The 121896-nt window shown below is 36.6% G+C and overlaps 1 protein-coding gene across 3 annotated transcripts; it reads right to left on the reverse strand.

The window, feature by feature from the left end:
* Positions 1-27996: 27996 nt before the first annotated feature.
* wgn (Tumor necrosis factor receptor superfamily member wengen) lies at positions 27997-120653 on the reverse strand. 3 transcript variants are annotated; one of them, XM_073977957.1, is made up of 6 exons: positions 120198-120653; positions 97048-97155; positions 62384-63050; positions 59780-59996; positions 39770-39940; positions 27997-28944 (listed from the first exon to the last, which is right to left on the reverse strand). In XM_073977957.1, exons 3-6 carry the CDS (start codon positions 62984-62986, stop codon positions 28769-28771), a joined length of 1167 nt encoding a protein of 388 aa, XP_073834058.1. In that variant the 5' UTR covers positions 62987-63050; positions 97048-97155; positions 120198-120653; the 3' UTR covers positions 27997-28768. The 3 variants fall into 3 exon arrangements, with proteins under 3 accessions (XP_073834058.1, XP_073834060.1, XP_073834059.1); XM_073977959.1 differs by having other exon boundaries at positions 119897-120622; XM_073977958.1 differs by lacking the exon at positions 97048-97155.
* Between the last annotated feature and the right edge of the window lie 1243 nt (positions 120654-121896).

The raw sequence follows: 121896 nt of genomic DNA on the forward strand, positions 1-121896 counted from the left end.
GTCCACGGAAAACATAATATGGCTGTAAACAGGGCCACAACGAGCAGCATCGGACAACCTTAAACTGCACTTAGACAAGGAGAAGATCAATATCGGCCATTTTAGAAATTAAACTAAATTTGGACAATATATTAGGAGATCCAAAGTTTGGACCAAATTGGTTGTCCCGTTCAAGAAGTATTGTGCATACCATTTTAGTGACATTTTAAATACTGGGGGAAAGTACCGAAAGTTGTTGCGCATTTTCGAACTAAAACTAAGTTTGAACAAAATATGACGAAGGCCAAATTTTGAACCAAATCGGTTAATCAGTTCGAGAGTTTTCGTGTCCTCCAGCGACTACATATGGTGGTTTTTACACCTTCCGGGCTGTTTGTTTTTCTTTTTTTTTTTTTTGGTGATGTGTATAGTTTTTACATACAAAATTTTAAAACCTTTATTTTGGTACTTACCTAATGAAAAACAAGTAAAAACGTCCACCATGAAGTATTCTGAACTAATATGGGATAGATAGATTTTCTTTCCATTACGAAAGTACGTACCATTGCCCACAATTTTAGGCGAATTTGTTTGACCACTTCGTAAACCAATTACCTACCACCTAATCTTATCTGATCAGCTAAAATTTCGTACAATACTTAAAATTGGGCGGTATTGTTGTTTAGGGGATATACCAAAACGTGGACCTATGTCCACAACTATTGGCGGAGAAGTATTTTGACCACCATGAACCCTTAATGCTAAATTGCACCCAATTTATAGAGAAAATGTAAATAACAAGTAAAAAAGTATCAGTCGTCTTTGCCGACAGAGATATACCCTCAGCCTGTGTATATTGAAACAATTTTTTACCAAAAAACGTATGTATTTAGGCGGTTTTTAAAATTTTGGGCGTTAGAACCGACCAAAATGTTGAATAGGATTAAAGATCAAAAGTTTTGGGGAGGAGATACTAAAAAGAATGGATCTCCAGCCACTACAAATGGTGCCATAGGGGCTTATTACAACCTTCGGGCTGTTTGCTCAAGAAGTATGGACTTGCCCCTGAAAAAACATTTACCATCGTAATTGAGGCAGCGAATGCAAGTGGCTTCAACAAAAATCAAAGTGATTCCATATCAGGTCTTAAAGTGAACTTATCCCAAATTTTGTGTGGGAGGTACCGGATGGAGTGGACAAATATAGTCCATATTTGAACCTGATCTATATCTGGTAGATATATTAGGATGTGTAAAGTATGGACCAATTCGGCCACTCTCTTCAAGAGTTATCGTACGCACAATTTTTCCGAACATTTTTGAACATTTGTGGGGGAGGTTCCTGAAGGAGTGGACCGATATGGCTTATCTTCGAACTTAAACTATGTTTGGACAAAATACTACTAGGGCCAAACTTTGGATCGAATCGGCAGACCTGTTCGAGAGTTATTTTGCCCTCCAACCTCCTCACACGGTGTCATAGGGGTTTTTTGCAACTTTCAGGCTATTTTCTCAGGAAGTATGGACTTGCCCCTGATGAAACTTATACCGTCGTATGGAGGGCAGTGAATACAAGTTGCTAAAGCAAAAATCAAAGCGATTCGAGAGATGTTCCTAAACTGAACTATTCCAAAATTTTGTGTGGGAGGTACCCGACGGAGTGGACCGATTGAGTCCATATTAAAACCTGATCTAAGTCTGGTACACGCTCCACGATGGGCAAAGTATGGACCAAATCGGTTACACCATTCAAGAGTTATCGTGCGTACAAATTTTCCGAACATTTTCGAACTTTTGTGGGGGAGGTACCGGAAGGAGTGGACCGATATAGCTCATCTTCGAACTTAAACTAAGTTTGGGCAAAATATTACGAAAGCCAAAATTTGAACCAAATTGGTTCATTCCTTCGAGAGTTATCGTGCGCTCCAGCCAGCCAGACAGACAGACGGACGGACATTGCTCAATCGACTCCAAATTGTCTGAAACACATTTCGTCCAAACATACTTGGGGTCTAAAACCATTATTTCGATGAGCACATTTTGCCCGTATGAAAGTGTATATACCCTTCATAGCCTAAAGGCTGAGGGTATAACAAGTGATGCTAAGAATGTTATATGCTATGGTTACAGATTTCTTTTATTCAGAGACCCATAATGAAATTTCATTTGGAACATTTCTTTCTTTAACAATATTCCCAAGAAGTAGAGGATTTTGCTAGATTTTGATCCAGTATGGAATTATGTAAAATTAACAGTCCAAAATTAAAACATATAATTTCATCCTAATATATATAAATTTGTAATCAAATTTTTTAAGAAAATAGTGTACATAGATTTATGGTTATTTTGAAACTCATAGTGAGATTTTGTGTAGAATTTTTCATCCTTTGACACTTTTCACCTATAACCAAGTTTCATATTACTTCCATGTACCAACTCGAAAAAAGAAGGAACAATTTTTCATCAAAAAAATTGGGAAATATTTTCATGTTTTTTCAGCAAAATTGATACTGATATTTTCATGATATAAAATATAAATAGACATTTCACTTCTTTGGTGACCAATAGTGAAATTTGACGAAGAATATTTTTGTCTCTGACATCATCTCTCTAAAATTATGTTTTGTGGGACAATTTTGAATAAACTCAGATGAAGTCCGACTTTAACCCTAAAACGTGTTTTTCATTTTTAGAGATTTCTGGCGATTAGACAGGAGTTACAGATTTAGTGTATTCTGAGACCTACAGTAAAATTTTATGGCGAACAATTTTGTAGAATATTTGGATTTGATACAATCACATTTTTAAGGAGTTTTTGAAAGATTTATGAAAAAAGGACAAAAAAAGACCCCTTTGATGAACCGCATGATGGTTAAAATTTTTAACAAAAATATTGCCCACATACTCCTCTGTAAAGTTGCCAAATACACTATATACCTAAAATGCAAGGATTCAAAGATATCTTAACTCGAATATTTCGAAAAAATTAAAAATGGGCGGAACTTGCCCCGCCAATTTTGGTTACTTTCCGACGTAAACTTTTAAAACGCCGATACACGTATCTCATATTTTTAGCTCTACTTTCATAATCTACTCGATTTTCCTCGTCATTTTTTTGTTGTCGCACAGTGTAATATACGTCTGAAATAAGGTTTAGATCATTGCTAAATAAGAAATTTTCGCTAACATGAACTTTCAAAATTTTGGTAAGAATTCGATGAATTCTTAGTTGATATGTGCTGGCATGTTGCAAAACATTTTGTTTTGGTGTTTTTTGGGAAATCCGAAAAGTGAATATCATTATCATTAACATGAGAATACTCGATACTTAAAGAGTTCGGTTTTTCACTAAAAAATCATCATTTCCAAATCTGAAAAGCCAACTGATAATTCCATTCGCCGTGATGAAATCATGATATTGGTAGCGATCAGTAAACTTTTAAAACACTTCAGTTCGTTTTGAAATACATTACTCTCTGTAACAGAGGGTAATAATGAAGTTAAGCCATTGGGGGAATAGTCCAGGTTAAGCAATCAAATGAGATTGAATCTTCAACAATAACAGAACAAACGGTAACCAATACTGATTCTTTTGATCGACCTATGAACTTTGAACAATCCTTACCAGCTGAATATTTAAAAGATCACACGAAATGCATTTCTCTTGCCAGATGCTGCTAACAACCTGATGTATACCCATTATCGTTATCGCCTCTGGTCTCCAACATCTCAGCTTGCAACCCTTCGGCTCATGTTGCCTTATTATTCTTTAGCCGATTTGCAGCTGTCTTGACATCACCATCAATGACGGAATTGGCGCTGTTGCATCGTTTTCATCGCTACTGCTCAATACTAGCAGCTTGGAGAAGAGATCTTCATTTTGTTCTCTACAGGTTCTTAGGTATGTGACATTGCCTTTAGTTTGTGTTTCACTTTTTGGTGTTTGGTGTTGCTACTGATTGTGGGGAAGATCTCTATGCTGCATTCTTCTCTTTGGTTGCAGCACGACACTTCTGGTCGTTCTTTGCTGGAGCGGATATATGAATGGGGTGGACAATACTTGGTCAGTGCGCTGCAGTGATTGCAGCTTTCCGATCACCAGTTTTCGTGGTGTATCGTGCGACTTTATTCGTTACGTTCTGAGGTCCGAGTCCGATAACTAAATTGGTTTATTGTTTTATAATCTGGTGATCGCCACATTACCTTGTGTGTGCCGAGATGTCCAACTAAACCTGGTGCGAATTTCACCTGACAAAGATATTCTTCATTTCAATTTGTGCATTAAATTACCTAGGATTATTGTCATATATAGGGAGGGCAAGTTGCTCGTAAAAATATCTTTGGTTTGCTAGTCTTTGTCTCCTTGTCTTCAGTCGGGTCAACGACGCAGATAAAACTGTTTTAACTTTTATACGAGTTGTCGCTAGTATTTTATCCACTGCAGTGCATTTGGAAATTCACGTCTGCTTTCATGGCAGTTATAATACAATTCGCCTTCTGTATTTACTGATGTTGGTGGTATGGGCTTGTTCTATCGTATTTCCTCATTTAGGTCCTCAAAATGTGTGCAGGGATTTTAAACATTTAAGGGTTTGAGTTTCTTGTCTTTCGTTTTTGTGGATTTTTATTAGGGTGGGTTACTAACTCCTCCTTCTTTCATAACCGGGCTAGGAACCGGCAATGGCGGAGTTAGCTTATATTTTGTAATTATTTATAAATCTGCTTAAAAATTACAACGAAGTATGAATTTTTAGAAGCAGCAGTATGTAAAATTTCTGCTGCACACTACTTAAATAATTTAAAAATTTTGGTTTAATTTTATTAAGATAAACAATTTTTTACTATATTTATTTATTATCTTTTTTTTAATTTTTATTATGTTTCGTTGTTTGCCATCCCTAATTACTAACATTAATTTAAGTAAACACATTTTTGCACATACTCTGTAAGTCCAAAGCGTTAATACTCATAGCAATGTGTGTGTCAAATATACAGAAATTGGAATTACTTGCCGTTGCCAATGTTTAGCCAATTAGAAAAATTTAGTTGCTGCTATGTAAACAACCTTAATTTGGCATAAACTATACAAACCATGTGATCGCGTCTTGCAAATGTAATTGAATGTAATTTCATTTACAGTGAGAGAGGAAGTTGTTAGACCCTCTAAGGGTATAAAACCATAAAAGAAATTCTAACATTGGGAAGCTATTGTTGTTGAGGGTCCATTAAAAAGATTTATTGATTTTGCTCGTTGACAATGTGGTTTTTTTTCGAAGAGCTTGTTATGGTAACTGCCAAGTGCCATGTGATATTTGATGACAAATAGTATTAATTAGCACGTGGAATGACAGTAAAGTGACAGATAAGTAGATGGGTTGTCAATCAGAGGATGAAAAGGCGTGGATTTTCTAAAACAGAAGGATACTTAACAAGTGAGCAAAGGCTATAGTCGGGACGGGGCCGACCATGTGATACCCTACACCACTACCCCTGTGCATAAGCTTTTCACTGGTAAACATTTCTTTTAGGGAATATAAACCGACTACCACCAAAAATAATATGCCTCTTTGTCTCTGGGACCCCCATAAGCAACCAAAATTTCGTGACCATCCTATCAAAATTACGACCTGTAGCTTGATTGCAAAAAAATGGAAGAATTGGATGCATTACCGACTATTGTGGTATCTCCCTTGTTTGACCACCTTCGCCAACCTGTTTTTCATCAATGTAAAGGTAATATTTTCTTCTTCCATTGACAGGCTTTGTCGTTGGAATATCCCTACAAGAAGCCAATATATTCACAAAGAATAAAACTTTAAATTAGTCTCCAAATGAGTTTTTCCCCATTCCGACCCCTAAATATTATCCGGCTATCACCAAAATCAATAGGCTTCTTCCTATGAGGGACCCGCATCAACTCCCAAAAAATTCGTGACGATCCGATTAAAATTGCGACCTGTGGCGTGATTACAAAAAAATCGGAAATCGGATGCATTATCGACTATTGCCATATCTCTGCTATTTGACCACCTATGACAACCTAATTTACATCGCCGTAAAGGTGATATTTTCTACTTTCCTTGCCAGATTTTGCTTTTGATATACCTCTTAAAGAAACAGAGATATTGGCTTTGAAATAAAACGTTGACCTTTCTCAAAATAAGTGTTTGCCCATTCCGACCCCTGAATATTATCCGACCATCATTAAAATCAGTAGGCTTCTTCCTCTGTGGGACCCCCATTAACCCCTAAACCTTCGTGACGATCCGATCAAAATTGCGACCTGTGGCGTGATTACAAAAAAATCGGAAATCGGATGCATTATCGACTATTGCCATATCTCTGCTATTTGACCACCTATGACAACCTAATTTACATCGCCGTAAAGGTGATATTTTCTACTTTCCTTCCCAGATTTTGCTTTTGATATACCTCTTAAATGAACAGAGATATTGGCTTTGAAATAAAACGTTGACCTTTCTCCAAATAAGTGTTTGCCCATTCCGACCCCTGAATATTATCCGACCATCATAAAAATCAATAGGCTTCTTTCTTTTTGGGACCCCCATTAACCCCCAAAATTTCGTGACAATCCGATCAAAATTGCGACCTGTAGCGTGATTACAAAAAATCGGAAAATGGGATGCATTATCGGCTATTGCCATATCTTTGCTATTTGACCACCTACGACAACCTGCTTTACACCGTTGTAAAGGTGATATTTTCTACTTTCCTTTCCAGGTTTTGCTTTTGATATACCTCTTAAAGAAACAGAGATATTGGCTTTGAAATAAAATGTTGACTTTTCTCCAAATAAGTGTTTGCCCATTCCGACCCCTAAATATTATCCGACCATCACCAAATTCAATATGCTTCTTCATCTGTGAGACCCCCATTAACCTTGAAATTTTCGTGACGATCCGATCAATATTGCGACCTGTAGCGTGATTTCCAAAAAAAAATAGAAAAATGGGATGTATTACCGACTATTGCTATATCTCCGTTATTTGGTTACCTACGCCGACCTAGTTTGCATCATTGTAAAGACGGGATCTTCAACTTTCATAGTCAGGCTTTGCTTTTGGAAAATGTTCAACCAAAGCTGTGATATTTGTCAATATAATTAAAATCGCAAAAATGAAAATTGGGGTTTTATTTGCTACTATTGCGATATCTTCGTTGTTTGATCACCTACGAGCACCTACTTTACATCATTAGAAAGGTGATATTTTCTGCTTTCATTGCCAGGTTTTGCTTTTGGTATACCCCATATAGAAGCTGAGATATTGGCTTTGGAAAAAAGTGTTGTCTTTTTATCCACCTAAGTTTTTTGCCCTTTCCGACCCCTAAATATTATCCGACCATCACCAAAATCAATAGGCTTCTTCCCCTCCGGGACCCCCATCAACATCCAAAATTTCGTGACGATCCGATCATAATTGCGGCCTGTAGCGTGATTACAAGGTTTAGATGGACAGACGGACAGACGGACAGACGGACGGACGGACGGACGGACACACATAGCCAGATCGACTCAGCTCGCCGAGACATTCATTTTGATATATATAAGTATGGGTCTACGACCATTATTTCGATGCGTTACAAACTTTTTGGCCAAAACCAACTTATAATACCCTCTCCACATAGTGGTGTAGGGTATAAAAATCTGGCATTTTTGGAGCTACCAAAGTCCCTAAAGTGGATTCTTAAATATTTTATGAAGCACCTATAATCAACTAAGGCGTGGATTTTTTAAAGATTTTTTGGAGCAACCAAAATCATCTAAACGCGTGGATATTTTAAAGATTTATTGGAGCAACCAAGGTCACCTAAAGACGTAAATTTTTTATAGATTTTTTGGGCGTGGATTTTTTAAAGATTTTTTGCAGCAGCCATAGTCTGCTAAAGAAGTAGATTTTGTTAAAGATTTTTTGTAGCAACCCTAGCCACTTAAAGGCGTGGATTTTTTAAAGATTTTTTGGAGCAACCAAAGTCACCTAAAGGCGTGGATTTTTTAAAGATTTTTTGCAGCAGCCAAAGTCACCTAAAGGCGTGGATTTTTTAAAGATTTTTTGGAGCAACCAAAGTCACCTAAAGGCGTGGATTTTTTAAAGATTTTTTGGAGCAACCATAGTCACCTAAAGGCGTGGATTTTTTAAAGATTTTTTGGAGCAACCAAAGTCACCTAAAGGCGTGGATTTTTTAAAGATTTTTTGGAGCAACCAAAGTCACCTAAAGGCGTGGATTTTTTAAAGATTTTTTGGAGCAACCAAAGTCACCTAAAGGCGTGGATTGTTTAAAGATTTTTTGGAGCAACCATAGTCACCTAAGGGCGTGGATTTTTTTAAGATTTTTTTGGAGCAACCATAGTCACCTAAAGGCGTGGATTGTTTAAAGATTTTTTGGAGCAACCATAGTCACCTAAAAGCGTGAATTTTTTTAAAGATTTTTTGGAGCAACCATAGTCACCTAAGGGCGTGGATTTTTTTAAGATTTTTTGGAGCAACCATAGTCACCTAAAGGCGTGGATATTTTAAAGGTTTTTTGGGGCAACCATAGTCACCTAAGGGCGTGGATTTTTTTTAAGATTTTTTTGGAGCAACCATAGTCACCTAATGGCGTGGATTTTTTTTAGATTTTTTGGAGCAACCATAGTCACCAATGGCGTGGATATTTTAAAGGTTTTTTGGGGCAACCATAGTCACCTAAGGGCGTGGATTTTTTTTTAGATTTTTTGGAGCAACCATAGTCACCTAATGGCGTGGATTTTTTTTTAAGATTTTTTGGAGCAACCATAGTCACCTAATAGCGTGGATTTTTTAAAGATTTTTTGGAGCAACCATAGTCACCTAAAGGCGTGGGCATTTTAAAGATTTTTTAGAGCAATCAAAGTCACTTAAAGACGTGGATTTTTTAACGATTTTTCGACCAACCAAAGGCGTACATTTTTTAAAGATTTTTGACGCACCCAAAGTCATCTTAAGACGTCGATTTTTAAGGATTTTATGACATTTAAGTGCCCAAAGAATGCTCAGAAATTTGCTATTTTGCATCCACAACTGTACTTCGTTTTCCGGAAGCACATTAAAACGTGTCATTATAAGTTGTTATCTTACCAAAATTACTACTCACACAAATGACGTCACAGTGATGATGGCGTCAGACATTTAAAATTCATTCACACTCATGACCTATCCGATTCGGTTAACCTACAAAAACTCATTTGATTTCCTTTAAACCGGAAATAAAACATTACCATGCGACGAAGCCTTTTAGATATCCCGCTGATGAGCTAAATGTGAGAAAAGATTTTATCTTTCCACGCCATAAAGGCGGGCGATTTTGTAACCAAAATGAAAATTAAATAGGAAATGTAGAATTTCAAAGGCAATGACACGTCCTAACAATCATTAAACTCTTTCCTTTACAACAACACAAATGTATGAAATTTCCATTTAATTTTAGAACACAACGCAATTTTAATGGTAGTGACGTCGACGCCACCATCCGCATTGATGAGCGTGAGGGAGTGATCGATCGATCTTTCAACGATAACAGATCATTTCGAGGTAAAATTACTTTTCTTATTGAGAAAATAAACCACCAAAAGAAGCAATGGTTTCTTTGGCCCGTGTCTCTTCCGTGAAGTGTTGAGCGATATATGACTATTTTAGGGGTTATACTTTTAATAAGTGTGGAACACTTGTTTCTCCTCATAACGTAAAGATACTCTAAATTAATTACACCGAGGTTCCCCCTCCCCTTGCTGTTAACTTATGAGTGCGAGTGTTCAGCGACAGACGCTGTTGTTGTAAATCCACTTAAATAGCCGTGACTGATTAAATTCTCAAATGTTGGCTTGATTTTAATCTCTTCTCTGATGCCAGCTCTTTCCAAGTATCTCTTTTTGTGGATGTCTGTGTGTGCGTCTCTGCTTAGGGATGAGTAATCCAGAAAAAGGGAAACACTTATTGAGCATTTCCTTCCGGTTTTCTCGCCACAACTTCCATGCCATTTGTGATTTCCATCAATGAAATCAATTTCCATTTTTTTTCCAAATAATGCCGATCTACATATTACCGAACATCTCTCTATGAATGAGCCCATGGGCACATGTGCACCCGCCTGTTTTTTCTTCTTCCTCAAGTATTTTGTTGCATGTTGCAACACATTGTTGTAGGATGGTGGAGGCCAAAACATGTGCCACAGCTCCGTTTACTTTGTCCGGAAAGTGTTAAAAATAGACTTTTAATACTTTTCACGTTTGGCTGTCTGTCTATCGGGGCTGTCTGTCCATTCAATTGCTTGTCTTATTTTGAGATGCATGTCTGTTTGGTAGTGTTGTAGTTGTGTAAGGGGTTTAACATGTGTTTAGGTATTCCACCCAACCACTGCACGCACCTCTATAATTCCAGCATCTGTCAGAAGTTATTTTTTGTGCGGCAGCTACCAGCTGCTGTTTGAATTGCACTGGCAGTGACGCCAATTGACATGCAATGGAGATGCACAAATAGCTAAAATTTGCTGATTCAAGAATCCAAAAAAGCATCTTTAAAAATCCACGCCATTTGGCGACTTTTATTGTTGCGAAAAATATTTTAAAAATCCACGTTTTTAGATGACTTTGGTTGCTTCAAAAAGATTTCTAAAAATCCACGTTTCTTGCTCCCAAAATTTTTTAAAAATCCCCATCTTTTGATGACTTTGGTTGCTCCAAAAAATCTTTAAAATTCACGTCTTTAGGTGACTATAGTTGACTTTGATTGCTCCAAAATCCTTAAAAAATCCATGTCTTTAGGTGACTATGGTTGCTCTAAAAAATCCACGTCTTTAGGTGACTACGGTTGCTCCAAAAAATCTTTAAAAAATCCACGTTGCTCTAAAAAATATTTAAAAAATACACGTCTTTAGGTGACTATGGTTGCTGCAAAAAATCTTTAAATAGTCCACGTCTTTAGGTGACTATGGTTGACTTTGAGTGCTCCAAAAAATCCTTAAAAATCCACGTCTTTTGGTGACTAAGGTTGCTCTAAAAACTTTAAAAAATCCACGTCTTTAGGTGACTATGGTTGCTCCAAAAAATCTTTAAAAAGTCCACGTCCTATAGTTGACTTTGATTGCTCCAAAAAATCTTTAAGGAATACTCTTCTTTAGATGACTTTGGTGGCACTAAAAACTCTTTAAAAATCCACGTCGTTAGGTGACTATGGTTGCTCCAAAAAATCCTAAAAAATCCAGAAATCTTTAAGGAATCCACGTCTTTAGGTGACTATGTTTTCTCCAAAAAAATCTTTGAAAGGTCCACATCCTATAGTTGCTGCAAAATATCTTTAAACAATCCACGCCTTTAAGTGACTATGGTTGCTCCAAAAAATCTTTAAAAAGTCCACGTCTTCAGGTGACTTTGGTTGACTTTGATTGCTCCAAAAAATCCTTAAAAATCCACGTCATTAGATGACTATGGTTGCTCTAAAAAATCTTTAAAGAATCCACGTCTTTAGATGACTCCAAAAAATCTTTACAAATCCACGTCGGTAGGTGACTATGGTTGCTCCAAAAACTCTTTAAAAAATCCACGACCTTAGGTGACTATGGTTGCTCCAAAAAAGTATTTAAAAAGTCCACGTCTTTAGGTGACTTTGGTTGCTGCAAAAAATCTTTAATCTTAATGACTATGGTTGCTCCAAAAAAATGTTTAAAAAGTCCACGTCTTTAGGTGACTATGGTTGACTTTGATTGCTCCAAAAAATCCTTAAAATATCCACGTCTATAGGTGACTATGGTTGCTCCCAAAAATCTTTAAAAAATACACGACATTTGGCGACTTTGATTGCGCAAAAAATCTTTTAAAAAATCGACGTTTTTAGGTGACGTTGATTGCTCCAAAAAATCTTTAAAAAATCCACGTCTTCAAGTGACTTGAAGTATCAGTCGGCTTTGCCGACAGAGATATACCCTCAGCCTGTGCAAATTGAAACACTTTTTTCACAAAAAACTTATGTATTTAGGGGGTTTCAAAATTTTGGTCGTATGAACCGACAAAAATGTTGGTTAGGATTAAAGTTCAAACATTTTGCGGAAAGGGTGCCATAGGGGGTTTTTACACCCTTCGGGCTGTTTTCTCAAAAAATATGGACTTGCCCCTGAAACAACTTTTACAATCGTAATAGAGGCAGCGAATGTAAGTTGCTTCAACAAAAATCAAAGTGAAAGTGAACTTATCCAAAATTTTGTGTGGAAGGTACGGGATGGAGTGGACAAATATAGTCCATATTCGAAACTAATATATGTATATCTGGTAGATATTATGAGAATGTGTAAAGTATGGACCAAATCGGTCACTCCCATCAAGAGTTATCGTGCGCACAATTTTTCCGAATATTTTTGAACTTTTGTGGGGTAGGTACCTGAGTGTACCGATATGGCTTATCTACGAACTTAAACTAAGTTTGGATACAATATTACGAAGGCCAAAATTTGGCCGGAATCGGAATTTCCGTTCGAGAATTATCTTGCGTTTCCACCTATAAACATGGTGTCATAGGGTTTGTTTTTCAACTTTCAGGCAATTTTTTCAGGAAGTATGGACTTGCCCCTGAGGAAACTTGTACCTTCGTATAGGGGACAGTGAATACAAGATGTTACAACAACAACCAAGGAGATTCGAGAGCAGGTCCTAAACTGAACTTTTCCGAAATTTTGTGTGGGAGGTACTCGAAGGAGTTTACTGATTGAGTCCATATTGGATCCTTATCTAAGTCTGGTAGAAATTTCATAATGTGCAAAGTATGGACCAAATCGGTTACTTCTTTCAAGAATTTTCGTTCGCACAAATTTTCCAAACATTTTCGAACTTTTGTGGGGGAGGTACCGGAAGGAGTGGACCGATATAATCCATCTTCGAACTGGAACTAAGTTTGGACAAAATATTACGAAAGCCAAATTTTAGACCGAATCGGCAGATCCGTTCGAGAGTTATCTTGCGCTCCAACCACTGCACACGGTGTCATAGGGTTTTTTGTAACTTTCAGGCTATTTTCTCAGGAAGTATGGACTTGCCCCTAATGAAACTTACAGCGTCGTATAGAGGGCAGCGAATACAACTTGCGTAAACAAAAATCAAAGAGATTCGAGACCAGGTCCTAACCCGAACTTTTCCGAAATTTTGTGTGGGAGGTACCCGAAGGAGTGAACCGATTGGGTCCATATTGGAACCTCATCTAAGTTTGCTAGAAATTACACGATGTGCAAAGTATGGACCAAATCGGTTATTCCCTACAAGAGTTATCGTGCGCACAAGTTTTGCGACAATTTTTGAACATTTGTGGGGGAGGTACCTGAAGGAGTGGACCTATATGGCCCATCTTCGACGGACGGACATTGCTAGATCTACTCAAAATTGTCTGAAACGGATATCGTACAAACATACTTGGAGTCTAAAACCATTATTTCGATGAGGCACATTTTTGGTCGTATCAAAGTGTAAATACCCTCTTTAGCCTAAAGGCTGAGGTTATAAAAATTCAAGTATTTTGGTGACTTTTTGGGAGCAAAAATCTTTAAAAAATACACGCCATTTGGCGACCTTGATTGCTGCAAAAAATATGTACAAAATCCACGCCAAAAAATCTTTAAATAATCTACGCCTTCTGACTGGAGCACACAAGGAACATAAACAACAACAACATCTTCACTTAATTACAACATAATATATAGTGTTTGCATTACAACAGGATTTGTTGTCATTTACAACATAATAATCAGATCTATATATAGATGGGGGAAAAAATATGGGGTCCTTTGGCAAACACATTTTGCCAACAAACACATCAAATCACCAACAGTCTTGTATGTTTGTTCACCTTGCATACATACATATTCTTCTGAAACCTAATGTATATGCATGTTGTTGTTGGTGCTGTTATTTTTCCATTTCCCCATTGTAACGTTTTCCATATTTAAATGCGTGAAATTGCGAATGTTTGTTGCCTCGTTTGCATTTCAAATTGGTTTCGGCCTCCTCATCCTCCTCCAGTCATGTTACTACATTTAGCAAAACAAACTCAAGTGCAGAAACTATCGGTGTGACCATACATCCATCCATACAACTATCCATCCATCGAACGAGCACAACAAACAACTATGTATACCCGTACCAATACCGTGTGCACAGTTCAGTTCTGAAAGTTTATGGTATAAATGATCAGCATACACTAGCATACAGAAAAAGTTATAGATTACTTCAATCAATAACAAGGGCTTGTTGGGTTGCGTAGCGGATGAAATATAACAGGTTTTTGGCATTGTGAGATGCAACTTACGGCACACAATGGCCGCTGAGTGAAATATCGAAATATGCATAGATTGATTCGCTGTTGTAGCAGTATACATTATTTATTGTATGCGATTTTAGCGAAATAGTTGGAGAACTTCCAAAGATTTTTTTCTAATTTTTCTAAAATATCCCGAACGTAGTTGAGTCAAAACTACTCTAGTTTATCGTGGCAGCTGACGCTCCTCAGCTGCGATAGATACTACGAGGACTTTATTCACTCTTTATTTGCTTATGGCCTTGGCAACTGCATCCGTGTGAATACTAATTAAACCTGCTTGATATGCCTGCTGATGTAGAGGTTCTCTCCTATATTGTTGGACCTCCCCCTCTAGAGCATTAATATCCTTCCTGATATGCCTGAATGTGTTGGGCCTAGCCAGCAGATGGTGATTGGGATGGCTCTCACTGTAACACCCAACGAAAGCATCTCATTGTGTTGCTCTACTTTGCCTCCTCATGTAGATGGTCCACTGAAGACTTGTGGAGGTACCCCGTTGCTGTTCTCAAGGCATCACTCTGGCAGGTTTGAATATTTTTCCAATTCGTATCTAATAATTGCGGGGACCAAATTGTCGCCGCGTAGCTTACCACAGACCGACTTATCGCGTTATATGTGCTCAACAAGGTTTTTTATCTGCACCCAAGTGCTGCAGGCTATGGACTTGAGGACCTTGTTCCTACTTGTCAGTTTGTCGCAGATAGCCGTGGCGTGCGCGCACGACTTGAAAGTAGTGTCGAATGTGACCCCTAAAAATTTGGGGCAGTTTGCGACTATTCAGATGATTTAACCACTTGTTCCGCTTATGTTCGCCGACCAGCCTGTTAACTTCCAGTGCCAACTTCCTGACTCTGGGGTCATTGGGGTTGGCACGACGAAGCTCATTACGCTCATTTGCTAATCCCGTCGCCTCTGTTGGGAACTTTGGTCTTACTTCGGGTATTCGACCAGCAGGGATATGGCGAACGGCTGTAGCAATCCTTTCCGCTACCCGAACATCAGAAGGATTGGGCAGTTCTCTGAAGCGGTGATTGGTGAACTCTCTTAAACTTGGCCTATGATTGACGTGCTAATGGAGACAATTATGAGGAGATGGTCTGATCCAAGGGAAATGACGGGTTGCACGGTGACGCCATTTGTCAGATGGTTATGTCTGGCGAACTGTGACACTCTCCTCTAATTCTAGGGGCGTCCTCATTAACCGTGCAAAACGTAAAGCTATCAATCTGCTCAGCCAGCGCTGTACCCCTCTGGTCGTTTCCGAAGGCCGAATGTCACATCTCATGATGCGCATTGAAGTCGCCCAGGACCAGGCGATTATGATCTTCCAAAAGCGAGCAGCAACTCTATCTCGGCAGTTCCACAGCGGACTGCTACCCCCATACATTCGATCCTTCTTTAACACGTTGTAACCATCGCAGCGTTGTAAGCTACAGTTGCTTTTGTAAGCTACAGTTGCTGTTCTTGCACCGCCGAGACCTTGATGTTTTTAGAGTTTTATACAGACTCCGAGGTAGTAAAATTTAGCAAAAAGCTGTTTAGATCTTAACTATGTTTGGACAAAATCCTTACTTACTTACTTAGTTAGCCCATTACAGAACATTTGTTCCATAGAACGAACTAAAGCAAAGATCTCCATTCCTCTCTGTTTTTCGCTTGACTTTTTGGAATACCGCGCCTTTTCATTTCTTCATCCACTTGTATGATCCATCGAAGCTTAGGCCTGCCGATTCTGCGTGCACTGCCATGTGGCATGTATTCATACGCCTTTTTAGCGGGTTCATCATCTCTCATTCTCATGATATGGCCTAGCCAACGCAATCGTTGCATCTCGATACGTTTAACTATATTCATGTCTTTGTATAGATTATATAGCTCGTGGTTCATACGACGTCGATATTCACCGTCAACGCAAATCGGCCCGTAGATCTTTCGAAGAATTTTCCTCTCAAACACACCAAGCACTGCCTTATCTGCTTGCGCAAGTACCCATGCTTCAGAGCCATACATTAGCACGGGTAGTATCAGCGTTTTGTATAGTGTTATTTTTGTTTGACGAGATGTGGCTTTGTTTTTAAATTACTTACTTAGACCATAGTAGCATCTGTTGGCCAATATAATTCTTCTTCTTATTTTACAACTGATGTTGTTTGTTGTGTTTATGGCAGTGCCAAGGTAGACGAACTTCCACAGTTGGTCCGAGCTCTATGGACGCTTTGCGCGTCGACACCATCAATTTCGTCTTTTCGCCGTTTATCGCCAGACCCACTTTCGCAGATTTTGCTTCGACCTTCCTAAAGGTATCAGTTACTTCCTTTACTGATCGTCCCATGATGTCTATGTCATCAGCATAGGCAAGTAACATGTGGCTATTGGTGTAAATTGTGCCATTTCTTTTGACATTTGCATCTCGTATTACCTTTCCAGCAAAATGTTGAAAAGATCACACGAAAGGCTGTATCCTTGTCTGAAACCTCTTTTGGTACATAATTCTTCGGAGAGGTTCTTTCCAATTTTAACTGAGGACCTAACTAACGGACAAAATCCGTTTCAAAAAAATTTTGAGTCGCTTGGTGATTAGTCTCGAACGGATCAATCGATTCGAAGGTTGTGTTCAGACTAAGATCAAATTAGAATATGTGTCATATCGGTTCATGTTGATCCACTCCTTCAGTTACATCCTCCTCATAAATTCAATTTTAATAAATTTTATTTCGTTCGTTCTGTCTATAGTTGAAAGTCTCAAAGTCGCAGCAAAACCGACTGACTATTTTTAATTGTTTCTCATTTTTCACACAGTAGCTTAGAGTGCAAATTTAATCCATAGTGATTAGCCAGGTCCTGATAATATTGCTAACAATAGCCTTATTACCCGCTGTAGTCTCCTAGTATAGGGGACATAATATTGCGAGGTTTTAATCCTACTCGTATAAGAAGGTTATACCAATCATATAGTGGACTTCTTGGCCGCTTCTGATATCTTCTAAGTTATCTGAGACAACACCTGAATTGTGCTAGATACAAGAAAATGGTTCTAATCGATATTTAAATCTGCATAGTAACCATTACATGTTGGTACCTATTATGTGGAATTTTGTTAGTCCTCAGTCAACTTTCCTGAAGACCAGTGTTATACTAAATTTATTTCGTTTTATTTTACGCATATGAATGGTGGTACTCTGTGTATTGTATCTGTAATAATATTAACAACAACAAGCAGCAATAGTTGCTACAAAAAAATCAACAATAGTTACAAAAACAAAATAGTCTCTCTGCTGTTCAAGTAGAGACGCGTGCCCAGAATACAAAGAAGAAGGAAAAAGTTTGAATTTGAAATAGACAAACAACAGCCTAGTGGCAGCAGCAAATAACAAATCGTATACAAATCCCAATGTACGTCCGTCGATCGTACAAACATCTAGAAAAGCAAAAAATGAGAAATAATTTGTCGATCGATGGGTTGTTTGTTTGCCTCCTTGCTTGCTAACTTACCGATTACTTGGGTTCTAGCTGTTTCGTTACTTTGTCTGTTTTTACAGCAAAGTACTGACTGCCTTGTCTTCCTCCATTGTGAAGAATAGTATGGAAATCCGAAAATCAAAAAACAAGACATGATATACAGGGTGTTGCACCTCGTAGTGTAGGTGGATGTAAGAAAATTGCAAAAATGAATATTTTTGCCACACAAATATGGAAACTCATTAGGAAGCGGGAAAATCCACCATTGAACTGTAGTTGAAAACTATTTTGTCATTTCCCTTATGCAGACTGCTTGACCCCTTACTCGGGTGTTAGTGGTGTTTAGGAGTCCCATTGCAAATGGCCAAATGAATTGCATTTGCATTTCCATTTTGAGACATGCGGAATTTGTTTTCTAACTGTCATAAATGTGAGGAAATATCCGATTGTGCTTTGCCACTATGCGCAACGTAATGCAATAATTATTGGCCAGTAATTTAGTTGTGTTGGTGGGTGGTGGTGATCTATGGAAATTGCAAATTGAATTTAAATGGTTTTAGTTTGATTAATATTCACTGAATTAAAATTGATTAAATATATGTTTAGAAGGAATATATGGCTTATATCTACAGATAACAGGTCACAGAGAGGTCTTACGGTATATTCTTTCCAGAATTCTATTGGTAAACGGTTGGGGACATAAACCACAAACCATACACTGATTGTAAATGAATGCAGTTCTTGTCATCCTAACCTACGGCGGTTTTGTGAAGTGTCCATCAAAAATAATCCAAAGTCTAATCTGAACTTAATTTTAAAATTCCAACCTCTGGATTTCCTGGTTCAGTTTGATGCTTCTTGAATAGCATTTATCCTTCTGGAGTCAGTAGAACTGCGAGTTTCACACATTAAGCATTGTGGATGATGAAAATGAGCGCATTAAATATTCTTACTTACTTAGTTGGCCCTCTACCAAACATTTGTTCTATAAGCCAAATTATGAAAAGATCTCCATTCCTTTCTATTTTTGCTTTATTTCTCCAATTTGGAACACCGCGCTTTTCGATCTCGTCTTCCATATTTTTACTCCATCGAAGCATTGGCCTTTCAGTTCTACCTGTAATGTTAATCGGACCGTATTTATAAGCCTTTTCAGCGGGCTCATCATCGGGTTCATCATTCTTATGACATGGCCTAGCCAACGCAATCGCTGTATCTCGATATGTTTAACTAGGCTCTGATGTCGTTGTATAGCCGATACAGCGCGTGGTTCATACGACACACAGTGGTTCAGAATCGTTTTTTTTTTCTGGTTTAAACTAAAATAAAAAGGTCAGATTTGCCCAGTAGTTGCAGAGGAATTCAAGGTTAAGCGCAGTTTACCTTTGTGGTACTTTTTAAGCGATTTTATATTTTTCGACGGCAAGTCCATGTTTCTTGATATCGTGGCCCAAAACCTCTGAGTTATACGGTGACCAACTGCAATGACTGGTGGGCACAACATCTGCAAAAAGGAATGAATCCCAAAATATGATCCGCTTCCAAAAATGAACTAAGTCGTTCCATTTCTTTAAGTGCATCCTCCGCAACACCTTTGAGCTTCAAAGCAAATATATTTTTTATCGGCAAATTTCAAAAAGGGCTACAAAATACATAATCCGTAGATTCGATATTGTCAATAGATGGACATTTCAATTCACACAGGCTGAGGGTATATCTCTGTCTGCAAAGTCGGCTGATACTTTTTTACTTGTTCACCCATACATTCACACATCTTTTCCTGTTGATGGTATTTGTATGGTCGGTTCTGCTATTATTTTATTTACTGATCGGTCCATAATTTCAATGTTAGCATAAGCAAATAACATGTAGCTATTTGTGTAAATTGTGTCATTTCTTTTGACGTTTATATGTATCTCGAATAACCTTTTCCATGTAATTATTTCGTTGACCATAAGTTTTATTCGTTCACATAATATCCATACGTCTGTCACTATAGCTAGAGCTCACATTTTTATATATCCTTTATTGTGGACGGAACCCAAGATGCACAGGTTCAAATCGTCGGGTAAACTAGCTGATAATGATGATGGTAATCGTGTCGCCTTCGGTTTTGAACAGCTCGGCTGGTTAAGTTACCAGCACCTGCTGCCTTATTATTCCTCAGCCGGTTTATTGCTGTCTTAACCTCATCTTTACCGGGCGGTATACATTCAATACCATCTTCTAGAATTGCATCTGGGGTGGAGTTTGGAAAAATGGTCTTTCCATATCCTGAGCACACTATCTGTATCAGTTACCAAATTACCTTGCTGGTTGCATGAAAATAGAGTACATGTACGAGGGTTACTACATAAATTTCTGACCTAGGCTACACTACGTGTTGCCAGGTGCCATTTGACATTTCTATTAAGAATTTGAAATTTTTTAGAGTTTTTTTTTCTTATTTCGTATCAAAATATTAGTGTTTTTTTATATGTTCTAATCTTTAAAAAATTCAAAAAACAATGAATGAATAAAATAAAATAATAAAAAAATTATTTTTAAAGTTTAACATTTGATTACAATTAAAAAAACTATTCCGCTCGTGAGGGGGGTTCCAAATGGTCCGATAAAGAGCTTCTACTTGCAACTTGATGTACGTTGGGATTAGGGTTGGCGATCCCGAAATCCCGTTTCTCAAATTTCGAATCCAGGGATTTATTTCTTTCGGAACCCGGGATTTCTGAAGCTACTTTTTAATGGGATTTTATCCGCATATGGAAAAATAATCATCCTTCAAACCATTTATAACATGTTCCGTAAAAGAATTTCTGACAGAGAGTCTCTTAAAACGAGCAGTTTAAGTTTGAAAGGAACTTTTTAGTTTTTGAAACAAAATTTTAAGGAAAATGCAACTTTGATAAATACTTCAAGAGTAAAGCTTTTCGCATCTAAGACGTCCAATAATGCAGAACATTGGAAATATCATTCAGAAGCTATCCGATTTATACTTCCAGACCTCGCGATTCAAAGTGAATAAAAATTTCAATGGAATAAAAATGTAAACTTCGGTGATCTGTTCAGGGTTAAGAAATATAAAAAGGGCAAGAACGCAGCTTCTGTTCCAGAACCTGCAAGAGTAGACTCTACACTCTAGTTTTGAAATGTTGACAATTTTATCCTTTATAAATTTGTAAAAAACAACAAGTAAAAAAGTGTCAGTCGGCTTTGGCGACAGACATATCCCTCAGCCAATTGAAGCGAAACTTTCTCCTCCGGACAGATCGATTGTATTTAAGGTTTCTTCAGAAATTTGTAGCCCTTTTTGGACATTTGACCTTGCCGACAAAAATGTGGATTATGAATTAACTTCACTAAGACACAAATGTTGAACTTTTGTAGGGCAGGTACCCATAGGGAAAACCGATATGGGCCATTTTAGAAGTTAAACTAAATTTTGATAAAATATTAGTAGATCCAAAGTTTGGACCAAATTGGTTGCCCCATTCAAGTGATATCGTCTTAGCGTTTTAGTGACATATTTTAAACATTGGGGAGAAGTACCGAAAGTTGTGGACCGGTATTGCCCATGAAACAAAGTTTGGATATAATATGACGAAGACCAAATGTTGGACCAAATCGGTTGAACATTTCGAGAGTTATCGTGCTCTCCGACCGCCCATACGGTGACATAGGGGGTTTTTTACACGTTTCTGGCTGCTTTCCCAAGAAATATGGACTTGTCCCTGAAAAAACTTTTACCGTCGTAAGGAGGTAGCGAATGCAAATCGCTTCAACAAATCGCAGGTCTTAAAGTGAACTTATCCGAAATTTTGTGTGAGAGGTACCAGAAGGAGTAGACAAAAATAGTCCATATTCGTACCTGATCTATATCTGATAGATAAATTAGGATGTGCAAAGTATGGATTACATCGGTCACTCCCTTCAAGAGTTATCGCGCGCAAAATTTTTTCGAACATTTTTGAAGTTTTGTGGGGGAGGTACCTGAAGGAGTGGACCGATATAGCCCATCTTTGAACTTAAACTTTGTTTTGATAAAATATTACGAAGGCCAAATTTTGGACCGAATCGACTGATCCGTTCGAGAGTTATCTTGCGCTCTAACCACTACACGAGGTGTGCCCCTAATGAAACTTGTACCGTCGTATGGGGGGAAGTGAATACAAGTTGCTGTATCAAAAATCAAAGCGATTCGAGAGCAGGTCCTAATCTGAACTTATCCGAAATTTTGTGTGGGAGGTACCCGAAGGAGTGGACCGATTGAGTCCATTTTGGAACCTCATCTAAGTTTAGTAGAAATTTCACGATGTGAAAAGCATGGGTCAAATCGGTTACTTCCTTCAAGAATTATCGTGCATACAAATTTTCCGAACATTTTCGAACTTTTGTGGGGGAGGTACCTCACCCACAAAGTTCGGAAAATTTGTGCGCACGATAACTCTTGAAGGGGGTAACCGATTTGGTCCATACTTTGCCCATCGTAAAATGTGTACCAGACTTAGATAATGTTTCAATATAGACTCAATCGGCCCACTCCTTCGGGTACCTCCCACACAGGTTTTCGGAAAAGTTAAGTTTAGGGCCATCTCTCAAATCGCTCGGATTTTTGCTTTAGCAACTTGTATTCACTGCTCTCCATACGACGGTACAAATTTCATTAGGGGCAAGTCCATACTTCCGGAGAAAATAGACTGAAAGTTGCAAAAACCCCTATGACAACATGTGTTGTGGTTGGAGCGCAAGATAACTCTAGAACGGATCTGCCGCCTAAGTAATATTTTGTCCAAACATAGTTTAATTTTGAAGATAAGCCATATCGGTCCACTCCTTCAGGTACCTCTGGAAAATTTGTTCATTGAAGGTAGTGGCCGAATTGGTCCATACTTTACACGTCCTAATATATCTACTAGATATAGATCAAGTTCAAATATGGTTTATATTTGTCCACTCCATACGGTACCTCCCAAACAAAATTTTGGATAAGTTCACTTTAAGACCTGCTATCGAATCACTTTGATTTTTTTGAAGAAACTTGCATTCGCTGTCTCAATTACGACGGTAAAAGTTTTTTTCAGGCGCAAACCATATGTTGTGGCTGGAGATCATAATGGTCAATGTAGATCCATTCCTTTTAGTATCTTCTCTGCAAAACTTTTGATCTCTAATCCTAATGAACATTTTTGTTGCTTCAAATTCCCAAAATTTTTAAAAACCCCTAAATACATACGTTTTTTGGGAAAAAAAATGTTTCAATATATACAGGCTGAGGGTGTATCTCTGTCGGCAAAGCCGACTGATACTTTTTTACTTGTTTAAATTAACATTTGATTAAAATTAAAAAAATATTCAGGTCGTGAGGGATGTTCCAAATAGTCCGATATAGAGCTTCTACTTGGAACTTGATGTACGTTGGGATCGTGATCGCCACGATCTCAAATCTCGAATCCCGGGATTTATTTTTTTCGGATCCCGGGATTTCTGAAGATACTTTTTAATGGAATTTTATCCACATATGGAAAAATAGTCATCATTCAATATATTTAGAACATGTTCCGCAAATGAATTTGTGAAACAGAGTCTCTTAAAACAAACAGTTTAAGTTTGAAATGAACTTTTTAGTTTTTGAAACAAAATTTTAAAACGCAGAAAAAGAAAGCGCATCTTTGATAAATAATTAAACTAATGCAGAACATTGGAAATATAATTGTAGGGACTGGATTTCCCGCCTGGTGGGTCAAAGATATGTTGGCATTAAAAGCGTCTAGAATAATTTTAATGTCATGGGCATGGCAACGGTCATATGTTTCTTCTAAGCACTCGTAAAATATATCTTTGGTCTGCTCTTCCTTGTCATCAGTGGGGGAAATTGTTGCAAGATTTTCCCTCGCCGCGGTGCACCGGTGTGAAGCTGGAGACCAGATGTTTCAACCTCCGACTATGTATAAATCCGCAACCAAACTCATGCTTTGTGTCGTGGCCGATATAAAACAATGTATTACTTTCAGGTGTTGTTTTGACGTTTCTCCCAATCCATCGTATTTCCTGTATGCCAGTAATATCGTCCTTGTACATTGTAAATACATCGGCCGGTGTGTATACTGCCCTTTCACTATAAAGAGTCCAAACACTCCAGGAGCGGATTGGCAGATCATGGTCCTTAAAACGTTTGCAAGAGTCGTCAACATTAGACAGGTATGTTTTTCTTTGTTGTTTATAATAGGTTGCTTTTTGGAGGAATAGTTTACTAGCCCAACGCCCAACCCAAGTTTTTATCGTCCTTAAGGGTGAACGCGCCACACATGTTACCTCATTACATTTAAAGGGTGTTAAAGGCAGCTGACCAGCTGATACCACAAGGAGGTCGGTGTCCACTTGAGGTGAAAAGGTGACCAAGATAGGTCTTGGGCTTTGCCTGGTAAAGCCGAGCTGGGCCGTTGTTTAGTATCTTTCATCTCCTACGGCACCGACTTCATTCATTTACATGCACGTACAGTATTGCATACTTGCATGTGCGGATTTGAAATTTAAACTTTTTCTTTCCAAAGTCCAGTCATTTGTCTCACCTTTTCGGTCCATTTTTAAACGAAAAGTTTGGCTTATGAACTCATGTTCTCCATTCGGAATTCCACAGAAAGTGTATTTTGCGGAATCGTTTCTCTTATCTGACCTGATAGAATTCTGGGTTAAGATCCACATCCTTATTGTAGTCGATACCCACTCAAAATTAGCAATGTTTCTTCTCTTTCAGATATTTTATTAATTTATTTTTTACCTTACCGCATTCTTAATAATTCAGATATATCAACTAATAACATACAAATTTTACCTTGTAATTTCAGTATACGACCTAATATACAATTATCTGTACGTGCAATGACGGCAGGCAATTGAAATTTTGCAATATTGATAATGATGTTGTTGTATTTTATTCAATTACCGATCAATTTCACCAGAGCCTCAAAGACGCCATTTGAAAGGTGTTGTCGATTGGTCGGTTTCCATTGAAATTTTGCAAAAGAATGTGGCACCTAATAAACACAACAGCCACACACAAACACCAACAACACCAAATAATGTACGCGGCAATTAACAGCGCAATTAATTTGCAATTGCAAGCAGGCGGCTTAGTACCTTCGGACTGGCCACAGGTAAACAATAAATAAATATTTTATTAATTTTATTTTGTTTACAATTGGCGTTTTCCATTTAATTTATTGAATTACGTTTTTCCATTCATTCTTTTATTAATGAATCTTCAATGTTGTTGTTGTGTTATTGATGTTCTTTTCATTGCTTCTGTTGTTATTCGCTAAATAACAACAAAATTCAAGGTAAATGAAAATGTTTTTAGAATTTTCACAGAATTGTATTGTTTTCTGAAGGCCTGTGGGGAATTTTTGGGAATACAAGAAATAAAAAAATTGATTTGTTATTATTAAAATCGGATGTGGAGATAATTAACAATTTTTATAAGGAACTGAGTGTGATTTTCAAGGATATTTTAAGTCTAACCTGCGCTTGCAGGGATGTTCGTGAAAATACTTTTTTTCTAGTACTACTTATGTAGGTCATTAATTAGTAAGCGTTTTGGAGATGATCGGTAACTCGATGGTTTAATGTTCTGGTTTGTTTGTACCAGCGTGAATACCTCCCAGTGTATCCAACCCACGCTTTTCATCAATAACTGCACTACTTAAGTATACCGTAGCACAGCACGATTGAGAATTATTCGGAAGTGGTCATCATGGTGGTCCAATTGTAATATGCCCATGGTTACTCAAAAATGTAACAAAGGAGCCCTGAAATCACTGAATTCTTTGGCCGCAAGAAGTGGACTGAGGGTGAATCGAGGGAAAACTGGTGTCATTCACTACAAAAACCAAATATGCATGGAATGTATGTTGGGAGTCATATCTTTTCGATAAATATCGCTCCCACTAGCCATAGCTTTTGGACCTGTATGCAAGGAAGTATGGACTTGTCTAGGGAAAACATAATATCACTGTAAACAGGACCACAAAGAACAAACCTTTCAAAGGATCTTCGAACAGACCCTAAACTACACTTGGAGACAGATGTTGAACTTTTGTAGGGGAGGTACTAAATTTGGACAAAATATTAGGAGATCTAAAGTTTGCACCGTTGAAGAGATATCGTGCATACCATTTAGGGTAGTAGCGGACGTTGTGGACCGGTATTGCCCATCTTTGAAAAGATGAACTTGAGTACCTATAGATAGATATCTAGAGGATATCTTCCTTCAGCTTTGGAGTCATTATCTAGCAAATTATAAAGTCGTAGTAAGGGCCGCGAGGATTACCTGATGATCCAAGAGATTTCCTTAAACTGTACTTTTGGAGGTACTAGGAGTAAATCGAGCTAGAAGATATTACGATGTACGATGTGTTGATTAAGACATAATCGTCGTCTGTCTGACGGACATTCTCGGATTAATCGATTTGGTTCAACTGTCCCCGTCGTAATATTTTGTTGTATACTTCTTATACCTCCCACACAACATTTAAAAAATGTTCGCAAAATAGCAGACAGGTCCATAGTCTCGAATCATTTTGACATTCAGGGCAGCATGTTTTCTTCGCAGTCACTATTACGAAGGTACTTTACTTTGTACTTGGAAAGATTCCTATCGAAAGAAACGACTTCTAAAATTAGACATAGTTCTAAGATGGATGCCGATAATTTTTTCAGTTATCTCCTGCGCAATAGTTCACACTTTTAAGACTTTAGGTTGTCTGAAACGTATTTCGTCCAAATGTTCGTCGTATCAATGTTTCAGACAATCTGGAGTTCATTTAGCCCAGTCCGACTGGCTGTCTGAGCGCACGATAACTCTCTTACACAATATTTCGGGAAAATTGCAGGACCTACTCTCGAAACGTTTTGATTTTTCTTACAACAGGTTCCTATTACGATGGTACAAGTTTAGGGGCAAGTCCATACTGCCTGAGAAAAAAGCCTGGAAGTTGCTAAAAAAGCCCCTATGACACGTTGTGTAGTGGTTGGAGCGCAATATAACTCTCGAACGGATCTGCCAATTCGGTCCGAAATTTGGCCTTCGTAATATTTTGTCTAAAGTTTATTTAAGTTCGAAGATAAGCCATATCGGTCCACTCCTTCAGGTACCTCCCCATCCAAACAAAAATAATGCTTTACAAAACACTGATACTACCCGTGCTGATGTATGGTTCCGAAGCCTGGGAACTTGCGCAAGCAGATAAGGCAGTGCTTGGTGTGTTTGAGAGAAAAATTCTTCAGAAGATCTACGGACCAATCTGCGTTGACGGTGAATATCGACGTCGCATGAACCACGAGCAGGCCAAAGAATAGATGGCGCAAACAAGTGGATGAAGAGATGACAAGTCGCGGTATTCCAGAAAGCGAAGCACTAAACAGAGAGAATTGGAGATATTTTCTTAGTTCGGTCTATGGAACAAATGTTCTGTAATGTTAAGTAAGTAATATCTAATCTTAGGTAAAAACTATCCTTGCTGTAAACCTACCCGATACTGTTCAGTTTTTTTCTATAATTGTAAGATTTGGAATATTGGGCGGGGTATGTTCTCTCGCCCACTAAGAAATAATATTGGCTTGGAGGCGTAACTAACATTTTTTTTCAAACCCAAAGCTTTATATATTTTGAAATGCACATAACCTTTTCAACTATTCGGGCATAGTTTTCTTTTCTTTGAGTCCCCCCTTTCCAAAGTATTAAACCAATATTTACTGAGGTGGACTGAATCCTACATTTTATTATTGTTTTTGTTTAACCAATAAACCGTACAAAATAATTTAATATTTTTATTTTAATTTAAATACAGATTTACAATTTTTATTAAATTTATTTACGTAGTTTTTACAATATAATCGATTTCAGAGATTAATACTGCAATTTTAAGTATTAATTAGAAACTTTTGAAAAATATTGAATATTTTATTTAAAAAATATTAATATTTCAATGTACGGTCGTGTGTAAGAATAGATTACAAAAATAATATAATACATAAATTGCCTGTATACAATATAAAATCAAATAAGTTGTAATAATAAGAATATGTCGTTTCTCGATTCCTAATATATGTAACTGCAGTTCTGTAACGATAACGTTCTCTGTGAACCCCATCAGTGCATGTGATCCCCCTACTTACACTTGGTTCTTAGCAATCAGCTGTTTGTACAAGAAAACAATATTTGTTGTTAATTATTTTTCAATAAAATCAATCTTCCTCCTCTGTGCTTTATTTCTCCACAAATACGAATTCATAATTCCAAGATATTTTAAAAATAACCTAATTTGTTTTTTGTTTTGTTTATTATTTAAAATAGTTTTAATTAATTAAATATGTGATTAACAATAATCACACCAGACCTAATTTTAATGTGAACTGTGGTTAATTTATACGATGTTTAATTCAAATATTTATTTACACAACGGAATATTTTTTCTTTATAAAATTAAATTTGTTTCTCTAAACCTAAATAAGAAAACTAAAACAAGTAAATTAGAAAATAAAACAACAAGACAACAAATTTGTGGTTTTTTTGTAATAAATTAGAAATCTAGTTTTAAAAAGTGGGAGAGAAAGAGAGAGAGAGGGTGTTGGGAAATAATTATAGAAAATATTAATGAAATAATTTACTGCTTAATTGTTGTTGTGGGTTTTTAAATTAATTAATTTTTATTTAAATATTATTTTTGTTTATTTTTAATTTTAATTTATTCTTAAGTATGTTGCAGTTTCTTTAGAGTTTTCTTTTTGTTGTTCTTGTTCGTTTTTTTTAGTAGAATTTTTTTGCTTAAAAATAAATTTCATTTTATTTTCAAAAGAATTTACAATTCTGTTTGATTGGCTGCCGTTTGTAAAACTGTGGTGTGGTCGGTCAGAAAATAAAAACAAAAGGGGGTTTCAGTTGTTTGGGTATGTTTGAAGATTTATGGTATGGTGTGGGTTGTTGTTTGGTGTTTGTTATTGTTTCTAACATTTTGAACCAGTTCCATTTCCATCCTCTATATAAACATTGCCCGATTTTAAGGTGTTTGTTGTTGTTGTATTGAAAATATTTCGATCATGCGGCGATTGCAAATGATGGTGGTGATGTTGTCCACCTATCTGGGCCGTCGCAAGGTGATTGTGATGTTTATCCGATTTTTCTGGAAAAGAAGAGAGAAAAACAAACATGACACAATTAATAAAAGGTAATAAACCAAATGTGTTGCTGGAACACGTTCACAAAGTAAAATTTTTAAAAACAATAAACAAAAAAGTTGCTGAGCCTCACATATTTGACACAGCAGCTAAATGATGTATGGTGGAACATGATGTCGAATCATAATCACGTTTGCTGCTATGATGATTATCATCATCATCATCACGACAATGTGAAGAAAAAAACGTAGACCATAAATCGCACCTTAATCAACACAATTCATGGCACTACTCTACATGTCCGTTCATTCATTGCACTGTTTCTGGTGTCTGACTGACTGTTGCACTACCGTCTCCCACAAATATTTCCAAGACGTCAACACAATGTCGACATATCCTTATATTTTATTACTGTCTGATATCTATTGCTTTTTTATTTATTTCGTCTGTTTTGTTTTTGAAACAAGAAAAACGCCTTAACATTTTTGTTAATATTCAAAAAATGTCTTCATGTTTTTCTGTCTCATATTGACAATTGATAGGCGACGTGTGGCCATAACAATCAACCATAAAATACAAAAAAAGCAAAACAAAACAAAATTAAAAAGCCACTATAACGCGACCACTCACTTCAGAAATAAATAAAAAATTAAAATAAAACACAGCAAATTAATAATTTAGAAAAGAAATAAATACAATTTATGGGAAATATATTTTTCAAGAAAATGTCATTGGCTGAGAAGCGTCTTTGGCTGGCTGTCAGCTAAAGTAGGGGGGATTTGCACAATTAAATTTACATTAACTCAGATCTAAAATCTAAAAGTGGCTAGTCAAAACATCTTCTAACTGTCCGCATAAATGACAGTTAAATGATTTTGATGCAATTTTGACGTTTTGTCTGCCGTTCAAACACTTCCCGATGTTAAAAGTTTTGCAATTAAATGACAAACAATTTAAAAAAGTCAACAAAATAAGAACAAAGATAAGGATAAGGAAAACGGAACTTAAGCTTTAATCACAAAGGATTTAATCTTTGTGAACCGTTATCGCGAAAGTGTCAAGCCAACAATGGCTATACAATTTAAAAATATCCGAAAGTTGGTCTTCGAATCTGCTAAAACGGAAAAATATTAAATTTTGAAATTGCACAGAGAGGAGGAAGCAAACATGTTCTGAGAATAAAATAGGCTATTGTAAATATGTAAAAATATATATTATTGAAGAAACTATGTATATATATACTTGTTCAAGCACTATGTATCTATAGAAGCACCCTTTCTTTCAGAAAGTGTCTATAGAAGCACCCTTTCTTTCAGAAAGTGTCTATAGAAGCACCCTTTCTTTCAGAAAGTGTCTATAGAAGCACCCTTTCTTTCAGAAAGTGTCTATAGAAGCACCCTTTCTTTCAGAAAGTGTCTATAGAAGCACCCTTTCTTTCAGAAAGTGTCTATAGAAGCACCCTTTCTTTCAGAAAGTGTCTATAGAAGCACCCTTTCTTTCAGAAAGTGTCTATAGAAGCACCCTTTCTTTCAGAAAGTGTCTATAGAAGCACCCTTTCTTTCAGAAAGTGTCTATAGAAGCACCCTTTCTTTCAGAAAGTGTCTATAGAAGCACCCTTTCTTTCAGAAAGTGTCTATAGAAGCACCCTTTCTTTCAGAAAGTGTCTATAGAAGCACCCTTTCTTTCAGAAAGTGTCTATAGAAGCACCCTTTCTTTCAGAAAGTGTCTATAGAAGCACCCTTTCTTTCAGAAAGTGTCTATAGAAGCACCCTTTCTTTCAGAAAGTGTCTATAGAAGCACCCTTTCTTTCAGAAAGTGTCTATAGAAGCACCCTTTCTTTCAGAAAGTGTCTATAGAAGCACCCTTTCTTTCAGAAAGTGTCTATAGAAGCACCCTTTCTTTCAGAAAGTGTCTATAGAAGCACCCTTTCTTTCAGAAAGTGTCTATAGAAGCACCCTTTCTTTCAGAAAGTGTCTATAGAAGCACCCTTTCTTTCAGAAAGTGTCTATAGAAGCACCCTTTCTTTCAGAAAGTGTCTATAGAAGCACCCTTTCTTTCAGAAAGTGTCTATAGAAGCACCCTTTCTTTCAGAAAGTGTCTATAGAAGCACCCTTTCTTTCAGAAAGTGTCTATAGAAGCACCCTTTTTTTCAGAAAGTGTCTATAGAAGCACCCTTTCTTTCAGAAAGTGTCTATAGAAGCACCCTTTCTTTCAGAAAGTGTCTATAGAAGCACCCTTTCTTTCAGAAAGTGTCTATAGAAGCACCCTTTCTTTCAGAAAGTGTCTATAGAAGCACCCTTTCTTTCAGAAAGTGTCTATAGAAGCACCCTTTCTTTCAGAAAGTGTCTATAGAAGCACCCTTTCTTTCAGAAAGTGTCTATAGAAGCACCCTTTCTTTCAGAAAGTGTCTATAGAAGCACCCTTTCTTTCAGAAAGTGTCTATAGAAGCACCCTTTCTTTCAGAAAGTGTCTATAGAAGCACCCTTTCTTTCAGAAAGTGTCTATAGAAGCACCCTTTCTTTCAGAAAGTGTCTATAGAAGCACCCTTTCTTTCAGAAAGTGTCTATAGAAGCACCCTTTCTTTCAGAAAGTGTCTATAGAAGCACCCTTTCTTTCAGAAAGGGTTTATAAGACCACAAGGACTACCTTCAGTAAAAATTTCAAAACTGTCTCGAGGGAGTAAGGACCAGTTCCGAAATATGAGTATGGAAGTTCATTATAAATGCCGCTGCGAATAAAACAACACCTGAGGGGGGGGGTTTCCGTAAGTATAATACTTTGTAAAGTTTTCTTTTGTGAACAGAACACCTCCTGAAGGGGTCTTAGCTAAAAAAACACCTCCTAAAGGGTTCTTCTATAATTAGATGACCATCTAAAGAGGTCTTATATAAATAGACGACTTCTTAAAGGGTTGTTCTTAGGGTTCTTATAGAAGACCTCCTAAAGTGCTCTTCTATAAATTCAAGGCCTCCTAGAGGTATCTTTTATAAAAGAAGGCATCCTAGAGGTATCTTCTACAAATAGAAGTGGTCTTCTATAAATGAAGACCTCTTTAAATGGCCTTCTTTTATAAATAGGAAGCCTCCTAAAGGGGGTTTCTATAAATAAAAGACTTCCTAAAGGTGTTTTCTATAAAAAGGAGACCTTCTAAGGGGAACTTCTATAAATGGAAGGGTCTTCTATATGTTTAAGACCTACTAAAAGGATATTTTGAACATAGAAGACCTCCTAAAGTGGTCTTATACAAATAGACCACTCATTAAAGGGTCTTCTGTAAATAGAAGACCTCCTTAAGGTGTCTGCTATAAAAGAAGACCTCACAAAGGGGTCTTCTACGAAAAGAAGGCTTCACAAAGGGGCCTTCTATAAGTAGAAAACCTGCTAAAAGGTTCATAAGTCCTCGCAAGGGGACATATCTAAATATAAATTCCCTAAATGGGGTCTTCCAAAAATATAAAACCTTTTAAAGAGGTCGGCTATAAATAGAAGACGTCCTAAAGAAACATTCTATAACTAGAATACCTCATAAAGGGGTCTTCAATAAAAACACCTTCTAAAAGGAAAGAGTTGAAGGTTTCCAAAAGGTGTCTTCTATAAATAGAAGACTTCCTACAGGGATCTTCTACAAAAACAACAACTTGTAAAATGGTCTATAAATAAAGGACCTTCTAAAGTGGCTTTCTATAAATAAAACCTTTCCTCCTTAAGAGATTTTCTATAACAAGATGACCTTCTAAATGAGTCTTCTATTAAAATAAAACACCTTCTAAAGAACACACCCTAAAGGGATCTTGTATAAATTGAAAATCTCCCAAAATGGTCTTCTATCAGTAGAATAACTTACAAAGGGGTCTTCTATAAATAGAACACCTCCTTAAGGGGTTTGCTATAAACATAAGATTTCTTCCTAAAGTGACCTTCTACAAATACAATACTTCCTAAAAGGGTCTTTCTCCTAAAGGGGTCTGCTAAAAATATAATATATCTTAATGGGTTCTTCTATAAATGAAAGACATTATATATGGAGGTATCTGGAAGAGTGGACCTATGTATATACTATATCTCTGAAATTGAACTTTATCTATGTTTTGAAACAACATTACAATGTACATAGTTCAGACCGAATCGGATACAACCCTAAGGAGATGCCGTGTTAACCAGACAGTCGGACTGACATGGTTAGAATAACTTCAAATTGTCTGAAACGGATTTGGTCTTCACTACCCGTGCTAAAACCTGCGATCTGATACCTAGGCAGTTCTCTATTGGTTTTTGTTTAACCAGCAATATGAGAGCATGGAACTTGGAACTTGAGATCCGCCATCAAACTAATTTTTAACTTTAAATAAATAGTTAATACATTTAATCTGATATGCTGATAAAAATTTCCATTATTACTTCTGTTCTGGAATAGTGTTTATTTTGAAATACAAACATTTAACAGTCCATGAAAATTAATTAATTCTTTAGATTTTTGTTTTTCATTATCAGAATCTAGAATCGAATTTTAATTTATTAGTCCCTCACAACAAATTTCCATTGTTTTTTCCATTGTAAAATACTTATTTTAAATAAATACTAAATTATCAAAAAACCATAAATTCAATAAGAAAATGTTTGGTATTCCAACTTCAAAAATTCCCACTCCAATCATAAAACACAATATTGAATGTGTCAAACAAATTGACAGCCAACAAGAAGAATGTTTACAGTGTCAAACAAAACATTCGGATGGACAACGAACTTCTTCAAACTCAAATATCGAAGCTGACAATAAACAATGTTTGAAAACAGGATTTCAAAATAAATACTAATGTTGCAGCAATAATAAACGAAAGTATAAAATTGGAAATAAAATAACAAAACTCTTTACAAACCCTCATATAATTTCCATTAGCACTTTTTTGGATTTCAAGACATTTCAAACTTCTTGTCTTCTTCGTCTAATGACTTGGAAAACAAATGTCTCGACTCTAAACAATGCATTTACACTTCCCTGGAGAACAAACAAACGCTCGTTCCTCTTTGCAAACACTAACAACTTCTCTAATGGTGTCTAGCGCCCTCTCCTCATAAAAATCACCCACCATCACCACCAATGGAATGGCATCATGCTGTGGAAGGTACTTGAAAAAAATTACATGTCTTACACGATGTATGCATACATTTGTCTGTCCGCCGAACAGACAGACAGACCTTGCACACGCTGTGTTTGGTGACACTTTTACAATTACCACAAACAACAATCGATCGATCAATTGTAACTGAAACAACAACAACAATTACTTTAACAAATGAGAAGAAAGATTTAAATTATTCTCCTCCAGCCACCTAAATACCAACATCTTGAAGAGGGATTAACCAAAAACAAAAAATTCCCTCAAGGCAAGGGAGTGAGAAAATATCCCGCAAGGCTTCCATATCCAGTTTGTTTTTTGTTTTGAAAAACTAATGAACCATCCATCCATCGGCAATGGCAATAAGAAACACTTGAATCGAGCGATAAACAGGCGACAATGACATGAAGGTTTTGTTTTTCGTGAATCCGACAGTGGTTAAAAAAATAAAAACACAGCTGTTGGAGAGTTTTTAAATGGCCAATTGGAAAATATACATACATGTTGTAAGAAATTATGAAGTTCATGGTCAGTTGGGTATTTTTTGCAGAATAAAGAAATATTTTGTTTTGAAAAATCAATCATGAGGGAGTAATAGTGCGTTTATATACATATAACCGGATTTAACAAACCCAATGGGTTTCAAATGTCAATTCCTTTGCGTATAAGTCAAATAAATCCTCATTAAGAAGACTAACCCTGCAAAAGACTATAATATAAACATGGCCTAATGATCAGTTAGTTTGTAAGACCTTGTTTTGGGGACTATGAAACATGTTCTTTGACGCCTTCCAAATGGGGACCTCCATAAATGGAAGGCCCGTTTAGGAGTCTTCTATAAATAGGTCGTCTATAAAGATTAGACCTCTTAAATGTGTGATTTATATAAAAAAGGACCTTATAAAAGGGTCTTCTATACAGGGTCTTCGATTAATGGGTCTTCTATAAATAAATTACTTTATAAAGGAGTCCTCTATAAATAGAAGACTTCATAAAGTGTTCTTCTATAAATGGAAGACCTCATAAATCAGTCTTCTATCAATAGAAGACCTCTTAAAACGGGCTTCGATAAACAGAAGACCTCCTATGTGGGCCTTTTAGAAATAGAAGACTTCCTAAAGAGCTATTCTATAAATAGAATAAAAAAAGAAGACATCTTAAATGGTTTTCCATAAATAAAATAATTTCTAAAAGGGGTTGATAAATAGAAGGCCTCCTATGTGAGTCTCTTATAAATAAAAGACTTCCCAAAGGGGTATTCGATAAATAAAAGACCTCCTAAATGGGTTACTATAAAAAACCTTCCTAAAAAAGATTTTTAAATTTTTTTCTGGGGCGCGGATTTTTAAAAATATCTTTTTCAAAGATTTTTAAAAAAAATATATTTTTTTCAAGGACGTGGATTTTTAAAAAACCTTTTTTCCAAGTCGTGTATATTTAAAAATATTTTATGAAGGACGTGGATTTTTTAAATATTTTTAAATATATATTTACAATGACTTGGACTTCTTAAAAATACATTTCTCAAGGGCGTGGACTTTTTAAAAATATGTTTTATGGACGTGTATGTTTTAAAAAATTGTTTCAAGGACATGGATTTTTTAAAAATATTTTTTAAAAGGACGTGGACTTTTTAAACATATGTTTACAAGGTCGTTGACTTTTTAAACATATTTTTACAAGGACGTGGACTTTTTAAACATATTTTTACAACGAAGTGGACTTTTAAAAATATTTTATATAAATATTTTTTCATGGTCGTACATTTTCAAAAAAAAAAATGATTTTTACAACGAAGTGGACTTTTTAAAAATATTTTATATAAATATTTTTTCATGGACGTACATTTTCAAAAAAAATATTTTTTTCATCTACGTGAATGCTTTAAAACTATTTTTTTCAGGACCTGTATTTTTTTAAAAATAATTTTTTACAAAATACGTGAATTTTTTAAAAATAATTTTCACAAGGACGTGCATTTTTTAAAAATAATTTTCACTAAGACGGGTATTTTTTAAAAATATATTTCCATTTTTAAAAATAATCTTTTCAAGGACCCTGATTTTTTAAAAATATTTCTCACAAAGACGGGGATCTTTTAAAAATATGTTTCGATTTTTAAAAATATTCTTTTCAAGGACGTTGATTTTTTAAAAATATTGTTTTCAAGGATTTGGACTTTTTAAAAATATTTTTTTATGGACCTAAATGTTTTAAAAAATTGTTTCAAGGACTTGAATTTTTTAAAAATATTTTTTACAAGGACGTGGACTTTTTAAAAATAGTTTTTACAAAGACGTGGATTTTTAAAAATATTTTTATAAAGACGTGGAATTTTTAAAAATATTTTTTTTTTTCAAAAACGTGTATTTTTTAAGAATATATTTTTACAAGGACGTGAATTTTTAAAAATATTTTTCACAAGGACGTGATTTTTAAAAATATGGTTTTCAAGGACGTGGATTTTTAAAAATATTGTTTTCACGGACTTGGAGTTTGCAAAAAGGTTTTTTTCAAGGACGTGGAATTTGTAAAAATGTTTCTTTCATGGACGTGGATTTTTTAAAACTATTTTTTAAGGACGTGAATTTTTTTTTAAATATTTGTCAAGAACATGAATTTTTTTAAAACTATTTTTTTAAGGACGTGAATTTTTTAAAAATATTTTTCAGAAGGACGTGGATTTTTTAAAAATATATTTTACATGGACGTGGATTTTTTAAAAATATTGTTGTCAAGGACGAGGATTTTTTAAAAGTAACGTTTTCAAGGACGTGGCATTTTTAAAATATTGTTTACAAGGACGTGGATTTTTTAAAAATATTTTTTAAGGACGTGAATTTTTCAAAACCATTTTTTCAAGGACCTGAATTTTTTAAAAACCATTTTTTTAAGGACCTTCATTTTTTAAAACTATTTTTTCAAGGATTTGATTTTTTAGAAATATTTTTCAAGGAAGTGATTTTTTTAAAAAATGTTTTCAATGACGAGGATTCTTTAAAAATATTTTTTCAGAGACATGAATATTATAAAAATACTTTCAAGGACGTGCATTTTTTAAAAATAATTTTACAAGGACGTGAATATTTTTAGAAAGACAAACAGACCCTTAAACACTAAATTTTTTAGGGATTTTTTTGAGGGATTTCTTTAAAGAATATTTTGTTAAGAAAAAAAAGATCATTAAAACAAGTAAGACCGGCGTCAAGTTCTGCCTGGTCGAACTTGTTATACCCTCCACCACGAGTTGAATTCAAGTAAAATGGAACAATTAGTTTCCCTTCGTTTATGAAGAAGACAAAATACTAATTTCAGTCATTTCTGTGGGATATTGACGTCACAACATTCAGAATTACGAAAATCAGGAAGTATTGTTCTAGGAGGCTATATTGAAACGTGCACCTATACCGACGAATTTCAGTCGGAAATGGGGATATATGTATAAAGGCGTGGACCTATACCAACAAATTTCAGGTGGAACGTTTTATATCCTCAACGAAGACTAATTAATAAATTTCAACCATTTTGGTGGGATACTGAAGCTAAAACCTTCAAAATACCGAATATCGGGAGGTACCGTTCTATGGGGGATATATGAAGGCGTGAACCTATACCAACACATTTCAGGTGGAAAGTTTTATACACCCAACGATAACTAAATACCAAATTTCAGCCATTATGGTAGGATAATAAAGCTAAAACCTCAAAAATACCGAAAATCGGGAGGTACCGTTCTATGGGGGATATATGAAGGCGTGGACCTATACCAACAAATTTCAGGTGGAAAGTTTTATACACCCAACGATAACTAAATACCAAATTTCAGCCATTATGGTAGGATAATGAAGCTAAAACCTCAAAAATACCGAAAATCGGGAGGTACCGTTCTATGGAGGCTATATCAAAACGTGGACCGATATATCCCATTTTCAATACCAACCATCCTGCAAGTGATAAAAACTTCTGTACCAAATATTGACTCTATATCTTTAAAATTGCGAGCTGTATCTTGATTTCAACAGACAGGCGGACGGACGGACAGACGGACATGGTTAAATCGACATAGAATTTTATGCTGATCAATAATATACGAGCTGTATCTTGATTTCAACAGACAGGCGGACGGACGGACAGACGGACATGGTTAAATCGACATAGAATTTTATGCTGATCAATAATATACGAGTATACTTTACTTTATAAGGTCTCCGACGAATATTTCGATGTGTTACAAACGGAATGACAAATTTAATTATACCCTCCATATGGTGGAGGGCATAACTAGGATTTTTAAGAACCCATAGCCCCCCGACCTTCGATTTTTTAAGAAATCATGAGAATCATGCAAATAAATACTCATGAAAAAGACTTGAGAATACCACTTTGGAGCCCGATAAGGAGGAGTTGTATTCGTAGAAGATCCCGTTGAATGGTCTTCTTATAGAATGCCCCTTTAGGAGGACTTCTATTTTAAGAAGATCCTTTAAGAGGGGTTCCCTTTAGGAGGATTTCTATTTTTAATAGACTCCTTTAATAGCTGTTCTATTCATCGAAGACTCCTTTAGGAGTTCTTCTATTTATAGAAGACCCCTTAGGAGGTCTTGTATTCGTAGAAGATCCTGATGAAAGATGTTTTTTATAGAATACCCCTTTAGGAGGACTTCTTTTTTTAGAAGATCCTTTTAAGAGGGGTTCCCTTTAGGAGGATTTCTATTTGTAATAGACCCCTTAAATAGCTGTTATATTCATCGAAGACTCCTTTGGGAGTTCTTCTACTTATAGAAGACCTTTTAAGAGGTCTTGTATTCGTAGAAGATCCCGATGAAAGATGTTTTTATAGAAGATCCTTTTAAGAGGGGTTCCCTTTAGAAGAATTTCTTTTTTTAATAGACCCCTTTAATAGCTGTTCTATTTATCGAAGACTCCTTTAGGAGTTCTTCTACTTATAGAAGACCCCTTAGGAGGTTATTTACTTATAAAACAGCCCTTTATAAGGTTTTTACATATGGAAGACCCATTTAGGAGGTCTTCCATTTATAGAAAACCCCTTTTGTAGGTCTTCCACTTATTGAAGAGTCCTTTAGGAGGTCTTTTTATTTATAGACGACCGCTTTAGTGGCTCTTCTATTTATAGAAGATCTCTTTAGGAAATATTCTATTTATAGAAAACCACTAAAGAAGGTCTTTTATTTATAGAAGATAAATAAAGGCTCTTAGAAGGTCTTCTTTTTATAGAAGATCCCTTTAAGATGTCTTCTATTTATATAAGACATATTTAGAAGGGTTTCCATTAATATAATACCCCTTTTGAAAAGTCTTCTATTTATAATTTTTTATTTATTTATTAATTTAATTAATTTATTAATTTTTCATTCAAGCAATTTTTTTACTAATTCAAAACACTGTACTACAGATCAAATTATCCTCAAGTATCTCTTTCCGAAGTACCCTTTTAAGTGTTAAAAATTACTTTTAAAATATATAATTTACCATCAATTTATTTATAACTTCAATTGAAGGAGAGCACAGAAAAAAAAGGAGGCCAACAAGTGCTACATTTGTTATTCGAGACTTCTGATACCATTTCTCCTCAGAACTACATTTCTCAAGTACCACTACCACTTTAGGGTTCTTGTGAAATCAAAACAAAAAGATGCTGCAATTCTTAAAAATAACAACAACGCTTTTTGTTGTTGTTGTTTTTGTAACTCACCTGGTAACATTACATGCTGGGGCTGATGAAATGCTGCCACTGTTGTTTGCAGTGTTGGGGCAGATGGTGGTATTCTTAGGGCATCAGCATTGCCTATAAAAAATGTGCCACCCTCCAAACTTTGTACCTCGGCCAATTTGGCCATGAGTTTGGTTGAAAGTTCTTCGACATCTAAAAATAGAAAAAAGAAAAGAAAAAATTTAATAAAAACATGAGAAAATAAAACTGGCAGTAAAATCAACAGCATCAACAGCAGCACTTGTTGTTTGTTGGCTATTTTCCATGGCTGGCTGCCTGCCCAGCATCTTTTTTCTTCTTCTTTTTCTCCTGCCTCATCGATCTTAAACATCCATGCAGTTCATTAAATTTGTTATTGAGTCGTAAATAAATTTTATAACCCACAAAAATTTTCATTTTGACTTTTCTTTTGTTTATTTTATTATTTTGATAGCTTTTCCTGTTTTTCCCCAAATTTGTTTTCAAAATATCCTTTCTTTGCATGCAGTTGAGTTCCACAGTTTCCAGAATTCCTATTTTTTGTTTTCTGTCTTAGATATCTGTTTGAAATCACTTGCTTGCAAATTGTTGTATATATGTATTGGCCTTTTCTTCGCAATTGCAATTTATTTCATTCATTGACGCAGTTTTTAGTTTTCTTTATTCACCTCTGGCAAATTTCAAAACAAATTGCTGCGGTTTACACATAATAAATATCGGGTATATTGCAAATGTTGGAGAAGGTGTAATGGACAAACAGTGAATGATATTTTTTAATTCAAAAACGCAATTCAGCGAAGCTGAATAGGATTTTAGCGTTGATTTTTAGTAGAATATATTGAAGTTTTCATCGAAATCAAGACAGATTGCAATTCAGCTATGCTGAATTAATAAATATTGCTAGTTGAAGTCATTTCCTTGGTCGATTAATCAACCTCTAATTATAAGTGTTCAAAACTATTATTCAGCTAAGCTGAATTCAAGTTACAAGCAATTCAGTTTAGCTGAATTCAAGCTACAATCAAATCAGCCTAGCTGAATTCATGCTAAAATCAATTCAGCTTAGCTGAGTTCAATTAACAATAATTTCAGCTTAAATTTATTAATGCAAGAGTATATTCAGCTATATTCTTTAACTACAATCAATTCAGCTAAGCTGAAATCAATTCAGCCTGGCTGAATTCAAGTTACAACCATTTGGCTTAGCTGAGTTCAAACTACAACCAATTCAGTTTAGCTGAACTCAAGCTACAATCAAATCAGCCTAGCTGAATTCATGCTAAAATCAATTCAGCTTAGCTGGACTCAATTAACAATAATTTCAGCTTAGATTTATTAATGCAAGAGTACATTTAGCTCTATTCTTTGGCTACAATCAATTCAGCTTAGCTGAAATCAATTCAGCCTAGCTGAATTCAAGCTACAATCAATTCAGTTTAGCTGAATTCAAGCTACAATCAAATCAGCCTAGCTGAATTCAAGCTACAATCAAATCAGCCTAGCTGAATTCATGCTAAAATCAATTCAGCTTAGCTGGATTCAATTAACAATAATTTCAGCTTAGATTTATTAATGCAAGAGTACATTTAGCTCTATTCTTTGGCTACAATCAATTCAGCTTAGCTGAAATCAATTCAGCCTAGCTGAATTCAATTCAGTTTAGCTGAATTCAAGTTACAATCAATTCAGCCTAGCTGAATTCAACCTACAACCAATTTAGCTTAGCTGAATTCAAGCTACAATCAATTCAGTTTAGCTGAATTCGAGCTACAACCAATTTAGCTTAGCTGAATTCATGCTAAAATCAATTCAACTTAGCTGAAATCAATTCAGCCTAGCTGAATTCAAGTTACAATCAATTTAGCTTAGCTGAATTCAAGCTACAATCAAATCAGCCTAACTGAATTCATGCTAAAATTAATTCAGCTTAGCTGAATTCAATTAACAATAATTTCAGCTTAGATTTATTAATGCAAGAGTACATTTAGCTCTATTCTTTAGCTACAATCAATTCAGCTTAGCTGAAATCAATTCAGCCTAGCTGAATTCAATTCAGTTTAGCTGAATTCAAGTTACAATCAATTCAGCCTAGCTGAATTCAACCTACAACCAATTTAGCTTAGCTGAATTCAAGCTACAATCAATTCAGTTTAGCTGAATTCGAGCTACAACCAATTTAGCTTAGCTGAATTCATGCTAAAATCAATTCAACTTAGCTGAAATCAATTCAGCCTAGCTGAATTCAAGTTACAATCAATTTAGCTTAGCTGAATTCAAGCTACAATCAAATCAGCCTAACTGAATTCATGCTAAAATTAATTCAGCTTAGCTGAATTCAATTAACAATAATTTCAGCTTAGATTTATTAATGCAAGAGTTAACTACAATCAATTCAACTTAGCTGAAATCAATTCAGCCTAGCTGGATTCAAGCTACAATCAAATCAGCCTAACTGAATTCATGCTAAAATTAATTCAGCTTAGCTGAATTCAATTAACAATAATTTCAGCTTAGATTTATTAATGCAAGAGTTAACTACAATCAATTCAGCTAAGCTGAAATCTAATCAGCCTAGCTGAATTCATCCTAAAATCAATTCAGCTTAGCTGAATTCAATTAACAATAATTTCAGTTCAGTTTTATTAATGCCAGAGTACATTCAGCTATATTCTTTAACTACAATCAATTCAGCCTAGCCGAATTCAAGCTACAACCAATTTGGCTTAGCTGAATTCAAGCTACAATCAATTCATTTTAGCTGAATTCAAGCTACAATCAAATAGCCTAGCTGAATTCATGCTAAAATCAATTTAGCTTAGCTGAGTTCAATTAACAATAATTTCAGCTTAAATTTATTAATGCAAGAGTACATTTAGATCTATTCTTTAGCTAAATCAATTCAACTTAGTTTAAATAAATTCAGCCTAGCTGAATTCAAGCTACAATCAATTTAGCTTAGCTGAATTTAAGCTAAAATCAATTTAGCTTAGCTGAATTCAAGCCAAAATTCAGTTCAGCTCAATTTGCAATCAATTCTGCTTTGCTGAATAGGTTTTGTTAGTTTCAAATATCGAAATATGTGCCACATTTCTATACATTTCTCATTGAAATTACAATTCAGCAAGGCTTAAGTAAAGGTTTTCTGTAAGACACTTAACATAAACATGATTTAAAAATGTTTTCTTCATGACTGAATTACCTGTTATTTGTTTATTTCAATTTTCATATCAAAATTATGTTAGAGCTCAATTCATCAAAGGTGAATTACAATATATCGATCTTGAAAACTCTTCAAACGAATTAGATTCAACAAAAAACGCAATTCGGCTCAGCTGAATTATGGTAAAAAACAAATTCAGCAAAAAAGACAACATTACAAATTTTTTTCAATTATGGCGTAATCCCATCTCAAGAGGAAGGAGAAAAAAATCCGGAAGTAGTCATTCGATTTGTGGCTACCGAAAGGAAGTTGGCCGACAATAAAAGGAAGAGCCGAAAAAAATATTCCCACAGGCATTCCCTTAAGAATAAGCTACCCAAACCAGGTAACTGGCTACATGGTCACGTACAAATGGTGCCAAATGCCAACATAATCGCTACCATTATGGAATTGTATTAATTTCCAAATGCTTCTGAATTTTCTTAAATGAATTTCAAAAACATTTTGGGCCATAAACAACAACATAAAAATTCTAACACGCACAACAACATCCGGTTGTTTTTGGAAACAACAGACATTTTTGGGATTCAATAAATGAAATGATTTGAATTGAATGAGATTTACAACAAATATTATTTGGGGAATCAAATCAAATGTTAAGAAGATGGAGAGGCCACATTTGTCATTTGGTAAGCAAACGTGGGTAAAACATAAACATTCTGCTGCCGTTCGGTGTTGGGCCCCTTGTAATGATGACATCCCGAACATGATGAATGATAAATTGTCAGATTTGTGGTTTTGAGTTTTTTTTTCTTGTTCTTGTTCATTCATTTTTGGATTTTGATTTGGTTACACCTTTAATGGGTTGCTGTTGTCGTATAATTACAATGACAAATATAGTTTCCTTACAACACCATCAGAGCTAACAACACCATACCCCAGCAGCAGCACCATATTTGTTAGCTGCCAACCAGCTAGCCGCTTATTTCCAACACCGTGTGTTCAACTATTTTCGGAAATGGGCTGTAAACAAATCATGATGGAATGGTTTGGCCTGCCATGACTCTGTGATCCGGCATATGGCAAGGGGATGTTGTTACAATATGAATAATGTTCCACGCTAATGTTGTTGACGAAAGGCAGGCAAAATGATCGCAATTTTTACTCGCTTCATAGAAATAGTTCTTGGCAGCTATGAATTTCAACGCTTCTAGATAATGACCCGGGGTGGGGTGGTGGTTGGTTGTTATTTTTTTGGCTTATTGCTAATTTCAGATAATTTCAAATTAATTGTGTAAACATTTTTTCTCAACCATTCAACTTTGTTCTACCTTCAACTATTGGTTCTTGAGTTTTGGCCATAAACAACAGCAGCAGGTCTTTCTTTTTCCAATAAACTTGTGGAAATATACTTCCTTTTACATTTGTGTATATTTGACTTGGCAGTTTATTTTTCACAAAACCACTTCATTGAGGCAGTTGTTGTTGTTCTCCTCACCTCCCCCTATTTCTCCACTTTCGTATAAACAAAATATTATTCTTACATGCCAGGCAATTTTGTTGTTTGCTATTTTTCCTAGTTTCTTCTTCTAGGGTGTGAAATGAAAATGAACAGAATTTTCTGCGGGTAGTTGGTTCCTGTTTTGCAAAATGATCGCAATTTTTACTCGCTTCATAGAAATGAAAAATGAATGAACTGAAAGAAAATAGCAAAACAAACGTCTCCACAAATCAATGAAGAGTTTGAAGGCTGCGCGTTCTACACGCACGCCAAAATAGTTGAAGAAGTATCGATAGCAGAATCGAAAATGGATGGCAAGAGTACATTAAAAATTATTATATTTATGGACATTAATTGTTGAAGTTGTGGAAAAATTTCCATCGAGGTTACACAGTATTCGGAAAGGGAATTTAATAAATATGGACATTAGGAACTTAAAGCTACATATGTATGTCAAAAATGTGTAATAATTAAAAATACTTTTAGACTTAGGAAGACTTCTCAAATAGAAAATGGAATACCTCAATCATATAGAAGACTTAGCACAGGGTGTTTGGAGACATGATACATTTTAAATATATATATCATATTGGTAGAAGCTTGTGTGAGAACGTGGTGCAATGGTATGCACACCCGCCTTGCACATTGAAGGTCGTGGATTTGATTCTCCTGGCGAGGCATCAAAAATTTAAACGGTGGAAAAATACTCCTTAGTAATGTTGGCGACATTTCCTGAGTATTTCAGCCATGTAAAACTTCTCTATAAGTGGTGTTTTAAGAAACGCAGTTTGGACACGGCAATAAACAATAGATCCCGTATCATTGAGCTAATATGAATCGGGGTGCACTCATTAATATGAAAGAAGTCTCCCTTGTCCCGCATGGGATGTTTGTGGAACAATAAAAAAAATTGGTAGAAGATCACTCAAAGATTAAATATCTTAAGAAGGTATGCTATAGATCGAAGATCTTCAACAGACCTATAGATAGATGAAATCTTATTGAATGATAGACGATCTTAAAAATGTCTCATATAGATAGAAACCCTTCAACAGACCTATGGACTACATCAGACAGAAGCCCTGTAATAGGACTCCCATAAATAGAAGATCGCTGACAGGTTCTTTGTAGATAAAAGACACCGACATGTTGGAGATACATATGTGTATAGTAGACATCCCATCTATACCTTTAATTTCCAGTCGCACTTCCTGGATTAAGGCACGCACTGGGTCTAACAGATTTTGCAATTACTTACTTACTTAGATGGCTTTTATATTAAACAGAACGTCTTGTTCCACAAGCCGAACTAAGAATAGATTTTCAAACGTGGCGATCTTTTGCTTTACTTCTCCAGTTTTGGATGCCATGGTTTGTGATATCTTCTTCAACTTGGTCTTTCCATCGGAGTTTTGGCCATCGTATTCAAATGCCATCCTGCTGACATGGCCAAGCCAACGCAATCGTTGTAGTTCGATACGTTTTACTATATCGATGTCGGTCGGCTTGTATAGCTAGCTCGTGGTTCATACGACGTGGGTATTCACCGTCAACCCATATTGGTCCATAAATCTTTCGAAGAATTTTTCTCTCAAACACACCAAGTTCTGCCTCATCTGCTGTCGCAAGTACCCATGCTTCAGATCCATACATAAGTACGGGTAGTATCAGTGTCTGGTAGAGTGCAAGTTTTGTTTGACGAGAGGTCGGTTTACTTTTAAACTGCTTACTTAGACCAAAGTAGCATATGTTGGCCATTATTATTCTTCTTTTGATTTCAAAACTGATGTTGTACGTTTTATTTATGGCGGTGCCGAGGTAAATAAAGTCATTTTAGTTCTGAACATCAACAGTTGGTCCGAGTCTACTGGACGTGTTGCGTGTTGATACCATAAACTTTGTCTTATCGCCGTTGACTGCCAGACACACTTTGGCAGAATCTTTTTCAATTTTCGCAAAGGTGGCTGTTACGGATCTAGTTGATCGACCTATTATATCACAAGTAAAAAAGTATCAGTCGGCTTCGCCGACAGAGATATACCCTCAGCCTGTGCAAATTGAAACACTTTTTCACAAAAAACTTATGTATTTCAAAATTTTAGTCGTATGAACCGACAAAAATGTTGACTATAGTCCTATAGGATAGACATAGACCATGGGGGTGCCATAGGGGGTTTTTACACCTTTCGGGCTGTTTTCTCAAGAAGTATGGACTTGCCCCTGAAACAACTTTCACCATCGTAATTGAGGCAGCGAATGTAAGTTGCTTCAACAAAAATCAAAGTGATTCAATAGCAGGTCTTAAAGTGAACTTATCCAACATTTTGTGTGGGAGGTACGGGATGGAGTGGACAAATATAGTCCATATTCGAACCTGATCTATATCTGGTAGATGTTATGAGAATGTGTAAAGTATGGACCAAATCGGTCACTCCCATCAAGAGTTATCGTGCGCACAATTCTTCCGAATATTTTTGAACTTTTATGGGGTAGGTAGCTGAAGGAGTGGACCGATATGGCTTATCTTTGAACTTAAAGTAAGTTAGGAAACAATATTACGAAGACCAAATTTTGGCCGGAATCGGCATTTCCGTTCGAGAATTATATTGCGCTTCCACCCATAAACATGGTGTCATAGGGTTTGTTTTTCAACTTTCAGACTATTTTTTCAGGAAGTATGGACTTGCCCTTGAGGAAACTTATACTTTTGTATAGGGGACAGTGAATGCAATATGTTACAACAAAAACCAAGGCGATTCGAGAGCAGGTCCTAAACTGAACATTTCCGATATTTTGTGTGGGAGGTAAACGAAGGAGTGGACCGATTAAGCCCATATTGGAACCTCATCTAAGTTTGGTAGAAATTACACGATGTGCAAAGTATGGACCAAATCGGTTATTCCCTACAAGAGTTATCGTGCGCACAAGTTTTGCGACAATTTTTGAACATTTGTGGGGGAGGTACCGGAAGGAGTGGAGCTATATGGCCCATCTTCGAACTTAAATCGAATCTGGACACAATATTTCGATACCCAAAATTTGAACCGGATCGATTGATCCGTTCGAGAGTTATCGTGCGCACCAGCCAGACAGACAGACAGACAGACAGACGGACGGACATTGCTAGATCTACTCAAAATTGTCTGAAACGGATATCGTACAAACATACTTGCGGTCTAAAACCATTATTTCCATGAGGCACATTTTTGGTCGTATCAAAGTGTAAATACCCTCTTTAGCCTAAAGGCTGAGGGTATAAATATCGTCTGCGTAGGCCAGTAACATTATATCCTTATTGAATATAGTGCTATTTTTATCTCTATCGGCGTATACATTCGCTTCTCGTATGACCTTTTCCAATAGAATTTTAAATAGGTCACACGATAGACAATCACCTTGCCTGAAACCTCGTTTTGTTTCAAAAGGCTCCAAGAAGTTCTTTCCTACTTTAACAGTTGATATTGTATTAGCAAATGTCATCCTGCATAATCTTATAAGTTTTGCAGGGATACCAAACTCAGACATGGCTTGAAACACCTTTGATCGAATTGGGCTGTCGAAGGCGGCCTTATAATCGACGAACAGGTGGTATGAGTCGATCTGTCTTTCGTGGGTCTTCTCCAGTATTTGGCGCAGTGTAAAGATTTGGTCAATTGGCGATTTACCAGGTCTAAAACCGCATTGGTATGACCCGATTATGTTATTGACCATGGGTTTTAAACGTTCACACAATACACTCGACATCACTTTGTATGCGATTGGGAGCAGACTTATGCCTCTGTGGTTTGTACACACCGCCTTGTCTCCTTTCTTGTGTACGGCACATAGGAGGCTGAGGTTCCAATCGTTGGGTATGCTCTCTTCCTGCCAAATTTCGGTAATTAACTGATGCATACTCCTTATCAGCATTTCGCCACAGGTCTTGAACAGTTGGGCGGGCAGCCCATCAGCTCCTGCTGCTTTATTGTTTTTCAGCCGATTAATTGCTGTCATAACCTTGCTTTGGCTAGATGGAAGACATTCAACGTCGTCGTTTGCGATTGGTTCTGGTGTATATTCATCGCCGCCCATATTCGATACTAAGAGCTTCAGGAAATGCTCCTTCCAGATCCTTAGTACGGTATCTGTATCAGTTACCAGATTCCTTTCATGATCTTTGCAGGAGAATGTGCCTGCACCATACCCTTCAGTCTGGAGTTTCACACTCTGGTAAAATTTGCGGACTTCATTCTGACTCCTAAACATCTCGAGTTTCTCACGCTCGCGTTTTTCTTGCTCTCTCTTTTTTCTTTTGAAAATACGCTTCTCCTCTTCTCCCGATATTTTTCTTTCGCGCTTCGTGTTGCTACTGAATTTAGGGTTGAATGCAGGCTTGTTCTGTATGCCGCGTTCTTTTCTTCAGTAGCCTTATGGCACTCCTGATCGTACCATAGATTTTTAGGTGGTGCTTTTTGGTACCCAAGCACAGATTTTGCGGCAGGCTCATTTTCAATTGCTTTCCGGAATTAATTTGTGTTCTGGTGTGCTGATTTCCAACAATAACTCACGATTTTATGTATCTAAAAGTTTTCAAATTTTTTCCTAGGGTAGCCAGCTTTTCTTCACTTTACACTTGTTTTAGAATGTCTGAATATGAGGAGTTTCCACATGTTGAAATTATTAAAGCTTCTGGTTTGTTGGACTTACTTTTCATTCAAGACCTAAGTTCAGTTTTCGTTCAAACAGCCGCTTTGTGTACGCTATCAGGTCTTCCCACGTTTTTCGTTGTTTTGACAGTTTTTACAGTAAAGAAACTCATTACAAAACCCATTACTAACCGATTATTTTAACAAGGATATGTCGCGCCACATAAGTGGTTATTGGCCCTAAATGATGGCTTAGTAAGGATTTTGCGGAGTACTTTGTGTGATTAGTTCCATAATGGAATAAGTTCGAAAGCTCAATTTAGCTTTTCATGAATAGTTCAGTTGAACTAGTTCTCTTATGAAGTACTCGTCACTTTAAAGAACTATTATTGGATAAGTCGGTTAAGTGTGCTTAGGGCAGAATTTATATTTTTATACGAAAATACACCATGGTTATGCCAGTCACTTGAATCGAATAGCTAAACCAAAGTTCAGCGATTCTATTGACCAATCCCTTAGTTCAATCGTTAGCCATTTGGGTCTATTCACTTCATTAGTTCACTATTTTAGCTCAATTACCATAAATACGTCAAATTGTTTACTAAAGATGACCGTTCTATTAGAAGAATTAATTTTGTGTTAGTTACCGGTTCAGTAGTTCCATCTTATTTCATGTTCAATTTCTTTTAATTTATTTTTTGAACTAAACATTCTATTAAAATAATTTGTGTGCGGTTAATGATCGGCTGAATTTCTTCAAGAACCTACTTTGAAGCACTTGTCAACTATCAAGTCAATCTTCATTTTTAGTTCCTTCCGATTTTTTTTTTTCTTAGAAAATATGTTGACTGAACTAATTCATTTCCCTTAATCATTTTTTTAGTTTTTTAATTACAGATCACTTGAAAAGAATTAGATTTAGAATAGTGTCCTGGGGACAACATTTTTATTTGCTTACTTGAAAAAGTGGACCATTCTGATTTTCTCAAATCTATGTGAGTGGTCTATTAACTCAATTATCTAAGATCGATTGGTTGAATATACTCAAAACAACAATTATATTTGTCGGCCATTAGTCGATAATTTGGTTTTTTAATTAGTTATTTGTTCAGTAGGCTTTTTGTTCCAAGTTTTCCGTTTGTAAAATGAAACAACTAATGCAGCTGCTCTTTTCAGTGAACGGTTCAATGGAACTAGTTCCTTCTTGAAACCAGCTCGTTGGCTCATCTTCGTTCAATATTACATTTCAGTCTATCATTTTCTTGTGAATATCTTTCACTACGATCGACCAATGGAATGACGCTAACAAGAAAAAATAACGAAATGTTTTCATCGTTCGTGTTTCTACACAACACCGAATTCACTCGCTCAACTTAATAAACTAGAAGGGCTATATGAGCGAGATGAGCTAAATGAACGACAGAATCTAAATCAATGTGGGGCAAGAGAAGCCCCTCGGGTTGTGCTCTCTGCCCACACACTAATTGACACATTAAAAAATCATGTACTCACACAATAAAAACAATGTTAGCTAAATTTTTTGTTGTTGATCTAAACGAACGGGATAATCTAAATGAACGATATCAAGGAATGAACTGGCATTGGTTCCGTTCGTTCAATTCAAGGAATCGATCGTTTGACTTAGTTCGTTCATGAACTTCAAGCAACAAGTTTTGAATTGTGTTCATTAGCTGAACAATGATAAATATTTGTATTTTGCAGCACTGTGCTGTCATAGAACAATTCTACTTTACACATTGTTTATATCTATGTCAAAATGGATGCGGATATATTGACGGCTATGCCTTCTGCATTTCTTCTTGGTATTTTAGCTGCTTTGTTTCGAACATAAAATATTTTGCAGTAAAGTGCAAGAATGGAAAGCGAAAACTGAAAGGATGCAGAAAAAAAAACTATGGCAAATGTTTGAATGATGAATAAGGAAGTATTTTTATTTTGTAGGCAACATTCCAGAATCCAGAGAACTTATATTTATCTCTCTCTACAATTTAGTGGAAATATAATCAATGACAGTGAAGCTATTTTGATATGTATTTCTTTTTCTGTCATAAGGTAATTTAAAATTTAGGAATTTAGGCACCATTAGTTCGTGACATTGGTCGCTCTCTACCTGTTTGCATCCCTTGTGCCCCTTCAATAGCATAATTCCTGTGGGAATGTTTTGTTCATTTCCTTTTGTCACTTCCTTTTCAGTAGCCCAAAGCTGAAAACCACTTGACATTTATATAAAAAATTGGCTACTTCCGCATTATTCCCTTCCTTCTTCGGTATCTCTTTTTCTCTGTGACAAAATTACCCAACCATACAAATGTCGACATTTTATCAAATGCCGAAATGTAAAGTATTTATTTTTAATGACATTGGAATAAATTCTCATCGGCATCCTCCTCCGCATCATCATCATTATTTTCCTACTGATCACTTTTTTAAGTGGCAAGTAATGTCGTCGATACAACAAAACATTTACATCAACAACAACAAGACACGACGAAATGACAACATGCTTAGTTGTTGCTGGGTCATAAATTTTGTTCGAAATATCTAATCGGAAGTGTTGTTGCTGAGGATGGATACAACAAACATGAAATCAAGAAGAACGAACGGCAGCTGTAGTTATGGTAAAATCATTAGGATGTAATAAGAGGGACACAGTGGTTTTTTGTGGAAAATGTGAAAAAATACAATTTAGACAGTTATTCAGCTTAGCTGAATTGAGTTATTGTGAACAAAATTTGAATTTAGCTCTAAGAACTTTAGAATTATTCAAGAATACTGTAATTCAGCTTAGCTGAATTCCCTCATCTTGTGGTTAGACTTAGAAATTAAAACTATTTAAAGGATCTAGTCCGTGCAAACGCACAGATTTTTTAAAAAATACAAATTCAGCTCAGCTAAATAAAGTTTTCTTTTAAAAAAAATGAAAGAAAATCTTGAAATAACTAAGAGATTCTTCAATTTAGCTCTGCTGAATTTGAATACAAAAATAATGGCTCAGCTGAACAGTGGTTTTTATTATCTGAATTGGCTATACACATGCAAACTATAACATTTGGCTACAAAATGTCAGTTTTCTTAAAGAGTATACAAATTCAGCTCAGCTGAATTAAGCTTTATTCAAGAAAAATGGAAGAAAACCTTGCCATAACAATATGTTCTTTGGAAAATGTATATTCAGCTCTGCTTAATTTAAATACTGTGAATTTTTTAAACGTAAGCCATCAAAATGAATTATTAAATTTTCGATCAGAGACTAACAAACAATCAACTTCCAACCTTTTATTTTAGCTGAATATAGTTCCATTTAGCTGAATAAGCTAAACTATTGCAAACAATAAAATTTGTCCGCATCACATACTATCTCCTTGAGAAAACAACAATTCAGCTTAGCTGAATTACGTTTTATTAACAAAACAACCCAAATGATTTATCGTAACCATTTGTTCCTCAAAATAACAGCAATTCAGCTTTGCTGAATTGCAATAACTTTCATGAAAGTATGTGTTTTTAAACAGTAGCACTAATAGATTGTTATTTTATCACCAATAAATTTTGTTTTGACAAGGAAATGACAATAGTGGCATGTTTTTTTCTGTATCCACCTACAAACTTTCATTAAATTTGTCGTCCCAATAAGAAAACACAACTTTTGGTTTGTCATCATAAAAATCAATTGGCAAACACATAAATTAACAAATTGAAAGATCTATTTAAAAATCAAAAACATGAAAATCATGGCCAAATAGCTGCACATGGACATGGCTGAATAAACTATTGCAGCCCTTCCTTTTACCATAAATTCGAAACAGAAAATGAAATACAAACAACAACATTAAGTTTTTCTCTGTCAATACATGGAGCATTTTGGCAAAATTTATGATACAAGCCAACAAATGAAGGCGACACAACCGTAACACATCTACATGCCAATGACAAGAAAATGGACAGACAGCCACTGAGGCCAGCAACATGTGTTTCTGTTGGAAGTTTTTACATCTGCCTCATCTTTTTCTATGCCACATTTAATCCACCTTCATCTGTTGTTATTTTTATCCTCTTCATTTTTTCGTTTTTTTGTGAATGGATTACTCGGACCGTTTTGAGTTCTTTTGGGTATTATTTTAATGATTGATAGTTTTCCATTGTCTCCGAATGGACTCCGAGTGTTTTTGGAGGATAATTAATGAGGATTTCAAAACTAAAAATAATTTAGATTTTGTTTTACAAAAAACTCTAAGTTGTTCTAAATCTGTCATAGATTTGTTCGTCTTGTCTTTTTTGTATGGTGCGTGGGAAAACCTGGTCATGTCTAAAATACAAATTCTCATGGACTGACTACACCTTTTACTGCTGGTTGATAATAAATGCCCTTTTCTAGTATTTTATGACACTTTACAAAGTACGAGGATTTGGAGTTTTGAATGGAGATTTTACTTGAAATGTCATAAAAAGGAAATTATAATGCAAAGGGTCTTATAATACTTATTTTTATTTGGAAATATTCTTCGAAGAAGTAGAAAAGGATTAAAAACTGTTGTCGTTTACAATGAATAGGTTGCTACTTTGGATAAGTAATAAAAAACATATATTTTTTAAATTGTTTCTTTAATATTCTAAGCTCAATAACTAATCATTGACCTAACAGTTTTGTTTTCTTAGGGTGTGGAGCAAGTGAAAGTATTTGGTTGCCACTGCGGTGAAATGACAAGCACTCTGAATGCCTGGGGGTACGATTCACATTACAGACAATGGCATAAACCCCTCAGCGTAATGTCAGCGAAATTTCCAGAGTACTTCAGCCATGTAAATCTTCTCAACAAGGGGTATCGTTTGACACGCTGTTCGGTCTCGTCGAAAATAGCGAATTCCTATATTATAGAGCTTCATATAAATCAGATTGCACTCATTGATTGGAAGAGCTGAGACAAGTCTTCCTAGTCCCTTGGGGGATGTTCGTGGGAAATATTTTTGGTTGCACAATGATGCAATCGTTTGCAAACTTCTCTAAAAGTATAGTTCGATCTCGGTGATAAAAAGGTTTCCCACTATAATTTAGCTGAAATTATGATAGGATGTAACATCAATATTGGGCTGACATTTAACTGATACTAGCGGGCGTGCTCTGCATAAATTTCTAAACCTATATACTCCTCCATATGTGGATCCCACATTGCCAAATATCATCAGATAGGAAACATACATAAGCTAATTTCTGAGAACGCCCCTATAGTTCCGCATAGCAGGATTGATTGTAGGACAAAGAATTTCCACTAGAGATAGATTGAAGGAACAGACCGTGCACCGTCGACCGTTTGGAGAAGAATCCCGACATTCTGAAACGTAAAAATCTGCGCAGAATTCTACAAAGAAGAATCAGAAAAACATCCCCTTTTTGCAAGCAGTAGCATCTGAAATTTAAAGTCTTGAAAATTATCGCCGAGTGGAAAGAATACTTAGTATTCCCCTTACTTACTTAGCTGGCCTATTACAGAACATTTGTTCCATAGATCGAACTAAGAAAAGATCTCCAATTCTCTCTGTTTAGTGCTTCGCTTTTTGGAATACCGCGCCTTGTCATCTCGTCATCCACTTGTTTGCGCCACCTATTCTTTGGCCTGCCAATTCTGCGTGCACCGCCATGTGGCTCGAATTTATACGCCTTTTTAGCGGGTTCATCATCGCTCATTCTTATTATATGGCCTAGCCAACGCAAACGTTGCATCTCGATACGTTTATCTATACTGATATCGTTGTATAGCAGATACAGCTCGTGGTTCATACGACGTCGATATTCACCGTCAACGCAGATTGGTCCGTAGATCTTTCGAAGAATTTTTCTCTCAAACACGCCAAGCACCACTGCCTTATCTGCTTGCGCAAGTACCCAGGCTTCGGAACCGTACATCAGCACGGGTAGTATCAGTGTTTGTAAAGCGTTATTTTTGTTTGACGAGTTGTGGTTTTGTTTTTAAAGTGCTTACTTAAGCCAAAGTAGCATCTGTTGGCCAATACAATTCTTCTTTTTTTTCACAACTGATATCGTTTGTTGTGTTTACGGAGGTGCCGAGGTAGACGAAGTCTTTTACTACCTCAATATTATAGGAACCAACTTCAACAATTGGTCCGATCTCAATGGACGCATTGCGCGTCGACACCATCAACTTGGTCTTCTCGCCGTTTACTGCCAGATCCACTTAAGCAGATTCTCCTTCGACCTTCATAAAGGTATAGGTTACTTCTTTTACTGATCGTCCCATGATGTCTATATCCTCAGCATAAGCAAGTAACATGTGGCTATTGGTGTAGGTTTTGCCACTTCTTTTGACGTTTGCCTCTCGTATAACCTTTTCTAGCAGGATGTTGAAAAGATCACACGAAAGGCTGTCTCCTTGCCTGAAACCTCTTTTGGTACAAAACTCTTCGGAAAGGTTCTTTCCTATTTTAACTGAAGATCTTGTGTCAGTTAGAGTCATTTTACAAAGCCGAATGAGCTTGGCGGGCATACCAAATTCAGACATGGCTTGAAATACCTTTGAACGTAGCGGGCTGTCGAAGGCTGCTTTATAATCGACAAAAAGGTGGTAGGTGTCGATCTGCATCTCTTGGTCTTCTCCTGGATTTGCCGCAGGGTAAATATCTGGTCAATGGTGGACTTGCCAGGTCTAAAGCCGCATTGGTATGGTCCAATTATTTCGTTGACCATGGGCTTTAGTCGTTCGCACAATATCCCTGATAGGGAGAAGACGCATGCCCCTATAATTGGAGCATAAAGTCTTATCTCCTTTCTTATGGACGGGGCACAGTATGCTCAGGTTCCAATCGTCGGGTACGCGTTCTTCCTGCCAGATGGAGCTAACTATCTGATGCATACACCTTATCAGCGTGTCGCCTCCGGTTTTAAACAGCTCGGCTGGTAGGCCATCAGCTCCTGCTGCCATATTATTCTTCAGTCGGTTTTTTGCTGTATTTACCTAATCTTGGACGGGTGATATACGTTCAATACCACATTCTGGGATTGAATCTGTGGTATCTTCGTCGACTTCGCTACTATTGGATACCAAGAGTTTGGAAAAATGCTCTTTCCATATCCTTAGCACACTATCTGTATCAGTTACCAGATTACCTTGCTGGTCTCTACAGGAGGATGTGCCAGCTCCAAAGCCATCTATTTGATGTTTCACTCTTTTGTAGAATTTTCGCACTTCATTCTGTCTCCTGTACATCTCGATTTGTTCACACTCCCACTTTTCCATCTCTCTCTTTTTCCTGCGGAAAATACGTTTCTGCTCTCTCCTTTTCTCCCTGTATCTCTCTCGTGCGCTACGCGTTGCTACGGATTGTAAAGTAGCCCTATATATGTGGTATCCAAGTATGGATTTAGCGGCTGTTTGCATGGAGTGGGCAATGCTTTGCCCTTGCGCTGATATGTTATCGGGATGAGGAGTGCTTTGATTAAGCAATTGGGCTAGTTGAGTGGAATATGCTGTGGCTATCTGTTGTGATTGCAGCTTACCGATGTCCAACTTCCGTGTTGTGTCTGTTTGCACTTTGTTTGCTACGTTTAACCGGGTGCGTACCTTTGCTGCAACAAGGTAGTGGTCCAAGTCTATGTCTGCACCTCGGAACGATCTTACATCCAACACGCTTGATGCATGTCTTCCAACGTGATCAATTTGATTTCTTGCTCTTTGATCTGGCGACAGACAGGTGCCCTTACGTACATGGAGATGCTTAAATCTGGTGCTGCCAACTACCATGTTTCTTGCAGCTGAAAAATCTGTCAGACTCATACCATTGTCAGCTGTTTCACTGTGGAGACTGAATTTCCCGACTGCTGGCCCAAAGATTTCTCCTTTCCAATTTTGGCATTAAAATCGCCTAGTATAATTTTAATGTCATGGGCAGGGCAATAAGTTTCTTCTAAGCGCTCGTAAAACATATTTTTGGTCTGTTTGTCCTTGTCTTCAGTGGGAGCATAAGCGCAAATAAAGCCGATGTTGAAGTATTTTGCTTTTAATCGAATTGCAGCGAGTCTTTCATTCACTGGGGTGAAGCTGGAGACCAGATGTTTTAAACTCCGACCAACTACAAATCCGCAACCAAACTCATGCTTTGTGCCATGGCAGCTATAATACAGTGCGTCACTTTTAGGTGTTGGTGTTACGCCTTTCCCGTTCCATCGTATTTGCTGTATGGCAGTAATGTCGGCCTTGTACTTTTCAAGTACTACATCTGCCAATGCGTAAACTGCACCTTCTCTATAAAGAGTGCGAACATTCCAGGTGCAGATTCACAGATCATGGTCTTTAAAACGTTTGCGGGGTTTGTCAACTTTAGAGGGGTTTGTTTTTATTTTCTTTCGTTTTTTTTTCATAGTAGGCTGTTTTTCTAGGGGAGGTTACTAACCCGACTCCCAAACCCAAGTTTTTAACGTTCTTTAACGGGTGTTAAAGGCAGTTCCCCAGGTGACACCACGGGGAGGTCAGTGTACACATGAGATGAAAGAGGGACCAAGATAAATCCTGGGCTTTGTCATGTTAAACCCGGTCAGGACCGTTCCTTGGTATCTTCCATCCCCTACGTTGACAGGATCTTCTTCTTTATTTGCATATTCGATCTCGAATATAAGCGACCAATACAATTATATATCATTATTTGTTACAAATATTAAGGTATATTCATATATTATTCGTGATCTCCATAAAAGCTTCTCTATTTCTGGCTTCACTCAGTAGGATTGAGAGATTTCTAATGCCGGTCCATTTCAGTATATTGTCAATCCATGATGTTTCTTTCCGTCCTCTGGATGGCTTCCCTTCTATCGTTCCACCGATTAGGGTTTGGAGCAGCTTGTATTTTCGGTTCCTCATTATATTTCCAAGCTATGACACTTTTCTTCTTTTTATTGTTGTAATGAGTTCACGTTCTCGATTAACCCTTGTCAGAACTACTGAATTGGGTATCAAAATGTGTCCATGGGATTTTTAGGACAGGATAGGAAACTAATTATTAAATTTTAGTTCAGAAGAGGGGTATTTAGTTATTTTGAAGCGACGATAGATTTCTCGTATCCATCTGCAATGGTTTTAATGATAAACACTTTTATAACGTAGCGTTCGGAAGTTTTGGAGTTGGTTTTGAACGTCAAAATTGTGTGTGTTATTGGGGACGCGATTTCAAATCCGTTTCTTATTTATCTTTTCCTTTTTCGCTCATCAGCCCTATTATCTGTGAAAGTCTACAATCGACAAAAAATCTCGCTGAAAAATAATGGATATAAACATGGTCTAAAATTGCTGCGGTATCGATAATGACATTTGCAATCACTTGAAGAATTAAGGAAAAGTCATCACTCGTTTGCTGACTTTACTAGTATCAAGGACAAAAAGGTTGATTTGCCCAATTTTCACATTTGGTAATGAGTATAACAATCAACTTTGATCCCATTATAATGCCAACATTTGTAGCGCAACATGGAACCTTTAAGACTTATTAAATGTCGGTTGAATGTTAAACACCCTGTATTTGTGTCTTGGTTTTAGAGAAATCGTTGAAAAATTGTGATATGTTTTATGATTATGTTCTTTCCATAAAAAAAGAACAGCAAATCATAAACATGTTTTATGCTATGGAGAAGACTACCACGACAATGCTCCAAGACATTAAATGAACCCTAAGGAATGGCTTTGCATAACGAAAAAAACAACAATTTTTCAAAGAATGTCTTAATCGAAAACATTGTTTTGATTTTTTGCAGAACCATGATTTGAATCTCAAGACTACGAAGAAACAGAAGAAGAATAGAAGATGGCATTCAGTAGCCAGAAGAAGAACAAGAATTATTTGTTTATCAAATGGATGTACGATTGACTACATACATATGTATGTACATAAGATGACCCTACTAAACATAAAAAAAACGTCATGAATATTTTTCATTTCCAAGGACAGACAGAGAGCAGCAGTAGGGATTAGTGTTATGTGAATGGCATCATAAAAAGAACTGGAGACAGATAAAGAAAAGGAAGATCTAACACATAAAAATTGTTTTTTTTTTTTTATTCTGTGATCCATAATATTCCCCGATAAGATTTCCAGTTTAATGTTTGTGAAAAAGACATTGCGTGTTTATTGCCTGATTTTGAAAATTATTATTTTATCCCTGCCTTGCCCGGCAAACAGTAGCCCCATGCCAGACTACAATTGAAAAGTCAAGTCCACAAAAAATTGTATGCGTACGTGTTGCCCAATATTTCAGGGAATTATGCCGCATTACCATGGTATTCAGGTTGCCCGAAGAAAAACAAATCCATAATATTAATGAATTTAGAATACAACAACAAAACCAAAGGCACTTGCCATTTACGGGGCTAAAGAAAAAAAACAAGAATGGATTCTTGTTGTAGAATGTCGCCTTAATACAAGAAAGTCTCCTCTTTTAGTTGGGTTATGCATGGAATTTCAAATTCTTTAAAAACAAAACTAAGAAACGTGATCACAAGGAATTGATCACATCAACAACAACAATAACACAAACAATCACACAACATTGTGGCCTTTGCATTGTCCATTGTCCAGCCATTGTCCTCCCTACACAAACGAAACGTGCTTTCTTGCTATGCATGGTGCATAATCAATTAGAGATTTCATAACAATTTATTTTACGGTGGGGTTCTCCTTCAGGTATGAGGGGTTGAATAAGAACTTACCTTGATCTAATCTACGTTCCATGCGTCGCCATTGCCGCATATGATGTACCAGAATACAGGCGGCCACGATGAAAAACAGTAGACATGCCAAAACGGCCAAAAATAATGCAGCCGTTTGCCAATCCATGGGATCCGTTTCATCCTGCAACTGCTGCAATTGTTCGGCAGTTAACTGATGGTGGTCTAATCCATAATCGGAACCATCATACTTTCGCCTCTAAAGTAAAAAGATGAAGAAGAGAAAACGAAAAATTAAAAAAATGTGATAAAGAAACGCATTGGAAATCTGTTATAATCCTCCTATAAAAAGGAGACTTCATAAGTAGGTCTCTCATAAACAGAAGACCTATTAAACGGAACTCCTAAAGCAGAAAACGTCCTAACGTGGTATAATATAAACATAAGACCTCTTGAAGAGGTCTTCTATAAATAGAAGACCTGCTAAATGGTCTTCTATATACAGAAGATCCCCTAACGGGGACCTCTACAAATATAATATCTACTAAAGGGGCCCTCTATAAATAGAACCCCTTCTGAAGTGGTCCTCTATATCAAAAAGACCTCCTAAAGAGGTCCTCTATAAATAGAAAACCTATTAAAGAGATCCTCTAAAAATGGAAGACCTCTAAAGGGGTCGTCTATAATTAGAAGACCTATTAAAGAGGTCCTCTAAAAATGGAAGACTACCTGAAGGTTTCCTCTATAAATAGAAGACCTCTTAAAAAGTAGACGACCCCTTAAAGGGTTCTTCTATAAGTAGAAGACCCGTTAAAGGGTTCTTCTATAAGTAGAAGACCCCTTAAAGGGTTCATCTATAAGTATAAGGCACCTTAAAGGGTTCATCTATAAGTAGAAGGCACCTTAAAGGGTTCATCTATAAGTAGAAGACCCCTCAAAGGGTTCATCTATAAGTAAAGACGCCTTAAAGGCTTCATCTATAAGTAGAAGACCCCTTAAAGGGTTCTTCTATAAGTAGAAGACTCCTTAAAGGGTTCCTCTATAAGTAGAAGACCCCTTAAAAGGTTCTTCTATAAGTAGAAGACCCCTTAAAGGGTTCTTCTATAAGTAGAAGACCCCTTAAAGGGTTCTTCTATAAGTAGAGGACGCCTAAAAGGGTTCTTCTATAAGTAAAAGGCCCCGTAAAGGGTCCTTTTATAAGAAGAAGACCCCTTAAATGGTTCTTCTATAAGTAGAAGACCTCTTCAAGGGTTCTTCTATAAGTAGGAGACCCCTTAAAGCGTTCTTCTATAAGTAGAAGACCCCTTAAAGGGTTCATCTATAAGTAGAAGACCCCTTAAAGGGTTCTTCTATAAGTAGAAGACCCCTTAAAGGGTTCTTCTATAAGTAAAAGACCCCGTAAAGGGTTCTTTTATAATAAGAAGACCCCTTAAACGGTTCTTCTATAAGTAGAAGACCTCTTAAAGGGTTCTTCTATAAGTAGAAGGCCCCTTAAAGGGTTCTTCTATAAGTAGAAGACCATTTAAAGGGTTCTTCTATAAGTAGAAGAAAATTTAAAGGGTTCTTCTATAAGTAGAAGACCCCTTAAAGGGTTCTTCTATAAGTAGAAGACCCCTTAAAGAGTTCTTCTATAAGTAGAAGACCCCTTAAAGGGTTCTTCTATAAGTAAAAGACCCCGTAAAGGGTTCTTTTATAAGAAGAAGACCCCTTAAAGGGTTCTTCTATAAGTAGAAGACCCCTTAAAGGGTTCTTCTATAAGTAGAAGACCCCTTAAAGGGTTCTTCTATAAGTAGAAGACCCCTTAAAGGGGTCTTCTATAAACAGAAGACCTCCTAAGGTGGTCCTCTATAAACAGAAGACCTACTACTTATAGAAGAACCCTTTAAGGGGTCCTCTAAAAATAGAAGACCTCCTAATGGCATCTTCTATAAACACAAGACCTACTTAAGGGGTTCTCTATAAATAAAATACCTCCTAAAGGGGGCATCTATAAATAGAAGACCTTTTAAAGGGGTCATCTATCAGGCCTCTTAAAAAGGTCTTCTATAAGTGGAAGACTTCGTAAAGGTGTCTTCTAAAAATAGAAGACATCCTAAAGGGGTTCTCTATAATTAGGAGACCTCCTAAAGAGGTCATATATAAATAGAAGACCTCCTTAAGAGGTCATATATAAATAGAAGACCTCCTGAAGAGGTCATATATAAATAGAAGACCTCCTGAAGCGGCCCTATATAAATAGAAGACCCCTTAAAAAGGTCCTCTTTAAATAGAAGACCTTCTTAAGGGGTCCTCTATAAATAGAAGAACTCCTAAAGGGGCCCTCTATAAATAGAAGACCTCTTAAAGGCGTCTTCTATAAGTATAAGACCTCGTAAAGGGGTCTTCTATAAATAGAAGACCTCCTAAAGAGGCCCTCTATAAATAGAATACCTCCTAAAGGGGTTCTCTATAAAAACAAGACCTCCTAAAAGGGTCTACTATAAAAACAAGACCTCCTTAAAGGGTCTTCTATAAAAACAAGACATCCTAAATAGGTCCCCTATAAAAAGAAGACATCCTAATGTGGTCTACTATAAACAGAAGACCTCTTAAAGGGATCTTCTTTAAGTAAAAGACATCTTAACAATCAAGAAAGTTATGTCTTACCTCTTTCCAATTGGGCTCTGTTCTAGAAAATACAACCCAGTCAATTTTCAAGTCATACACTGAACCACATACAGTGTCACGATGCATTTGACACGGTCGCCGTGGAATCTTGTCTCCTTGGCACACAGTGCAAGGAATGCATTTATCCTTCAAAGGATCCCACCAGCTTTGTGGATCACACAAATTGGCCGAACATAAGGAACATGTCGTTGATAATAAAAGAAATGCCGAAACACAGGCAGCTGTTGATGGTTTCAGCTGAGGCCAGTGCCATCGAGACCAAAAAGTTGTTCCAGCATAGGGTGATGAATTTGTCGTGGATGACCTTGTCGTCCTTGACTTTTTTGCAGTTTGTTGTTCTTGTATTGTTGTTGTACTTTTATTGGCTAAGGCCACAATAAGGGATTCTGTATCAGCTGCTGCTTCTGCTTCATCTTTATAACTATTGGTATTGGTTTGTTTGCTTAGCACTGTACTTGGGAGCTCTGCTCTACTTCTGGCCAAGCTCCCACTAAACGAGTGAGGAGTCTGTTGAACATGTGTTGTTGCGGTTGTGTTTAGAGTAGGTCTTCTTGGAATATGCGCGGGTGTGTGTCTCTTCATCGTGGTGGGGTTTGGTGGTGTAGTTGGTGTTAGATGTCGTTGTTAAGATTCGTTTCGGCATTAACTGCAAAGAAAAAAGAGAAGAAGAAAATAATTTAAAATCAAAAAGTAAACAAAAATGCCGTCATCATTTTCCCAGGGAACGAAAAGTTCCCACATTTAAATACTAATTTAAATTGTAACTGCATCCAGCAGGCGGAGTCTTGAGCTGGCTTCTGTGCAACAATAACACAAGTGTTCGTTCGGCAATAAAGAAGACAATTGAATGATGAATCTTAAAACCTAAAACACTTTACAACTGCCTAAGTTCCAAGTCCATCATGCGCTTAGCATTTGCCGACGACATTCACCCACATTTAAGTGGCCCAACTGTAAAATTTATGTGCATTTTATGCAAAACACCCTGAAGCCAGGCACCACCACCAGCATTCCAAAAAAACTAAACTAAAACTAACAAAAATAGGCTCTCTGCGTGGAGTTTGTTTTTTTAATGGTAATTTTTCCCATTTTCTCATGTCATTCACTTGTTTTTCCCATTAATAAAACGCCGTTTTGATGTGTACCGTTTAACCCGCTACGCTGTTAAAGAGTTTTCAATTAGAGAAAAATTTACTTTTTGACTTCATGGAATTTCATTAACGGCACAGGCTTCGAAGAAAAACCAATGCGTTGACAGCCAGCCGCTACTTGGTAAATCAATTGAGGTCTTGTGTGTGTTGGAATTTTTAAATTGTGGTTTTGAAAAATAGGACTCAATGACATTGATATTTATTGATTGTATCTTTTTAAAGATTGTTGGGGACTTTGAGCATGTTAGTTAATGAATAGAGATATGATAAAAATCTTGTGATTGGAGCATTGACTATGAACAGAACGTAAATGTCATTATGACATATAGCCCTATTACTCTTGTAGTCGAGACTGTCTAATGAAGTAAAATAAACCGCAAAGGTTCAACAGACAACCTAAATAGGTATCAATTTTTTAAAACGAAAGTTGAAATAAATATATACATAAATGTACTAGTCTTCTCTCAATTATTTGTGTTTAAATAAAGTATTTTATATACTTTTCTATTAACAACTAATTTTTCTTTATTAAACGATACCATCAATAATATCTACGTTACGCCTTTACGTCACACAACACTGACTAACTAATTGCCATGAGATCTCACACTTTTGCATATTATTCGCATACGAAAAAGCTGCTGGTAGACAAAATTCTTCTTTTTAGCCTTCGACAGCACATAGATCCACGTGCCGGCAGAAGTCGAACCTGTCGTGTAGGATAATGCCAAGATACTTTATAACTTCGCAAGATCCCATTATTTCATTATCAACTTTGATGGTTGGTATGTGTCTCCGGAAGATCTTTGCTGTTAATTTGCGTTTGCCTTTTAAAACCACAGATTCGCATATTCCAACGTCGACGTTGAGTGTCCATTTGTTGAAGTAATTGTGAAGTGCATTCATATAAGCATTCAAACTTTTTTCCACTGTGCCCCCAAAGCGTCATCGTATACCATCGGCATACCATCTGTTGGTCCTGGTACATATCTAATGAAGGAGTTATACAGAACTGGTCCCAGTAGTGATTCTTGAGAACCCCTGACTTGGCAGGTTGTTGTTCAGTCATCATCGAAAGCTTTGACGAAATTCAGGCTCACCGCAGTTGTCTTAGTTTTCGTCATACAATCTTCCATTACGTATGGAGAAGGCTGTCAGAGCATGCAATGTTGAGTGTTAAGCTCGAAATCCAAAGTGGCAGTCTTTCAGAATTCTTCTTGCATCGATGACTCGGTTGATATGTCGCATTCTGAACAATTTTCCAAAGAGTGATAATAGGGAAATTCACTTCTCGACACTTTGGGCGAGGAAAAGGTTATAACATATTTTCCGGCTTCTTATTTGTTGGTACATTGGATTTGACATTTTACCATTAAAAAACTATAGAATCGACTTATTATTCGAATTAGTATGAGTTGAGATTTGGCGGGATCTCCATATTGGCCGAAGTGTACTGGAATCATTATTTGCTTACAGTTCCACCCTTTATAGCACTAGACTACCAAAATTATTGAATTTGTCTAATGTGTGTAGTAGGGTTCGCTCGGTAGCACAGTGGATGCGCCCAACAAAAATCACAAAATTCATGTCACCATTTTAAAAGTTTCAAGATGTAAATCGCTTCTAAACATTTCAAATTTTTAGAAACTCAACTTTTTTGCCATTTTTCGCGGTTCTTAAGGAGAAAAAGACTAACAAACATGACTAATTTTGGAGAAAAAATTATTAAAAAATAAAACTATTTACTATGCAAAAAGAACTGTTGGTACCGGATTACAGGAAATTCTATTGAAATACTTCAATTCAACACTTGGACGACCTAGGACTACAGTATTTTAGTTAGATTTTTTTATGCCACTAAGACCCATTGATAGAAATTTCATTTATTGTTGTCTTATTAGGATGATGGACATTATTTGTGAACGTTTTTAATTAATTGAATTAATCGAGCTAACGTGACCTAAGGAGTTTTGTATTGAAAAAGTGAATTCTAGCGAAATCCCACACACCCAACCAATATGCTGCGATCGTTTCGCTGGTGGTTTAATTCAGCTCATCAGGCATATCAGATGTGAACAGCTAGAAGATAAAGACTGACTTCTATTTGTACAAACATTATCGCAAATTGGCAGATATGATGTATTTTTGAAGCCTTTTTCTTATCAAGTCAACCTAGCGTCCTGTCTAGAATCCTTTCCATTCACATCTACAAGTCGAAAATTTCAGTTCGATATATTATCTAGAAGTAGTTTTGTCACACCCAGGATAAGCTTAGTCTTTGACATGTTTATTTCTAACCCGACAGAACGAGACTCCAATTTAAGGAAGTCAACATTTTCGTGCAGATTCTCTATGAAAAGAATCTGTTGGTTAGAACAAACTAGTTTCAAATAATTGTTCTGGAAAGGGACTATCTCCAGGAACTATATTTCCTGTGGGGCATACATTTCCTTCCATTAATTCCACACTCATTTCGGTCTCGGAACGAAGAAAACAAAAAGAACGATGAAAGAGAAATATTCATTGAACTATATCGATCTCGGAACTATTTGGAGCTATGGAACTATATTAAGGAACTTGTTCCTTTTGGAAAAAGCAACTAGAAAGATCGATGCTCATTATTAGCTGTCACATGGGATCATTTCTGCATCATTAGCTGGAGCCTTAATAATTTGTATTGCAAGGTCGTTGACGGGTTTCAAATTGTTACAAGTTTTAGCGTAACCAGACAGACCTTTTATTTGTCTCCAAGAATCTGATATTAAGATCAATAGGAAACATAGTTCAATCGAATGAGTCATTGAAATGAGCCTTTTCGGACTATATCAATAGTTTATTTTCTTTAACGGAACTAAGACTATTTATTCATTAAATTTTATGTAAAAAGACGATCTGGTATTCTGAAGTCCCTTATTGGACTTCCATAGGAAATCACCAAAATGAACCAATTTATAAAAAATGGTGCAGCTCTTATACTTCAAAAGACACTCACATTATCAGTTACTTAATCCAATGTTCTCAAATAATTTCAAATGATAACATTACCCGTGAAACATAGCATAATTTTTCAATGTAACTCAGCGAAAAATGTCATTCAAAAATTATGTGTTTTTAATTTTCTCGAAGAAGAAGTCAGCAAAAAAAGGGTCTGGATGTTAAAAGGCCCGAAACACAATATTCTTGCTTTGTCGAAGAGGATAACTACGGGAAAATTCCATAATTCAATGATAATTTGTATTGAAATAATTATCTGTAAGGGTGGCATAAACCACCAACGAATTGAAAAATAAATGATCGGTTATGCTTGGTTTACATTTACAAAATCCACTCGATTTCAACTGTCAATTCCATTGCTTAAACGTCAAATGCAATCCAATGGATTTCAGGTGAGATTTCATTTGACGTATACACAAAGGAATTGACAGTTGAAATCAACTCGATTTCGTAAATGTAAATGTACTATTAAGTTTAAAACGAAACATTGTTCAATTGAATGACTATTTGTAAGGAACACCGTCATAGTTCATTTTAGTTCAAGCAACTGAACCTTGAATTCAATTGCCTGAAAACGAAGCATTCTCAACACTTCAAAAGTGACTCACATTGTCACTTGGTGGACAAAATACAGCTCATAGGCTTTCTTAAGTTCCATAACAAATTCCAAATTCCAACTTATGGCCTTTTAAATGAGCTTTTTATTTTTTTGAGATCACGAATACATTTTGTAATGTGATCATTACAATTTACGACTATTATTTTTGTAAGATGTCGCTAGTTTTCATTCTACTAATTTTACAGGAAAAATCCAAAATAACGTTGCAGCAACAACTCAACACTACAGAAAAGTTCTGCCAAGAGAGCAGTGTAATACCATTAAAAACAAATTTACCTTCGTCATTATATACCAGCGCAGAACAAATCTAGAGTTAAATATTAATAACACTCTACTTCAAATACTCATTTTTTAATATAGCAAGACACATTAAAGAAGGTAGCCGACTCGTATCAGCTGATTGAATATGAAATGTCAAATAAAATTGTTGTAATTGTGAAATGTAAACAAACATCTTGTTCTGATTGGCCGAAACTAAATCGCTGCAAATTTAAGCGCCAAGGCGAATTGATTCTCTTTACAAATTTTGACGTATTATGTTACAGCAAAAGTTGCTTTGTTGTAGCAATTCGCCGAATCGGCTACCTTCTATATTTGCCTTGTAATATAGGTTTTATTCTCTCAATCAGAATATATCAATGGATATCAGCGAGTATACTTCGAATATTCTTAGTTTATTTTAGTTCTCGAAACTGAATTGACGATATCGTCCAAAGAAGAGCCTAAAATGATATATTTTTTTATTTTTTGTGTAAACATGAAAACATTGCTGGCCTTGGGATTTTGAACTCGATTGAAATCATCAACATGAACCAATTGGTAGAGTTGTGTAGTTCCCGAACGAACTAGTTCAAAGGAAATATTCCGGACAAGGAACTTTGTAAACGGTTTCCAAATCTTGTGTTCATATAGTTCCTTTAGTTCACGTTCATTCGTGTAGTTCATATTCTACCTTTAATTACACCTCACTTCGATCATTCTCCTTTGCTTTGCTCATTATTCAGAGTCACTTGCTGGCAAAAAGACGCCTGGTAGACAAACGCAAATATAATTTCATGTAATTAAATCCAAACCCCTTGCTTTGTAAGTTCCATAACAACTAACATCTTATAGCCTTTTAAGTGAACCTTTTTATTTTTTGAAAAATGCCGAATAAAAACAAACTTTCTGGCGTCACAATACCTAGGCCAAAAATTTCCAATTTATCCATTTATAGATTGCACACAAAACCGAAAATGACATAAGACACATTTGATTTCGACATAAGGGCTTGTAATAAAGTAAAGTTCAACTTGAATGTGTTTACACACAAAACCCCCAAAACCAAAACACTCCGAATCGGATGTTATGGCAAAAAATATATGGAATATGGAAAACATTGTAGCTTTGATTGTTATTACTTCCTTACACACCTTAAACAAATGTTATCATTATTAGAACAAAACGAAAAAACAAAACAAAGTTCATGTAATTTTATATTTTAATTAGCAGCAATGAATAACCATAATTGGTTGCATATTGGGAATGAACAAACATGGGGATACATACATACACGAATATGTTTACATATCTTCCAATATATGCAAAGAATTAACTATTATGAAGTAAGAATATTAAAATATGAATTATGTCTTTGTGTTTATTTCAGCTTTAGTCCATATTTTGTTGTAATTCAATTGTTTGAATAACAACAAAATATTTTAAAGTGGATATGAAATTGATTAGTTGCGGGCGAAGGGTAGGGAATACTATAGTTTCAGTTGTCACCAAACAACTTCATCAGTTCCCTTTTTCGCCGACTCTGTATCGATAAACAGGTCAATAAAGCCATCTAGCAAATTAAATAAAATGAGAAATTTGCTGTATGGCCCTAAAGCTGTTTACCCTACAATTTGAGTCGAACTAAAGAATTTCATATCCACCACTGTTTTTATGTCGTCTTTGCTTCGCAAAGAATACGAACATAGGAGTGTTGCTTCAATAAGCGGGGGTAAAAACAACAAGAAAGTTGTTTTTGCATTGCGCATTGGTCAATAAGGCCGTGCTGATGCCTATTATTGTTGTTGGCGTTTTTTATTGTTGGACTGCAGAATTTTACATCTTTGTGTTTATTTCAGCTTTAGTCCATATTTTGTTGTAATTCAATTGTTTGAATAACAACAAAATATTTTAAAGTGGATATGAAATTGATTAGTTGCGGGCGAAGGGTAGGGAATACTATAGTTTCAGTTGTCACCAAACAACTTCATCAGTTCCCTTTTTCGCCGACTCTGTATCGATAAACAGGTCAATAAAGCCATCTAGCAAATTAAATAAAATGAGAAATTTGCTGTATGGCCCTAAAGCTGTTTACCCTACAATTTGAGTCGAACTAAAGAATTTCATATCCACCACTGTTTTTATGTCGTCTTTGCTTCGCAAAGAATACGAACATAGGAGTGTTGCTTCAATAAGCGGGGGTAAAAACAACAAGAAAGTTGTTTTTGCATTGCGCATTGGTCAATAAGGCCGTGCTGATGCCTATTATTGTTGTTGGCGTTTTTTATTGTTGGACTGCAGAATTTTACATCTTTGTGTTTATTTCAGCTTTAGTCCATATTTTGTTGTAATTCAATTGTTTGAATAACAACAAAATATTTTAAAGTGGATATGAAATTGATTAGTTGCGGGCGAAGGGTAGGGAATACTATAGTTTCAGTTGTTGCGAAGCAAAGACGACATAAAAACAGTGGTGGATATGAAATTCTTTAGTTCGACTCAAATTGTAGGGTAAACAGCTTTAGGGCCATACAGCAAATTTCTCATTTTATTTAATTTGCTAGATGGCTTTATTGACCTGTTTATCGATACAGAGTCGGCGAAAAAGGGAACTGATGAAGTTGTTTGGTGACAACTGAAACTATAGTATTCCCTACCCTTCGCCCGCAACTAATCAATTTCATATCCACTTTAAAATATTTTGTTGTTATTCAAACAATTGAATTACAACAAAATATGGACTAAAGCTGAAATAAACACAAAGATGTAAAATTCTGCAGTCCAACAATAAAAAACGCCAACAACAATAATAGGCATCAGCACGGCCTTATTGACCAATGCGCAATGCAAAAACAACTTTCTTGTTGTTTTTACCCCCGCTTATTGAAGCAACACTCCTATGTTCGTATTCTTTGCGAAGCAAAGACGACATAAAAACAGTGGTGGATATGAAATTCTTTAGTTCGACTCAAATTGTAGGGTAAACAGCTTTAGGGCCATACAGCAAATTTCTCATTTTATTTAATTTGCTAGATGGCTTTATTGACCTGTTTATCGATACAGAGTCGGCGAAAAAGGGAACTGATGAAGTTGTTTGGTGACAACTGAAACTATAGTATTCCCTACCCTTCGCCCGCAACTAATCAATTTCATATCCACTTTAAAATATTTTGTTGTTATTCAAACAATTGAATTACAACAAAATATGGACTAAAGCTGAAATAAACACAAAGATGTAAAATTCTGCAGTCCAACAATAAAAAACGCCAACAATATGAATTATGATGATCTACCAACCATCATGCGTAAATAGGTACTTCAATAGAGCAAGCAACCAACCAACTATACACCATGGGAAAAGTGACAACTACCTACCTGGAACTTGTTACAGCACTAGTTGCGTAATTGTAAGTTTGATTTGTTCCATGAAGGAACATTAAAGAAATATTTATCTGGGGAATAAGGCTGCATTTACACCAAAACAAAAATAAATGAAATATTTTTTTCAAAAAAAAACTGAAGTTTGTATTTGTTCGAACGAATTGGAATTCGAATCGTCTTAATGAAACAGACCATTAATAAACCCACTGGGTTTCAAATGTCAATTCCATAGCGCAAACGTCAAATTAATCCTCATAAAAGGGCCAACTCAACAAAAAGCTCTAATCTAAGTAAAACATGTCTTAGTGGTAAGAAAAAATCAATTAGACTGCCAAATGTACTGGAAATTATCCCTGAAAATGTTAGGAAATAATTGCGAAACGTCGAATAGCTAATCTTTATTTTCAATACAAAGTCTTAATAAACAAAATAACCTTAAAATTATATTTTTTTAGTTGGTCTGTTTCTTTTCTGCGACGAAATCCACCAACTAATATGCCAAAGAGCCATCGAACCGAGTTGAAAAATAAACAGCTCTGGTAAAGTTTGGTGATAATAATCCACACGCATACCTATAGGTCCCAATAATCAGCTGTTTTATCTGTTGTTTGTTATAACAACAAATATTACTTAAAATCATGGTGGAATAATAAGGTGTAACGCCAAAAACAGCTGATCTTCATACCAGTTTTCAAAATACGTTATTGTGAATAAAATCACATACAAAATGTAAACAAGCAATTCGCAGTAATTCATTATTGTGAGCAAATTTGACGTTTGACATGATTTGATGTAACACCTTATTATTCCACCATGCTTAAAATTAAAGAGTAGAATTCACTGCTAAGGAAAAACTTTATTTCCAAACTTCATTTACTAAATCGAGTTGATTTCTATTAATTTATGAACTAGTTCCTTGCTCCAGTGGGGTATTTACAAACTACTAAAAAAATATTATTATGAAACAAACATACAAAACGCAACAATAACAAAAAATTGGATACAACAGCCAATAACAGAAAAAAACGAAGACAACAGGAAGGAATATTTAATTAAAATCAACGACAATGACCACCGACGACACCATCACTACACCACCATACCATCCATCTATACGTACCCCATGCCACAATACAGCAAGCAACTAAACTGAACTAACCTCACTAAACGTAGCCACTAAAATGCGAATGATAGAATGTAACTAAAACACAACAACAATATCACAACTATGTTTACAAAAAAAGAGCAATACTATTACTTTGCAAGCGTGTATGTGGAAAAAATGTGCTGCATTGAAGTAGGTGAAGCAAAAAATATGACGACTGCATGACATGGCATTTGTAGGTAGTAGGTAGCTCTTGGATTGCATTGCGGTAGGCAGTCGGCATGGCTACCTCTATTAAATACTACCATCGAATGAACTGCAACAACATAACCTCTGCAATTTTTTCTGTTTATTTGTTAAATGTGGGTTCATGACGTCGCCATTTGTCGTAGGTGGTGGCAGACATAGACGTCGACATCATTGAAAAATCCGCCTAAATCATTTATGAGGCGACAATGACGACGACAAACTCGTTGTGGCATCATGTTAATGCGAAATAAATCGCATGGCCATACTTTGTCCAGAATTTTACAATTCTTAAACGATAATAAAGTAACATTTTATTGGGCATATATTTTAGCATATTGTATGCATCTTTCAATTGGTATTGAATCAATTGTCTACGAGTGTGGCTTAAGACTTCAAGGAATTGTAAACGATCACCAAGATATGAAAGGGAATGGATTATCTATCAATTGAATGATTCATTTCGGGGATCAAAAATAATCCTTTAATGACCCGCATGAGGATTATTATTTAACAGAAAAAAAGCAACAAGAGGCCACGACTCAGATTGAGATCACGGATAAATTTTGTAGTATGATCATCACAATTTACAACTATTATTTTACTAAGATATCACTAGTTTTCATTCTACTAATTTTACAGGAAAACTCCAAAATAACGTTTCAACAACAACAATGTAATACTATAAATCAATAAATTTAAAAACTATTTGAAATTCAACATAACAGACCTACGCAAAACAAATCTAGAGGTAAATATTAATAACACTCAATTTTAAATACTCAATCCTTTATTATTATTAATTATCTATGTAGAAGTTTTATTGTAACTTGAGTGTTCACGGGGACATATAGTTCAATCGAATTATTCATTTATTTTTTTCCAGTAAAAGAAACAAAAAGATCCCTTTCAGAGGTCAACGAAAAGCAAAGAAAATTTTTTGTATGATCATCACAATTTACAACTATTATTTTTCTAAGATACCACTAGTTTTCTTTCTACTAATTTTACAGGAAAAATTCAAAATAACATTACAGCAACACCACAACATTAGAGAAAAGTTCTGCCAAGAGAACAATGTAGAACTATTAAAAACAAATTTACCTTTAACATATTATAGACCCGAGCAGAACAAATCTAGAGGTAAATATTAATAACACTCAACTTCAAATACTCAGTCTATTAATATTCTATCGCTCATTATATATCAATGGATATCAGCTAGTGGCTGATCCTGACCAGCTCTCTATATATTTACTTCGAACATTAGTTGACGATATCGTCCAAAGAAGAGCTTGAGATGAACTATTTTCTATGTTTTGTATAAACATGAAAACGAAAGAAAAGAAAAACAAATCCCTCTAAAGTTGACGACCCCCGCAAACGTTTTAAAGACCATGATCTGCGAGTCTACACCTGGAATGTTCGCACTCTTTACTGCCATACAGGAAATAAGATGGATTGGTAAAGGCGTCACAACAACACCTAAAGGTGACGCACTGTATTATAGCTGCCATGACACAAAGCATGAGTTTGGTTGCGGATTTGTAGTTGGTCGGAGGTTCAAACATCTGGTCTCCAGCTTCAACCCAGTGAATGAAAGAGTCGCTGCAATTCGCTTAAAAGCAAAAGTCTTTAACATCAGCTTTATTTGCGCTCATGCTCCAACTGAAGACAAGGACGAACAGACCAAAGATTTATTTTACGAGCGCTTAGAAGAAACTTATGACCGTTGCCCTGCCCATGACATTAAAATTATACTAGGCGATTTTAATGCCAAAATTGGAAAGGAGAATATCTTTGGCCCAACAATCGGAAAATTCAGTCTCCACAGTGAAGCATCTGACAATGGTATGAGGCTGATAGACTTTGCAGCTGCAAGAAACATGGTAATTAGCAGTACAGATTTAAGCATCTCGATATTCATAATGGCACCTTGCTGTCGCCAAATCAAAGAACAAGAAATCAAATTGATCATGGATTGATAGATGGAAGACATTCATCGAGCGTGTTGGATGTGCAATTGTTCCGAGGAGCCAACATAGACTCGGACCACTACCTTGTTGCAGCAAAGGTACGTACCAGATAGCCACAGCATATTCCACTCAACTGGCCCAACTGCTTAATCAAAGAACTCCTCGTCCCGATAACATATCAAGACAATGGCAAAACATTGCCCACTCCATGCAAACAGCCGGATATCAGAGACCTCCACCAAGGAATCCATGGTATGATCAGGAGTGTCGTGCTGTCGCCGAAGAGAAAAATGCGGCATATAGGGCTACTTTACAATCCGTAGCAACGCGTACCGCACGAGAGAGATACAGGGAGAAAAGGAGAGAGGAGAAACACCTTTTCCGCAGGAAAAAGAGAGAGATGGAAAAGCGGGAGTGTGAAAAAATCGAGATGTACAGGAGCCAGAATGAAGTCCGAAAATTCTGCCAAAGAGTCAAGCATCAAACTGATGGCTTTGGTACATGCACATCCTCCTGTAGAGACCAGCAGGGTAATCTCGTAACTGATACAGATAGTGTTCTAAGGATATGGAAAGAGCATTTTTCCAAACTGTTGGTATCCAATAGTAGCGAAGTCGACGAAGATAGCACAGATCCAATCCCAGAAGGTGGTATTGAATGTATACTACCCGGCCAAGATGAGGTAAAGACAGCAAAAAACCGGCTGAAGAATAATAAGGCAGCAGGAGCCGATGGCTTGCCAGCCGAGCTCTTCAAAACAGGAGGCGACACGCTGATAAGGTGTATGCATCAGCTAGTTAGCTCCATCTGGCAGGAAGAACGCGTACCCGACAATCGGAACCTGAGCATCCTGTGTTCCGTCCATTAGAAAGGAGGTAAGACTTTATGTTCCAACTATAGGAACATGCGTCTTCTCCCTATCGTCTACAAGATCGTGTCAAGGATATTGTGCGAACGACTAAAGCCCATTGTCAACGAAATAATTGGAACTTACCAATGCGGCTTTAGGCCTGGCAAGTCCACCATTGACTAGATATTTACCCTGCGGCAAATCCTGGAGAAGAACCAAGAGATGCAGATCGACACCTACCACCTTTTTGTCGATTATAAAGCAGCCTTCGACAGCCCGCTGCGTTCAAAGGTATTCCAAGCCATGTCTGAATTTGGTATCTCCGCAAAGCTCATCCGGCTTTGTAAAATGACTTTAACTGACACGAGGTCCTCAGTTAAAATAGGAAAGAACCTCTCCGAAGAGTTTGGTACCAAAAGAGGTTTCAGACAAGGAGATAGCCTTTCTTGTGATCTCTTCAACATCCTGCTGGAAAAGGTTATACGAGAGGCAAACGTCAAAAGAAGTGGCACAATCTACACCAATAGTCACATGTTACTTACTTATGCTGATGATATAGACATCATGGGCCGATCAGTAAAAGAAGTAACTGATACCTTTATGAAGGTCGAAGGAGAATCTGCTAAAGTGGGTCTGGCGGTAAACGGTGAGAAGACCAAGTTGATGGTGTCGACGCGCAATGCGTCCATTGAGCTCGGACCGACTGCGGAAGTTGGTTCCTATAATATTGAGGTAGTAAAAGACTTCGTTCACCTCGGCACCTCCGTAAACACAACAAACGACATCAGTTGTGAAATAAAAAGAAGAATTGTAGTGGCCAACAGATGCTACTTTGGTTTAAGTAAGAAGTTTAAAAACAAAGCCACATCTCGTCAAACAAAAATAACGCTCTACAAAACACTGATACTACCCGTGCTGATGTATGGCTCCGAAGCCTGGGTACTTGCGCAAGCAGATATGGCAATGTTTGGTGTGTTTGAGAGAAAAATTCTTCGAAAGATCTACGGACCAATCTGCGTTGACGGTGAATACTCGTATCGACGTCGCATAAATCACGAGCTGTATCTGCTATACAACGACATCAATATTGTTAAACGTATCGAGAGGCAGCGATTGCGTTGGCTTGGCCATATCATAAGAATGAGCGATGATGAACCCGCTAAAAAGGCGTATAAATACGGACCGCTTGGCGGTGCACGCAGAATTGGCAGGCCAAGGAATAGATGGCGCAAACAAGTGGATGAAGAGATGAAAAGGCGCGGTATTCCAGAGTGCGAAGCAATAAATAGAGAGAATTGGAGATCTTTTCTTAGTTCGGTCTATGTAACAAATGTTCTGTAATGGGCCAGCTAAGTAAATAAGTATGAAACAATTTTCATACATTTTCGGAAACAGCTGACTTTCTTGAAAGTTCCTACAAAATGTGACTCGATAACTGAGAGAAGTTGCTGGAACTTGCTGAGTAATTGTTGCTGGAAAAAGTTATCGTCCAGACCTAATGTGTTATCAATTTTATAATATAATATAATCAGAGAAGTTATAATCTTCCTAGAACGATTAGGCTAACTAGAATAAATAGTTAATTTTAATTAATTTCTCGTTGGAATCGAGCTTAATGACCAACGATGCAAGTGAAAAAGGAAAGCCGAAGATTCGAACCCACACAACCACCACTATGTGACATGCATGTTTCGCCTTTGGTAGAGGCTCTTCAGACATATCGGCTGTGGATCGGCTTCTCTGTCATCGAACTTTTCTTCCTTCAAATGCAATTTTTTACAACAACAATGGGTATTTGCCCATTTAGTTGTGCTTTCATGACAAACGTTTAGCACTGCCTTTGAAAGTAATGAGTAATGGTTCAATCGAATGATTCATTGAAAGGAACACTGGTATATCTCATTTTAGTTCAAGGAACTAAAATAATGTCATCTAATAAGAGCTTAAGAATATTTATAAGTTAATTTTGTGTAAAAAATAAATCATGACTGGAACTTGAATTGATATTGGTAGAAAATTCAATCCTGAATGATTCAAAAGTTACTCACATTGTCAGTTGTATTTACATTAAGAAATTGACATCTTAATTGTACTTTTATTTTGAACAAGTTGACGCACCTACATGAACTTTGGTATCTTTTAGCTTTTATTGTAAAAAACCTACATTTGAAGCTCTCATATTGCAACCCACTTTCTCAAGTCAACCTCGCTACATCGCTATTTTTTGCATGGATGTCCGTTTTAGTGAAGCCAAATGACAACTACATTTGATGGTTGCAAGTTCCGCTAATAAAGAAATACTTTAAGTTGAACGCCAATCAATTGACAATTTAGAAAAGAACGAAAAAAGACAATAAAAACAACAAGACGCTGAAACCCTATTTTAAAGGCTAGCAAAAAAGACGACAAATCGGTCTATCAAAAAAAAAAAAAAAAACATAAAAATATAAAAAAAACCACACGCTCGCTCTCGGCTATTTAGCTTTTGAGTCAATTAGTAAAGTGTGCGTATGATGATGACAACATATGAAAAAACTGACAATCGAACAAACTGCCACCGAAGCACGCATAAAAACGTTTTCATTTCATATTCGTATTCATTCATACAAATTTTGCTTTACGTTTTAGTTGATTCGATTGGCATAAGCAAATTGTACGTACAATAAGTTTATTGAACTAAGTTGATTTGAGAGTTTATGTTTTAGGTTTTTTTCTTTTCAATATTTCAAATGAATTGCGCGTTTTTATGGATCCCACAATTCATTTGACTTTTGACTTAAAAACAAAAAACTAAAGACTATGTTGGCTTTCCCTGTCACTCATATTCATTTTATGTTTTATGCACATCAATGAAACCACCAAGCTCTTCTTTATTGACTTTTGTTATTGCAATGTGATCGATTTTTCTTTGCATCGTTGTTAGCGTTGCAATTGGTGGAGATCATTTGTAAAAAGTTTATCTTAATTTACATCGATTACACTATACAATCGGTTATTATCCAAATTATAACCTAGAGACCCTAATCTCATAATTTCTAAACAGCTGCTATAGTATGTTTACATTTACAAAATCCAGTGAATTTCAGTTGTTAATTCCCAGAAAAAAATTTAAATTCGAAAGAGGACCTCCGTTTGATACATTTAATTAGGATTTATTTAGAGATCCCTACAACAAGCCAATTTATAGATATCTTCAAGCAGCTACATCTTTTATTTCAAAGACAAAAAACAGTGGCGCTAAAACGAGAAGCCTAAGTATCTACATATATGGAAACTCTCCAGGAATATTTCGCAAAACTGAGTTTTATCTACCAATTTTTTTTTCAGACGATACTTGCCAACCCTCAATATTGGCAACAGCATCATCGTTGAACTTAGAAGTTAATGAGCGTCATTTTTCCGGCAGTGACTGCCATATTATACAAATCCAAAACAACATAAACGGCGCCGAGGTTATACAATGCTCAGACCAAGTTGATATCTCCATAATCACAACACTAATTCAAGGTTTTCATATCACTTATGTATAAAAATCTTGACGAAGCTAGAAAATCAGAGTGGCCAATTTGAACTTCAAGCACTCCAGTTACATAGCTTGGAGTTTTCTTCCCACGCACGGAGCTGCTAACCCCCCCTCCGTCTTCAAAACCATCTGTGAATGCAAACGCCATCGCTTCTCATATAATAAAACTATCTATTGCCGATCAAGACAACAGGTCACGCTGGAAATTTGGGAAAGCTGGCTGGTTGAAACACACCCCAAAACTTGAATGCGAAGTTGCAGATGAGTAAATAAAAAGTCTTAACGAAGCTAAAAAATCAGAGTGGGTCAACACCGTAAACAATATGAACTTCAAGCACTCCAGTCGCAAAGCTCTCCCTCCGCTTTTCAAACGTCTAAGGTATGGCTCGCAAGTTTCTTCGCAGATATTCCGCACTCAGGTTCAGACCTATTGCTCTTCTTTTGGTGTGCTTGAAGCTTTGCGAACGTCTAATTTTATGCCGCGCATTGAAGATATAATGAACATGTTCATCCCCAATGAACAAGCTGGCTTCTGCAAGGGCCGAAGTTACATCGACTAATTAAATCGATAACGATTTCGATAGGATGCAAAAAACGCAGTATTATAACTATACAAAATAATCCCCTGCAGTAGAATAGACAACATCAAACACGCCCTTCTCAGCTCAGACAGACTTTTTACTTAAGCAAAAACCCTAGCGGAGCAAAAACACTCAATAACGGCCTTCCCCAGGGTTCAGTCCTTGGCCCAACACGGTTTAATCTATACATGGCTGATTTTCCGAACAAATGCCTCCGGATAATAAGCAAAATATTCTGGAGCAATAAAATTCAAACACTGCACTACAACAGGTGGCAAATGAAGAACCCATCACCCGACGGATTGCAACGGGAAAGTTGAAATACCAAATCACACAACAGTTTTCCAAGGTGGTACTAAAATAGAACCCTCAAGAAAGCAGAACAATATTAAATGAGCTGACAAAACAAATAAAACTTAGATAAGGTCAAGGTTCAATATGGACTCAACCAGTCCACTTCTTCGGGTACCTCTCACATAAAAGTTCGGAAAATTTCCGTTTAGGACCTGTTCTTGAATCGCTTTGATTTTTGTTGTAGCAAATTGTGTTCACGGCCCACCATACGACGGTATAAGTTCCGTCAGGGGCAAGTCCATACTTCCTGAGAAAACAACCTGAAAGTTACAAAAGAACCCCTATGACACCGTGTGTAGTAGTTGGACCCCAAGATAACTCTCGAACGGATCTGCCGATTCGGTCCAAAATGTGGCCTTTGTAATATTTTGTGCAAACTTAGTTTAAATTCGAAGATAAACCATATCGGTCCACTCCTTCAGGTTCCTCCCCCACAAAAGTTCAAAATGTTCGGAAAAATTGAGCGCACGATAACTCTTGATGGGAGTGACCGATTTGGTCCTTACTTTATACATCCTAATATATCTACCAGATATAGATCAGGTTCGAATATGATCTATATTTGTCCACTTCTTCGGGTACCTCCCACACAAAATTTTGGATAAATTCACTTTAAGACCATCTCTCAAATCACTTTGATTTTTTTGAAGCTACTTGCTTTCGCTACCTCAATTACGACAGTAAAGGTTTTTTCAGGGGCAAATCCATACTTCTTGAGAAAATAGCCCGAAAGTTGTAAAAAAAAACCCCTATGGCACCCTATGTAGTGGCTGGAGAGCTCGAACCGAATACTGCGTTCGTCCACAATTTGGATATTATAATATTTTTTCGACTCCTTCCGGTACTTCCCCCACAAAAGTTCGAAAAAAACGCTAAAATGGTACGCGCGATTTCACATAGACGTAGCAACCGATTTGGTCCAAACTTTGGATCTCTAAATATTCTCGAAACTTAGTTTATGTTCAAATTTGGGCCCTATCTATCCAATCCTTGTGGTACCACCCACACAAATGTTCAACTTTTTTGTGTGGTTAAGGGTCTGTTTGAGGATCCTTTGGACATTTTTACCTTTGTTATTCCCGCAAAGTTTTGGGCTTTAATCCTATCCATACTTTTGTCGGTTCAAACGCCCAAAATTTTAAAAACCCCCAACCCAAGTTTTTTGGGAATAAATAATTTCAATCCACACAGGCTGAGGGTAGTTTGTAGTAATAGTAATTTTCATTTGGGGTTTGAACGTTTTTAATAGATTAATTTTAATTTTGACCTTGAATTCCTCTGCAGCTACTATAATTAACCGTTTTGATTCAACGGAAAACTGATTAAGTTATCTGTCGAACAAAAAAAAAAAAAATATGAAAATTTCTCTATCAAATCATATCAATTTATAAAACCTAGTTTACACTAGCACCTGAGTTTTTGGTAAATACGTCATTTATTTGACAGATATTCAATGGAATTGACAACCTAAATGAGGCGTTTTATTAAAACGTATGCGTTGTAAATATGCCTTAAAAAATTTCTTGCAACGAAAGAACTTAACATTAACTCACTTGTTTTTCGTTTTTTTTTTTTCTTCTTCTGCTTCTTCTTCATTTCAAATTACTAACAACATAAAACGTACACATCATTCGTTAATATGTTTCCTTCCCCCGGCCGATACTAAAAACCTACTATCATCATTCCACTAGAACCTCTAGTGGCAGTAGTGGTGGATGGAACCAAATACGAAAAAAAAAGTTCCTCTTCTCTTCTGCAGTAGTAGCAGCATTACGTATTCCAGTTGTTTTTATATGCTCATAATTAATTCCAATCGGAAATAGTTTTTAATGGCGGATTTACATTATACACACGCACGCAGTGGCGTATACATCATACGCACAATACGTACGTACCGTACATATCTCTGGCTGTAGTAGTTCTTCACTGTTACATTGACAAAGTACCTTTATGCTATGTGCTGATGACAGTTATTGCATCAACATAAACACACACATACACTAGCTTTTTTATGTTTTCCATTTATCCATCCATACACACATACATATTTACATAAATTCAAATTACGACAAAAAAGAAGCAACACGTCGTTGCTAAAACGAAAAAACAATGCCGACCAATGTTGCCTATGTCCGGTTAAATGAAAAAATAACAACAACAAACAATGTTTTAGCATTTATTTCCATTTTATACTACAACAAAAATAAAAATAAAATAAATAAGAGAGTAGTTTAAAAAGTACTTGCTCTCTTGCAACATAACCTCTTTGTGGTTGTTTTTGTTTTATGTGACTATTTTCCTCCTATATGAGGAGTTTATATGTTTCGAGATCATTGATCTCTCGTAGTCTCCCCTGCCCCTTTTAGGTAAAGGTCAAATTTTTGAGGCAAATAACTTACTATCCACACCAAACAAACACTATCTTATTATGTAGTTTTATTTTTGAGATTTATGACCTTTACTTGAGCTTGACAGCAAGAGCATAGCAGAATAGCAAAGCCACATACTTGTGGTCACCCCTTCTTTTCTTTTGTGAAATTTACCCAAAAAACGGAAGCCAGCCTCTTGATAATTGAAATGTCTGTTTTTATGGAAGACGTTGTTGTTTTTGTCCATCCAATTGTTTGTTTGCCTCTTTGTCAGTCCATTTATACGACACATTACATCTTTAGAAAGAATTTTATTTTTTTGTTGTTGTTTTTGTCTACAAAATTTCAATGTCAATACTTTTCATATTTGAAATGCAAAAAAATGAAAATAAAAGAAGAACAAAATGCATTCATAGACTAAGCAGATTGCCTTAGAAATATTTTTACTTGGAAATGAGAAGAGAACAGTGGTTAAAGAAAATGTGAGTAGTAAAAGTTATGGCCCGATTTGCAGGTTATGGATGAATTACAATCTTAGTATGGATAAAAAGAGTTTTGAAAGTATTTTACAATTGTTCCAGATTCGGAAAAAATAACTATTTCTATACCCTCAGCATTTATGCTATCGGAGGCATAAACAATTTCATAGGGGCAAAATGTGCTTCATCGAAATAATGGTTTTAGAACCCTTCGACGAAATGTGTTTCAGACAATTTGGAGTTGATTTAGCCATTTCCGTCCGTGTGTCTGTCTGGCTGGCTGGCTGGAGAGCACGATAACTCTCTAACCCAGCAAAATAAATTGGAAGTAGTGCAATGTAGACTAGTTCTTTCACGGCATGTTTTTATGCAGTTCAAACGGAGTCGTGAAAAAGGCACTCGATTCCTCACATTTTAACCGCATTTGGATGCAATCCAAAGAATCACATCCATTTGTCACATTTTAACAACATCCGGAGGCAGTTCAACGGAGTCGTGAAAAAGGCACTCCAATTCCTCACAATGTGACAGCATCCGGATGCAGTGCAAACGGAGTCGTGAAAAAGGCACTCCGTTCACTACATTTTATTAGCAGTTGTTAGAGATCCCTACATGTATGTACATAAATCAGTTTGTACATCTCTACAGGCAGCGAAATACATTTCTAAAAAGAGATAATCCAAACATTTATTAATACAAACTAAATAATATTTAATTTGTGAACATTTTTCCGGTAACTCACGAGAAGAAAATTTCCCAATGGAGTGCTGTTGGAGTACATGTCGAAATCTTTACTGGTGATGGGAAGACAATATCAAACCCATTTAGCAGATGAAGCAAAAGCACTTAAGCTTTGATTAAATGAAGATCGGAAGAAACACACATGTTTGCGATTGAATTCAATAGAGAATTTTCATAATTTGTGTTAATTTAATAAAGTTATTAATATTTTTGTTTTACACAAATAATAAATGCATTTTATTTTGTTATTCAAAACACGTGCTCTGGACTGCCTCCTATTCTACCCCAAAGGGTCAGTTAAAATGCAGTGCCAAAGGGTCAGTTAAAATGCAGTGCCAAAGGTTCAGTTAAAATACAATGCCAAAGGGTCAGTTAAAATGCGGTGCAATGGAGTGCCTCTTTCCGGGGTCACTCCCTTGTAAAAATCATGAGGGAAAATGCATAATTTGATGCACTTACAAATCACTTGTACATATCATTTAACTGCCTCTTTGGAGGCAAACTTTTCGCTGGGAACGGATCAACCTATTCGATCCAAAATTTGGCTTTCGTAATATTTTGTCCAAACTTAGTTTAAGTTCGAAGATGGGCCACTCCTTCCGGTACCTCCCCCACAAAAGTTCGGAAATGTTTGGAAAATTTGTGCGCACGATAACTCTTAAAGGAAGTAACTAATTTGGTCCATACTTTGCACTCGTGAAATTTCTACTAGACTTAGATGAAGTTCCAATATAGAAACAATCGATCTACTCCTTCGGGTACCTCCCACACAAAATTTGGGAAAAGTTCAGTTTAGGGCCTATTCACCAATCGCTTTGATTTTTGTTGTAGCAACTTGTATTCACTGTCCCACATAACGGTATAAGTTTTATCAGGACCAAGTCCATACTTCCTGAGCAAATAGCCTGAAAGTTACAAAAAGCCCTATGACACCGTGTGTAGTGGTTGGAGCGCAATATAACTCTCGAACGGATCTGTGGATTCGGTCCACAATTTGGTCTTCGTAATATTGTGTGCAAACTTAGTTTAACTTCGAAGAAAAGCCATATCGTTCCACTCCTTCAGGTACCTCCCCCACAAAATCTCAAAAATGTTTGGAAAAACTGTGCGCACGATAACTCTTGATGGGAGTGGCCGATTTGGTCCATACTTTACACATCCTAAAATATCCAACAGATATAGATGAGGTTCGAATATGGACTTTTTTGGTCCACTCCTCCCACACAAAATTTTGGATAAATTCACTTTAAGACCTGCTCTCGAATCACTTTGATTTTTGTTGAAGCAACTTGCATTCGCTGTCTCAATAACGGCAGTAAAAGTTTTTTTAGGGGCAAGTCCATACTTCTTGAGAAAACAGCCCGAAAATTGTAAAAAACCCCCTATGGCACCATATGCAGTGGGTGGAGAGCTCTAACCGAATACAGCGTTCGTCCACACTTTGGATATTGTAATATTTCTTCGAATATTAGATAAAATTCGAAGGTGGTGTTTATAGGTCCACTCCTTCCGGTACCTCCCCAACAAACGTTTGAAAATATTCGCTAAAATGGTAAGCGCGATTTCTCAGAGACATAACAACCGATTTGGTCCAAACTTTGGATCTCTAAATATTGTCGAAACTTAGTTTATGTTCAAATTTGGGCCATATCTGTCCAATCCTTGTGGTACCACCTACACAAATGTTCAACGAAAGTTTTCCTAGTGGGCCTGTTTACAGCGATGTTATGTTTTTCGTAGGCTAGTGTGATAAGAGCTAACATGTGCCGCGCGTTCACCCATAAGAACGTTAAAAACTTGGGTTTGGGCGTCGGGTTAGTAACCCTCCCCTAGAAAAAAACATCCTACTATGAAAAAACGAAAGAAAAGAAAAACAAACCCCACTAAAGTTGACGAACCCCGCAAACGTTTTAAGGACCATGATCTGCGAATCTGCACCTGGAATGTTCGCACTCTTTATAGAGAAGGTGCAGTCTTCGCATTGGCAGACGTACTTGAAAAGTACAAGGACGATATTACTGCCATGCAGGAAATACGATGGATTGGGAAAGGCGCACAACAACACCTAAAGGTGACGCACTTTATTATAGCTGTCATGACGTAAAGCATGAGTTTGGTTGCGGATTCGTAGTTAGTCGGAGACTAAAACATCTGGTATCCAGCTTCACCCCAGTGAATGAAAGACTTGCTGCAATTCGAATAAAAGCTAAATTCTTCAACATCAGCTTTATTTGCGCTCATGCTCCCACTGAAGAAAAGGACGAACAGACCAAAGATATATTTTACCAGCGCTTAGAAGAAACTTATGAACGTTGTCCTGCCCATGACATTAAAATTATACTAGGCGATTTTAATGCCAAAATTGGAAAGGAGAATATCTTTGTCCCAACAGTCGGGAAATTCAGTCTCCACAGTGAAACATCTGACAATGGTATGAGGCTGATAGACTTTGCAGCTGCAAAAATATGGTAGTTAGCAGTACCAGATTTAATCATCTCGATATTCATAAGGGCACCTGGCTGTCTCCAGATCAAAGAACAAGTAATCAAATTGATCATGTTGTGATAGATGGAAGACATTCATCCAGCGTGTTGGATGTACGATCGTTCCGAGGCGCAAACATTGATTCGGACCACTACCTTGTTGCAGCAAAGGTACGTACCCGTCTAAACGTTGCAAATAAAGCACGAACAGACACAACGCGGAAGTTGGACATCGATAGGATGCAAACACAAGAGATAGCCACAGCATATTCCACTCAACTAGCCCAATTGCTTAACGCGAGCACTCCTTATCCCGATAACATAACAACACAATGGCAACATATTGCTCACTCCATGCAAACAGCCGCAAAATCCATACTTGGATACCAGAGACCTCCACAAAGGAATTCATGGTATGACCAGGAGTGTCGTGCTGCTACCGAAGAGAAAAATGCGGCATATAGAGCTACTTTACAATCAGTAGCAACGCGTAGCGCACGAGAGAGATATCGGGAGAAAAGGAGAGAAGAGAAACGTCTTTTCCGCAAGAAAAAGAGATAAATGGAAAAGCGGGAGTGTGAAAAAATCGAGATGTACAGGAGCCAGAATGAAGTCCGAAAATTCTACCAAAGAGTAAAACATCAAACAGATGGCTTTGGTACAGGCACATCCTCCTGTAGAGACCAGCAAGGTAATCTGGTAACAGATACATATAGCGTGCTCAGGATATGGAAGGAACATTTCTTCAATCTGCTGGTATCCAATAGTAGCGAAGACGATGATACCACAGATCCAATCCCAGAAGATGATATAGAATGTATACCGCCCGGCCAAGATGAGGTAAAAACTGCAATCAACCGGCTGAAGAATAACAAAGCAGCAGGAGCCGATAGCTTACCAGCCGAGCTGTTTAAAACCGGAGGCGACGCGCTGGTAAGGCGTATGCATCAGCTAGTTAGCACCATCTGGCAGGAAGAACGCGTACCCGACGATTGGAACCTGAGCATCCTATGTCCCGTCCACAAGAAAGGAGATAAGACTGTATGCTCCAACTATAGGGGCATAAGTCTTCTCCCTATTGCCTATAAGATAGTGTCAGGGATATTGTGCGAACGACTAAAGCCAATGGTCACCGAAATAATTGGACCATACCAATGTGGCTTTAGACCTGGCAAGTCCACCATTGACCAGATATTTACCCTGCGGCAAATCCTAGAGAAGACCCAAGAGATGCAGATCGACACATTTCACCTTTTTGTCGATTATAAAGTAGCATTCGACAGTCCCCTCCGATCAAAGGTATTCCACGTAATGTCTGAATTTGGTATCCCCGCAAAGCTCATCCGGCTTTGTAAGATGACTTTAACTGATACTAGGTCCTTTCGTGTGACCTATTCAACATTTTGCTGGAAAAGGTAATACGAGATGCAAATGTCAAAAGAAATGGCACAATTTACACCAATAGCCACATGTTACTTGCCTATGCTGATGACATAGACATAATGGGACGATCAGTAAAGGAAGTAACTGATACCTTTAGGAAGGTCGAAGCAGAATCTGCGAAAGTGGGTCTGGCGGTAAACGGCGAAAAGACCAAATTGATGGTGTCGACGCGCAAAGCGTCCATAGAGCACGGACCAACCGTAGAAGTTGGTACCTACAATTTTGAGGTAGTTAAAGACTTCGTCTACCTCGGCACTGCCATAAACACAACAAACAACATCAGTTGTGAAATAAGAAGAAGAATTGTATTGGCCAACAGATGCTACTATGGTCTAAGTAAGCAATTTAAAAACAAAGCCACATCTCGTCAAACAAAAATAACACTATACAAAACGCTGATACTACCCGTGCTAATGTATGGCTCCGAAGCATGGGTACTTGCGCAAGCAGATAAGGCAGTGCTTGGTGTGTTTGAGAGGAAAATTCTTCGAAAGATCTACGGGCCGATTTGCGTTGACGGTGAATATCGACGTCGTTCATACGACGAGCTATATAAGCTATACAAAGACATGCATATAGTTAAACGTATCGAGATGCAACGATTGCGTTGGCTAGGCCATATCATGAGAATGAGCGATGATGAACCCGCTAAAAAGGCGTATGAATACATGCCACATGGCGGTGCACGCAGAATTGGCAGGCCTAATCTTCGATGGAGCATACAAGTGGATGAAGAAATGAAAAGGCGCGGTATTCCAAAAAGTCAAGCGAAAAACAGAGAGGAATGGAGATCTTTTCTTAGTTCGGTCTATGGAACAAATGTTCTGTAATGGGCCAACTAAGTAAGTAAGTAAGTGTGATAAGAAGCTCTATCTATCGATATCCCCGCAAATTTTTGAACTTTATTCCTATTTATACTTTTGTCGGTTCTTACGCCCAAAATTTTGAAAACCTCATAAATACATACATATTTTTTTTGGGAAAAAAGTATTTCAATCCACACGGGCTGAGGGTATATCTCTGTCGGCAAAGCCGACTGGTGCTTTTTTACATGTTTTCGGAAGTTTCTAGTAAGTTGAATTTCTCACTTCTTTATCTAAGTCTGTGTTTAGACACACAAATTTCTCGGGAAAGTAAATTGTGTTTTTAGGAGAGAGCGGAGAGGAAAGAGCTCCGACACTCTTTCCTACCCCTTATTGCCTAAAAACTGAATTTACTTTCCCGTGTGTCTAAACACGGACTAAACAACCACATGAAAAAAGTGCAAGTGTTGCCAAGTTTTTTGAAAAACAACAATGTGGCTGACGCATTAAAGTTAAACATAATTTAACTGTTTTGTGACAACGCGTGTCCCAACGTGTCACTAAACGGACCGTATGTGCCGAGGGCTTAGGGCTACCTGTCACGATGCGGCATTTGACTGACCTTTGACATACTCATAAAATACATAATTCTGCTTCAGTCTTCGTTTCATCGATCTTTTCAATACACCAGTCAATTACTTTAAAACGCCGTTTGCATTATAACTTTTTGCGGGGTTAACCTTCTTATTGACGATTTATTTGATTAAATTAATATTTGAAATCAAGTGGGTTTATTTATTAATTTATTTATTATTAACAATGTAGTAAATACATAGTTAGTAAAGCAAGATTTAGCATTGGCTACTGTGGCCATCAGCTAGCAAGTGGGTTTATTAAATCCGATCATATGCAAACACACTATAATACGCATTTTACACTTGCACATAACGCAGGTTTATTATACAGATATTGTATGGAATTTAGGGTTCTCCTACCAAAATTTTAAACCTGTACAATTTCTAAACCACTGTTTACACTTCCCCTCATTTTCCCCTTTATTGTTCTTCCCAAAACCCCCATTGAAGAACAAAAAAAAATTGCCCACAAAATCCAATTTAATTTCCATTCAACCGTGTATGTGGAGGCAAATAAGGTGTAAGGCAGCCTCGACAATCTCGAGTGACATTTCAATTTCTTAGAAAGAAGATGGAGAAGAAGAAGAGACCGGTGATGCAAAAAAAACATCTTCATATGATAAACATAAATAAATAAATTTACATATAAATAGCAAAACATACAAACAAACGTTCACACACATCAACAAACACATTGCAGTAAATAAAAATAAATGGAAGCACTGACATTTGTCTGTTCGCCGTGCAATTCTTTTTTTTTTTTGCACTTTAAAATGTGCAACATGTAATTCTGGCATTTTCGCTTTTTTTTTGTTGTTTGCCCGCCGCGGTACGTCATAGGACAGATGTTTTTCATTCCAAATCGAAAACTTTGTTGTAAGACAACGACAACAAGAACAACAACAACAAAACTGCATTATATTAAGTTGAATATTGACACAATGTCTGTTCTGTCCCAAATCAAAATTGCAAATGAAGATGGTTATGGAAAAGAAGAGAGCGACATGGCCAGGGAAACCCAAGTGGCAGACAATGTTGCATTTTTTGTTGCCCACTTTCGTGGTTTTTTTTTCTTTTTTGTAATTTGGCAGTGACTGCAATTTGAAATCTTTTACGTTGATTTGCCACATTTTAACACACAACATTTTGCTAATTGCATAGGACAAGAAAAAATTTAATGAAAATATCACTGGAGAATTTTTTCAAAGATATTAGGGGGTATATAAATTCAGATTGGAAGTTATGAAAGAAAATCGGAGCAAATTGACAGCGCAAAAATGTTTTTTTTTTAAATCGTGTTGCTAGTGAAGAGAATTTAGTGATTTAATTTAGTAAATTCTACTCAGTAGCAACGCTTAGGGCGGCGACGCTCTGATAAGGTGTATGCATCAGCCTGCAAGCACCAGCACTTTAGAATTTTCACTTTTTCGAAAATCTTCCAATAATCGTTTATCTCTCCGTATAGAACCTTATCAACACTTGTATTCAGAACTGCATTTCGGCAAACATTTAAAGCGACTTTAATTTTCTTTTCACACTATAATTAAATAATAAGCAAGCTTTTAATAACCCATTGTGGGGGGTTTGATCAAGATGACGAGACCCATCACCTGCATTATTATCTAATCTTTATAAGTTCATCGCTCCATTTTATTTCTTTTGTCAAGACATTTCCACAGATTTCAATACTATTTTTGGTTTTTAAGGTACAGCAGTTATTAGATTATCTTTAACCCCAATTGCCCTGCTAGGCATATGACAATAAAGTTAATCTAAAGAGAAAAATAAACTTTAGGATAGATCAAACAAAACTGCATTCTTATCACCACATGTTGGGGGTATTTAACCTCAATTGTGTTTTGGCCCCAATGGTGATGTGGTGTGGGGGGTTAATCAGGCCACATGTAAAATGTGGTTAACACTTTATCATGTCACGCAAATCAATGCTAAAAAGTGGAATTTATGAAGCGTGGTGATCTACCCCACCCATAAATGCCACTGATTCAATATACATACATACTTCGCCCCCCCCCCAACATATGCTGGGAATTTTAAGCAGGCAACCTCATAAATTATTGAATGAAAATCAATAACTATTAATATTCCAAATAAAAAAATGGCATTAACATTTAATTCAAATATATAAGTGTGGGGAACAAGAGAAAAAATACAAATTATTTCTTCGGCCTTTTCAAAACATATTAAGCAACTTGTTTTGAAAACATTACTAATCACTGCGCTAAAGTCCGAAGATTATTTCTCAATAGTTTTGTTTTAAAAAAGATCTTTAGTTTCCCATTTCTCTTTCAGCATTAGACGCTGATACTGATGCTGCTTTTGCTTTTCATTTCCTTTGTTTAGTTTTCGTTCAACATGGAAAATCTATCCACAACATCTGGGCCAACAAACCGAAACAAAAATCACTGAACTAAATCGCCCAACATGTTCATAGTTTGCCCGCTCACTTCTGTGCTCTACACCAAATGTGTTCTTCTTTGACACGGCGGTAGGGTCTACACACAATACTTTTGAAATCTTCCTACCTCCCTCCCTTCCTCCTTTTTTTGGTTGAGAAAAATTCTTATTTATTTTTTGTTTATTTAAATTTCACTATAAGAATTCAACGTGTCATGCTGCGGCTACGTCCCTGCCTCCCTCCACCTCCTCCCCCCTCAAAACGTAAAGTAAATGTACACAAAAGTATTTTAGTTTGTTTAGAGGCCAGAGAGGATTGGCCACAGGTTTTCTTCATTCGTAGAATGAACAATTCATTTTGAATTACCTGTTGTTCGGTTTGCTGCTATCTATTGCACAAATGAGGATGTATCTGAATTTAATCGGAATATTTTATTATTCTTTGCCGACTTTGTTTTTACACAATTGAAAATGATTTATGCAGGTGTTGGTAGTATTTCGATTAAAATTACAAGTAGTTCTACTGTAATTTGTAAAGAAAAAACTGGCAGATGGTTAACGGATAGAATAGATAGGAAGCTAAATTAAAGTGTAAAGGTAATGTTTCAAAGCTTCCTTCTACAGATCACCCTTTGAAATTACATTTGTATTTACCGTATTCTATTTCTTGGCTTAAGGTCATTATGAATTAAAAATAGAACGTTTTCGGTTTTTAGTTTTTATTTGCCGATATTCTGAATATCGTCGATAGTCATCATCAAAGATTTCATTCACTTTAAAGAGTTGTTTCTCTTTAACATTTTCTTACATAATTATGTATAAAACAAGTAAAAAAGTATCAGTCGGCTTTGCCGACAGAGATATACCCACATCCTGTGCAAATTGAAACACTTTTTTCACAAAAAATTTATGCATTTAGGGGGTTTCAAAGGGGTTTTAGGGGTTTCGACAAAAATGTTGATTAGGATTAAAGTTCAAAAATTTTGCGGAAAAGTACCTTTTGGACCTACATAGACCATGGGGGTGCCATAAGGGGTTTTTACACCCTTCGGGCTGTTTTCTCAAGAAGTATGGACTTGCCCCTGAAACAACTTTTACCATCGTAATTGAGGCAGCGAATGTAAGTTGCTTCAACAAAAATCAAAGTGATTCAATAGCAGGTCTTAAAGTGAACTTATCCAAAATTTTGTGTGGGAGGTACGGGATGGAGTGGACAAATATCGTGCGCACAATTTTTCTGAATATTTTTGAACATTGAATGAACAGGTACCTGAAGGAGTGGACCGATATTGCTTATCTAAGAACTTAAACTAAGTTTGGAAACAATATTACGAAAGCCAAATTTTGGCCGGAATCGGCATATCCGTTCGAGAATTATCTTCGACCCATAAACATGGTGTCATAGGGTTTGTTTTTCAACTTTCAGGTTATTTTTTCAGGACGTATGGACTTGCCCCTGAGGAAACTTGTACCTTCGTAGAGGGGACAGTGAATACAAGATGTTACAACAAAAACCAAGGCGATTCGAGAGCAGGTCCTAAACTGAACTTTTCCGAAATTTTGTGTGGGAGGTACCCGAAGGAGTGGACCGATTAAGTACATATTGGAACTTCATCGAAGTCTGGTGGAAATTTTACAATGTGCAAAGTATGGGCCAAATCGGTTACTCCCTTCAAGAGTTATCGTGCGCACAAATTTTCCGAACATTTTTGAACTTTTGTGGGGGAGGTACCAGAAGAAATGGACCGATATGGCTAATCTTCGAACTTAAACTATGTTTGGACAAAATATTACGAAGGCCAAATTTTGGACCGAATTGGCAGATCCGTTCGAGATTTATCTTGCGCTCGAACCACTACACACGGCGTCATAGCGGTTGTTTGTACCTTTCAGGCTATTTTCTCAGGAAGTATGGACTTGCCCCTGATGAAACTTGTACCGGTGTATGGGGGGTAGTGAATACAAGTTGCTACAACAAAAATCAAAGCGATTCGAGAGCAGGTCCTAAACTGAACTTTTCCGAAATTTTGTGTGGGAGGTACCCGAAGGAGTGGAACCATTGAGTCCATATTGCAACCTTATCTAAGTCTGGTAGAAATTCCCTGATGTAAAAAGTATGGACCAAATTGGTTACTTTCTACAAGTGTTATCGTACGCACAAATTTTCCGAACATTTCTCAACTTTTGTGGGGAAGATACCGGAAGGAGTGGACCGATATAACCTATCTTCGAACTTAAACTAAGATTGGGCAAAATATTACGAAAGCCAAAATCGTCTCATCCGTTCGAGAGTTATCGGACGCATCAGCCAGCCAGACAGACGGACGGACATGGCTAAATCAACTCCAAATTGTCTGAAACACATTTCGTCCAAACATACTTGGTCTAAAACCATTATTTCGCACATTTTGCCCGTGTGAAAGTGTATGTACCCTCGTTATATACTGAAGAACATGTGATAAAATTCCTTTTAACGGACTTCCATCCATAAAAGACCTCGCATGTTAAAGTTATTTTATAAAGTTAAAGGTCTGTTTACAATTCACAAAAGCTATGTTAAGCCGAAGACACATCCAACATTTGAGTAAAGTTTTGTGTCATTTTTGATAAAAGAATAATGACAAATTCGAACTATGTTGACCTTGGTCTTTTATTAATTTACTAGAAATGACGCAAAACTTTACACAAACGTTGGACGTTTGATGCCTTCCAACTAACCACGAAAGTAAAAGAACAGCTCAATATTGTTTTTCGTAAAGTTAGGCCAGCCCAGAAAAAAATTGTGGCGCCCAATTAAGAAACAGTGCGAGAGGCCAAGGCTTTGAGGGCAGTTGTGAGAAGGCTAACTAAAACTTTGGAGGTTTTGTAGAGGGCCCGTCTGTCAACAGAAACCGAACTTGATGAGTTGGTGGCGGAAAGGTCAGCCAATGAAGAAAACTGGTATTAAGAAAAGATGCTTGTGACAGATAAATTTACTGAAATACCATCAAGATCTCAAACAAGAGTAGTCTATGAATCGTATAACGTGAAAAATTTCGAAATTGTATTAATGTACACTTTTCTTTGTATTTTGACAGACGAATATCTTGCTCAGATGTCCAGTGTTGGGATAATTCACTGGAATTTGAATTTATCCTAAACCATAAACCTTCTTATATTGCTAGATTCCTACATGGGTGTAGTTTTTGGAACATTGGAGCCATTGTCGAGAGAAGTATGGAGAATAAAACACAAAGACCGAAGGAGTGATTCTAAATATTGGAACATATATCAGGAAGCATATTATAGTCATGATCACAACTACTAATCGTTATTAAAATCTCAACACGATCGGAAAAGTAGCCTTTAATTGGATTGAAGAGCTTTTGCGGAGGAGGTAGTCCATCTTTGAACTGAATCTAATTTTGAGACTCATTCGTTTCAATAGTTTTCGTGCCAACTAGCCATTTTTTGTACATTATACAAGAAAAAAATATGTCATTGTAAACAGATTCACAAGGATTACATTTATCTGAATGGTCACACCCTGGGTTACTTTCGGAATTGTTTTTGTTAAGAAATGTTGCATAGTTTTCTGCTCTTCTACGAAACTCTGGTTTTAATATGAACTGTCAAAGTCAAACTTTCAATTTTAACGAAAAACATGTATAGTTTTTTCGCGCGGTCAAGCAACTGCGAAACGATCCGATACGTGCCCCTAACTTGAGTTTTGTTTTTGAGAAATTTTGAAATTTTGTGCCTGAGATATCCGAAGGCTTTGCCCGATATAGTCGATATTCTAACCTGATCTATGTCTGGCCCTCTCGGTTACTCCCTTCCATTACGCACCATTTTAACGAAAAAGTTTGAGCATTTTTGGAGAAAGTTGATCTAAATATGGACAAAATATTACGATGTGCAAAGTCAGCCAGACAGACAGTTAGCCAGTCTCCAATTTGTCTGAAACGGATTTTGTTCGAACATAGTTTTGGTGCAAGAGCATTATTTCGTTAAAGCACATTTTAGATCGTATCACAGTATATGCACCCTCTTTAACCTAAAGCAGTCATGAGCATTAGGCACTTTAAAGTTGGTGTTAATTTCTCTTTGTTTTTTTTTTAACCATCAACAAATCGACGTTTATGCAATGTTTTAATCAATGAACGTAAACAAACAAAACGATTCCCGTACCAATCACACAAAGCCACACACTTGTCAGCTTCTCTGAATCGTTTCATTCTGACAACCAAAACAAAACCACAAACTTTTCAATGTAAAAAAATGAAAACAGTACGTTTGCTGAAATGTACTTCGGCTATGCTTTGCCGAGTTGTTTCATTCACCAAAGAAACAAAAAGAATTTTTGGCAAACGTTTGCCGTGCGTTATGGCCAATGACACACTCAGACACACACACACACATGTGATTGCTTAATAACCCTATAAACTAACATCAACATATCACAGTGAACATTTTATCAACCACCAAACGTTTTTTGATTTATTCGATTTTCGTTTTGTTCGCACTCACGAATGTAAACAAAACGAAACTAAGCAGCGAACTCCGCCAGCGTGGGTTATGTTTCGTTTTGTATTGTACCTATGAAAATACGAAACGAAACGATTGGAAATGTTATTAAAAGTATTTTGACGTACGCTGGTTTTAATTAAATTTATTATTTTCGATTATTAACGAATTAAGGCGACATTTAAGTTTAAAATATTTTCAAATAAGTGAAAGAAACATGAAGAACAAGTAAAAAAGTATCAGTCGGTTTTGCCGACAGAGATATACCCTCAGCCTGTGTATATTGAAACAATTTTTTTTCCAAAAAACGCATGTATTTAGGGAGTTTTAAAAATTTTGTGCGTTTGAACTGACAAAAATGTTGATTAGGTTTTAATATCAAAAGTTTTGCGGAGGAGATACTAAAAAGAATGGATCTCCATCTACTACATATGGTACCATAGGGGTTTTTTAGACCTTCAGGGATGTTTGCTCAAGAAGTATGAACTTGCCCCTGAAACAACTTTTACCATCGCAATTGAGGCAGCAATGCAAGTTGCTTCAACAAAAATCAAAGTGATTCGAAAGCAGGTCTTAAAGTGAACATGTATCCGAAATTTTGAGTGGGAGGTACCGGATGGAGTGGACAAATATAGTCCATATTTGAACCTGATCTATATCTGGTAGATATATTAGGATGTGTAAAGTATGGACCAATTCGGCCACTCTCTTCAAGGGTTATCGTACGCACAATTTTTCAGAACATTTTTGAACTTTTGTGGGGGAGGTACCTGAAGGAGTGGACCGATATGGCTTATCTTCGAACTTAAACTATGTTTGGACAAAATATTACTAAGGCCAAACTTTGGACCGAATTGGCAGACCTGTTCGAGAGTTATTTTGCCCTCCAACCTCCTCACATGGTGTCATAGGGGTTTTTTGCAACTTTCAGGTTATTTTCTCAGGAAGTATGGACTTGCCCCTGATGAAACTTATACCGTCGTATGGAGGGCAATGAATACAAGTTGCTAAAGCAAAAATCAAAGCGATTCGAGAGATGTTCCTAAACTGAACTTTTCCAAAATTTTGTGTGGGAGGTACCCGACGGAGTGGACGGATTGAGTCCATATTAAAACCTGATCTAAGTCTGGTACACGCTCCACGATGGGCAAAGTATGGACCAAATCGGTTACACCCTTCAAGAGTTATCGTGCGTACAAATTTTCCGAACATTTTCGAACTTTTGTGGGGGAGGTACCGGAAGGAGTGGACCGATATAGCTCATCTTCGAACTTAAACTAAGTTTGGACAAAATATTACGAAAGCCAAAATTTGAACCGAATCGGTTTATCCCTTAGAGAGTTATCGTGCGCTCCAGCCAGCCAGACAGACAGACGGACGGACATTGCTCAATCGACTCCAAATTGTCTGAAACACATTTCGTCCAAACATACTTGGGGTCTAAAACCATTATTTCGATGAGGCACATTTTGCCCGTATGAAAGTGTATATACCCTTCATAGCCTAAAGGCTGAGGGTATAAAAATGCAATATTAGATTTCCCTCTCTTGCGATTTCGTTCACCACTGACCTAAAGGCTTTGGGTATAATCATCTCCTACACTCTCAATGCCTTCTTGGACATTTCATTCATTATCATTCAAAATCTAGGTATGTATATTCATTCATTGTTTCGCATCACTCATTAGCATGCTATTAAAAATACAAAACAAATGTGGAATTTATCACTCACCTCTATTTGCAACTTGTCTGGTTGAGGTTAATTGACACATGTCCGTTGTGGTTAGTATTACGCGAATTTTGCAGTGAGATTCTAAAGCTGGTTGTTATTTTTTCACACCTTGAAATAGATAAAATGTGTGTTGATAACTTATTGTGTGATTGAAATTTAAGGCTAAAATCACTCTATCGCTAAAATGAAAATGTAGTATGTATGGTAGGAGGTCAATGCCAATATGACAGTACAGCAAAAAAATCAAAATTTACAATTCCGAAATATGTTTCAACCTTTTACAAATATATATTGTTACTGCAACCATACATATTGTTTTACAAGATAATATGGTTAGTCAAAAATATGTTACCATAGTAATCATATTTTTTTAGAAAAATATTGTAACTTTGTAAAAATTTATTTTGTTGCTGCAACAATATATTTTGAGTTTGCTAATATGATAAAGGCAACCATATGTATTTTTACACACTTCCCTATAAAAGTTGGAAAATGTTCACTTATCTTCTTCATCTTGAAATTTTTACCGAATATAATACTTGTGGTCCTGATTAAAATTGTACACTTTTTTGTGGGCAATTCTACAATTCCTGAGATTATGGGTGGTCTATTTACGCTCTATGCCCGGTCGAAATGGATAGTTCTAAAAACGTCCCACACCTAACGACCAATTAAAACACAAACCCAATGCCTGTCACAGCATCAAGAAGCTTCATGTCTTCATTACTCATCCACACTCTTTTATTCCATTTTTATTAAATTTTCCTTTTCGAACAACTCCAAAACCCACTTAATTCTACAATATTTCCTCAACATCAATTTGCATGTAACGTCATTTCTCATCATTACTCTATCAAAATTACCCTCATTTTCCCTTCATTAGATGACCTCATCAAAAACAATTTTCTAAATATACCCTCTCATTAATTTAAAAAAAAGAAAACAAATTTACCGGAATTGACACACTCTCGTTTTTGTATTCTAAGAGACAAGAAGAAAGACACTTTGATCAGTCAACAAGAAAAATCATTTCAAATTCTGAAGACAGAAAACAGATTAAGGAAAATTGCGTTCTTGGATTTTTTTTGCATGCATGCTTGTCAATCATCAATCAGCAGCAATCAATCAATCACTCATGATCAGAAATTTGGGATTAATGTGGCCATTGCAAACCTCTCACCACCCTCTCGTGCGACTTTATAAAAGTTCTGAAGAAAGTGTGAGGCAACCAAGAATATGTCATGAATGCTCGTATGTCTCTCTCGATTGTTACAAAAGTGGCGATCATTATGATGTGCCGATGATGGTTATGCGTGGCATATTTATTTGTATCTGTGTGTCTTGTTTGTGTGTCAGACAACATCACCCCAAAAACGAAAATGTTTAACTGAGGGCTTGTTAATCGGACGATGGTTGAGTTTTTTTTTATTTATTTACAAATGTTTTGGTTTGTTTGATGGAATTGGAAGAAATGTTGCCATTTAAAATCAAACGATGGAAACTCAACAAAATTGAAGAATGAAAAAATAAATGTTTAATACAAAATAATTACATACCTAAAATTATGTACATATGTATATACATATTTAAAGATTCTTTGAGAAGAAAACACTTAAAGAACTGCCTATATCCGATAAAGATACACCCTAGTTTAAAAAATAATTAATAAAACACTTAAACATTTGGTCTGTTCCAGTACTGGAAGAATCTACTAATTTTTACTATTTTTTCCGATAACATAAAGGAAAAAATGTTATCGTAGTAAAAAATAGTAGCTTCTTGCAGGTTCTGGAACAGAGCAATTATTTCCCCTGGCACCTTAAACAAGTGTTTTGAACAACTCCGACATTTATTTGACAGATATTCAAAGGAATTGAAAGCTTAGCTAAGGCGTTTTAATAAAACTCTTGTAGTATTAATCTGGCCTTAGTTGAAATTATATACAAAAATTTCAAGGACCTCCAAGTTGAAGGAAAGCCCAACAATTGTTCAAAAGAAGCCGGCAACACTAATTCCAATGACAATTGAATATTACAGATCATCGCCGTCGTCAACAACCATTGCCACCAGCATCATTATGGCGATGAGATGATGATGATGGTGGTGGTGATCATCAACAGCATCATGGTCGTTCGGCTTCACCAGCACCATCGTATTAAGAACAACAACATCATCGTCATCAGCAAAAAAAGAAACGTTTTAAAATTTAATTTTTGTGAATGTGTAACAAATGAAACAGTTTTATGTTTCTCTGACATCCATCCATCCAAGCATCCATCCACGTATTTCTTTTTTCGATGTTGTTTAATTTTTTTATGTACAAATGTCTGTCTGAAAAACAATCTGTGTGCGTTTTTTTATGGTACATATATGGGGCTCGGTATATAACAAAACAAGTAAGAAAAGTCTATAGTCGGACGGAGCCGACTATGGGATACCCTATACCACTATCCCTGAACAATCGCTCTCCACGGAACTTCTTTTCAATGATTGTGAAAATTTAATTATCAAATATCAGAGATGTAATGTATAATACTTATGACCAAAACCAAAAAGTTATCTAGCATGACAAAGAAATTTTTGTAGCAGGAAAGGAAAATTTAGTTCGCACAAACTAAAATGTAATGAAACCCACTTATGTAGTACTACTACTTCTGATGTTTAACCACTACGTTATTGAAATTTTTACCAATTTCACACTAAAGTTTCAGTCCATTTAACCCGCTAAGTATTATCTGATCTTCACGTTGGTTTGTACGCTTCATCTTCATCATAAACTCAAATTTGTTTAAAATTTTGCGGGTTATTTTTTTGACCTTCAGAGCCGCTACAAAATTGGTTAAATTTTTGTTTTTGGTCCATTTCATCCCCTGAACATTTCACAATCGTCAACAAAAACTAATAATTTCTATTATGGCCCGAATCCAACCTCCTTAAAAAATTCGTTACAATCGGTCCATAATTGCGGTCTTAAGCTTGTTTACAATTTTTAATGGACGGACACACATCGCTAAATCTCGTCGAGATATGAATTTTGGCATACCAAAGAAGGGGTCTAGGACGAATATTTCGTGGTGTTACATAAACTTTTGGAGAGACAATATATAGCATGGGATAAAAATGTGGTTCTCTATCCAGAACCCATTATATATTAGGCAGTAGGCCCGTTATCTAGCAAACACTTTATTGCAATTTACATCAGAGTTTTTTTCCATATGTAGGCTACTTTGCGAAATATATACATATGTCCTCAATGAATTAAAATATCGGACAAAAATAAAATTTTTATATTTTTCATACAAACGTAATGGTCCATTTCACCCGCTAAAGAATATCAGATCATCATTCAAACTTGTAGGCATCTTTTTCGACCTATACTCTTATCCGGTGGCAAATTTTGTGACTATTTATGTATAATTGCGACTTCTAGCGATTTTATTATTACACCACAAACAAATAACGGAATATATTAGGCTGTAACTCTGTTATCTGATCATGGACACCAACATAACTGGCATCAATTGAAAGGTCAAACGTTCCACTTTCAAGTATATCTCACTTGTCCGGAATGTCACCTCCAGGAATTAAGATATAACCTGTATATTAAAAATTTTCACAATTTTCACACAAAAGTTTTGGTCCATTTAACCCTCTAAATATTATCCGATCGCCATCTCAAATTGCAGGCTTCTCCTTTGGGATATACTCTTACCTTATTTAAAATAACGCGTTGATCGGACTATTATTGAGACCTACAGAGCCGCTGGAAAATTGGATAAATATTATGTTTTTGGTCCATTTCACCCGCTAAATATTTCACGATCATCACCAATAAGAATAGGGATCTATTCTGATCTGAACCCGACCTCCATACAAAATTTCGTGACGATCGGTCCATAATTGCGGCCTGGAGCGTGTTTACAATTTATAATGGACAGACGGACGGACGGACGGACGGACAGACACACATCTCAAAATCGCTTTATCTCGTCGAGATATGAAGATTGGTATACCACATTGGGGGTCTCCGACGAATATTTCGCGGTGTTACATGAATTTTTACCAAAACAAACTTATAATACCCTTTTCCACATTGTGGTATAGGGTATAAAAAAAAAAGTAAAAAGATATACAAATACAGAACACGCATTTCATACGGAGACTACATTGGAAGCATTATTCTTTGACTCGTTTGTTTTCAAATACAAAAAATGGCAAATCTTGATTTTCTGTGATGTCCGATTTGCAAATAAGAGAACTTTGGCGATTTTTTTTTCAAACCAATAAAAATGTACGACAAGGCAAAATCAACCGTAGACATGCCTTCTTCTTCAGAAAATCTGTTATAGATCGTTTTCAATATAAAGACTTACTTAGCTGGCCCATTACAGAACATTTGTTCTATAGGCCGAACTAAGAAGAGATCTCCATTCCTCTCTATTTGTTGCTTTGCTCTCTGGAATACCGCGCCTTTTCATCTCAACATCCACTTGTTTGCGCCATCTATTCCTTGGCCTGCCAATTCTGCGTGCACCGCCATGTGGCATGTATTCATACGCCTTTTTAGCGGGTTCATCATCGCTCATTCTTATGATATGGCCTAGCCAACGCAATCGCTGCATCTCGATACGTTTAACAATATTCATGTCGTTGTATAGCAGATACAGCTCGTGGTTCATGCGACGTCGATATTCACCGTCAACGCAGATTGGTCCGTAGATCTTTCGAAGAATTTTTCTCTCAAACACACCAAGCACTGCCATGTCTGCTTGCGCAAGTACCCAGGCTTCGGAGCCATACATCAGCACGGGTAGTATCAGTGTTTTGTAGAGCGTTATTTTTGTTTGACGAGATGTGGCTTTGTTTTTAAACTGCTTACTTAATCCAAAGTAGCATCTGTTGGCCAATACAATTCTTCTTTTTATTTCACAACTGATGTCGTTTGTTGTGTTGACGGAGGTGCCGAGGTAGACGAAGTCTTTTACTACCTCAATATTATAGGAACCAACTTCCACAGTCGGTCCGAGCTCAATGGACGCATTGCGCGTCGACACCATCAACTTGGTCTTCTCACCGTTTACCGCCAGACCCACTTTAGCAGATTCTCCTTCGACCTTTATAAAGGTATCAGTTACTTCTTTTACTGATCGACCCATGATGTCTATATCATCAGCATAAGCAAGTAACATGTGACTATTGGTGTAGATTGTGCCACTTCTTTTGACGTTTGCCTCTCGTATAACCTTTTCTAGCAGGATGTTGAAGAGGTCACACGAAAGGCTGTCTCCTTGTCTGAAACCTCTTTTGGTACCAAACTCTTCGGAGAGGTTCTTTCCTATTTTAACTGAGGACCTCGTGTCAGTTAAAGTCATTTTACAAAGCCGGATGAGCTTTGCGGGAATACCAAATTCAGACATGGCTTGGAATACCTTTGAGCGCAGCGGACTGTCGAAGGCTGCTTTATAATCGACAAAAAGGTGGTAGGTGTCGATCTGCATCTCTTGGGTCTTCTCCAGGATTTGCCGCAGGGTAAATATCTGGTCAATGGTGGACTTGCCAGGTCTAAAGCCGCATTGGTATGGTCCAATAATCTCGTTGACCATTGGCTTTAGTCGTTCGCACAATATCCCTGACACGATCTTGTAGGCAATAGGGAGTAGACTTATGCCCCTATAGTTAGAGCATACAGTCTTATCTCCCTTCTTGTGGACGGGGCACAGGATACTCAGGTTCCAATCGTCGGGTACTCGTTCTTCCTGCCAGATGGTGCTAACTAGCTGATGAATACACCTTATCAGCGTGTCGCCTCCGGTTTTGAACAGCTCGGCTGGTAAGCCATCGGCCCCTGCTGCCTTATTATTCTTCAGCCGATTTATTGCTGTCTTTACCTCATCTTGGCTGGGCAGTATACATTCAATACCATCTTCTGGGATTGGGACTGTGGTATCTTCGTCTTCTTCGCTGCTATTGGATACCAACAGATTTGAAAAATGTTCTTTCCATATCCAGAGTATACTATCTGTATCAGTTACCAAATTACCTTGCTGGTCTCTACAGGAGGATGTGCCTGTACCAAAGCCATCAGTTTGATGCTTGACTCTTTGGTAGAATTTTCGGACTTCATTCTGGCTCCTGTACATCTCGATTTTTTCACACTCCCGCTTTTCCATCTCTCTCTTTTTCCTGCGGAAAAGACGTTTCTCCTCTCTCCTTTTCTCCCTGTATCTCTCTCGTGCGCTACGCGTTGCTACGGATTGTAAAGTAGCCTTATATGCCGCATTTTTCTCTTCGGTGGCAGCACGACACTCCTCATCATACCATGGATTCCTTGGTGGAGGTCTCTGGTATCCAAGTATGGATTTTGCGGCTGTTTGCATGGAGTGGGCAATGCTTTGCCATTGCGCTGATATGTTATCGGGATGAGGAGGGCTTTGATTAAGCAATTGGGCTAGTTGAGTGGAATATGCTGTGGCTATCTGTTGTGATTGCAGCTTACCGATGTCTAACTTTCGTGTTGTGTCTGCTCGTACTTTGTTTGCTACGTTTAAGCGGGTGCGTACCTTTGCTGCAACAAGGTAGTGGTCCGAATCAATGTTTGCGCCTCGGAACGATCGTACATCCAACACGCTCGATGAATGTCTTCCATCTATCACAACATGATCAATTTGGTTTCTTGTTTTCTGATCTGGAGACAGCCAGGTGCCCTTATGAATATCGAGATGATTAAATCTGGTACTGCTAACTACCATGTTTTTTGCAGCTGCAAAGTCTATCAGTCTCATACCATTGTCAGATGTTTCACTGTGGAGACTGAATTTCCCGACTGTTGGGCCAAAGATATTCTCCTTTCCAATTTTGGCATTAAAATCGCCTAGAATGATTTTAATGTCATGGGCAGGGCAACGGTCATATGTTTCTTCTAAGCACTCGTAAAATATATCTTTGGTCTGTTCGTCCTTTTCTTCAGTGGGAGCATGAGCGCAAATAAAGCTGATGTTGAAGAATTTAGCTTTTATTCGAATTGCAGCAAGTCTTTCATTCACTGGAGTGAAGCTGGATACAAGATGTTTTAGTCTCCGACTAACTACGAATCCACAACCAAACTCATGCTTTACGTCATGGCAGCTATAATACAGTGCGTCACCTTTAGGTGTTGTTGTGACGCCTTTCCCAATCCATCGTATTTCCTGTATGGCAGTAATATCGGTCTTGTACTTTTCAAGTACGTCTGCCAATGCGAAGACTGCACCTTCTCTATAAAGAGTGCGAACATTCCAGGTGCAGATTCGCAGATCATGGTCCTTAAAACGTTTGCGGGGTTCGTCAACTTTAGAGGGGTTTGTTTTTCTTTTCTTTCGTTTTTTCATAGTAGGCTGTTTTTTCTAGGGGAGGGTTACTAACCCGACGCCCAAACCCAAGTTTTTAACGTTCTTATGGGTGAACGCGCGGCACATGTTAGCTCACTACCTTTAACGGGTGTTAAAGGCAGTTCCCCAGGTGACACCACGGGGAGGTCAGTGTCCACTTGGGATGAAAGAGGGACCAAGATAAATCCTGGGCTTTGCCATGTTAAAACCGGTCAGGACCGTTCCTTGGTATCTTCCATCCCCTACGTCAATATAAAGAAGAACTCTTAAAAAACTTACATTTACACGCGGAGAAGTAATATCGCCAGAGCAAACATACATTTCGGGAGCAATATATTGAAAGTTTTTAAAAATATATATTGTTTCCTCAACCATATATTTAATGTTTGACAATATAATATGGTTAAGGCAACAATATGTGGCTGACTTGCGAAATGTCCGTTGCTTTGCAGTCGTGTATGACACTAGGGGCTCTTAGATCGAGTTCCCCACTACTGCAATTTCATAAAATTGCTCTAGTATGGAACTCCATCTAAGAAACCCTAGTTTCATGCACGACTACAAAGCAACTGTCGTTTCGGAAGTCTGCCTGTGTTTTACTGCGGTATATTTTTTTTCGAGGGTAAATCCATTCTTTCTGAGATAATGACCCGAAAGCTGTAAAATTTCCTGAGGCCACCAGATAAAATAACTGCAGAGCACACTAACTCTCAAAAACCTGCATCCGATTATGTCCATCTTTTTTCGATTAAGTCTATCTGCATCGGCTTAAGTCCATACATATTTACATTTTTACCGAAGATCCTTATGATCCTGATTACAACCCTACAATTTTTATACCCTCAGCATTTATGCTAACGAGAGTATATCGGCCTTTTTGTAGAAAATTTACTTCTGTTGAAACTGAGGTATGAGGTATTGTATCTCGCGAATTGTTGTAATATACCATAACTTTTGAACGCATTTAGGTAAAATAAACTGTTTTAGCACGATTCACCGATGGATTTCTTAAAATTATAATTTGAGCGGAAGCTGTGGTCATATTAATGTAAAAAAATAGGAAAAAATCGTTGAAGGAAACTAGTTTTTTTTAAGTCAATTTTCAATTAGTGGCTTTAAAATACAATGTAGAGTATTATGTTCAAAGAAGAAGTTAAAGAATACACTTCAGAGATGAAGTTTCTAATGTATGATTTTTTAATATAGCCACCGCATCAATCTCAAACGGATGCTGACATTTTGAAGACTGAAAAATTGGGTTTTTTGAATTTTTGCTCTAATCGGGACGCGCAACTGTACTCGTTTAAAAGCTGATTATGAGATTGTAGTACTCGCGATTACGCATTTTTTGATGTATAACTCGGGCGTGTAGCCTTCAAAGGTTCACAACAATCTCAGCTTAAAGTCGAAATTTTTGTGCGTAAATTGTTCTAAAAAACCAGTTTTTTGGATTCAAAATTTACAAATGCCATTCGATTTCAGTGGAAACCAGCGTGAATTTAGTTTTTTTACGTTTTGAATCTAACAAGCCTTTGCGCGTCTAAATCCATCCACTAGATCGGCGGATATGATACCCCTCAAATTTCGAAAATCTGCAAAAAATAATTTTGAAAATATCTCGTATTTAGACGCGTTTTAGATGTGTTATTCCTACTTAGATAAATAGAGCGAAACGCATATTTAAAATGTGCGAAAACAGATTTTGAAAAACGTTCGCGAATCCGGAGATATAACAGCTTTTTTCTTAAAAATGAGTGCGATGCTACATCCACGGTTCTTGATGGATTGCATTGAAATGACATAGGATGATGTATTTTTTAATGGTGATCATTGAAATCGGATGCGCATAAAATGCAAATTTACTTCGTGGAAATTATGCGCATTTTACTGTTTTTTGCACCCTAACATGCAACTGATGCTACATCGTGGTCGCCAAATGGAATTTCACAAAGTGTATATCAAATAAGAGGGATTGATTCGCAGTTTTGGAAAATCGGATGCGCATCTTGTGATTTCCACTATTACGCGGTTTATATGCGTTTCAAATGTTGTAATATTCAATATAACATTATTTTAATGTTATGCCACAATTGGAATTCCTTGTGATTTAATATAAGGTTCTAATAATATTCGCCAATAGGAAAACTATAAGCGAAAAATTTGTTGCAACGGAATATTTTCATTATTGCGTGGAATTTGGACGAAAATGACGAAGAACTCAAACATTTTTATTTCAACCTTTCCTATAAAACCATAAAAAAATAAAATTAGAATAACATGATTTTTATTTTTTTCGTAACATTTTCTTTGTATTTTTGCAAATAACATGAATACTATAGCTCCAAACTTCACGACTTAGGTTTCATTTTATTCCTCACAATGTCTGGATGCTGCTATAATTTTCTATATATATTTTTTGTAAGTATAAGCGCTATTATTTCAAAAATAGGTTTGTAAATACGTGAAATTATTTAACAAATTTAATTTTTCGCGAATCCATTGAAACTTTTCGAATTTTTTTTTTTGCATCATCGCAAAGGGTGAGAATTCAGTTAACGATAATAGGATATAACAGCTTACTATATTAAGCCGCGATTTTTTTAGAATTTTTCCTAATTAGCATAACTAAAACGGTCATATCTTTTGCGCGCAACGATCATAGTTGGTAACGAAAACAGATTTGGAATGACGATTTTTTTCTTAATCTATGTACCAAAAATCATAGATGTAGTATCAAAATTTTTTTTGATTTTTTTGAAATGGAAAAGACGATTTTAGAAATTTTTGTCGATATACACTTTCATACGGGCAAAATGTGCCTCATCGAAATAATGGTTTTAGACCCCAAGTATGGTTGGACGAAATGTGTTTCAGACAATTTGGAGTTGATTTAGCCATGTCCGTCCGTCTGGCTGGCTGGAGCGCACGATAACTCTCGAACGGATCAACCGATTAGGTCCAAAATTTGGCTTTCGTAATATTTTGTCCAAACTTAGTTTAACTTCGAAGATGGGTTATATCGGTCCACTCCTTCCGGTACCTCCCCCAAAAAAGTTCGGAAAATTTGTGCGCACGATAACTCTTGAAGGGATTAACCGATTTGGTCCATACTTTGCACATCGTGAAATTTCTACCATACTTAGATGAGATTCCAATATGGACTCAATCGGTCCACTCCTTCGGGTACCTCCACACAAAATTTCGGAAAAGTTTAGTTTATGACCCGCTCTCGAATAGCTTTGATTTTTGTTGTAGCAACTTGTATTCACTGCCCCCCATACGACGGTGCAAGTTTTATAAGGGGCAAGTCCACACTTCCTGAGCAAATAGCCTGGAAGTTGCAAAAAACCCCTATGACACCTGTGTAGTGGTTGGAGCGCACGATAACTCTCGAACGGATTTGCCGATTCCGTCCAAAATATGGCCTTCGTAATATTTTGTCCAAACAAAGTTTAAGTTCGAAGATAAGACATATCGGACCACTGCTTCAGGTACCTGCCCCACAAAAGTTCAAAAATGTTCGGAATAATTGTGCGCACGACAACTCTCGAAGGCTGTGACCGATTTGGTCCATACTTTACACATCCTAATATATTTACCACATATAGATCAGTTTCGGATATGGACTATATTTGTCCACTCCTTCAGGTACCTCCCACACAAAATTTCAGATAAGTTCACTTTAAGACCTGCGCTCGAATCACTTTGATTGTTGAAGCAACTTTCATACCCTGCCTCAATTACGACGGTAAAAGTTTTTTTCAGGGGCAAGTCCACAGTTCTTGAGAAAACAGCCCGAAAGGTGTAAAAATCCCTATGGCACCCTATGTAGTGGCTATGTGATCCAAAATTTGGGCTTTCATAATTTGTGCAAAATTAGTTTCAGTTTGAAGATGGGCTATACCGGTCCACAACTTCCCGTACAATTTTTTTTAAAAAAGGTCACTAAAACGGTATGCATGTTATCTATTGAACGGGCCAACCAATTTGGATCTTCTAATATTTTGTCCAAATTTAGTTAACTCCTTAAATGGCCCATATCGATCCTCTCCTTAGGGTTCCTCCCCCACAAAAGTTCAACATTTGTGTCTAAGTACAGTTAAGGGTATGTTCGAACTTCGAAGATCCTGAAAATGTATACCGATGCTGTTCCTTGTCATCCTGACTAAAGCGATATTATGTTTTCCGTGGACAAGTCCATACATCCAGAATACTAGTCCAATAGTTAGTTGTACGATGACCCACTGAAATGACTAGTGGGCGCGATATCTATCGGAAATATATGACTCCCAAAATAAGATTCACTTCAATAATCGACTATGTCGGTCCATTCCTTTAAGTATCTCCTTCGCAATACTTTTGAACTTTAATCCTAATCCACATTTTTATCGGTTCATACGCCCAAAATTTTGAAAACCCCCTAAATAAATAAGTATTTTTGGGAATAAAGTGTTTCAAATTAAACAGGCTGAGGGTATATCTCTGTCGGCAAAGCGGACTGATTCTTTTTTACTTGTTTATCAATAAGTTCCGAAAGGGGTACAATTCCCTGCAAACACCAAAACTATTGTACACGATCAATTCCACAGTGGCCGATTCTATGCACAGGGGCCGTCATCTCAACATGTTTGTGTTCGTATATTTTTTCACCATAGGAGCGGCAAGCCTGCTCATGCCGGGATAGGAAAGAACCCCAGATCATGAATCTTTTTGCAATGCATGTAGGGAATGGGTGCACTTCCGAGGCTGATCCGGTTCATATCATCTTCCGATCATCGTCTCCGTTAACCGACTAGATAGATAGAGAAGAACCCCAGGCCATGGATCTGTTCCGTTTCCTAGATCCACACCACATGTCAACATTTGTAAGATGCAGTAGATGGAGGGACCATCGGAACTTCCGACCATCGTCTCCGTTAACGGATGACCCGACTTCATAACCTCTGATCGCCGTTCTTTTCTGTTTAACCAATCACCGCTTCTGAAAGCTTCCCAGTCCCTCTGACCTACGGTTAGTTCAGATAATTTCCGGGACATCATCACTGCTGCAGTCGCTTGCCATAGTATATTCGATTTCATAACCCCTGACCGCCGTTCGTTTCTTTTTAACCAATCACCGCATTAGAAAGATGCCCAGTCCCTCTGATCCACGGCCAGATAATTTTCCGGGACATCATCACTGCTGCAGTCACCCGCCATAGTATATCTACTGGTCGAATATCCGAACTCAGATCAAATACTCTTCTATTCACCCAAGGTGGTCTCCTATCCTATAGAAGACACCTACGATGGTCTTTTATACTAAAGAAGTCACCTGAGGTTTTCTTCTATACTGAAGAAGTCACCTGCGGTGTTCTTCTATACTGAAAAAGTCACCTACGGTGTTCTTCTGTACTGAAGAAGTCACCTATGGTCGTCTTATATAGTAAAGAAACCAGCTACGGTGGTATTTATACTAAAGAAGCAACCTACGGTGATCTTCTAATCTATAGAAGCCACCTACGGTGCTCTTCTATACTAAAGAAGCCACCTACAGTGGTCTTCTATACTAAAGAAGCCATCTACGGTCGTATTCTATACTGAAAAAGACACCCACGGAGGTCTTCTATACTAAAGAAGCCACCAACGGTGGTCTTCTATACTAAAGAAGACACCTATGGTGGTCTTCTATGCTATAGAAGACGCCTACGATGGTCCTCTATACTAAAGAAGTCACCTGAGGTTTTCTTCTATACTGAAGAAGACACCTGCGGCAGTCTTTTATACAAAATAAGTCACCTATGGTCGTCTTATTTGGTAAAGAAGCCACCTACGGTGATCTTCTATTGTATAGAAGCCAATGGAAGTAGCATATAAGCGTGATGAGCTTCGTTGTAGAAACTCTGAAGACCCAAGAGTTAGATAACTTACTTTCGAACTTCCGCGAACATTAGTGGAAAAAGTTGTCAAACCTCCAGAAGCAATGGAACATTGGTACAGGATTAAGAACAGTTATGGTGGCTCTTAACCTTAAGAAGGTCTTTGATACCGTCAACCATGCCAAGTTGTTTGAGGACATAAAAAAAGACTTCCCTCATCATATCTCCCAAACTGTTTAACCTCTATCTTTCTGAAATTTCGCACTCTCCAGACGGCATAGATATTGCAATGTGTGCGGATGATTGTCAGATCTTGGCTTCGGGTCCTACCGTCGATGACTTATGTGATAGGTTAAAAGTCTACATAGCTGCCTTAGTAAAGATCTTATGTCTGGTGGATATAAAAATATCCACCGCTAAATCCACTCCCACAATGTTCACCACCTAGATGGCTGGAAATGAGGCTCCCCCTGATCCTATTGGTCGATGGTGTCCTCATTCCAACCACAAACTACACCAATATTTTGGGTATAACGTTCGGCAACATATTTAAGTCGTCCACGCAAGATACAGCTATTTGCGGCAAGATCAGAAGTAGGAAAAAGGTTCTCAAGTCGCTGGTTGACAGCACTTGTTGGCCTCTTATAAAACAAAAGACCGGTCTGTGTTAAGCTATGCGGCGCCAGTGTGGTAATGTAAGCTGCAAATGTAAACGCTAGAATATTCAAATCTGTCAAATACCGATCTGAGGACTACAACGGAGTGCCTACAATACCTGTCAGTATCGGACCCGAATTTATGGCACAATGCCCAACACATGCCCTGCATGTGGATTTTGGCCGTAAGACATTATACTCCTGTCTCCTCACTCTTTATGGGTGCAGCCAGTTCAGGTTGCAGAATATTTGAATCTTAACACACGAGAACCAGATAACTAAAAGATATACGAATGGACATATTTACGTTGCTAGAACAACGGGAGTCACCGTGGTGCCGTGGTAAGTACAGCCGTTTCGCATTAAGAAGGGCTGTGGTTAATCCCTGACCAGAACATCAAAATGTTCTGGGATGGCAAATCCCCTCAGAGTAATGTTGCCTTACATTTTCATTTTATTGAAGGTCCCTTTGTGAGGTCTTATTTTTATAGAAGACCCCTTTGTGAGGTCTTTTTTTATAAAAGACACCTTAAGAAGGTCTTCTATTTATAGAAGACTCTTTTGGAGGTCTTCTATTTATAGAAGACCCTTTTAGGAGGTCCTTTATTTATATAAGACCACTTTAGGAGTGTGCCACTGTGGTGCAATGGTATGCACACCCGCCTTGCACGCAGAAGGTCGTGGGTTCGATTCCCCGGCTAGGCAACATCAAACATTTTTCAGCGGTGGCAAAATACCCCTCAGTAATATTGGCGGCATATCCCGAGTATTTCAGCCATGTAAAACTTCTCTACAAGTTGTGTCGCAAAACATGCCGTTCGGACTCGTTGAGCCAATATGAATCGTCGTGCACTTATTGATATGAGATAAGCCTCCCATGTCCCTTCGGGGATGTTGTGGGAACATACGTATGTGCAACAGCAATAACTGTACACGATAACTCTTAAAATCCCGATTAGTTCTGAAGTTTTTGCATCTCAAAATTACTCTAAAACTTAAAGCATTTTCATATAGGAACTATATCGGTCAAATCCTTCGGGTACTGCCCTAAAAAGTTCATGAGCAAATTTCACATTTTCTTTGATAATAAACCCATAGCTCTGCATTCAAAATGATTAACTGACATCGTCCAAACGTTGCACGTTGTATCAAGTTCGAGGATGGACTATATTGAAACATTCTTATCGGGACGTCCAACACAAAGCTTGAACATTTTTGCGCTTAAATTCGGTTTAAGGTCACTTTACGGATCGCGCTGCAGTTTTTACATCGGGTAGTCCTTCTGACTACAAACTTCTCGGTATATGGATACGTTTATGTTTATATACAAATACACACATCTTTTTTTAAGAAAAAAAAAAAAACAAAACAACAACAACAACAAGAACAACTAAAAAGAAAACACATAAAAGAAATGCATTAAAACAAAACAACAACACTAAAAACAACATTATCAGCAATGACATAAAACAAGAAACATCATTCATACACAAATTACACTCGGAATGATGCTACGGCTCGCTCGGCTACGGCTCCATGTAGAAATATGGTATATTCTGTGTGGCATATAGTACATACATCCATCCATATGTAAATACATACATACATATGTGTATTATGTACACATAAATCGCCTGTTGAATTGTTGTCGTAGTTGTTGTTGTTGTTATGTAGAAACGGTTTTTTATTTGTTTTAATGTTGGGCCTTCCGTTTCGAACGCTCCTCGGAATGAGTGCTGAAATGAGTCTGGCTTTTCATTTTGGAGAAAAATAAAACATCAGACAAAAATTAAGACCATTCATCTATCTCTGAGTGCATACTCTGCTCCATGTCATGGAGGAGGAGATACACATTCACACTCACCCACAGAATCTCTTACCCGGTTTTTAGAGATCACTAAATCCCTCCATTGGAAATATATGGGGGAACATTTGTTGTTGTTTGTGTTTGCCTGAGATTGAGATGATGACGGTGTGTTTGTTGTGCATGTGCCGCGTTCGTTCGTTCGTTTATTGTATTTGTATTTGCACGACCTGCACTTGTAGTTTACACAGATTTCAGATTTCATAAATCCAAAAGATAGTTGATAATATTTATTTGTGATGTTGTTGTTGTTGTCGTTGTTGCTGCGGCAATCATTTGTGTGTTTGTTGATGTCCCCAATGCTTTTGGTTTTTGTTGTTGTTGTTGTTTTGTAAACATATTTTTTTGATTGAATTTAATTTAATTTCGGCTCTTTTTTCCTACACTTCAAGAACAAACGTCACTAAACAACAGACATTTCACAAAAACATAACACGGTGGAGAGATTCAAAGAGAGACAAATGAGATATCATTAAATGGGAGTAATTGAAATGTGAAGAGATAATGAGATACCTATACTTATTACACTGCTCAACAAAATTGAATAAGTTGAATGTTTCAGACGACGTTGCAGTTGTTTCTAGATGAAATCGGCGAGTTATTTTCAAATCCGGTCCCGGGTTTTCTCCATCAGCTCTTGTTTTTGAGATATAGCTCAAAATCGGTTTTTACGAGTTTTACCCAGGCTTTCGTTATTTTCGGATACAAACAAATATTTTTTGTGGGTTTTTCGGCATTTATATATTAAGGAGATGTTGTACGATCGATACAAATCGTTTTTGAAGGGTTATGGCCGAATCAAGGGCGCTATGAACTTTATATTATATATTTGAATACTGGATTATATAGTAGACACCCTAAGCATATCCGCATTGCCATATGAAGATCCTATGACTTCCCCCGATGACGTAATTACAGCTTAAAGTACTCAAAATATATTTTTTGATATATACTCACCATAAATATTTCAAAAATGATTTGTATCGAGCGTACAACAGCTCCTTAATATATTAATGTCGAAAAACCCACAAAAAATATTTGTTTGTATCCGAAAATAACGAAAGTCTGGGTTAAACTCGTAAAAACCGATTTTGAGCTATATCTTAAAAACAAGAGCTGATGGAGAAAAATCGGGACCGGATTTGAAAATATCTCGCCGATTTTATCTAGAAACAACCGCAACTTCGGTTGAAACAAAAGTCGTGTTGACCAGTGTTATAAAACGCATGGTGGAATAAGAAGGTGTTACATCAAATCATACCAAACGTCAATATTATTCACAATAACACATTACTGTACATTGCTTGTTTACCTTCTGCATGTGATTTTATTCACAGTAATGCATTTTGACAACTAGTGTGATAATCAGCTGTTTTTCTCGTTGTACCTGTACTATTGTGCCAAGATAAAACGGTAGTAATAGTGCGTTTACATTGTACTGAATTTAGAAAATCCACTGAATTAAAGTTTTAAATAAAAGACAATAAATCCTTACAAAAGAGCATAAGCTACCAACATCAAAAATCGTTAATTTGAAAAATTCAATTAAAGTGAAGAAGATTTTTCAGTAAACAAAAAGCGAAATATAGTTTGACACTCCTTATATTTGACCATGGCTATATAAACACGTTATACATGTCCAATTTCCATGAAATTTGGAATGTGTGGTGGCCATAATACTTCTCGGCATGTGAATTTAAGGGGTTATTTCCACTTAAAAATTTTACAAAATCGAAAATTTTTGTATTGCCTTACTTTAAGGAACAGGTGGAATAGAATATGCTGCAAAAATTTCGAGTCGATCGAACAAAAATTTGTTGAGATATGAGCGTTAGAAGGAGAAAATTTATTGTGATTTGTATGTAACATCGAAGTTTTAAAAGCGGTTTTCTCGAAATGGCATTTTTGAATGCGGTGCGAACTGTAGCTCGAAAACGAATGATTCGATCTTAATATGATTTTGTGGGATTATTATATATACAAAATGCTTGTACTTAAGCGAGAAACTTTTTTTAACAATATATATATATATATTTTTTTTTTTTTTTTTTTTTGACCGATTTATGGCGAAAAAACTATCCATTTTTTTAGTTAAAATCGAAATTTTGAATTTTTGACAGTTAAATATTTTTTAAAAATGGATATTTTTAATTCCGTTTCGCTTAAGTACGAGTTTATTAGATTCTTAATGATCCTACAAAAACATATTTTGATCGGTTTATTCGTTTTCGGGCTACAATGGGCACCACAAACTGTTTTAGTAAAAACGGTGTTTCGTAGCAGGCCATTTGTCAGAACACTTTGCAATATTTTTCAACAAATAATACTCCGATAGTAGGTTAAGGTGTGATCTATCAAATGAAAACAAAATCTTCTAAACAAAATTGGCAGATTTCTTGTAAAAAAAATCATGAAAAATGTCCTTTTTTATGCTCAATAAGTGGCCATAACCTCTTAAACAAAATAATAAATCTTCTTGTGAATTAACTGCCAAAAAAAACTGTACTACTTTTTCTGATATTGTTGTGATGTGACTAAAGTGTGTAAAATATTGCAAATTATTGAACAAGAACGAAACAAATAAGCGAACCAGCATCCCTCCAAATTTATGTTCAGAACTAAAACACGGCAAATTACGTACGATAACAATACATACATACGTACAACAAAATATTGTGGTCATCACAATAATCACAATCAAAACGTCATATTTTTTTTTGTGAACACATCATAAACATCGTCACATCATCGGTAGCAGGAGCATCATTCCTATTCTTTCACATAGTATGCAGACAGACATTTTCATTCCATCCATTAATATACAGTAAATTCTGCATATGAGGAATGAGTTAATGACCTTCTAGGAGATTAATAGTACCTATTCGATTGTTTATAATTTGCCTATGAAAATCTAGACAAGTCTGTGAATATTCCAAGGGTTATGTGACATACATATGAAAAATGTTTGGTAGAAAAAATAAAACCGTCACAATACCGATGGGGTGCTGAAGTCCATTTTTAATAAAAATAAGGAGAATTTTGGGCGCGTAGCCAGCTTATGTCTGACCAAGGGGTTAAAAGTTTGACGTCAGGTTGCCTTAGAAGAAGCATAATGGAAAAGTGCAAAAAAAAAATAAAATGACACTCTCTATGAACATAATGTATTAAAAGGGCTCTGAAATCGGGTTTTGATCGACTTTTATCGCAATCAAATAATCGAAATGTCGGCTTTTCAGATGAACGTAAAAATCGGAAGATCGATAAGTCAGCTTTTGACTTCAATTACTTGATATATACCCTCAGCCAATGTGAAGCGAAACTTTTACCTCCGGACAGATCGAATGTATTAAGGGTCTCTTCAGAATTTTGTGGCCCTTTTTGGGCATTTGAACTTGCCGACAACCATTTGGACTAGGAATTAACTGCACTAAGACACAAATGTTGAACTTTTGTAGGGCAGGTACCCTTAGGGAGGACCGGTATGGGCCTTTTTAGAAGTTAAACTAAATTTTGATAAAATATTAGGAGATCCAAAGTTTGGACCAAATTGGTTGCCCCATTCAAGTGATATCGTCCTAGCATTTTAGTGAAATTTTTTTAATATTGGGGAGAAGTACCGAAAGTTGTGGACCGGTATTGCCCATGATACTAAGTTTGGATATAATATGACGAAGACCAAATGTTGGACCAAATCGGTTGAAAAGTTCGAGAGTTATCGTGTTCTCCGACCGCCACATATGGTGACATAGGGGTTTTTTACACCTTTCGGGCTGTTTTCCCAAGAAATATGGACTTGCCCCTGAAAGAACTTTTACCGTCGTAATTGAGGTAGTGAATGAAAATTGCTTTAACAAAAACCAAAGTGATTCCAGAGCAGTTCTTAAAGTGAATTTATCCAAAATTTTGTGTGAGAAGTACCAGAAGGAGTAGACAAATATAGTCCATATTCGAACCTGATATACATCTGGTAGATATATTAGGATGTGCAAAGTATGGATTACATCGGTCACTCCCTTCAAGAGTTATCGTGCGCAAAATTTTTCCGAAAATTTTTGAACTTTTTTGGGGGAGGTACCTAAAGGAGTGGACCGATATAGCCCATCTTCGAATTTAAACTATGTTTTGATAAAATATTACGAAGGCCAAATTTTGTACCGGATCGACAGATCCGTTCGGGAGTTATCTTGCGCTCCAACCACTACACAAGGTGTCATAGGGGCTTTTTGCACCTTTCCGGACATTTTCTCAGGTAGTATGGACTTGCCCCTGATGAAACTTGTAATGTCGTATGTGAAGACTTGAATACAAGTTGTTGCAACAAAAATCAAAGCGATTCGAGAACAGGTCCTAAACTGAACTTATCCGAAATTTTGTATGGGAGGTACCCGAAGGAGTGAGCCGATTGAGTCCATATTGGAACCTCTTCTAAGTCTGGTAGAAATTTCACGATGTACAATGGACAAAATCGGTTACTCCCTACAAGAGTTATCGTGCCCACTAATTTTCCGAACATTTTGGAACTTTTGTGGGGGAGGTACCGGAAGGAGTGGACCGATATAGCTCAACTTCCAACTTAAACTAAGTTTGGACAAAATATTACGAAAGCCAAAATTTGAACCGAATTGGTTCATCCGTTCGAGAGTTATCGTGCGCACCAGACAGACGGACGGACATTGCTTAATCAACTCCAAATTATCTGAAACACATTTCGTCCAAACATACTTGGGGTCTAAAACCATTATTTCGATGAGGCACATTTTGCCCGTATGAAAGTGTATATACCCTTTCTAGCCTAAAGGCTGAGGGTATAATAAAATGTCTGAAAGTCATAACTCTAGAATATATACATACGCTAGGGTGACCAAGAAGCAATTTTTGGAACTCCTATCCCCAATTTTTTTCGTTTGATCAAAAACCTTATATATGAAATTTTATGGTCATCAGTTAACGTTAATTCGTGCCAACCGAGCGATCTTTGTTCCCATATTTTATTGCCATCAGTTAACGTTAATCCGTGCCAATCGAGCGATCTTTGTTCCCATAGTATTCTATAAAGGCCGCAATTATGGTCCAATCGAAGAAAAAACGATACCAGTTCATTACCAATGTTTATCAAGTACTCAATGCTCGCTTTCATCCCAGCTCAAACAGGCAAGTCAAAACAGCACATAAAAAAGGGAAGAGGAAGGAGCGACCGGAAAAGCATTTCCAATACGAAAATGTAGCAAGGTATTCAACATTCATAAAAATCTATTTTCATCAGCCATGGAAAGAAATCAGAAAAAGGAAAGTCAAAATAATCGCAAATATGGAAGCCGCTAAAAGATCACCAAAGCACATACAGATCAACTTTAAACCAGAGTAGGCGATAACTCCTGCTTCATCAAACAAATTATCACCTTTGGAAATATTACTTCAAGACTTTAATATTCAATAGACCACCTTCGTACGATCGGATTTTGATATATTTCCAAAATGCATATTTGGCCGATTTTGGGTATTTCGGCCGGCTTTTTTACTTAAGACATTTATGGTAAAAGAATAAATAACTGCCTACGCACATTCGAATTAGGTTACACTTTGCATTTTATTCTTTTACAAGAAATTACGGAGACAGTCGCTTAAGTATCTCCCTTTTTAGATTAACGTGGGTATAACAATTCAAAATATGTTTATTACATCTAAAACTATTTATGTAGTTTCTAATTAATTCAACCAGAACATATTCATATTGAACATTTTTACATGGAAGTTTGCAAGTTTGAAATAACCAAATCTATAAAAAGCCGACTACTGGTAATCTTTATCTATTCCATATTTAGAAAGTTTCTAAAGACATTAATCAAAGCCCCCTGGAAATTCTTTTTATTTCCTTTATATTGAAACTCACGATCAATGCTAGGCTTTCAATATTGTCAGTAGTCGAATATTCTTCCTAACTAACTCCGACTTAAGCCGAAAACACATCCAACGTTTGACTAAAGTTTTGTGTCATTTCTGATAAAAGCTAAATTTTACACAAAAATTGGATGTGTTTTCGGCTTTAGAACTCGAGTAGGACTTCATTATGTTTTTATCCAGCTTCAAATCGTTCCGTTTTATGTACCCATCATTATTTTGGGGCACGCAGTTCATGAATTATATTCCTCTATAACTTTATGGCAGAACAAGGATATCATGACGTTTTCGAAATAATAGCCCCCCTTTCATTATTAATTAAACTTGAAATAACCTTATTTAATACCGAAAAATTTTCCAAAAAATGCATACATAAAAATATTCCTTTTTGATGGCCTACTTCTCAAAGACGATTCGAAACCATATTCGTTCGAGTCACAACTCAACTCCTGAAATATTTTATTCATTTTTATTTTTAAGTTATTCGAACGATGTTGGCGTTGGATTGTCTAAGTAGAACTAGCCATCAATTTTACCAATTCTAACGAAGTTAAATCATACTCACAGCAAAACCTCACCGAGGTTTGATGACACATAAAAAACAATAAAAGGTCAGAGGATAATAAATTTAACGCCTGTTTACAATGTCAAAGGATGGTGGCCCGTAATTCTTTATTCCATGTGGAAACAAAACTAATGAAAAACGCATCCTTTCAACATTCTGCAACAGGCTTTTTTACCTTCTCAAACTAAAATCGATGTTTTGGCTTGACAAATAAATAATTTCAATTATCCAATATTTTTTGTTTGTATCGCATTTAATTCCATTTATCCGATTTGGCATTAATCCTCAATGGACTGTAGTGAGAATTAAGAGCTCTGCTACACTTTCATAATTGGCTGTCATGTTGTGTTAACGATCAAAATGAGTAGCTGCTATATAAACGGTAGACGGAACGGACCGGGACCCGTCCGAGATATTCTACTATGACACAAGCATGAATTCTAACAAAACAACAACACAGTAACAAATGACATAAAAAAAATTAAATCACAGTAATGAAATATGATTATTGTTGGTGGTTGGTTTTTGTAGCACAGATTTGTTTTTCTTCTTTTTTGTTTTTTACACAAATCAGTTGGTCTTAATTTTCAAATTCGAAAATTGGTTTTTATGTAAAACTTCTTCTTCTTCTGTTTACTCACAAGGAAAATAACAACAAAAAATCACAAATTCTTAAATTATTTTTTCCAATTGGCGTTGGCCATCAAGTTGTCGTTTATTCTTGTTGTTGTTGTAGCCAGCAGCCAGCTCACTGAATTAACTTAATTATTTTTTGTAAGATTCTTTCGAAATTCTTTTCACTTGATTGTTTGTCCGCTGACACACTCTCTTCTCTGGCTGGCTGACTCGCTTGCTTATTTTTTAAGCAACTATAAGCTGCTAAATGTGTTTATTTTTTGTTGTCATTGCTTTTTTATTTTTTTGTTTTATAAAAACACTTACGTTTGTTTGACAATTGATTTTTTTGTATTTAAAAGTGGAAACAATTTAAATATACATTTCTTTCTTCTTCTTGTTTTGCTGCTTCTTTTTCTTCTCGCCAATTTGTAATCGTTTTATTTGTTTGCTATTACTTTGCACTTAGTTTTTTATGTTGTTTTTTTTTTTAAACGAATTCTTAATTTTTTATTATGTTTCACATAATTTTTGTTTCGTTCTAATTTCTAGAATTTACTTATATTTTTATACATTATAGAGTAACATTCATATATTTTTTGTGATTATATTTCTATTTAATTCTATAACTAGTTTAATTTGTTTAAAATTTTATTTTATGATGCATTTATTATTTTTTAAAGTTTGAACGCGTTCGCGCGTTACTTAAGTTCGATAAGTGTGTTATTTTGTCGGGTTTGATTGTGACTGAATTGTGTGTAAACTATTTCCATTCGTTTTACTAGAATTTTTCGTGTGTTTGATGTTACTTTGCCGATCGAACACAATCAAACATGTTGGCGGCAAAAATACGAACAAACGATCAATCACAACAACACACAACGAAATAAAAGTTTATGATTTAAAATATATTTAAAAACTGGTATAAGGTTATTATTATAACACTTGATTTTTTCTTATTTTAATTTTTACTAAATATTTTTTTATTTATAGTATTACTTCTGTTTCATCTTTCCAACATAAACATAGATAATTTCTCATCTAAAATACGCATCCAAAACATACATATCTATCATACCACAATGCACGGTGATCGCGTTGTCGCTAGGAAAATCTCTAGGTTGATGTAGACTATACGATAATGTAACATTCTTGAAGTTTTCAACAATTATTGCTCTGGATCAGAGCTGCAAGCATCTATAAATTTTTACTACGGCAACAATTTTTCCTTTGTAATATCAAAAAAATAAATAAATAAATGCAACCATAGACGTTACATTAGGGCGACAAAAAAAAACAATATATTTTTTTTGGTTGGAACTCCTACCCTCTAATTTTTTCCCTTCTTCTTTATTTGCTTATTCGATTTTCGAATGTTGGCGACCAAGATGCAAATACAGGAATATTATTACATTATTATTGTTGATCCATAATAGTTGTTTCCTCCCTCTGGTAGGCCTTCCTTCAATGTTTATATGGATAATACTTTGCAGCTGATTTCTCATAATGTCGTCCAAGTTTGCTGTTGTTCAGCAGTTCTTTTTCGTTATGTAATCTTCTTAGAACCTCATTATTTGAGATGAATTTTGTCCATTATATATTTAGGATGTGACGATAAGTCCACACCTCAAAGGCTTCCAGTTTTTTTCAAATCTACGGATTTTAAGGTCCATGTTTCAATGCCCTATAATAGGTTTTTAAGTTTTAAGTTTACATTATGGCTTGTAAAACCTTTTTTATATTTAATTAATGTATCTCTAGCCATTTTAATCCTGCAGGCTATTTCTTATATATTGATTATAGCTCCAAAATATTTTAAACTTTGGAATCTTTCCACATTTATGTCATAATTATACCCTACGCCACTATGTGGAAAGGGTATTATAAGTTTGTTTTTTTAAAAATTCATGTAACACCGCGTAATATTTGTCAGAGACCCCCAATGTGCTATACCAATCTTCACATCTCGGCGAGATAAAGCGATTTTGAGATGTGTGTCCGTCAGTCCGTGTGTCCGTCTGTCCAT

The sequence above is a fragment of the Musca autumnalis genome, unplaced genomic scaffold (genome assembly GCF_047663935.1).
Source record: "Musca autumnalis isolate F117 unplaced genomic scaffold, ASM4766393v1 scaffold_3, whole genome shotgun sequence".
In the NCBI taxonomy this organism is placed as follows: Eukaryota; Metazoa; Arthropoda; class Insecta; order Diptera; family Muscidae; genus Musca; species Musca autumnalis.

Bases quoted from the DNA above. Each gene is read 5' to 3' on its own strand.
- wgn (XM_073977958.1), bottom strand. From the start codon at position 62,986: ATGAAGAGACACACACCCGCGCATATTCCAAGAAGACCTACTCTAAAC. The intron at 39,941-59,779 runs GTAAGTTCTTAT...TTCTATTTTTAG, and splicing joins GGAACGTAGATTAGATCAAG to ATGTCGAAGAACTTTCAACC. The intron at 28,945-39,769 runs GTGAGTTACAAA...CTTCTTTTCCAG, and splicing joins CCAGCATGTAATGTTACCAG to AAAAATCGGATAAACATCAC.